This window comes from Cupressus sempervirens, chromosome 7, assembly GCF_028749045.1.
Source record: "Cupressus sempervirens isolate cs-2001-9-10 chromosome 7, ASM2874904v1, whole genome shotgun sequence".
NCBI classification, from domain to species: Eukaryota; Viridiplantae; Streptophyta; class Pinopsida; order Cupressales; family Cupressaceae; genus Cupressus; species Cupressus sempervirens.
Genome location: NC_143124.1, coordinates 652,799,483 through 652,943,661, shown reverse-complemented (window position 1 = coordinate 652,943,661; position 144,179 = coordinate 652,799,483). Strand labels below are relative to the sequence as shown.

Here is a 144,179-nt window from a genome sequence, read left to right as displayed (position 1 = left end):
GGTAGGACTTATTCCTAAACTTAGTTGTGGGCAAGGAAATATTCAAAAAAAAAATTCAAAATTTCAAATCACATATTAACTTTAAAATCTATTATCTTATGTAATATTTGTTGTCATACATTGATGACCTTTCCATTTGAGATTGCGTCATTAAGGAAGTGAAGGATATTTAAGTTGAGCTTAACCTTTAATAATAATTGACAACATGTTTAGGGTAACAAACCTGTATATGAGTGAAAATTATGAGACTAGATGTAAGGAAGGATATCAAGAGATTGTGTGCATTAAAAACCTTTATGAATCATGAAGTGATAGTATGTCATTTTCTCTGTCTAGTGTCATAATATTGCAAATTCTATTAACTCACCATTCTTGAACTCTAGAAAATGCCACGATCTTGTCAAAATTCTGCTATGAGTAATAATGGGTGGAGGTCTCTAGAGGTATGAACCAATTGATCACAGAGTTTTGTTGGGTGATGCGACCATTGGGAAATGTTCTAGAGAAAGGGATGGTTAGAATAATGCCTCAATCTTAAGGGATTTGATGAGGAGGTTGCACTTAAATTTTTGAGTACCCTATAGGATGGTTTTACAATGGTTAAGGGCCTCATAATTGAATTTATAGAAGTGGTAGCAGAAGTCACTAGGTTACCCCAAGAGGGAGAAAATTGGGTAAATGATTTTGACCTATGAATGGCTAGGGCATAGTTTAGTGTGCATTCTGACCCTCCATTAGATATTGAAAAAAAGTAGGCTACCTCTAGACTATCATTGTCATTAGAGTTTATCCAAAAAGTGACATTCATCATTTAATACTTCACTTGTGTAGGACATTACAAATACCTGCATGCCCTACATTTCAAGATTCTAGTTGATCTATGACATGATTATCGATACGTAAATCTTCCCAATTTCTTGTTTAACATTGTTAAGAAGCAAGCTTCTTTAGTACAATAAAGAAGGGATCAATCTATTTCCCATCATTTACTGATAAAATTAGTTGTAGAAAGATAATTGAATAATAAATCAATTGGGACATGGGAAGAGTTTCTGCAATTAAAAGAGGTAGAGCCTAGGTTGGTCAGCCCTAGAGGCCAAGGGGTTGGATGACAAGAAAAGACATCTACTAGTTTTTGTAAAGTCATTCCTAGGATTGAAAATGTTCCTAAAGCCTCTCCCTCTAGTTCTAAACCACCTAAGAAGAGAATTGATAAAGTTGATGCCTTTATCTCTAACAAAAAGAAAAGCAAAAATAAGGAAACTGCTAGTGCGCCCAAGACACCATCATCTATTAAGACTAGGTCGACTATTAGGGAAGGCAAAGGTAAAGCCCAAGAACTTGAGGAATAAAAATTAGAACTGATGATAAATGTAATGATGATGAAACCCTACACTTGCAAGAAGAAGAAGTTTTAGGAAAACCTCCTAAAGCACCTACTGTTGAAATGTCTGCAAGCAAGAGGCAATAAAAGAATCCTCCATGTATTTCTACACCTCCTACAAGGAAATGTGCAAGGATTTCTAAGGGAAATAAGGTTACTAAAGCCTCTTTTCCTATGGTTAACTTAGAATCTTCTGAGGTTGAGAAGGAGTCCTCTTCAGAGGAAAAACTGCAACAAAACATAGTTGTTGATAATGAATGTAATAACTAGAGTCCACAACCTGAAGTTGGCCTTAGTGTTAACTATGTGATTTTTTATAGTGATAAGCAGTCTGATGAACCTAAAGCATTTGAGGAATTTGAAGAAAGCCCTATTATGTAGGATATCAATGAGAATCCAAAAGACCTTCCTTTTGAGGACTATCTAAAATTTAGGCAAAAAATTGTTGAGGAAATAATGGAAAAGCTCGGTCAGGATAGGTTAGATACACTAGCCATAGCAGTAGTTGAATCTAGTAGGGAAGAGAATGTGGTGACAAAAATTGTCATAAGAGAAGGAGAATGCTTCACACCATAAAGTGTCAGCAAAAATTCACATTTGACATCTACATGGATAGACATTTTAAACCAAGAACCATTGCCACCACCCAATTTGTCCACACCTTTGTCTGCATGATTTAATTTGTTTCAAAAATTGTTATGGGAAAGAGCTCAATGGAAGCTACAAAAAGAAAATTTGAAATATGTTATTAATGAATAGAGTTATCACTTAAAAAAGAGCTCAAACTAGAATGAAGTTTTGAAAAGGTGTTTTAAACAAGTTATAGGATTGATTATTGAACTAATGGAATGCATATCATCATCACCAGTGTATGCATTGTTTCTTAAAGAGTAGCTTGTAAATTTTAAGTTGACTAGAATTGTAGAAGGGCTTAATCCTTCTATTGAAACTCCGCATGAATTTTATGATGCATTCCAATCTATTCCAATGCCTTTAAAGAATCTATTTTGTGAATTGTATCTCCATAATTTAGCAATACCTAATGACATAGAATGGAACTCACTCTTGTATATAGGGGATGTGTAGTTGAGAGTAGTGATGTCTTGGATGTAGAATGAGATAAGTAAGGAACATCAAGTTGTGCCTTACAAGAATAGTGAAATGACAATACCTCTACTCATGAGACTAGAATTTCAACACTCTAGACATACATTTATGGATTAGATTTCTATTCTAGGAAACCCTATTGGAGCAGACAAAGTTTGCTTAGTCAGGGAACAAGCCTTTGCAGATTGGGAACAACACTCCTCTTGAGATATTGAGACAACTATTATTGCTTCAAGACAAAGGTGGACATGTATGCAACATGACCTGAAGATAAGAGAACCCCACTCCTCAAAATTTAACTCGTGCCACTATTAGGATTCTATGGTATATTGATTTGGGAAGGAATCATTGCAAATATTGGCTTCCATTGAAGTATCAACCCCCTATCCTCCTATAGCCACTACTACTAGTAAATGAAAATGTAGATAATCATGATATGATAGCAGAAGTTTGGCAATGGAGATAGCTCAAAGAAAATTATGAGTACTTTGACTATGTTAAGAATGAGCTAGGGGAGTGGACAACCAGTGATTAGAGAGTTCAGGCTAGAATCAGAAACTTGTTGGGGACCAACAATAGCTCAATTGGGGAGAATGATGGGCTACTAATAGGCCATCATTTTAATTTCTTTTTATCTTTTTTTTAAATAGTTATCTTGTAGAAACAATCATGACTTTATGGTTTTAATCAAATGAACTTATGTTTTCATGTATATGCTATATATGATGAGACATTGAGTAGAAGTATGAATAATTTAAATATGTTATAATTGCTTATATCTATGGAGAATAATGGTATAATGAAGTGATGTTTCATGTTGATAAATGTTTCCTCATTTATGCTATGTCTTGGGTAGTTTTCCTCATATAGCCATAGGATTTGCAAGAGTGGTAATTTGAACTTACACCTTTTCTAATATTGATGATAAAATAAATATATGTATATGGAAGTGGTATGCACATTGAATGTTTTTAAGGTACTTTTCATGGATATTCAAGAATCAACACCTTAGTGTTAAAGTCAAAGCCAACGAAATTATTGAATCATCACGAGGGGAGCAAGTCATTATATGCTTTCTGTTGGAACAACACACAAATGTAGCTTTCTCAACCTGCTATATTCCTAGAGGATTTATTTATGGTTAATGGTGATTCTGTTGCAAACTTCATGAGTATGTAATTGATCCTCATTAATAAGTGATTGTAGAGTTAGGGAATAGTTGTAGTTTCCTTTAAATAACATCTATTGCAACTTCAAGAGCAGTTTTTGGAGAAAAAGAAGAAGAAGTCAAGTTTATTGTCATAAGCAGTCAAGTGTGATTCAGTTTTCAGTCAAGTATAATTCCTTCACCATAAATGAATAGAATGAATAGTTCAAGTCTATTTCCTTTGTCTTGATTGTCTTTTATGTTCACTCATCCATGGGAGCCCACTTGGTGAGTGAAATGTTCTGTTAGAATAGATTTCATTTCCTTGTTTGTTTTCTTCCAAGATAGAACTGTGTTGCTCCTACAACCATTGATAATAGAATCAATGAATTGTTCCTACAACATAGGTGAACAAATAGGTTCACTATTGCAGCATTAATTTTAGGCTTTAAGTTAAGTTGTTGTTTTAGTTGCTAGCATAAATTTCCTTCAGTATTTCTTGTAATGACTTGATGAAGAATTAGAGTATAGACTTTGCAGTCATACTCTCAAGTTTATGCTCTCAGGTTGACAAATTAGATGAAGTTAGTGTACTATTTCAAGCAAATACATGATGTTGTCTAACCATGAAATCAATATGAAAGGATATCCAATCCTTAGTTATTAAAGTAATAAGCTAGTTGAATATTCATGATGCCAGATCTTTTTATCAATGTTCAATTCAAAAATTAGGAACTCTAGAGCTGAATCAAGCATACGAGGCATTGTGTGTGGACAAAAACCTCAAACCTATGCTCATACACGTAGAAGTGAAAGGTTTTAACTGATATTTTGCATATGCCAAAGAATTTTCAAATCAAGTGCATTAAGTTAATCCTAAGCCATGTTCACAATAAGTAATTTTGACTCGATCAACCCATCAAGATCACAAAGAAAATGATTCATATGGTTACCAAGTTTTCCATGCTTGATAAAGCCAAGACAACCAAAACCCTAGGTTGGGATGATCTAGAAAAGAAGACTCTCACCAAGTGGGATGGCATAGGAATGAAGCTAAATGGTTTCACTAAAATGGAAATTAAGATTGGTATTCATGTAATTACACGTAAGATATATAGTTCCAACTGATCAAATAGTGTTGCATGTGAAGTTGTGGACTTGCCTTTCATAGTAGTCAAGAACAATCTTTCTTTTGACCTCACTAAGTTGTAGCTAAACTAGTTAAGGAAAACCTAGAAAGCATTTAGGCATCAAAGACAAATCCATATAAGTTTGGTTCACTTTTAGTCTACTTATTCTTTTATGTTTAGAAATTTTGTCCTTCCAAGAACAATGTAGTATCGAAGAAGGGTAGACCCATTGTGTATTAGATTAATGAATACATAATTGAAATAGGAGAGAACTTTGAAGGAATCATGCATGCATATTTTGAAACTTTCAAGGAAAGGATACAAAGCAGATTCAAAATATATAGAGGTAATGGCCTCTCTTCTTGATTCTCCAAGCAAAGCATTGATAACATCAAGTTCAAATAAGAAAACATCTAAGTCTTAGACCATTGGGTTAAATATTGTTCAACTAAGCACTCAATTGACTATTGGATCTACCTACTATTACCACTACCTCATCTATAGAGCTATAGGCTCCACTCGTCTTAGGATCAATTACAAAAAGGAACTTTAAGTACTCCTATAATTATTTTTGTTTCTCCAATCAGTCATGTTGTTATTGTTGCAAGTGTTCCACACCAAGTGCAATGACAGTTGAAGTCAAGCCTCAACCTAGCACTGAAGTTATGAGTAAAGGTAAGGAAATCATTCCTTCACCTATTCCAAAGGAAAAAGGGAAAGAGATAAAAGTTTCCATTGATGAAGTTGATCTGGATGAAGACATAGTAATTCCAGATTGGGATCTCTCCAATCTTACTCCTGATCAAATGGACACTCTTGGAGAAATTCGAAAGAAAAGTGCCAAGCAACAAAAGCTTAAAGCATAGAAGAAGAATAGCAATCAAGTGCTAGAAGACATAAAAGGTATATTTCTTGATGCACTAAGTATTGAAGTTCATGAAAAGAACTCTATTTTGGACCTACTTGTTGACATAGTCCACAAGTTTAATAATGATTTGAATGGTCAAGAGAAACTACTGCAAAGGGAAAAGAGATAATTTAAGAATAAGGTTTTGGATAATGTGGCATGAAAGATTGCCATAGATCAAGTGGAATTGTCCACTATTCTCTATTCTTATTTATTTTTAAAGCACTATTAATAATGTTGTTTCGTTGTTTGCAAAATTAAGTGATACCACAAATTTTACCAAGGAAATTAGAGGCAAGTTGTCAAAGATTGTATTGATCTAAAGGCAAGTGCAAACTAGTTGTCACTTGACCCTCATACTAGCTCAACACATTTTATCAAGATCAAGTATTTTACTAACTTGCATACAAAGTTATTGAGAGAATAAGCAAGAATTAGGGCTACACTATTAGAAATTTAGAGTTTAATAATTCCAAACATGGATGTAATGCAGAAACACGTTATTAATGCAAAGACATTAATCCATGACAAAAACTTTTCTATTGTTGATCATATGATAGAGTTATTAGCCGAAGTTCAGATAGCTTTGCATACTTCTAAAGTTTTGCAAGAAAATTAGGATGAAACCATGTCTCTAATTTTGAAGATACATAGTGATTTCCTCTCACATTTTGGCATTACCTTGTAAATATGCATTTTTGGCATTTGTGTCAAAAACAAGTGGGAAATATAGCATGTGAGGAATCTGAGGGGGAAAATAGTTATATGTAAAAAAGCTAACAAAATAATTTTGAAAAATAAAAAATAGAGTCAATGTCAACTGAGTATCAGCACAGTAGTCAAAACCAAGCTATAGACCCAGGTATATTGATAGGGGGAGTTTTGACTCATCATTTTGAGTATTCAAAATTTTTGGTATTATAAGTGTTTTTGCCACTAATGCCAAAGGGGGAGATTGTTGACCTTATGGCCAAAATAGTTGTCAATTAGTGCCAAAACACTTAATCATTTGGTTGGTTACATTGTTTCCAAGCACCATAGAGTAAACCTTGCAGATGGTGTCAACTAAACTAGTTATGGAGTGTTAACCAAATAAAGCAGAAAGATAGTGTTAACCAAGTTGTCCATGTTAACCAAGCAGAGTGAAAGTAGTGTTGACCAAGCTACAATAGTAACCAAGCTATTGCATTATCAATTAAGCTCTTGAATGTTTGCCAAGTCATTAGTTTTAACTGAATTCATGCCTACTCCTAAGTGATCAATGTGGATTGAGCACCAATGTCAGAGATTTATGTGGTCACTATATTGCCGAGTATTAGTATATCACCCAAGTGGACTTCTGAACTTGAGTGTAAGTACTGTGACAACTAGGTGAAGATGTTTGAATATGGTATTATAGACAACTTTAGAAGGTAATTATTTGAATTGGTATAAATGAGAGATATCTTGTCATGTTTAAATAAGTATATAAGTAACCATGAGTGTGAAGCATATGTGAGTTTGAAGATTGACTAAAGGCTACAAGAAGTATAAGGAAAATAAGAGTCTCATCCATCACATTAAGGTGATCATTCTAGATCAAAGGAATCTCATTTAGCAAACTGAGTTGCATAGCAGAGATCAGCTACTAGTTCATCCTAATAGGTGCATCAATCAAATCCTCTAACAAGGTGGACATAACAATCTTATATACAATCTCCTAACTAAGTAGATACTTCATTGTATTGTATAAGTCCTTTTAAAAGGTGGACCTAATAGTCCGTATTGCTCCTAATAGGGTAGATCACCTGAAGTTATCAATCGTAGGCCTTAATAGGCCAGCTTTATACTACAGTACTAAAGCTTGTGGGTATCATCCCCACCCCAATTTTACTTTCTATTTGGAAAGTCTGGGTTACCACATATTATGTCAAATGTTATGAATGTTTTATTGCTTTTAGAATTTTATGCATGCAATTAGATTAGATTAGTTTATGAAGGATTAAATGGTGAGTTGAAGTTAATGTTTTATTGGTTCCCAATTCACCCCCACCCAGTCACCTAGCCTTCTCTACATTTCCAACAATAAGATAATAAAGAAGAATGCTTTTGGAAATGCCTATGAAGTAGATTTGCCTTCTAAATTGAATATTTCACTAGTATTCAACATTTTAGATTTAATAGACTATCATGAAGGAGGTGATGGAGATGAAGTTGTGGAAGTGTAGTGGAGTATTCCAATAGCTACTTTAGCTATGAAAGAGATTGAGGAGATACTAGATAGTCGTGTTGAAAGGAGCACAAGGAACATAATGTATGAAGAGTATCTAGTAAAATTGAAAGAGAAACTAGTAGAATATTTTTCATGGCTAGCAAGGGAAGAGGTTGACCATCTTAATTTTCCTCTAAAAATGTAAGATGTGAAAGGGTCACTTTTCCAATTATCCATGGTGTCTAATGTAGGAGCATCTTGGGTGTAAGGGAATCTTGCATCACCTGAAAATATTTCTATTTGATTCATAAGGGCTATTTTAGTATAGAGTTACTATTTATGGAAACTTACTATCTTTATTAAGTGGGTCATACAATCTCAAAATGTTCTAATTTCATAGGTAGAGGTTCATCTTAGTCATATCACCTACTAGTGGAGTTGCATCATCATACCATATGTATTATAGAATTTATTGAGGTTTCTTGGGTACAAAACCTTTGAGTTCAAATTTGAAGGCCTCAGAGACTCCTAAACAAGGTTGTGTCTGGGATCACTGGCACTTGTACATGTTAGATATTGTAGTTAAGGAGTTGATGATTCTAAAAGTACTTATTGTTAAAAATCAACCATGCATTTCAGTTATGACCTCTAGAAATTTGAGTACCTAAAAACATAATTAGGGTCATCCCTATGTAATGAATTAAGAAATAATTTTAAATGGAGTTTTTTTGGCCTTAGGGGCTAGGGTTAATGTCTAGAACCTTGTTGAGTGGTAAAAAAGTTCCTATATAAGGAAGGCTCATTGTGACATTTAAGTAGTTTTGGGTGGTAGTTTGAGGCTCTATATTGAAGAGTACTATAAAGAAATTGCCCATGTGTGCTTGCATATTGTATTTCAAAACTATGTAATTCTAAATTTGTGGTGATAATAAGTGTTGATATAAGATTGTTTTGAAGTGAAGAACCTGTAATGGAACAATCATTATTTTGTCAATGATGTCAAATCTGCTACATGCTAGTGAGACAATTGCTTTTTGGTATGAAAGCTATCATTTAGTTTATTAATAAAGAGGATTTGAAAATATGTGATAAAAATAGAACCTAAGAGAAATGTTGAGTTATTTGTTATGTAAAAGAAGTATTGATACTATAGTATATTGTTTATCTACTTAAAGTTTGAAATGAAAGATTACTCAAGCTAAGACTGGAAGAAGATCAAGTAAGAAAAGTGTCTGTCAAGCATTAAGTGCAAACTAAGTATAAATCAATGGAAGCTAAGTGATTGTTAGTATATGTTGAGTAAAGTTTAGTTGGTGCTGAGCATCAGTAAACTTTAGTGTTTGTTGAGTGAACTAGTATTTGTCGAGTAACCAAACAATATAGATGCCAAGTGACATCAAATAGTGTTAAATCAAAGATTTGACAAATTTGAGCTAAGTATATTGCTTTTTTGAATTGTGTGAAGTGTGTGGAAGATAACTATGATGAACTGGTGGCATAGAATTCAAGGTAAACCATTTTTAGGTGAATTCAAGGAAGATTGTAGAAGAAGTTTCTAGAGGAACCAAATGGAAAAGTGGGTAGATTCATTATATTTTATCGAACCCTAAAATAGACGATTATGGTTAAGTGGAAAAATATCTTAATTCTCTATTTATAGAGATAGTTGGTTAGAAGCAAAGGTTTTCATGTGTGAGAACCTAAGGAAGACAAGGAGTCTAGAGTATTGCTTCATTTAGTGGCCGAATAGTAGTGAATACTATTGGCATGCAATGCAAGAAGGCTTAAGAGTATGAATGCTTGTAGGGTGAACAAGCTATCAAAGATAAAGTGTGTGAATGATAAGTAGAATGGAGGACTAAAACAAAGATCTATAATTTGTAAGTGTTGTAATTTGTTATTAGATCAAGCCTTGTTGTTACTTTCTAATCATTGTATCAGTCTAGGCTAAATCCTTTGGGTTAAGGTTGACCTAACAGTCATTTATAAATTCTTTAATCAGTTGACATTCTAAGGGAATGGTCTAAAGTCCTCTAACAAGTCTCGCTCCTAATAGGGTGATTGAAATCCTTTAACCAGATTGCATTTAATAGTGTGTATTGTGACCTTTAACAAGGTTGGCCTTTCACAAGGCATCACTTCAAAAGGGTGAGAATTATTAGCATGCTATTGGCAGTTTTTCCCAAATTGGGTTTTCATGTAAAATCCTTGTGTCAAAATTATGTGAATGTTCTTATGTTATTTCATGTTTACTTTTTTACAAAGTTATTTTGACCTAGGACAATAACCTACAAAGTTTAAGTATTTTATCATCTAATGGATGCATGCATGATAAGGTTTTATGGATATGGGTCTACTAAGAATTGAAAAGTTATATTTGTACATCTGGACCTTAGGTAACTAATTCACCCCCCTCTCAGTTATTCTAAAGAATTCCAACAATTGGTATCAAAGCCATAAAGCTTAAGAGGACTAGTTTGAAGATACTAGAAGCAAAAGATCGAGATTTCTAAGAGAGAGGTACCCAAGATTAACAAGGAAAAATTCCATGCATAGAAAAGTATGATGAAGCTACACTTGTGAGGTCTTAGAGACCATGCATAATCTACCATCACCAGTGAGCATGTTGACCCTGCTAGAGTCCTAACTATTGAGGATTTGAAAAAGAAGAAAGAACATAATCAGGCAATGTTGGAGATTGCATCTATCCTAGGATACACTGAGTTTGATGACATCAAGGAATGTGATATTACTAAGAAGATGTTGATTGCTATAGAAAATATTTATGAAGGAGGCAAAAATGTACTAAGAGCCAAATCAGAAATTTTAAGAGGTAAGTTTGATGATATGAGAATGCAAGAAGGTGAGAATATAGTTCAATGTTGTGCTAGAGTAAAAGAAGTAGTTAATGCTATTAGAGGAGAAATTGGTAAGATTGAAGATGAGATTGTGATCAGCAAAGTACTAAGAGCCCTATTGCCCATCTATGCTATTAGAGTCTCCACCATACAAGAACTGAGGTGCATACCTGGTAATAATTTGACCCTTGAAGGATTCATAGGTAGACTCACTACTTTTGAACACTCTAATTTTGATAATTTCAAATCTGAGAATGTTGAATCTACTTTAAAAGCTAAACTATAATTATAAGAACCTAAAGAGAAGAAGAAAAAGGTCAAATATGTTTCTAATGATAGTGATACTAATGAGGAGGATGTAGAATAGCTTGAAGCATTGCTAGCAAGGAGATTTCATAGAGGGAAAGTAAAATTCAAAGGTAAGTTACCTATCATGTGGTTTAAATGCAATAAGATTGGTCATATTGCTACTAGATGTCCAAATAAGAAGAACAATAGAAGTGGTGACAAATACAGAAGTAAAAGAGATGAGGACAATAAAGATCACAAAGATTAAGAAGTCTTGCTACATTTCTAAAGAGGAAACCAAAGATGGATCTAACGACCATGATGATCAAGTGGTGTATGTTGCAATGAAGGATTATTTTGATGAGGATGAGGCAACTACACTAGTATCTTATGTGAACAAGAGTGATAGATGGATCATTGACAGAGGGTGTTCACATTACATGATTGGAGATAAGAGTAATTTCATTACCATTTATTATTATGATGGAAATAGTGTAAGGTTTGGTAATGATGCACCTTGTCTGATAAAAGGAAAAGAATCTATCAAAATGATTTAAAAGATCATGTTTGACAATGCTTATTAAATAGAAGGACTTAACTATAATTTGTTGAGTGTGTCACAACTGAATAGTTCAAGTTGCAAAGTTGAGTTTGAGAACAAGATAGCAAAGATCTATGACATTGATGGGAAACTAATTGGGAAAGGTGATCAAACTAGAGGTAATCTATTTTATCTTGATATGAATGATGCTACTTATCTTGTTTTAGAATTTGATGATGCATGGTTATGATGCAAGAGGTTATGTCATGTTAAATTTGATAACTTCGTCAGTATTAGTAACATGAAAAGAGATAGAGGTTTGTCTAAACTGAAGAAACCTGACAATATGATATATAAACAATGTTAGTTAGGCAAGATGGCAAAATCTAGTTTTAAAAGTAAGATTTACACCTTTAAAGATATTCTAGAGATTGTTCATACTGACTTGTGTGGACCAATTGATGTGCAAAGCTACAAAGATGACAAGTACATTATCCTATTTGTTGATGATTATTCTAGGATGATGACAGTTATGTTTTTGAAATAGAAATCTGATGCTTTCCAAATTTTTAAATGGAACTTAGCTAGATTTGAGAAGGAGACAAGCAAAAGCATAAAATGTTTGAGATCTAAAAAAGGTGGAGAATTTAAATCAAATTAGTTTGAGATGTTCTATAATGATAAAGGAATGAAAAGATAGACTTCTGCACCTAGAACCCCTCCACAAAATGGTATTGTTGAAAGGAGGAACATATCTGTAATGGACTGTGCTTGGAAACTCACAATGAAGAAGAATTTTGCTTTGAAATACTAGAGAAAGGTTGTAAGTACAACTATCTATACCTTGAACCATGTGCAAGTCAAGAAAGGTACTCATTCAACACCTTTCAAATTGTGGTATGGATACTCACCCAATGTAAAATATTTTAATGTAAGAGATGTTGAATTACTTGATAGAGATGTACATAGTTATTCATAAGTTGATAGGTCTGGTGAAGAAAGAAGAGCATAATCAAGATTGTCAAAGTACATCAAAAGACATCACCCTGTTGAACAAATTATTGGAGACAATGATGCTAGACCAATGACAAGGAACATGCTGAGAAGTGACACATGTTTGTTGAGAATGCATGAACCTAAGACATTGAAAGATGCCTTAGAAGATGAGGAATGGAGTAAAGCCACAAGAGAAGAGATTGAGAAGATTGAGAAAAATAAGACATGGACTCTAGTTCCCAGACCAAAGGACAAGAATGTGATTGGAACCAAGTGGTTATACATAAACAAGTTAGATGAAAATGGTGAAGTCACAAGGAGTAAGGCAAGATTAATTTGCAAGGGGTATGCACAAGAAGAAGGAATTGACTATGGAGAAACATTTTCCCTTGTTAAAAGATTGGAAGGAGTAAGAACTCTACTTGCTTACTTTGCATACAAAGGTTTCAAAGTTTATCAAATGGATGTGAAGTCAAAATTTCTGAATGGTGTATTATAAGAAGAGGTTTATAGAGAACAACCAAAAGGATTTGTTGATGCTGACAACAAAAAAATGGTAAGTAGACTACACAAAGATTTATATGGTTTAAAGCAAGCCCCAAAAGAGTGGTATGAAAGGCTTCACAATTATGTTGTGAAGATTGGTTTTGAGAAGACTAATGATAACAACAATTTGTACTTGAAGATAGAAGGAGGTAAAGGTATTTTACTAGCTAAATTTTTTGTTGATGGTATCATATTTGGAGGTCAAGATACATTATGTAAGGCATTTGCAAATGAAATGAAGAAAGAATTTGAGATGTCTACGTTTGGAGAGATCAAGTTCTTTATTGGTTTGTAAGTATATCAGATGAAATATAGTATATACATCACTCAGTCTAAGTATGTGAAAGAAATATTGAATTTTTTTGGATTGGAAGATTCCAAACTAGTTAGCACACCTATGGTGATAGGACACAAACTATCAAAGAATGATGCTTCTGTTGATATGAATCAAACATTGTATAGGTCTATGATTGCCAAATTGCAATATGTAGTGCATAGCAGACCTAACATTGCATTATCTATTGAGATTATTTCAAGATTCTTTGCAAATCCTAAGGACAATCATTTGATGGCTATTAAGAGAATAATGTGATATCTGAAAGGAATTATGTGATGTCTATATTACAAGAAAAATGACAATTTTGAGTTGAGAGCCTACATAGATGTTGATTGGGCTAGAAAAATTGATTATAGAAAGAGCACAAGTGGTGGAGCATTTTTCCTAAGAAAGAGGGTGGTCACCTGGACCAACAAGAAACAAAATTGCATACCTCAATCTACTACTTAAGTTGAACATGTGGTTGTTGTAGTAAATTGTACAAATGTGGTATGAATCAAAAAGTTACTCAAAGGTATGAAGGAGGAAATTACTAAACCTATGGTACTTTATTGTGATAATACAAGTGCTATAAATATATCAAAGAACCCTATGATGCACACAACAACTAAGCACATTGCAATCAAGCATCATTACTTGAGAGAGTTAGTTCAAGACAAAGAAGTGAGGATGGAATATGTGAATACAAAAGAGCATATAGCTGATATCTTAACAAAAGGTTTACCTAAGGATTCTCATGAGTATCTAAGAGGTAAACTATGGGTGATACCCCTATCCAAAGCTACTTAAGAAGCATAAGTAGTGCCCTGCATCAATGGAGCTAAATGTTGTATCTTACAACTTGATGTAGTGGATATTACTTTAAGATTTATCTAAAGTAATGAAGCAGTTGAATTAGAAGATTTATAGTCATATGAAAGGTGACAAAGGGAGAGAAGGAACCTAAATTGATTATATCTACATACAAAGATGACAAGTCTTTGGCATTGTTTTCAAAGAGGGAGAAATGATTTACTAGAGGGAAATAAAATACTTGAAAATGAGAAATGAGAGAGAAATTACTACAAAATAGTATATACCTAGTAAGATGGAGAAATAATTTGATAAAGTAAAGTAGACAGAGATGGATACACCTAAATAGCAGAAAGAGGGAGTGATATTCTAGAGGGGAGATATAAGTTAGAGGGAGAAGATACAGTAAAGGAACTTGATAAATCTTACATTACCCTACAGAGAGGAAGGACATATACTACACTGATAGAGGGAGAAATTTCAAAGATTTATTTTCTTTTGGTATTATTACTAGGATTGGTTTTCCATCAATGTCAAAGAGGGAGATTGTTTTGAAGTGAAGAACCTGTAATGGAAAAATCATTATTTTGTCAATGATGTCAAACTTGCTACCTACTGGTGAGACAATTGTCTTTTGGTCTAAAATCTATCATTTAGTTTATTGATGAAGAGGATTTGAAAATAGGTGATAACAATAGCACCTAAGAGAGAGGTTAAGTTATTTGGTATGTAAAAGAAACACTAAGAGCAAGAAAGACATTGATACTATAGCGTATTGTTTATCTACTTAAAGTTTGAAATGAAAGATTACTCAAGTCAAGACTGGAAGAAGATCAAGTAAGAAAAGTGTCTACCAAGTCTTCCTAAGTAGTTAGTGCAAGACGAGAAAAAATTAGTGGAAGCCAAGTGATTGTTAGTATATATCGAGTAAAGTTTAGTTGGTGCCAAGCATCAGTAAACTTTAGTATTTTCTGAGTGAACTAGTGTTGGTCGAGTAACAGAATAGTATAGATTTTGAGTGACAACAAATAGTGTTAAATTGAAGATTTGACACATCTGAGCTGACTAATTTATTTTCTTGAATTATGTGAAGTGTGTGGAAGATAACTACGATGAGCTAGTGGCACAAAATTCAAGGTAAACCATTTTGAGGTGAATTCAAGGAAGATCATGGAAGAAGTTTCTAGAGGAACCAAATAGAAAAGTGAGTAGATTCATTGTATCCTACCTAACCCTAAAATGGGCGATTATGGTTAAGTGACAAAAGATCTTAATTCTCTATTTATAGAGATAGCTAGTTAGAAGAAAAGGTTATCATGTTCAAGAACCTAAGGAAGACAAGGAGTCTAGGGTATTGCTTCATTTAGTGGTTGAACAGAAGTGAATGCTATTGGCATGCAAAGAAATAAGACTTAAGAGTATAAATGCTTGAAGGGTGAAAAAACCATCAGAGTTGAAGTGTTTGAATGCCAAGCAGAAAGAAGGACTGAAATAGAGATCTATAATCTACAAGTGAGTTGTAATTTTTTATCAAATCAAGCCTTACTGTTACCTTCTAATCATTGTATCGGTCTAGGATAAATCCTTTGGATTGAGGTTGACCTAATAGTCATTTGTAAATCCTTTAACTGGATGAAATTCTAATGGAATGGTCTAAAGTCATCTAATAAGGCTCACTCCTAATAGGGTGATTCAAATCCTTTAACAGATCACATTTAATAGTGTGTATTGTAACCTTTAAAAGGGTTGGCCTTTTATAGGGTATCACTTCAGAAGAGTGAGGATTAGTAGGATGTTACTAGTAGATTTTCCCAAATTGGGTTTCCACGTAAAATTCTTGTGTCAAAATTATGTGAATGTTCTTATGTTATTTCATGTTTACATTTTTGCAAAGTTGTTTTGACCTGGGATAGTAACCTACAAAATTTAAGTATTGTATAATCTAATGGATGCATGAATGATAAGGTTTTATGGATATGAGACTATTAAGCATTGACAAATTTTATTTGTACATCTAGACCTTGGATGATTGATTCACCCCCCTCTCATTTATTCTAAAGAATTCCAACAAATAAGATCCCATATTTTGTTCTTGTCAATTGTTGTTATTTCTTTGTTAGTGCAATGTGTTTGTGGTATTTAGGGGAGTACCCTTCATCATCTCCTCATAAAATAGAAAAATATATTGTTTAATGATATTATTTATATGTAGGGTTGGACCTTGTCAAAGGACATTGTTAGTTTGTGGTGATTGATTAGAGAAGTACTATACACTCTCCATAATTCCTCAGCAGGGCTATTTTATGAGAAAGTTTTGGGTTGATATGTTGTAACTAGCTATAATCCTATTGTGACAAAAATCTTGTATAAATTGGCTTAGGGTTAGGGATTTCATTATGTGTGATGTGATAAGAGATTATTACATCAGTATTCAGTTGTAAGGGATTAAAAATTGTAATTAGATTGTAATCATTGGATAATAAAATATCAAACATGATGTTTGGTGAAAGTAGTCCACATATTGGATGAACCACATTAAATCTTTGAGTCTTATGCTCTCTTTTGTGTGCTTTATTATTTTCTAATATTGGACATATTTTCATGTAATTTTTATTTTTGTCTCATCATTCCTAACAAGTGGTATCAGAGCAAGATTGTTTGTAGTTATCCTTCATAGTAAGGTCTCACAATTGAAAGTAAGTCTCATGGTTGAGTGGGAGAAATGGAAGGCAAGGGTAAGCTAAAGGTTGAGAAGTTTAATGGACAAAACTTTTAGGTATAGAAAATGAAAATAGAGGACTATCTTTATCAGAAGGATTCATGGAAACCATTGGAAGAAAAATCTAAGAAATCAACTGCTATGCCAGATGAGGGATGGAATATTTTTGATACAAAGTCACTTGGAAGTATTCATTTATGTTTGGCACAATTGGTGATTGGAAACTACAATTGGAACAATTGTTTTATTGTCATCAATGTCAAATTATTGATAAGATAGTCTTCTATCTAATCTAAATGTCATATATATTTGATTGATGAAGAGGATTTGAGAAGTTTCTCATAACAAATGCACCTAGAGGAAAGGTTGAGTTATAAAAATGAAGATACAATAGACATTTGATTAGTTAGACTTTGACAAGATAAAGTGATTGTTTAAATCATGTTGATAAAGGAGAAGACAATTTTGTCAAAGTGTTGATAGTACAAGCCAAGATAGATCACTTATATGAGGCTTGACTGAGAAATAGAGTAAAAGACTAAGGAATTTTGAAGTTTATGCTGAGTGATTCTAGTGTCGACCAAGCCACAAAAAGTGCCAAAAAAATTAAGTGTTGACAGAGCATCAGTATTGATCGAGTGATAATGTTGATGTTGAGCTAGAAGTTCTATAATGACTAAGCAACTTAGTGATGACTGAGTGTCAGAACTTAGTGTTGGCTGAGGAACACTAGTTTAATTATTTGTGAGAAATCATAATTTCTAGCCAACTAAGTTAATTTCTTGGGATATAGAAAATGTGTTGAAGATAAGGATTAATGAGTTGGATCATTTAATTCTAAGAAAGGATTAGATAAATGATCTAAGAGATAAATTCAAGGAGAAGTTTCTAGAAAAGGAGAGATAAATAGAATGGTGATTAGATATATTATATCTGATGAATCAAATTGTGAACCCTAAAATCTATGGTGTTAATTAAGAAGCAAAAGATCAAAATTGCCTATTTAAGGAGGCACAAAGGAAAACTTTAAAAAGGGTGAATAAGAAGAAGTGGATGTGTGCTTCAGACACAGTAAGAACAATCAAATTATTTGTAGAGGATGATCAAGGAGTGATTGAGGGTATCCAAGTGTAAATATTCTATGTGCATGTGAAATATTTGTAGAGAGTTGGAGCTATTACTAATGTTGTTGACTAACAAATCTAACAAGAGGGCTTAATCAAGTTGAGAAGAAGTGTAGGATGATTGCTTGAAGTGTTGCCAAGTGAATTGAGATGACAATAGAGGCTAGACATTGAATTAGTATAATGAGGAGCATAGTAGAGATCTAAAACAAAAAAATGTGGGTTGTATCCATATAGATCAAACCCTATTGTTTCTTTTTAATAATTGTAAATAATATATATTGAAATCCTTTAATCAATTTTGACCTAAAAGTCATAAGGACCTAACAAATTTATGTAAATCTTTTAACTGGGTGGCATTCTAATGGAATATTCTAAAGTCCTCTAATAAAGCCACTCCTAACATCGTTATTAAATCCTTCAACTAGGTCACATTTAATAGTGTGTATTGTAACCTTTAACAAGGTTGGCTCCTAATAGGGCTCACTTTAGAAGAGTGAAGAAGTGGTGACATGTTGTTGGTGGTTTTTACCAAATTGAGTTTCCATGTTAAATCCTAGTGTCAAATTTGTGTTGAATGTTATTATGGTGTTTTACATTTTCATGTTTACATTCTACAAGTCTGTTCAATTAGAACAGTGAAGTGCTAGTTAATATTGCTATTGATATTACAGTAGAGATTGAGCAACAGGATAAGTGAGATAGAAAACCATTAAAGTGATTTTTTTTTTCAATTGATACATATGGACCTTGAGTAACTGATTCCCTCCTCTCTATTATTCTAAACATTCTAACATCAGTGGCATTTAATATTACAAAAGTGAAAAAAATTGAAGAGTTGATGCAGACCCTAGCAAGGTTGTATGAAAAGCTCTCCGCTTCAAACAAGGTATTTCTCATGAAGCATCTATTTAATATGAAGATGGAAGAAGGTGGATTTTTTCCAGATTATTTAAATGAATTTAATATGGTTATTTTCTATAAGTGTTAATTTTAATGAAGAAATTAGGGTTGCCTTAATTTTCTATTGTTTGCCTAAAAGCTGGAATGGCTTGGTAATGGTTGTGATTAATTCCATTTTTATATTTAATACCCTAATATTTGATGATGTATTTTGGTTTAATTCTAACCAAAAAAATTCATAGGAAAACCTCAGGTGGATCTACATAAGAAAGTGTTTTGAATGCACAAAGAATAGGCACAACGAATGAAAGAGGAAACAATTTAGGAAATTGTGGAAAAACAAGAGGAAAATCAAAAGGGAAGAGGTCTCAATCAAGAGGACCAAGAGATTGTTAGTACTGTGGGAAATTGGGGCATTAGAAGAAAGATTGCCTGAATTGAACAAATAATGAAGGAGACAAACAATAAGGGAACAAGGAGGTGAATGGGGTAAGTAATAAATCCAAAGAGGAAGCTTTGCTTCTTTCTTTATAAGTTTTGATGATTAATGGGTTTTAGATTCAAGGGCTTCATTTCATGCTACTCCCCATAGATGTTATTTTATTGATTATGTCCAAGGGGATTTTGGACTTGTTTATTTGGGGGATAATGAACCCTATCAAATTGTTGGAAGGGGAAAAATTAATATTAAGTTGCAAAATGAGAATCATTGGCTACTATAAGAGGTAAGACATGTTTCAAGGTTGAGTAGAAATTTAATTTCAGTAGGAAAACTAGGTGATGAGGATTGCACAATTACTTTTAACAATAAAAATTGGAAGGTTTTAAAAGGTTCCCTTGTAGTAGCAAAAGGTGTAAAAGTAGGCACCTTATATCTTTGTATAGGTCCATATTATTCCTTCTACTTTAATTATTTTAGAAAAAATAAATGTTCAAGAATTGTTGTTGCACTTGAGCAGAGAGAACAAATAGACATAGATTTTAATACAAAACTATGGCACAACAAACTTGGGCACATGAGTGAGAAAGGTATGAATTACTTCTTTCAAAGAAAGTTTTACCAGATCTAAAATATGTCAGTATGAATTTCTATGAAAGTTGTGTGTATGGGGAAAAAAAGAGAGTTAGTTTTGTAAAGAGTGGGAAGGAAAAGAAAAGAAGAGAAATTGGAGCTTGTGCACACAGATGTATGGGGACCAATTCAGGTATCTTTCCTAGGTGGCTCTCATTTTTATGTTACATTCATTGACAATGCAACTAGAAAAGTATGTGTTTATTTATTTAGACAAAATCTAGTGTATTTATAACTTTTAAGAAATGCAAATGCTTGGTTGAAAATGAAACTGGTCAAAGATTAAAATATCTTAGATCTGATAACAATGTTGAGTAATGCAACAATGAATTTGAAGATTATTGTTCCACTAATGGTATTTGTAGGTGGAACTGTTCTAAGGACTCCAAAAGAAAATGGAGTGGGTAAACACATGAACATGAAAATAATGGAGCATACAAAGAGCATGAGGTTGCATGTTGGGCTTTCCTTAAACATGTGGGTAGAGGTTGTCAATATTACTATATATTTGATCAATAGAGGTCCCTTTACTCCTTCGAGTTGTGGTATTCCAGAGGAAGTATGGATTGATAAGAAGATGAGTTATTCTTTTCTCAAAACCTTTAGTTGTAAGGTATTTAAACACATAGATTCTAAAAATAGAACCAAGCTGAAAGCTAAATCTAAGAAATGTATATATGTTGGATTTGGCATTGATGAATTTGGTTATGGGCTTTGGGATTTTTAAAATCATAAAATTGTAAGAAGTGGAGATATCGTATTCAATAAGAAAGTGTTGTACAAAGATTTTTTGAAACAACATGAGAAGAAAGAAAATGATTATGTAGTGTTGGATGATAATCAAAAGGATGATGTTCTAGTAGTCCCTCATGCTCTGCAACAACCACAATAACAAATACCACACACTCTAGTGAATGTTAGATAATCAACAAGGCTAAGTACTAAACCTCCCAAAATATTTTCTCCCTCTTTGTGTTCTATTTTATTAACATATGTCAGTGAACCTAAATCTTATGATGAAGTTGTGCAGGTGGATACAAAGATTCAGTGGGAGTCTGCAATGACAAAAGAAATGGACTCTTTTCTAAAAAATTAGATGTGGGATTTAGTAAGTTGTCTACAAGTAAAAGGGTTTTATAGGTTGAAAGAAAAGGATGGAGGTCAGAAAAGATTTAAAGCTAGGTTAGTTTTAAGAGGACTTACACAAGAAAAGGACATCAATTTTGATTAGATATTTTCCGTTGTTTTAAGTATTGTGACTACTAAAGATTTTCCTTTGGAGAACCTTAATGCTAATATAGATTTTCTTCAAAGTGATTTAGATGAAGAGATATATATGAAACAACCATAGGGATTTGAAATCAAAGGTAAGGAGAATTTAGTGTGTAAATTCAAGAAAATTTGATATAGCTTGAAGCAAGCACATTGACAATGATATCTTAAATTTGACAATTTTATGGAGGAGCATTGATATAGTAGGTGTCATCTAGATAATTGTGTTTATTTTAATATGTTGGATGATGAGAGCTACATTATTTTATGTTTATATGTTGATGATATGCTTGTAGTTGGGTCTAACATGGATCTCATTAAGGGGTTAAAAAAATTGTTAGTACATTCATTTGCTATGAAGGATTTGGGGGTAGAAAAATAAATCCTTGGTATGAAAATTTGTAGAGATATGAAGAATAGAAAATTGACATTGTCTTAGGCTGGTTAGTGTTATCAATTTTGCACAATCCATTAGAATTTTTTAGAATAGCTTTTGGTTTAGATTATGTGTGAATTTTTAATGATTATTCGTATAGACAAATCTCTAGGGATTTCAATCAAGAAAAATCTTTCCACCTTTCCACCTTTAGCCCACAACCTACTCCTCTCTTGCATGGTTTTGATGTCTCTCTTCCTTTTTAGATGGAATTTCCCAAAATATTTCCAAATTGCTTTCCAAGAAAGGTCTACGTGTTGCCTTCAAACCACTCTCTAGGCTAAGAAATGGTAACCCTCCTCTCAAAGAATCTATAGGCATTCTTTTGAACTTAGGAGTCTACAAAGTAGTTTGTTCTTGTGACACATCTTATATTGGAAAAATTGGTCATTCAACACTCAAATCAAAGAACATAGTGTTGGTATCAAATATGATAGGGGCCATAAATCTTCCTTATCTGAGCACTCATTTTCCACCAAGCCATTGAAATTAGCAACTACCCCATCAACCTCAATCACAATGATGGTTAGTCTATTAACCTCTTGTAGAAACCTTTTTTTATCTACACACGATACTCATCATCATCCTTAGGACTAGTTCTTGGTATCATTCTATGGTGTGTCCCTCCCTTGCTTTGTTTAGATGTCTTTCTACTTTGTTGTTTTCTTGGTGCTATGCCTCCTTGTTTTTGTGGTTTTTCTCACTCGCTCTTTCCCTCGCACTCTCTTTCCCATTCATGCACTCTCTCTTGCATGCATTTCTTGGTGTACGTCCACTAGTTTGTGTTTACTTTCTCTTTTAGGTTGTATTTTTGTACTTTGTTCTTGGGCTTATTTCTTGAATTTTGGTTCTCTCCTATGTTTTTGTTCATGCTTTTATATACGCTCGCTCTTCAATTTGTTGTTTTCTTGGGGTTTTTTGGTTTTCTCTTTGATCCAATATTTTGTTAGATAAGTTATGTGTATAAATTGATCTTTATACACACACACACACACATACACACAGTACTTATATATTTATATTTACAATGCACACACACACACACACACATAAAAAATATTGTGTGTGTATATATATACATACATACATACATGCCCATATATACATATATATGCACTAGTCACATATTTCAATATGTAGTTTATACATTTTCAACATATGCATACATTGTGTACATATATACACACATATGTAGATATACACACATATATGTATATACATATACATATATATGCATATGTGCATGTGTATATATTTATATATATACACTTATACATATGTGTGTGTGTATATATGTATTAATGCACACACACACACTCACTCTTGTATGTTGTTATTTGGAGCCTAACTAAACTCAGAGGTCAATTTTTTCCCACTTCATTTGGCACAGTTTCGCCCCATGTTTTACTATGGTGGTTTGGGGGTAGCATCCCTTGTGGGGTCTTAGGGTCAACAACCCCAGGCGTGCTCCCTATTGCTATATAAGATGGGGTCGAGGGGAAATGCCCCTGAAGCCAAAACTAAATTTAATATTGTAAAAGACACTAGGAGTTATATTTTTCTATTGGTCAAATTATTAAAGCCCTAGTTTTGTAAGCAACAAAATCTTGTATGAAATGACTTAGGGTTAGGGATTTTATAATATATGATGAGATTGTAGGTTCCTGCAACAGTATTGAGCTGTAAGGGATTACATATTGTAATTAGGTTGTAATCACTAGATAATAAGAATATTGGACTCATTTTTTGGTGGACATAGCCTAGGGATCAAGTGAAACACATTAAATCTTTATGTCTTATGGTCTCTTCTATGTGATTTATAATTTTCTAATGCTTGTTATATTTGTATGTAATTGTTATTTCCATCTTGATAATCCTAGCAAATGGTATCAAAGCAAGGTTGTTTTCGGTTGTCCTCTACAAGAACATTTCATGGTTAAGTGAGAGTCTCATAATTAAGTGGGAACGATGGTAGATCAGGGTAGGCTAAACATTGAGAAGTTTAATAGGTTGAACTTTTAGTTGTGGAAGATGCAAATGTAGGGATATCTTTATCAAAAGGATTTATGGCTTCCATTGGAAGGAAAATACAAGAAACAAGCAACTATAACACATAATAACTAAGATATTTTGGATAGAATGACACTTGGAAGTATTTGATTATGCTTAGCAGAATTAGTGGCACTTAATATTAGAAAGTGAAAACAAGTAGAGAGTTGATGCAAACCCTACAAAGGTTGTATGAAAAATCCTCTACTTTAAATAAGTTATTTCTCATGAAGTATTTATTAAATATGAAGATGATAGAAGATGGATTTATTGTTGATCATTTAAATGAGTTAAATATAGTTACTAGTCAATTATCTTTTGTAAATGTTAATTTTGATGAAGAAATTAGGGTTCTCTCTATTTTTAGTTCTTTTCTTGAAAGATGGAATGACTAGGTAATGGTTGTGATTAATTCTATTTATGGATATAATACACTTAAATTTTATGATGTGATTATTGATACTTTGAGTGAGAAAACTCATAGGAAAGCCTTAGGTGGATCCAAATTAGGAAGTTGTTTGAATGCACAAAGAAGAATCAGAATGAATGAGAAAGGAAGTAATTTTGGAAACCACGAGAAATCAAGAGGAAATTCAAAGGTAAAGACATCTCAATCTAGAGGACCAAGAGATTGCTAGTACTGCAGGAAACCAGGGCATAAGAAGAAAGATTGGTGGAATTGAAGGAACAATGAAGGAGAGAAATAAAAAGGGAAGGAGGCAAATGTGGTTAGTAACAAATCCAAAGAGGATACTTTTCTTCTTTCCTTAGAAAGTATTGATGATTCATGAATTTTAGATTTAGGGCTTCATTTCAAGCTACTCCCCATAGAGGTTATTTTATTGATTATTTCTAAGAGGATTTCAGGCTTGTTTATTTGGGGGATAATGAACCCTTTTAGACTGTTGTAAAAGGAAAAATTAAGATTAAGTTGAATAATGGGATTAATTGGCTACTACAAGAGGTAAGACATGTTCCAAGGCTAAGTAGGAATTTAATTTCACCAGGGAAACTAGGTGATGAGGGTTGTACAACTACTTTTAATGATAAAAATTGGAAGGTTTCAAAAGGTTCCCTTGTATCAAAAGGTGTGAAAGTAGGCACCTTATATCTTTGTAGAGGTCATACCATTCCTTCTACTTCATAGAAAAAAATGAATATTCAAGAACAGTTGTTATAGTTGAACATTAAGAATGAACAATTGCTATAGATTCTAAAATAGTACTATGGTACAACAAACTCGGTCATGTGATTGAGTAAGGTATGAAATTAATTTATCCAAAGAAAACTTTACCAAGTTTGAAATGTGTCAATATGGATTTTTGTGAAAGTTGTGTGTATGGAAAGTAAAATAGAGTTAATTTTGTGAAGAGCAAAAAGAAAAGTAAAAATGAAAAATTAGAGCTTGTACATATAGATGTATGAGGACCAACTCGGGTATCTTCCCTTGGTGGATCTCATTATTATGTTACATTCATTGATGATGCAAGTAGAAAAGTATGGGTTTATTTCCTTAGACATAAATTTGATATATTTATAATTTTTAAGAAATGGAAATGGTTGGTTGAAATGAGAATGATAAAAGATTAAAATGTGTCAAATATGATAATGGTGGGGATTATTGCAACAAAGAATTTGAATATTATTTTTCTACTAATGATATTTGTAGACTGAAAACTATTCTAAGGACTCCACAAGAAAATGGAGTGGTTGAATGCATGCACTAGATAATAATGGAGTGTGCAAGGAGTATGAGGTTTCATTTTGTACTTCCCTTATGCATGTTGATTGAGGTTGTCAATAGTTTTTCATATTAATAGAGGTCCCTCAATTCCTTTGGGCTACGGTATTATAGAGGAAGCATGGACTAATAAGAATGTGAGTTATTCTTTTCTTAAAATATTTGGTTGTAAAGCATTTGCACATATAGATTCTAAAAATAGAACCAAGCTGAAAGCTAAGTAAAAGAAATGTGTATTTGTTGGATATGGAATTGATGAATTTGGTTATAGGCTTTTTACTTTTAAAAATCATAAAATTTTAAGAAGCATAGGTGTCATATTCAATGAGAAAGTGTTGTACAAAGATTTGTTCCATCAAAATGAGAAGAAAGAAAATGATTATGTAGTGTTGGATGCTATAGAAAAGGATGATGTTCTAGCAGTCCCTCATACTTTGCAATAATCACAACAAATACCACACACCCCAATGAATGTTAGATGGTCAACAAGGCTAAGTAGACCTTTTGAAATATTTTCTTCTTTTTTATATTCTATTTTATTAATAGATACCAATGAACTTGAATGTTATGATGAAGTTGTGTAGGTATTTACAAAGGTTCAATGGGAGTTTGGAATGATAGAAGAAATGGACTCCTTGATTAAAAAAATTCAAACTTGGGATTTATGTGAGTTGCATGTAGGTAAAAGGTCTTTGTAGAATGAATGGGTTTATAGGTTGAAAGAAGAGGATGGAAGTAAGAAAGGATTTAAAGCTAGGTTAGTTGTGAAAGGATTTGCACAGAAAAAGGGGATTGATTTTGATGAGATATTTTCTCTTGTTGTTAAAATGAATTCTATACACACTATTTTAAGTATTGTGGTTACTAAAGATTTTTATTTTGAGCAACTTGATGTTAAAATAACTTTTCTTCATGGTGATTTTGATTAATTAATATATATGGGACATACACAAGGATTTGAGGTCAAAGGTAAGGAGAATTTAGTGTGTAGATTGAAAAAAATTATACGGCTTGAAGCAAGCACCTTGGCAATGGTATCTTAAATTTTATAATTTTATGCATGGGTATGGATACAATAGGTGTCATTCATATTATTGTATTTATTTTAAGAGGTTGGATGATGACAACTAGATTATTTTATGTTTATATGTTGATGATATGATTGTAGCCAAGTCTAACATGGATCACATAAATGGGTTGAAACAATAGTTGACATATTCATTTTCTATGAAGGATTTGGGGGCAAGAAAACAAATCCTTGGTATAAAAGTTTCTAGAGATAGGAGGAAACAAAATTTGACATTATCTTAGGCTGATTATATTGAGAAGGTGTTGCAATGTTTCTTTATGGACAATGCCAAAGCTATCAGCACACCTTTGCCTGGTCATTTGAAATTGACTAAGAATATGTGTGCAAAGACACAAAATAAGGATGATAATATGCCTAAGGTACCTTATTCTTTAGGTGTAGGAAGCTTGATGTATGCCATGGTATGTACTAGTGCATATGGAGTGAGAATTGTTAGCAGGTATATGAATCATCTAGGGATTGAGCATTGGAATGCAGTCAAATGGGTTCACAAAAATTTGGAGGAACATATAGTAAGTGTTTACATTTTGGGAGCTCTACTACTAATTTACAAGGCTATGTTAATTAAAATTTGGCATAGGATCTTGATACCATGAGGAATACTACAAATTATATATTTATTTTTGGTGGGACAACAATGAGGTGGATTTCTCAGTTGCAAAAGGTTAATGCTTTATCCACTATAGAGACATAGTATCTTGCTACTACAAAGGTAGCCAAGGAGATGATATGGCTTCAATTCTTCATGGAAGAGTTGGGGCACCCTTAGATGGACAATTATTTGTTTACAAATAGCTAGAGTGTCATTCATCTTGCAAAGAATTCTACTCTACATTCAAAGACAAAGAACATATAATTGCAATACCATTTCAATCGGTCAATTTTGGATGATGGATAGTTAAAGCTAGAAAAGATACATATAGATGATAATCCAATAGATATATTTACAAACATAGTGATAAGGGAGAAGTTAAAATCCTCTTCAAGTTTGGTTGGTCTTCTAGATTGAACAAATAAAAGAACTCTGAGTCTAGGGTGCTTTTATATTCTAGTGGGAGCTACAAGTTTAGCAGTATTATGATCAGTCTCCAAGTGGGAGATTATTGTTATGGAGTCTAATCAATATCCAAGTGGGAGATTGTTGTGATGTGGAGCCTAATCAAATTTAGAGGTTAATTTTTTCCCACTTTATTCAATGAAATTTCCACCATATTTTACTACACAGGTTTGGAGGTAGCACCCCAAGCTCTAGGGGTCAAGAGGCAATGCCCCTTATAGGTTTTGATGGTAGCACCCTAAGTAGGGTCAATATGATGCAGGAGCATCCAGAGGTATAAGGGCAATCTTGTGTCACCAAAAAAAAAAAGTACTTAGACTTAGTTTCTGTTTCATGTGTTTTCATTTTTGGACACCCATTTGGGTCAAATAAAGGTTCCAAATCTCACAGTTCCTATCAGTGGGCTAGAAAATCTCAAAAAAATAGGAGCATGCAATTTGGACATCATTTTGGTGACCTAGAAGGTGTGAATTGGCCAGATGAATGTAATTGTGATTTAGAGCATTCCAGAAAAAGAATCAGGTCAAAAGGCCCCACGGTTTGAAAGTTATTGCAATTTTTCGAGTTTTGGAGACCTCCTAAGAATGCTTCAAAGTCAAGTTAGGGGCATTAAATGACCTCAAAAAGGGCTGAAAAATGGAGGAAAAGAAAATCTTGTCCATAGGGCTATAGAGCACTTCGAGAGCTTTACGAAAATGTAAACGGTTCGTCAATCGGAGCTACGGTTCAAAAGTTATGCCTCTTGGAAGTTCGGTTACCGTTTCTAGATTCTTCTAAATTTGCACCGACTTCTAATGCAGCTTCTGGAACCTTCTATTTTGGTCGGTGGATACCTACTAGCACTTTCTAGAATGTACTCCTAGTCCTTAACCCTCCGGGGTCTATTTAAGGAGATTCTTGGCATTGTAAAAGGCAGTTCGGAGTGGAGTTTGAGAAGAGGTACTGAAAGGAGAAATTATCTCCAGATTTATGCTATTGTAAGCCCTTAGGGCATGTTTCAAAGTTTATTTTCCTATACTATTTGTACTAGCTTATTTTCTCATTTAATATAATTTTCCCTTTCTGTTGTGTCCATTTTGGTTCTTGGGTTGTGTCCCCATCAAGTGGTATCAGAGCTGGTTTTCCTGAGTGTGTAGACAGAGCGCCAACTGTGAGGCAGTTTGCACCAGGACTGTGTGGTTGTGGGTTTGAGTTAAGAAGATGCCTCCACAAAGAGAGCATGGTGGAAGGGCCAGAGCTATTAATCCTAAGGAGGTTAGAGCCCTCCAAAGGCAGGTGCAGGCATTGCAAGAGGAGCTCCATAGAGGAGCAAATGTTGCCGCAGGTGATGACAGTGAGGATGACAATGAAGAAGAAGTAATGGAACCAGATGGGGAATTTGACGGGGAAGTTTTGAATCATGCAGAGGAAAGGCTTTTTAGGGCCATTACTAAGTTTGGGAAAAGACCCACAATTGAAGTGGGTGTATTTTCAGGAAATCTGAAACCAGATGAGTTGATCGATTGGATCAATGAACTGGAAGAATACTTTGAGTATGAGGATATCAGGGACCCAGATAGGGTTAAGTTTGCAAAGGCCAAACTAAAAGGCCATGCCAAAATTTGGTGGCAAGAGGTTCAATTGGAAAGAAACAGAAGAGGAAAGGAGAAGATCACAAGATGGGATCACATGGTGGGATCACATGGTGGAAAAATTGAAGAAGCAGTTCATTCTTGTGGACTACGAGCTTGATTTGTTTAAGAAGATGCATGGGTTAAAGCAAGCAGGAAGATCAGTCCAAGACTATACAGAGGAATTTTACGACTCTTGATTAGAGTGGGGCATGCAGAAGCAAATAAGGAGAAGGTTGCTCGTTATATCAGTGGGTTGTGACCTAGCATCCAAGAGGAATTAAGTCTGGTAAGAATGACCAGCGTTGAAGAGGCATACCAGTTTGCCCTACGAGTTGAAGAGAAGCTAAATAAAAGGTTTGAAGGAAGACAAAGAGGGCATAGTCAAGGAGGAAGGGGAAGCGGTAGGTCATCTGGAGGCCGCAATGAAACCCAAAAGAAAAATGAAGATGAGGGTACTAGGAGGAACCAGAGGAATGAGGGTTTCAACTGCTCCCATGACCAAGACTTTGGAAATCAGAGAGGAAGAGGTAGAGGACATGGACAAGGAAGAGGAGGCTTCTGTGGTACCTGTTTCCATTGCAATGAAGAAGGTCATCGTGCCTTTGAATGCCCTCAACGACAAGGAAGGACAGATAGGAGAGCTGAGGGCCAAGCTAGGGTTGCTCATGTGGATGAGGATGCATAATCATCACATTCAGAGGATGTAGAAAGAGGAGAGACCTTGGTAAATGAAAGAGTCCTATTAAGTGGTGAGATTGAACTAGGACAACGAAGGAATTTGTTCCGTACCAGATGCAAGTGTGAGGATAAATGTTGTGACATGATCATTGATGGTGGTAGCACTGATAACTTGGTATCAAAAGAGATGGTCTCTAAGATGAAGCTCAAGAGGGAGAAACATCCCCAGCCCTATCGGATTGCTTGGGTAAAAGATGATCATAAGGTCCTGGTAAGTGAACAATGTTTAGTAAAATTCAAAATTGGGAGTTACCATGATGAAGTTCTCTGTAATGTTATTTCGATGGATGTTTGCCATCTATTGTTGGGTAGACCATGGCAGTTTGATAGACATGCAGTGCATGATGGACATGCAAACACATACTCTCTGACAAAGGATGGAGTTCGCCACAAATTGAAGCCCATGAAAAAGGAAGGTGAAAAGGTATGTAGCAGTGCTAGGATTTGTCTTGTTGATGGAAGGAAGTTTTTATATGGCATGAAACATCAGCATATGTGCTATGCTTTGATTCCTAGGAAAGATAAAGAAGGTAGTACTGAAATACCACTTGAAGTTTCAGATTTACTAGGGGTGTTTGGAGATATTATCTCTGATAATGTTCCAGATGGATTGCCACCAATAAGGCAAATCAGTCATTAGATAGATCTGATTCCAAGAGCTAGTTTGCCTAACAAGGCTGCTCACAGGATGACTCCTACTGAAACAGAGGAGCTAAATAGACAGGTTCAGGAGTTGTTGAGGAAGGGCTTGATTCAAGAGAGCTTGAGTCCATGTGCAGTACCTACAGTACTCGCACCAAAGAAGGATGGAGAGTGGAGGATATGTATAGATTCTCGAGCTATAAATAGGATAACCATCAAGTACCGGTTTCCTTTGCCAAGGATGGATGATCTTATGGACTGCTTGAGTGGAGCTCAGTACTTCACAAAGATAGATCTCAAGAGTGGCTATCATCAGATACAGATTCAAGAAGGAGATGAGTGGAAAATAGCCTTCAAGACCAAGGAGGGTCTTTATGAGTGGTTAGTTATGCCCTTTGGATTGACAAATTCCCCAAGCACCTTCATGTGGCTCATGAATGAGGTACTTAAGAAGTTCTTGGGAAAATTTGTTATTGTCTATTTGGATGATATTTTAATTTTTAGCAAGACTTTGGAAGAACATTTACTGCATATTTGTAGTGTCCTTGAAAGGCTAAGGGAAGAGAAATTGTTAATTAATCTGAAGAAGTGTATCTTTGCAAAAAAGGGAGTTAGTCTATTTGGGGTTTGTTATATCACCCGAAGGTCTCAAAATGGATCCGGAGAAGGTAAAAGCCATCTTGGAATGGCCTACTCCAAGGTTTGCTACTGAGGTAAGATCATTTCATGGTCTGGTTAGTTTTTACAGGAAGTTTATTAAGAATTTCAGTGGCATATGTGCACCCCTAACTGATACAATAAGAGGGGATAGAAAAGAGTTCAAATGGACTGCAGCAGCTGCGAGAAGTTTTGAATTGCTGAAGAAGAAGGTGACAGAACAGCCTGTGTTGGCACTTCCAAATTTTAGAAAGGTTTTCCAAGTAGATTGTGATGCCAGTGGCAGCGCTATTGGGGCTGTATTAAGCCAAGAAGGTAAGCGTATTGCATATTTTAGTGAAAAATTGAATGATGCAAAGAAGAAGTATTCTGTTTACGATCAAGAGTTCTATGCAATAGTTCAGGCCTTAAAGAAATGGAGGCATTATTTATTGCCAAAGGAATTTGTTTTGTATACTAATCATCAGGCATTACAATACCTAAATAGCCAAGGTAAATTGAATCGGAGGCATATGAAGTGGGTAGAGTTCTTGCAAAGTTATACATTTGTGTTGAAGTATAGAAGTGGAAAATCTAACAGGGTTGCAGATGCACTAAGTAGGAGACAGTTGTTGCTTACAGTAATGCAGGTTGAAGTAGTTGGGTTTGATGAACTCAAGAATTTTTACCCCAAGGATCTTGATTTTGCTGAAGCATGGAAAGCTTGTAAAGAGCCTGTTGCTGTAGATAGAACCAAGTGGTTAGACTATTTGATTTAGGATGGCATGTTGTTCAAGGGTAGTCAATTGTGCATTCCAAGAAGTTCCATGAGGGAAAATCTGATTAAGGAGAAACATAGTGGAGGGATGGCAGGACATTTTGGTCGAGATAAGACCATTTCCATTCTTAGAGAACATTATTTTTGGCCTCAAATTTCATAGGATGTGAAGAAGTTTGTACAGAGTTGTCAGGTTTGTCAAGTTGCCAAGGGGTTTAGTCACAATATTGGCCTGTATCAGCCATTGCCTGTTCCATCAAGGCCATGGGAGGACATAAGTATGGATTTTGTTCTTGGATTGCCAAGGACACAAAGGGGTAATGACTCAGTATTCGTGGTGGTTGATAGGTTCTCCAAAATGGCACATTTCATTCCATGCCACAAAACTCATGATGCTATCCATATTGCAGATTTGTTTTTCAAAGAGGTGGTAAGACTACATGGTCTTCCAAGGAGTATAGCTTCTGACAGAGATACTAAATTTGTGGGGTATTTTTGGAGGACATTGTGGAAGAAGTTGAGAACAGACCTAAAATTCAGTTCCACACATCACCCGCAGACTGATGGCCAAATAGAAGTGGTAAACAGAAGTCTAAGCAATTTGCTGAGATGTTTAGTTGGGGATAAGCCCAAGGGATGGGATTTGATTCTACCACAAGCAGAGTTTGCTTACAATAACTCTATAAATAGGAGTACTAGAAAATCACCATTCCAAATTGTATATGGGAATAGCCCAAGGACTGCACTAGAATTAAGAAAGATAGAACAAGGGGAGAGGACAAGTGCTGAAGCTGAAGAATTTGCTGAACATATCAAGCGTCTACATGAGAAGGTTCAAGAACACATTACCAAGATGAATCAAGAATATAAAGCTAGGGCTGATCAAAGGAGAAGACATAAGGAATTCCAAGTAGGGGATCTAGTCATGGTGCACTTACGAAAAGAAATATTTCCAGCCGGTACTTACAACAAGCTGAAAATGAAGAAATTTGGCCCCTGCAAAATTTTGAAGAAACATGAATCAGGAAATGCATATGAGGTGGAGCTGCCAGATGGTATTCACATTTCTCCCATTTTCAGCATTACAGATTTAACAGAGTATCATGATGATGGTGCAGATGAGGAGATGGTGTTAGAGCCATGTCCAATTCCTGCTTCTAAGAAGGAGGAGATAAAAGACATTCTAGATCATCGTATGGGTAGGAGTACCAGAAACAAGCAGTATGAAGAGTATTTGGTCAAATGGAAAGGACGATCGATCGAGGACTCAACTTGGATTTCAGCAGCTAAGGTTTCCCATTTGGGATTTCCTCTACCATTCATAAAGTGACAGGGTCACTTTTCAATCTACCCTAGGTGTCTGATGCAGGAGCATCCAGAGGTATAAGGGCAATCCTGTGTCACCCAAAAAAAAATGTACTTAGACTTAGTTTCTGTTTCATGTGTTTTCATTTTTGGACACCCATTTGGGTCAAATAAAGGTTCCAACTCTCACAGTTCAACTATCAGTGGGCTAGAAAATTTTGAAAAAATAGGAGCATGCAATTTGGCCATCATTTTGGTGACCTAGAAGGTGTGAATTAGCCAAATGAATGTAATTGTGATTTAGAGCATTCCAGAAAAAGAATCAGGTCAAAAGGCCCCACGGTTTGAAAGTTATTGCAGTTTTTCGAGTTTTGGAGACCTCCTAAGAATGCTTCAAAGTCAGGTTAGGGGCATTAAATGACCTCGAAAAGGGCTGAAAATGGGGGATGAGCAAAGCTTGTCCATAGGGCTATAGAGCGCTTCGAGAGCTTTCTGAAAATGTAAACGGTTCGTCAATCGGAGCTACGGTTCAAAAGTTATGCCTCCTGGAAGTTCAGTTACCGTTTCTAGATTCTTCTAGATTTGCACCGACTTTTAATGCAGCTTTTGGAACCTTCTATTTTGGTCGGTGGATTCCTACTAGCACTTTCTAGAATGTACTCCTAGTCCTTAACCCTCCGGGGTCTATTTAAGGAGATTCATGGCATTGTAAAAGGCAGTTCGGAGTGGAGTTTGAGAGGAGGTACTGAAAAGATAAATTATCTCCAGATTTATGCTATTGTAAGCCCTTAGGGCATGTTTTGAAGTTTATTTTCCTATACTGTTTGTACTAGCTTATTTTCTCAGTTAATATAATTTTCCCTTTTTGTTGTGTCCATTTTGGTTCTTGGGTTGTGTCCCCATCACAATAGGTAGCACCCCTTTCAAGGTCATAGGGTCAAAGGCCCCAGGCATGCTCCCTGTCATGATATAAGATAGGGTCGAGGGGAAGTGCCCTTAAAGTCAAAAATGAATTTAATATTGTAAAAGGCGTCAAGAGTTGTATTTTTCTATTGGTCAGCTTATGCTAGCCCTAATTTTGTAAGTGGAAAAATCTTGTATAAAATGGCTTAAAAGGTTAAGAATTTCATAATTTATGATGAGATTGTAGCTTCTTGTGATGTTATTGAGCTATAGGGGGATTACATAGTGTAATCACTAAATAATAAGAATCTTGGAATCATTATTGGTGGACGTAGCCTAAGGGACCATGTTAAATTTGTGTGTCTTGAGTTCTCTTCTTTGCTATTTATTATTTCTTGATATTAGTTATATTTGCATGTAATTTTTATTTATGTCTCGTTAATCCTAACATTATATATATGTGTGTATGTATATATATTAATGCATACATAGACTATATATAAATATTCATTTATTTCTCAATTTTTGTGTTGATTGTGTTATTCTTTTTGTATTTATTTATAATTTATTTATTTTTTAATCATCGCAACTTAGTTCTTCCTTTATCTTTAACTTTGATGGTTTTTCTTATTTCCTTTTCTTCTTTATTTTTATTAGTCTTTCTCTTCTATTTACTTTTTTTAAAACATATTTTTCTCACTCAGTTCTTTCTCAATTTGCATGCTCTTCCCATTTCCTTCTTATATCATTGGAGGTTGGCCTTGTTTGCAACTCATATGATTTTATGCATCTCTTTTCCCTAGCATCCTGATGATGGATCATAGAGTATGATCCAAAACATTGATTATAAAATAATTCATACACAATCTAAACCAAAATGTTTCTCTCTGAAGAATGCCAAAGCTACTAGCACACCTTTTCTTGGTCATTTAAAATTGACTAAGGAGATGTGTCCAAAGACACAAGAAGAGGAGGATAAGATGTCAAAGGTACCTTATGCTTTAGTTGTAGGGAGCTTAATCTATGTTATGGTATGTACTAGGTCAGATATTGCACATGCAATGAGAGTTGTTAGCAGGTATTTGAGTCATCCTAGAATTGACCATTGGAATATCATCAAATGGATTCTTAGATATTGGAGAGGAACATCCAGTAAATGTTTACATTTTGGGGGCTCTACTATGGATTTAAAGGCTATGTTAACTCATATTTGTAAGGGGATCTTGGTACCAAGTGCTATAGGTTATATTTATTGTTGGTATGGCAACCATGAGCTAGATTTCTTAGTTACAGAAGGTGAATGCTCTACTCGCTACAAAGGTAGAGTATATTGTCACTACAAAGACATCTAAGGAGATGATATGGATTTAGTTCTTCATAGAGGAATTGGGACATCTATAGAGGGATAATTATTTGTTTACAAATCATTAGAGTGTTATTTATCTTGCTAGGAATTCTGCTTTGCATTCAAGACAAAAGATATACAATTGTGGTAGCATTTCATCCAGTTAGTTTTGGATGATGGACAATTAAAGTTGGACAAGATACATACATATGATAATCCAACATATATGTTTATAGAGGTGGTCAAGGGAGAAGTTGAACTCCTCTTTAGCTTCTGTTGATCTTCTAGACTGAATAAGAATCAACGACCAACTAAATCTAGGGTTTTTTGATCCATTAGGATCCTCATGGAGTACCAGTATTACTACATGATCAGTCTCCAAGTGGGAGATTGTCATTCAGTGTGGAGCTTGATAAGTGCCCAAGTGGGAGATTTTTAGTTTGTGGTGACTAATAAGGGAAGTATTGTACACTCTCCATAATTCCTCGGTGGGGTTTGAGGTTGGGTTGGGCCCCCAATATAGCTTGTCAACGGTTTGGAGGCATAGCCTCCAAATAAAAAATTGGGTCTATTTTATCAAAAAAAATTGCGTAAACATGTTGTAATTAAATATAACCCTAAAGTGGAAAGAATCTTGTATATAATGGCTTAGGGTTAGGGATTTCATTATATGTGATTTGATACTAGTTTCTTGCAACAACACTAAGTTGTAAGGGATTATAGATTGTAACCAAGTTGTAATCACTAGATAGTAAAATATTGGACTCCTTGTATGGTGGGCATAGCCCAGGGATTGGGTGAGCCATGTTAAATTTTTGTATCTTGTATTCTCTTCTGTGTGCTTCATTATTTTATAATATTGGATATATTTGCATGTAATTGTTATTTCTATCTCGTTGTTCCTTACAGACACATCACCTAAGATCTCCACTCTCCATCTCTTAAAAATATCAAAAACTACATGTTGGGTATATGGGGTACATGATCACTTAGTTTCTATAGACTAGATTAAAAAGTGGTGTAAATATCATTGTGTACCCAATCATATGTTTGCATAGAAATTTTAATCTACCAGTGATTGAGAGAGTGATTGTGGTTAAGGAAATAAAAAGGTTGTTGAGATATATATATATATATATGAATGTATGTATATATTCTTAAGGAAATTATGTGTGTGTGTGTGTATCTATGAAATGAAAAAGGGCAATTGAGAGAGAGAGGGTGTGTGTGTCAAGAAAATGAGAAAACCTAAAGAGAGCTCGATTTAGAGACATAAAATCTTAAGGGGATTGTGAGAGAGAGTGTCTTAAAAACATTAAAAATACCTAGAGGGTATAAGAATACTTAAAGGGAGGAGAGAGAGAGAGAGAGAGAGAGAGAGTAATAACGGTTTCTTGGTTTTGTAAATAAATTAAGTGTCTTCTATTTTTTTCAAGTTTTGGAGAAAACATATAATACAATAATTATGAATCATATATACTTGTGTATATAAATTTTAAGACTTCCTAAGGTTTTCTAACAAATTTCTATTTTTAAATTTTTTTCTAAGGTTGTCTAATGATTCTCTAGTTCTTTTCTTAAAGAAAGAAGAAAATGAATCCTACACAAGACCCTTATTTTTATCCCACTAGATTGATGTGAAATGAGATGTCTTCAAATTCACTTCAAACCCCACAATACCAAGGAGCTCAATTAAAAAATGCACAACAACATCCATTTTAAAAATATATGTTTAGGTTTCAACAAGATTTTAAAAAATAAATCATCAAGTTCTAAAAGTCATAGGTGCAATTTTGTGAGTGGATCCTAATTAATACATTTTGTTTCTCGCACAAAATGGGGCTAAATTATTACCCAACTTTAAGAACAATTTTAAAAAACCCATCTTTTCTTGGATAAGAATATAGAAATGTTAAAATCATGATTGTGACATTTGATTTGATGAATATGAAGTTTTAAAACTATAACTATAATGCTTGATTTGACATATACAACATTTGAAATTGTGATTGTGATACTAAAGTTAATTGTTGTGATAAAAGAGTAGATCAATGTGTTACAACACCTTGAAGTCATAAAATCCTTCAAAAAAAAAAAAAAGAAGTTCCCAAAAACAAATTTCTTTAAAAATGGATTAGTTAATACAAGAAAAATAAAGATTTGAATGCCAAAATAGAGATATTTAGAAGGCGTTAAATAGGAACAAATATCTAAAAAAGCTACAAGCACATCTTGAAAAGCAATAATTGCATTGAATCCTTTAAAAATTATGTCGAATGAGCTTGAAAGTTTTTAAAACAATATTTTTTCTTTAAAATTGTTACAAATCACATATGTGGGTCTCACCATGTGTTCCAAAATGTTAGACTAGAAATTGAATTGTATGAACCTTCAACTGTTCAACCACTAAATTGCAAAATTTACATACTATTATAATCTACTAATAGAGTATGTAAGACAAATTAAAGAAAAAATAAATAACAACAACGGTATTGCCTTCACGAGAATGTCTTGTTTTCCTCATTAGTTACTCCAAGTTTTCTTTTAAAGATACTAATAATTTTTCTCAATTTACATAAAGTAATATTTGTAGTGTGATTAAGAAAAGATCAAATACTCTAAGTTAGAATGAATGATGATAAAGAATGATTATATAGAAAAAAATTGATTAATGATGGAGAAAGAATGAGACATATTTGAAGATGAACAAATGAATGCATAATAGATGATTTGATTGCATGATGTAATGAATTGGATGTATGATTTTAACAAAGTGAATTGATTGATCAAAGAAATTAGAGTGAGTAGTAGTTAAGTGAGAAAGGTGAAGACAATAATAGGATTAAATAATCAAAGATTATTTAATCATATGCATGCAAAAATGAGATAAAATAAAATTTTAATTTTATTTATTTTTAAGACTTCGTTAAAAAAAGAAGACATAAATAAATTAGCCAAATTTAATTTATTAATTAAAGATAAACTTGGTTTGTTTCTATTGGCATAGGTGGTGCAATAATGGTAGGAGATAACTAGAACTCTCATGCTACATATTTGGTTGCATAATGATCATTCATTATTTTGTTATTGAAGTCAAGTATTGACCTATTGGTCCTAGTAGGTTGTTGACTATGAATGAGGTGTTGTAGTGAGTGTTAGTGGTTTCTAAACTTATGAGAGACTTAGGAGTGTCTTTGTCTGTCAAATGTATGACCTCTAATCTTGATGTGAAAAATTGAGCAAGTTATGATTAGATGAAGGTTGATAGTGTAACCACTAAAATAATTAGTGACATGCAATAGATGATTTGTTTTTTTGTCAAATCTATGAAAATTTAATTGGATTGGTTAAATGAGTAAGCAAAACATGGTTTATAGATGTTATGGTTATGATTGTAACTCATTTGCATAATTGGTGAACATGAATTATGAAAATAAATAAAGATACTAGATTAGTGACCAATGTTGAAGAAATAGTGAATTTGGTCGAGCTGGAAATGATGTGGTGATGTGTCTAACAATTATGGGTGATAATATGGAATTCCAAGGATTAATACAAGTATGTTGTGAAGATTCTTGAAGAAGGGCATGTTTGGTCAAAATGTGTTTGAGTATTCTTCATGAATTCAATTGTAAACTTGATTATGGGACGACACAATATTAAAAAAAAAAAATTGGTGCACCAAGGTGTATTTGGGTGCATAGTGTGTGATTGATGCTTTTGAAATTCAACGGAAAACACATTAGGGAAATATTAAGGCAACATAATATTAGGGTTTTACAAAACATTATATATTTGATGAAGGCAAAAGAATTGAAGTGTTGATTGTAGTGTGTTTGAAGTGTGAAGGTGCAATCAAGCCATATAATAGTTGGGAATGAAGTGAATCATTTGTGTGTGCTACATTGGATCTAATCAAGAAAAGGAGGTGTTGTTTAGTAGATCACTCTACTTTTTATTTACTAATAATTGCATTAATAAAATCCCTTAATTAGGTGAATTCTAACATGTCCTTTATTGTGAATCCTTTAACAAGGTGGAACTTTAATTAGTTTACTATGTCCTCTAAAAAGGATACTCATGACTCCTAATAGAGTAGACCCCTTGGTCGAGTGGTGCTTAATAGGGTCTCTATAAGCTTTGAATAGGGTTAAGCTCCTAACAAGATGTACTTTAGAAGAGTGCATAGTTTGTGGGTGTTGATTCCTAATGTAATTTTCACCCAAGTTGGGTTTCCATAAGAACAAAACATTTGTTCAAGTTTTGCATTATTTTGTGGATGTTAACATGTTAATCCTTTCATTTTTTTAATAAATATTATATCATGAAATGGATTTGAGAGGTTGAAAATTTGCTAAATTGGTACATTACTAAGTATCCAATCTCTCAGTATTCTATTTCCTTAAGACTAACAATTGATATCAAAGCCTAGGTCCTTTGTGGTTGTGAAGCTTAACAACTTTGAGGCAAAGATTGAAAGATGACGAAGAAGAAATGTCCCAAGTTTACAAGGGAAAACTATCCAATGTGATGTGGAAGAATGAAGCTCTATCTCAAAGGTATAGGTGAGCAATATTGGAATCCTGTTGTTACAAGATATGTTTCCCATGTAGGAACTCTCACTGCATATTAGTTAGGATATAACCAAAGCATACTCCTACAAAGGAGGCTATTGCAAGCAATCTTTTTGATAAATAATTCATCAATTTCTAAGATTTGGAAACTCCTCATGAAATGTGGGAAAAGTTGAAGGCTATATATGATGGTGATTTACATGTATAAAAGGCTAAGGTAGATAATCTGGAAGGAAAGTTTGATGACAAGAGAATGCTAGAAAATGAGAATATTGAGTAGCACAATCAAAGGATCAAAGATGTGGTTGATTCTACCAAAGGAGCCGGAGAAACTCTTGAAGAAGAAGATGTGGTTAGCAAGGTTTTGAGAACTTCATGAACTCAGTATGCTTGTAGGGTTTTAGCTATTCAAGAAGTAAGAACTTTAGAACTAGAGTTATTACACTTGATGCCTTAATAGGGGAGTTGATTAGATTTGAGTTGAGCAATTTTGATAATAGTTTTCCTAAGGTTGAAGTTGCATTTAAGTCATCCTTGACTCTTTCTCTATAAAGGAAAGGAAAATACATTGTTAGTCCTTCTGACCTAACATATTACTATAATGATTATGAATCCATTATGGTTGAAGTAAGGGAGAAAGAAGAAATGGAAGTGTTGCTAGCTAGGAGGCTACCAACAGGAAAAGGTAAGTACAAGGGTAAATTTCCCTTGAAGTTCTTGTCATGCAAAAATATTGGTCATATTGCTACTAGAGTTATTGATAAAGGAAAGAATGATAGGCCAAGGAAATACAAAGAAAAGGTCAAGAAGGTATATTATCTAGCTAAAGAAGGTGTAATTGATGCGATTCTAATGAAAAGGATGAAGATGAGATTGTGTTTGTTGTAGTAAAAGAGGAAATCACTGCATATTGTGAGAAGCCTATTGTTTCCAACATGAATTGCATTATATGATAGTTAAGAGGATAATCAAATACTTGAAGGGAACTAAAGACTGTGGCCTTTGGTATGCACATAAAGGTGATTTATCCTTAAATTTGTTTATTGATGCGATTGGGTAGGTAACGTGGATGATAGGAAGAGAACAAGTGACCATGTATTCTTTCTTGGTGATAGGCTTGTGTTTTGGACAAGTAGAAAGGAGAAAGGTGGGTGCAAGAAGTTGAGTCTCACTTTTTGCCCAAAAGTGGAAGTATTTTTCCTATTTTTAAAATTTCCTGTCACTTGATGTCCAAATTTGAGACACATCAAGATTGAAACTCAAAAAACTTCACTAATAGAAAATGCAGTGCTTAGAGTCTAGTTTTCAAATATGTAATTTTTTGGAATACCCACATGGTATAAATTATATTTTGGGAGACATGTTCAAAAACCAATTTTTTAAATGCTTGTTTTAGAATCATACCACACACATGTACGACCGCCCTTGTTTGGAGAAAAAAAGGATTTTTTGCAATTCCTTTTGGGGAAAGGCACCTAACACAACAAATATTGATGATAATATTTTTCCTAATTTTTTATTGAATAATTTTTAAAAAATTTTTTTTATTTGACCATAAAGTGGATTTTGAAAATCTCTAGTGTACGACCACCATAATTTAATGAGAACTTCACTTTTTTTCAATTTTTTTTTTTTTTTTTTGGTATTGAATTACATTCTATGTAAATTGATGACATATAATTCATTTTTCAGAAAAATGAAAATAAAAAGATTATTAAAATTTTAGTTAACCATACTATTTAAAGTTTAGGTACTAATTTGGGTTAATAAATATTTTAAAAATAGTAAAATAAATCATACTAGTATAAAATTTACACTTTTAGAATCTTGAAAAAGAGTACTATAATGGGTTTTTGTTTTGTCAAAAAAATCATTCATAAAGTCCTCCAAAAAATCATGACAAGGCTAAAATTTCATGTTCTTGTGCTTGCCAAATTTTTGTTGGCCCAAGCATAGGTTTGGTCTTGCCAACCTCTCCCAAGCCAAAAATCCAATGTAACCCATGGTTTGTGAAATTCAAATTTTAAGAAACAGGTACACTTTTCAAAATCAGTACCCATCTCTAGAAGGGTAAACATGATTTTTTAGGTACCAATTTTTTTATTTTTTTATTTTTTTTAAAATTTCAAGAAATGGGTACCCGTTTTGAAGCGAGTACTTGTTTTGAAAATAATGGGTGCCCTCTTTTTGAATTTACAATTGGACACTTGAGCCCAAAGTGGGTACCATTTTTAGCAACAAATTTTTTTCCACAAGGACTTTTGTGGTTTTGGTACTAAACTTCTTGCATTTACCAAAACTATATTTCTCAATCCACAAGTGAGGTTCAATATGTTGCTAGTGCTATCTATTGTGCACAAGTGGTGTGGATTAAGGAGATATTTGAGGGCATTCAAGAAAATGTTACTAAACAAATAGATATTTATTATGATAACACAAGCCCTATAAACATATCCAAGAGCCCAACAATGCACTCCAAGACCAAGCATATTGCTATTAAGTATCACCTTCTTAGAGAACAAGTACATGAGAAAGAGGTGAGGTTGGAATATGTGTTGACAATGAGAAAGTAGATGGATATTCATAAAGCCATTGTCTAAGGATATAGTTGAGTATCTAAGAGGCATGTTAGGGGTCATTCCCCTACTTGATTTGAACTAAAAGAAGATGTTGGTGGATTAGTCAATTCTATGTATTAAATATCTTATGCATGAATTGATGTTATGGGATTACTACTTAGGAGGAGCAGTTGATATAATGATTCAATTAGTCGGTACAATAAAGAAGTACAAGGAAGTGAACTAGCTTAGTAAGGAAGTTAGTAGTTTGTAGGTACATGAACATTGAACAACCATAAGTGTCAAGAACCTTTATCATTTTTGTCAAATAGGGAGAGAAAGATAAGAAAGAAAGAAATGTAGCGAGTGCATAGAGCAAGAGAAGATCACAGATGATAGACAAAGAAAGTATGAAAATAGATTGTGCAGTAAATAAGACAATAGGAAGATAGGAGATCAATGAAAGGGGGAATCTCCCACAGTTGACTTAGTACAAGTATTATGCAAGAGCAAAAAAGAAAAAATTCATTTGAGTTGAGGTGTTACGATCAATGCCAAAGGGGAAGATTATTGGCATACTTGATGTAGTGATGGTGGGAGATGATTTGGTTGCATGATAATTAATTATTGTGTTGTTATTGATGTCAAGTATTGACCTAGTGTCCCTAGCAGGTTATTGAGTATAAATGTGATGAATGAGGTGCTGCAGTGAATGTTAGTGGTTCCTATTCTTATGAGAGGTTTAGGAGTGTCTCTATCAGTCAAATGTATGACCACTACTCTTGATGTGAAAATTTGAGTAAGTTATGATTAGATGAAGGTTGACAATAAAACTTCTAGAACAATTAGTGACATGCAATAGGCAATTCAATTATTTTTTTAAATCTATGAAAAGTTAAATGGATCGATTAAAGGTGTAAGAAAAACATGGTTTGTAGATGTTGTGGTTACAATCACAACTCATTTGGATGACCAATGAGCAATAATTGTGAAGAAAAATAAAAATTCTGGGTAAATTATTTGTGTTCTTGAGATATAGATGGTAGATCGAAGATCAATGACTGGTATGGATGAATTAGTGAATTTGGTTGAGTTGAACATGACGTGGTGATGTATTTGAGTGATTATGGGTGATGATATGACATCCAAAGGATCAATGCAAGCATGTCATGAAGATTCTAGAAGAATTTGTTTGGTCAAAGTGTGTTTAATTTTTTTCATGAAACTGACTATAGAGTTAATTATGGGATGAAACAGAATAGAAATTCGTTGCGTGTATCAAGATCTGTATTTTGGTACATGGTGTGTAATCGATGCATTTGAAGTTAAAAGAAAAACCTATTAGGGAAAGATTAAAGTAGTTGAGTGTTAAGGTTTCACATACCATTATATATTTGATGAAAGCAAAAGAATTGAAGTATTGATATAGTGCAATAGAAGTGTGAAGGTACGATCAAGCTAGAGAATAGTTGGAATAAAGTGATGTGTTTGTGTGCACTATATTGGATTTGATCAAGAAAATGAGGTTCAACATATCATTCTACTTGTTGTTCCTACCAATTGCAACTGTAAAATCTCTTGATCGAGTGGATCCTAATAAGTCCTCTATTGTAAGTCCTTTAATAGAGTGACACTTTAGTTAGTGTTCTAAGTCCTCTAACAATGCTACTCTTAACATGACAAATCCCTTGATCGGGTGGCACTTAACTATGTCTTTGTAAACTCCTAATAGGGTTAAGCTCCTAACAGGGTGGACTTCAGAAGAGTGCACAATTTGTGGGTGCTAGTTCCCATTGTGCTTTTCACCCAAGTTGGGCTTCCATGAGACCAAAATATATGTGCCAAGTGTTGCATTATTTTGTGGATGTGTTTGCGTGTTAATGCTTTCATTTGCTGTTATTAATTTTATACTGTAATAAGGGTTTGAGTGATTGAAAAGCTTCTAAATTAGTAGATTACCGATTCACCACCTCTCAATAATCTGGTCCTTTAGGACTAACAATCTACGATAGGTAGGTTAGTTGGCTTGGACAATGCATTTTCTCCCCATTGATCTCGAGTGTGACTCCTCAAACCCAATGTTTAAACAATCTATGTAATGTACGAGCCCTTATTTATACCCTAAGGGATTATTCCTGCCTCAGCTCACCTCAAGTTGAGCACTGTGGTAGGTTGTGAGGATGCCATTAGTTACCAAAATAGAAAATGACAAAATTAGCGAATTAAAATAATTATTTAATTATCATGAACTCAAAAAAAACAAAAATAATTAAAATTCTTTAATTAACTAGTAAGGTAAGAAACAAAATTAACTAAAAATGATTTAACTAGGTTGAGAACTAAAGAAATAATTTGTGACAACTAAAAAATTAAAAATATTTTTAAAGTGATAAATGGAGTAAAATTCAAATTTGAAATGGAAAAAATGTTTGTTTAATTAAACAATCAAAACTATTTAGTTTAATTAAATAATTAAGGCTATTTAATTAATTTAGAATAATACTTCTTGTGTAAATGTTAATTTGGAGTGTCTACAAATTTAACATTTTTTGATCAACCATTAAAGTTAAAAGAAAATTAAATGACTCAAAATATGAATTATGATCATATCAAAAATATTTTAAATGAATAAGATATTAGCCTATATACAATTGGATGCTCTCTTAAAACAAAAAGACTTGTCCAATAAGTGTCAAATTTGCACACAAATATTATTGTAGTACATGTTTCAACTCCTACTACTTACTAGAATAATTGCTATTAGGTTTCCACAATCTATTATCGTATTCTTATTGTTTTGAGCTAACATTTCTGATCACACTCATTGAACCATAATCAAGACAACAAATATATATTAGAACAAGCATTTGTTGATGAGTGTAATGGGAAATATTGACAGAAAGTGAACATACAATCAAAATGAAGACATAATAAGAATACTTACAAGAATGTCAAATTATTATTATTTTATTTTTATTTTAGTATTTATGAAATTGATATCCTTTATTATTTAAGTTAGTTCAAAATAGACTTACTCTCTTAATCAAAGATTGAAAGTAACAAAATCAAAGCAATCAGATTGTATACCAACTTTTAGGAGGAAAAACAACCATTGACATGCAGGAACCAATACAAATCCAGTTGAAACGTTGGATGCACTAGTAAAATGAGTGGCCTAGAATGATCATAACACTACTAGTATAACAAGCGGCTGACAATGGTCGTAATGCCTCGTTTAAAAACAATTGCTATATTGATTAAAGACAAAACGTGATTAGTATATTAACGAGCGGCTGAGAATGGTCACCAAGGAATTCGTGGGCGAGAGCCAAAGTCCAGTTGCACCACACAAAAACGAAGGAAAAATGAAAAAGAGAGGAGGGAAATAAGTTTCAGATCCTGGTTTTGGAAAGAGTTCCAATGAGTGGAAGCCCTGTATTTGACACCACATCAGTGTGGGTCCCTAAATGGCTGTCATATATTCATTTACACTATTCAATTATGTCCGCGTGGTCGAAAACCATGGTGGACACAAGCAGATTTACCACACTTGTTTTAGTTGCTTGTTGAAGCACTGCATGCGCGAGGCATACCTCAAATCCTTGCTCAAGTCGAATTCTTCATGTATGTTTCGGAACCATTTTTCAGTTGAAATTAGCTGTATTGATAGAAATTCAGAGCAATTGTTTCGAATTAAGCATGACACGTTGCAGTCAATTGTGAACTAGTTTCAGCCATTGTATACGCAGTATCATTTATATTCGTCGTGTTGGAAGGTTCATGGAGGCTTAGGGGGATAATCTGCTGTTATTAGCAGCTCTGCAACACTCGGCTGAAGCTCAAATATTGCACCTTATCATCTCATCCCTGCAAATTGTAAAATTTGAAGTCCCCTTTCTTTTAATTTTCTCTGTTGCTTAACAAGTTTCGAATCAGATATGCCATCACCTCTTTACAAACAAATCATCAATGGCGAGTTTGTCCGCTTAGACTGCTTAGTTACTTAGATTGTTTTTGGTTTCGTTTATGATAGATGAATCTGAAGATATGCTTAATCACATTTCAAAAAATCTCTGTTGCCGCAAACGACGGCATCAAAGAATAGATTCAAATTATCAAATATCAAGAAAAATTCATCTTAGAAAATCTTAGTTGCCTTTCATTTGATTTCTTGCCTACAGGTCTAATAAGCATGCAGGCCGTAACTTCTTTAAATTTGCCAGATTTTTTACTGGAAACCACAGATCAATCCACACCTTTCGGAAGAGCGAAATCCATCTGAACCAACGACATCTACTTCTCATTGGAGCTGTAATTCGTTTTTGAAGGTTTGTGAGTCACACCAGGTGTGGTAGGGGTTAGGCTGTCTACCCTCCCACAGTCGGAGTCAAAGGGGAAGGATGAAATTTTTGCATCTGCATCAGTGGCTTCTGAAGTAATTTTATCTGCAAACAGAGATGAAATTTTCAAAAGACTTGACCGCACATCTAGAAGGATAGAGTTTCCTCGATTGGAAGCTCTTTTGCTTTTCTAGGAAGAGAGGTGACTCAAAAACATCATTAGAGCCCTGCGAACCTAGAATTGTAAAATGTTGGGGAAGAGCTGCTTTCAGACAAGAAGCATGGCTTTCAGATTTGCATTGGAGGCTTGGGCAATCAGTAGCAACAAGTCCAGTTACATAACATCTACGGCAATGAAATAGAAAAGCCTTAAAGTCCAAGAGCTGCTTCCATGAGCAGTCTGCCACTTTTCGCACTATATTTTCTGGGAGATCAATTGTCTCGGTCCACAAGTATACGAGCATAAGCAGTGTGGGTAACGGCAGAAGTGGCTTTACTAGTCATCAAGAATATCCACAAAGATTTTGCAGTCTCTTTAAAGCACAAATTGATCTAGAACTGAAGGGGAAGGTTTGGAAGTTGAACCCACAATAACATAACATTGAAAGATTCAGTTAAGAGATTAAAGTTTGTACCAAGGCTTTAGCAAGAATGAATGTTGCCCACACATCCATACTCATTCAAATAGAAGCATTTCGATCTTTGGTTGATTCAAAAATCACAATAAAAAGCCTTGCACGCATGGGTAAACTTCTGCATCACTTTTCTCGTATGGCCACTATGTTTATGATAGTTAATTGGGAAGTGCATAAATGCTAGGCTAGAGAAAATTTAAGTGACGTATTAAACCATTTTCAGATAAATAGTGCTCTCCTTCCATCATTTCCTTCCCAAAAATCAAACCATGGAGGTTCTGATGCAAGAGTGGCTTAATCCTCTCCCTAAAGCAAGCACATGAACCCTTTTGATGGTAGCTTCTTCATTTCTAGAAGCATTGCTCTCTAAGGCACCACACCTATGAAAGGTCTTTTAGTTCTGGATTAAAACTGAAATTTAGGCCTTAGAGACCACAAGGACCTTCATGGCACATTCCATTTTTCATAATCTTATCACTTACTTAACCTACATCGCACTTGCATGTTCAGTTGCATATGTTTGAGTGTCTTTTACTATAGCATCCAATGAAGTAAACCAAATGCTATAATTGATCTCCTATCTCCTATCTCCTAAATCCTTTATGCCCCATGGATTTTTATCTACTCAAAATGTTGGAATTGAATCCTTGTTTGATACCTCTAGTTGGCTCTCATTATGGGTTATTTGTGGGGCCATCTAAGGCTTTTCTTACATTTGCACAAAATTCCTAAGCATTTCATGCAGAACTAGCTTCATTTCACTATTCTGTATAGGAAACTTTTGTTCCTGAGATTCTTCCTTTAAAGAGTACCCTATCGCCGCCTTATTATCTTCCACCGCATTAATAGAGAAGATCTTCATATTGCTAAAATGCAATCAAAATAACATGGATGATCTATTTGTGTTACTCTGCATTTGGATTTGACATAGGCAACTTTGATTTAAATCTCCTTCAATAGAGGCTTTTAAATGAGATTGGCCCCTAGACTCCTAGGCGTTGACCAACCAATACTACCTTGACAAACCCCAATATTGCTATATTATTGCAAGTAAAAATAGAATTAAGTTATTTGTCTAAATATCGACCCTTCCTAAGAGGATCATGATCCTTGAAGGCTTTCTTGTGACATGCTGTGGCACTGAACAAAAAATAGATCACCTACATCTAAGCATCCAATTTACACATAGATACCACACTACTACCATATATATGATGTCCCAGCCTAAATGTTGCAGTGTTGTGGATTCTCACTTGGCGTGTATCTAGAGCTGGGACCCACCCATAGTCGGGCAACCACGTATCCATGAGGGGGCTGGCCTGCGTTGGCACTTTGGCAGGACAAAAATCCCATCCTTAACGCTGGCGGGCACCCTTCACCATTGGTTTGGGCTTTTGGTGTAGTAGCTGCCTTACAGTGGTACCAAATCTTGATTCCTGCCAACCTTTTGGGTGAATCAATTGCATACACTTCATTTTGGACTGATTTTAAGTTGGACAACAAGTTAGTTCTATGATAGAATTAAGGATAGTCGATTGTGACCTACTTTTCTTCTTGTTTCACCATCAAAGGTAAAGATGCCTAGCTGGGAGAAAATAAAAAAGAATCCCACAGAGTTAAGAGAAACACCACAAAACAATTGGAAATTGCAGCATTCAGATGATGTGTACTCAAGGAAAATCAGTCATTTTAAGGTTTCATCTCTATCAGCAAGTACAAGTAAGAGGTCTCATGCTAAGGCAACCATTGATGCAATTGTGAGCAACTACCATAAGTATTGCACTTTTCCTAAGAAGATACATGATCACCTTTCCTTCACACAATTTATTGGCATACCTAATGAGGATGATAATGGTTTGTTACCTTCAAGTTCATATCGACAACAAAGAAGAAAAGAAGAGTCAATAGATAGTAGAGAAAGAAATCGGAATGAAGAAGAGATAAAAGTGCAAGAAAAAGGAAAGAAACATGATCTATTTGAAGAGAGGATTGAAAAGAAAGAGGAAAAATTTACTTGTCACTTGCAGGTTACACTTGGTCATGGAAAAGATGTTATTGATTCTACAAGTTCCTTAGTAGGAAGCTTGGAGGTAGAGCTATCCTATGAGGCTGATCACACTGATGCATATGATGGACATATTGATAGCCTATATGAAGATGTTTTCCAATCAGTCAATTATGACAACTCCAAATCATATGTGAATACTGATTCTTATGTTGGTCTAGGTGAAATGGTCCCTACATATGGTTTGAGTCCTCCTTGGGACGGATGTACTTTTGGCCATAATGATGTTTCCACTTCATCTACACAAATGGGCATGGAAGATGATATTAATAACACTAATATCTGTAATGGAAGACAATCAATTGCTACATGTGAATCTGATTTCTCTCACACACTTGCTAGTTCACATATTTTGGAGAGTCAATTGGAAGTTTTGAAGATAAAACTGTTGCAACTCTATCACATTTTGATGACATATATGGGATGATTGAAAAACACTTTTGGTAGGAACAATTAGAGAGGAGACAAAAGAGAGTCAAAGAGGTATTCTCACATTTATAGGTGATTAAGGAAGGAATGAAATCATATTATGTACACCTAATTTTAGATCGAGATTATCTCCTCGATCTTGCATAGATTAATTTAGAGGCCTTGAGAAAGAAGAAAAAAGAAGTAGACACCCTTATAGTCGACCTCTGATGCAATAAGGCAGGAAAATCCCCAAAGATGTCCTAGCTCCCATCAAATAACCACACAGTGAAAGGTAAACAATAACATAGAGATTTAGATCCAAAACAACACCAATCCTTATAATAGAATCATAAGATTTTCATCTAACATGCCCGACTGTAAGGCCTTCTAGGTTATGGCCAAATACAAAGTAATTACAATAACAGTTCTGCAAGACCTCGCAAGACCCAAACACCTAGCTAGCCAAACCCACAATCTGGTAGAAAACCTCAAGAAGAATCTAAACTTATGCTTGCAAGCCACCAAGCAACCTTCTTGTTTTCCAAGTCCACACTTAGCTTCTAGCTCTGCGAAACTTCTCCTCTCAACTACTCCATGCTGAATGAATGACTCTAGACAAGACACGACCCTCTACTTATACTAAACCAAACCACAAGTCACCCTAGCAAGTTACACTAAATAAACACTCACATTAAATACACTTTCAAGCCACAAGTCAGCTTGACAAATAAAATACTTAGGACAAGCCCCAAGTTAATGCATAATTAACTCATAAGACCAAATAAGAGCACGTGCTCTTAGACATAGGTCCACATGCCATCCAACGATCTAAATCCAAGAGCACACATGCCAACTACTTGGATTGAAGCTCGCAAATACAATCTCCAAATTCTGTCTAAGAAATCAAGAACATGCTACCAACAACCACCAAAAAGGCTCTAAGACATTTACTCCAAACTTTATGCGCACTTAGGACAAAATATCCCAATATGCCTCGAACACATCCCCAACTGTGTAAACCATAGTTCCACAAATTTGAGCTCAATGCCTCTGTATATAGGATTGCTGACTACCCCAATATGCTCCTGCATTAGACACCCCAGGTGCGAAGAAAAGATGTTCTTAACAAATAGAAGAACATCTTTCAGGGTTCAACACATAAACCTCGAACTAGTTCTGCACATACATGTCCTCCACCACATCAACTTGCACGCTCTTGCCTTTGTTCCACTTTTGTAAATTCCTTCTTATAGACAACTATTTACTTTGCCTCTTTACATCTTTCCTCGGTGTACCACAACTCTGTTTCCTAGGCTGATCTCTAACCCTTTGAGAATCCTTTAACTCAACTCGGTTACCAAAAATCAGGTTCCTTCTTCCAAGTTCTGCATTTTGTAAAGGAATCAGGGAATGCTTCCTGCCACCCTTCTCAGCAGTAAATACATTCTTGACACAATCATGCACTTCTCTGCAATCACACTGCCAAGGTCTACCAAGTAATATGTGACAACTACTCATGTCCTCAATATCACACAACACCTGATCCACATACTATCCAATCTGAAAATTAACAAGACATTGCTCCCTCACTTCCAAAGCATGTTCATCTTGTAACCAACTGATCCCTATAAGGACAAGGATGTCTTACTCTCTTTAAACAAAGTTTTTGAACCATCTTCTTTGCAACTAGGTTATTAGTACTACCACCATCAACAATCACAATCCAACATTTACCTCCAGACTTGCAATGAGTCTTGAAGAAATTCCTCCTTTGACAAGGTTCCAACATCTTCTTACCAAATAGTACTCTTCGAACCAGCAAATTACCCCCCCCTATCTCAGGCTCATTCACTAAATCCACATTCTCATTCACCACAACAACTCTTTTATCACCAACCTTCCTGTCAGTGTTGGGACATTCAAAAGATCTATGTCCTTCATCACCACATTTGTAGCAAGTACCCTTAAATGCACCTCTGCTTGTTCTTCTCTTCTACTCAACAGGTTTTGATTCATCCTCAACAACTTGTTTATCCTTCACCAAGTGATCTTGCTTCTCCTTTCCTTGAGAATTACCTTGATGTCTTCTCTTCAACTTTTTTTCGGCCCTCACAACTATAGATAAGCATCCTCAACTAAAGTAATATTCAACATATCAATCTCTTCCTGAATATTGAATCTCAAACCATTAATATATCTATTCACCTTTTCTTTAGGAAGTTCTCTATGTCCAGACCGAATAGTCAACTTGTAAAACTCCTCAATGTAATCCTTCATAGTCATAGCCTTTTGTGTCAGATTCTGCAACCTCTTAAACAACTCAAGTTCATAATCAACATGAATGAACTTAGCTTTCAGCTTTTTAACCATCAATCTCCACCTAGTGATCTTTATTTCACCTTCCTTTTCTCTATCTCTTTGCAATTCTTTCCACCATAAAGCAGCATGTCCTTTCAACTTAGCTTGTGCCAACGTTACTCTAAGCATATCCCCAATATCCTCTAACTCAAAGTAGTCTTCTAGCTCACCAATCGAATCAATTAGGTCTCTAGAATTCAAAGTACGTGATAAATTAGAAACATCCATCTTATGCTTCAGTTTCAACTAAGCTCTAGATCTATCCAACCGACCAACTCTGTCTTCCACATGTCTCTCCATCTGATCAGCTCTGTCTTCACCACTAGATCTAGCACACTCAAAGTATTCAACAATTTCATAACCATCCTCAATACCCACATTCCTAGGTACACTAGCTATAACTCTCACGATCTCAACGACCATATCATTCTTCATTAGCTCCATCTCAGATTTGAATTATGATCTAACCTTCTCTGAAATCTTAGTCTCCATAGCATCATAGAGATCATCAATTGCCCTAGGGTCCAATCTTCGCAGAGACATCTTCCAATATCTTTGCAAACCCAAAGCAACAAATCCACAAGATCAATTAGCTCTGATACCACTTGATGTAGTTCAAGGCAAGAAAGTCCCCTAAGGAGATGTCATGGCACCTAGCAAATAACCACATAGTGGAAGATAAACAATAAAACAGAGATTTAGATTTAAAACAACACCAATTCTCATACGAGAATCATAGGATTTTCATCCAACATGCCCAACAATAAGCCCTTCTGAGTTATGGTCAGATACAAAGTAATTACAATAACAGTTCCACAAGGCCTCACAAGATCCAAACACCTAGCTTGCCAGACCCACAATCCAGTAGAAAACCCCAAGAAAAATCTAAACTTGTGCTCACAAGCCACCAAACAACCTTCTTTTTTCCAAGCCCACACTTAGCTACTAGCTCTACTAAACTTTGCCCCTCTTAGCTACTCCATGTTGAATGATTGACTTTAGACAAGACAAGACCCTCTACTTATACTAAACCAAGCCACAAGTTGGCCTAGCAAGTTACATTAAATAAACACTCACATTAAATACACCCTCAAGCCACAAGTTGATTTGACAACAAATATTAAATATAGGAAATAACTAAATACTTAGGACAAGCTTCAAGTTTACAATGCATAACTAACTCATAAGACTAAATAAGAGCACGTGCTCTTAGACATAGGTCCACGTGCCATCTAACAATCCAAATCTAAGAGCGCACATGCCAACTCCTTTAGATTGAAGCTCGTGAATACAATCTCCAAAGTTTGTCCAGGAAATCAGGAACATGCTACCAACAACCACCAAAAAAGGGTCTAACTTCAAGACGATTAGTCTAAACTTTATGTGCACTTAGGACAAGGTGCCACAATATGCCTTGAACACATCCCCAATTGTGCAAACCATAGGTTCACAAATCCGAGCTCAATGCCTTTGCATATAGGATTGCTGACTACCCCAGGATGCTCCTGCATCAACCTCTCAAATAGTAAGGATACCTTAGAGGCTACCTTAGTGACACTATACCTTAGAGGCTACCTTAGTGACACTTCATGAAGCTGAAAATCAGGTAGATGAGTTTGGTAAAAAAATGATTTTGTCACATTCCTCTTTAGCTCAACAATAATATTTGATGGATGAGAACCGACAGGTAACAAGAGTTGATGAACTATGTGTGAGAGAATCGGTTTAAGAAGATTTAGTTTGCAGCCATGAAATTATTATAGGTGATTATGGTGCTGATTGCAAATCAGGTGTGGAGGAGGAAACCTCATTCCTCGATAGCAATAATGATGGGAAAAAACATCAAGAGTTAGAATTCTCGAAAGAGAAGAAGGATTCTCAGGGATATGCAACTTGTAGCCATGAGGGAAAAACTTTGACAGAGCATGCATTTGATTTTCAGCAGGTTACACCTCTTGGAGCAACTCTTGAGGGTGAGCCCTCAATGGAGGAAGTTGCACAAGCCTTAGCTCGTTTTGCTAATGTAGATAGATCTATCGAGTACCTCATTTGGATTGTTTATTTTGATGAGGGATGAGACATGGCTAAGGACAGAGTCCCAAGATCGAGCCATCAAAAACTTAGATAGGCACTTGGAGTGATACAATCGGATTACTTGCAATTGCTTTCAGGTAGAAATCTTGCCATCACATTTGCAAGGCAACTATATAGAACATTTGCAAGGAGAGAGGTACAAGTGGTTACTTCAAGGGTTGATGCTTAGAATAATGAAACTACTGAGGGCAACAATGATTCTTTTGTCATTGAGGATGTGCATGATGATGACACAAAGTTAAGCAAGATGAGTATGATTCATGTGCAGTAAGTAGGCAGATTGTGCATGATAATGCATTTCACCATAATTACATTGTGAGATATGCACATTTTTTTTCATTCAACTCACCTACTAATGACTTGGTGCTCTGAATGTTACATAAGATTGGGGTGGATGATTGGTATGAGGTGCTTTTTTCTATGGAAAAAGGAACCAAATCTTGTAGGCTTTTGTGTTTGCTTCTCCAGTACGGTCACTGATTTGGAAATGTCCCCTGACATTTGAGGACAGCTAGCCATCCCCAAAACATGTAGGGGATGCCTGAAACATTACTGATTTGTCCAAAAAACAAAAAAGTGCCCCCTACACATTTGGATGATTTTTGGCATTAAAAACAAATATACAACACTTTTTGATCTCTTTTTTGCCAAAGCAACAATGTATGTCGGGGGGGAGGGGGACAAGGTTTGGATTTATGTTTGTGAATGATAAAATTCAATTGAAGGAGGTGCAACTAGGACCGGTCGGGCTACCATTTGAGGATTTACTTTTGCCAGAGGGAGATAATTACTCAAATGATTCCGAGCCTTTGAATATTGATAGCTAGAATGAAGATTAGTTTCATATGTTGTGCCTAAGCCTGTTATTTTTCGATATTTGAGACTTCTAGAAACATGTTTCAGATATTTTGATTTGGATATTTATATTGATAGACCGTGATTTTGATATTTGAGTCTATTAAAGCTGCTTTACAAATGATTTATATTGCTGCTATTATCATTTATGTTGTTACACTACATTTATGTTGTTACACTACTATTGTAACTTGTGAATCGACAATTTATTTGCATATTGTGTTGTTGTTATCAATTATTGACATCTCTCTCTCTATCTCTCTCTCTCTCTCTTCCTTTCTATCTATAATAAATATCTTAATACACACGCGCGCGCGCACACACACACACATATTAGAAATTTGTATACTATCATCCCCTATTTTTGGCTTCCGCCCCTATCCACGAAACATTGTGCAACATAGCATTATTTCAAATTTATTTATTTATTTATTGGATAAGTGTCAAATTATTTACAAAATTATTTAATTATAGTGGATCAAAGGATGAATTAATCAAATAATTTTACTATTTAGTGACCATTGAAATAAATTCGGATGATTAAATAATTAAAAATTATTTAATTATATAGATGAAAAGAGTAAGTATTAGCTTAGTTAAATAATGAAAAATATTTAATTCACAACTGAACCCACAAGGAATCCCGGTTCCTAGGCTGATCCCGTACCACACTGGGACCTACGCCATACTTGGCCTAGAAGCCTCTTCGTTTTTGTAGAGTCTTGTATCTTGGGATGAATTAGAAAGATCAGTGGATGCATTTTTTTGAGATATAGTAGGACCTAAAATTAGCACATGGATTGATGAGGTGGAAGAATTAAAAGGGTTGAAATACATAATTCATGACTAAACAAATAAATAAAATATTAATTTTGTTTATCTTTGGAGGGAATGGAAACAACTGAAATTATCTAAAATCTATTTATCTATGGGAAAATTGTTAAATAATTTAAACTTTTTAGTTAAAGTGGATCAAAAGATGAACTAATTAAATTGATTTATTATTTAACTAATATAGATGATGATTATTTAATTATTATAGATGACAAGAGGAACTATAGCTCAATCAAATGGTGAAAAATATTTAATTGATATAGATAAAGGAATTGGTGAGAGCATGATTAAAATGACAATATGAAAATGAATTAGTCATTTGAGGGCCTGTTTGGTTGCTGGAAATGAACAAGAATCAGTGTTACCTGATTCATAAAATTTTTAATCTGCTCTTTGCATGCGCTAAATCAGAATTGGCATTTGGGTTTTGTATTCCATTTACCCCCAAATCCTTGATTTCAATTTTCCACCTCAATAGGTGGAATTGGAAAATCAATTCCAATTCCCCTAAAACGAGAATTGGGGGATAAAATAAAATGTAATTTTTTTTGAAGTTTGCCTTACATCTTGGCCTATTTCATCTTTTTCGATTTCATTTTTGTCAAATTCACAGGTTTGATGATTGCTGCAGATTTCTGATTTTGTGGATTTTTACATTCCAAGATTTGGGAACTATTGTGCTTGAAGAAGAATTGACAGGCTGTTATTTGACTGAAAATGTGGCTGGTTTACCTTGAATTAGGTGTAAGGTGTAAGGTGGGAGCATGTCCATTTGATGGCATCATCAATGTAAGCAAAAATAAAACACCTTCAGTTCCAAGGAATGTGATCACATGGATTGCCATGATCATTGATATGCATAAGATAGATTCATTGAAATCAATGAAATGATTTTGTCTAAATCAAGATTCAATGACCTCTTCTAATGCGTATTCACTACCTACATGCTAGATTGAGAAGCACGCAATGGACCGTGACAAGTTTGAGAGAATGCCTTAAAGAGATGCCACTCAGTAACATGGCTGCCATGATTATAGGATGCACACAAAATGGACCTATTCATTTTTTTTAGAAGATTTTGAACAAATGCATTGGCAGAACTAAAAGTTGCACCCGTAATGAGAGTGTTGAAACAATCTATATGCTTTTGGGAAATTTGTCAAACACCGTAGCTGCAAATATTGTAAGTGCAAATTGTGGAATCACAGAGAAAACAAGAAATGAAATTGCAGATTCCTTGCTAGCAGTTCAAGCATTCTGATTTTTTCGTTGTCAAGGAAAAACAAACATGATGATATAGGAGAGGAAGAAGAGTCCATTGTAAAATTACACATATACACTTTCCAAAATACAGAGTATTAAACTGTTAGAAAGTAAAGTCCGCCAATACAATTGAGTTGGGGGGGAGGGCAGGGTGGGCGGGGGGGGCGCCGGGGTGAATTAGTTGTATGCTTAATCCAACTTCAATGACCAATAAAGTAAACAATGCCAATAGATAGAACGTACACAATGACATAATGATTTGTTAACTACGGAAAGCTTTGATTAGAGGGAAAACTCCAATGGGGATGGTACCAACAAAATGATGTACTAAATTCTAATATAAAAGTTCCTTGTAAGAGGATATGACCCTGTTAGGAGCCAATTTCATACAATCAGTTAACATGAGTTCGTGTTAGGAGACTATGAATCCCTGTTAAAAGATTCTAGCCTTGTTAGGAGCACAAGGAAGAGAACTGAACCCACTGTCCAAATTGCTTTAGAATTGTTATACAAAATAGATCTCTAGGATAACATATCCCAAGTAGTGAACTGACCAATACAACAACCTCTTTGCCAATACAGTTCCTTTGAAGTTCTCAAATCATTCTCAACATCATCTGCTGCTCTGCCCTTATCAAATTTGCATCCTTGGCTTCCAAACATCAATTACACAATCACACAATGCACACACTTAACCACACTTACAACTAAGGAAACAACCTTTCCTTTATATCTTGTCCTAGTAACTAATTGAGTCTGCCTGTGAGGACTTTCCCAATATACAATGAGTAATACAGGATCTCAATATGACATTACAAGTAAGTTCCATATGCTACAATGTACTTTGGAACTTCCAAAATAAATCCCATCACAAGAGTCGACTGCCAGTGAACATACGACACGTTACACTTCAACGACCTTCACATAATGATCTCCACAATCTGCTATCATGAACATAGCATCAGGAACATGTCTTCAACCACGATCTAATCTTTCTTACTTCATTCCATCTTGCTTAACAATTACAATTGAATTATCAATAAACTATTTCCTACACACTCGCTTGGAACCAATCTTCACTAAATCAACTGCAACTGATCCAATTCTTCGTATAAACATGAGCTAACATAGATGTAGCATCTAAGCACATCCATGAATACTAATCTAAGCCTACATAGCTTAATTCGCTATACCCAAACCTCATTGATCAAGTCTGCCTCTAAGATGTACTGAAACTTTGTCTGTCACATATTAGAATACATATTGTTAGAGTAATAAGATATTGCCTTATTAATTAAATCATTTTGATTTAATTATTAAGCCACTTATTATCTTTAGTTTAATTAAGCTAAACTTTAGGCATATAATAATTAAATATTTTATTAATTATTATCATGCAACTTAGGTTTTACTTGTTAGGGTTTTGATCTCCTTTTATAAGGATTGATCTCTTTGTAATTTTATTCATTCACTTTTGATAATAGCAATCTCATTTTTGCTCATCAAGAATGTCTCATCTATGGATTTGGAAATTCAAGCCTCTATAGGTTTTGCTTCTCTCTTTCTATGACAGGTGTTTGCACGCAGGTGATTCTTGGGAACTATGGGGTTGATCTTTCATCAACTTCAACACATATATGTTTACATCAATGATAAACGAAATCATGAATGAAACATATAAGAAATTAATCTAAGTGCCAACAATCTCCCCCTTTGGCATTGATGACAACATATGATGAAAACAATGAATGCCAAAAACTTAACAATCTCCCAAAACATTAATTGAATGAATACTCTCCATTGACATCAATCTTTTGAATATTCTCTCCCATAGATGTGAACTTTCCCGTATAGTATTAATTTCCCCTATTCTTTTACCATCCATAGAGTTTTTCTTGTATTACTTTGCCTCGTTTACATTAATGACAAAGGTGTTACTATGTCAATCTAAGAATCTGAATTGCCTCATTATTTATCTGTCAAACCAATATGCAATTACTAAGTGCCAACAGACACTGTTGTACCAAAACATTACATAAGAGTTCTTTAAATAACTCTGCCCAACACTACTGCCCCCCCATAGGAGTAGGTTCAAGCATCCAGTCCAGGATGAGAAGTGCTTTGATTATACTGGAAGGGTGCATTCCTTGCATCAATTACTCTGAAATAGGTTGGGGCATTACCCCAAGCATACCTCTAAGGCACTCAAAAGTATCCTTAGCCAAAGGTTTAGTGAAGATATCTTCTATTTGTTTCTTTGTATTGACATACTCCAATCTACTTAACTTTTCAACAACTTCCTCTCTCAGAAAATGATACTTTACAGCATTATATTTTGTCTTTGAATGTAAAACTAGATTCTTTGTCATGCTTACTGTACTTGTGTTGTCACAATGAATAATAATAGGTTCTGGAAATTCGATACCTATATCCTTCAACATTTGCTTCATTCAAATGATCTGATTACAATTATTTTCTATTGCCACATACTTTGCTTTTGCTATAGATTGTGAAATGCAATCTTGTTTCTTGCTTAGCCAAGAAACCAATCTTCCTCCCAAGAAGAATGCACCACCACTAGTACTCTTCCTATCATCCACATTATGTGCCCAATCTGCATTTGTGTATGCACATAAAGTGAAATCATTTGGTCTGTCATACCATAACCCATAATCTGATGTACCCTTCAAATATTTGAATATTCTTTTTATTGTTACTAAGTGAGTTTCTTCAGGATATGCCTAAAATCTTGCAACAATACCAACTGTATTTTCTATATCTGCTTTTGTATGAGTTAGATATTGTAATTCTCCTATGGTCGATCTATACCTTGTTTGCATTACACTGGGAGACTCATCCTTGACAATTTGCAACCTGAACCATGGGTATACCAACTGGCTTACATATTTTCAATCCAAATTTAGTCAATAGATCTTTTAGATACTTGGTTCGTGATATAAAAATTCCATCCTTACCTTGATTTATTTGCAACCCCAAGAAATATTTATTTTCACCAATCATACTCATTTCAAATTCATTCTTCATTTCCTTAGAAAATTTCTCAGTAGCTTCATCGTTACCTCCAATAATAAAATTATTTCCAAATACTACAATGATTAACAAACCATCTAAATTCTTCCTTAAGTACATGTTAATGTTTGTATTACCTTTCTTGAATTCCAAGCTTATCAAATGATTGTCCAGTCTCACATACCATGCTCTAGGAACCTATTTCAGTCCATATAATGCCTTCTTTAGTTTGCAAACCATGTCTTTTTCTTTAGTAAGGTGCAAACCATCAAGTTGTTCATGTAGACTTCTTCCTCAAGTTCGCCATTCAAAAATGCTAACTTAACATCCATTTGATATACCTTGAAGTTCTTGTTATATGCATAAGACAAAAATTCTTACTGCTTCAAGTCTTGCAATAGGTTCAAAAGTTTCTTCAAAATCAATTCCTTCCTGTTGTAAGTAACCTTTACATACCAATCTTTCTTTTTTGCTTATCACTTCACCTTGTTCATCATCTTGTTCTTGAATACCAATTTAGTGCCAATAACATTCTTCATCTTAGGTCTAGGGACCAGTTCCCAACTCTTGTTCTTTTCTATCTGATCAAGTTCTTCTCTCATAGCCTTCATCCAAAATTCATCCTTGCATGCCTCATGTGTTGTCTTAGGTTCAACTTGTGAAATCAAACATATTTTTTCATGTACCTTGTTCCTTGTCATCACTCTGCTATCTGTGCTTCCAGAGATCTCTTCCACAGGATGATTTCATAAACATATTTTGGTGTCCTCTGTTCTGGTGTCCTTTGCTCTTCTCTAGCTTCTTGTTCAGGTTCATCTCTAAGTTCCTCAATTGATACTTGCAAATCATTATCTGTTTCATAGAGTAGTTCTTGTTCTATATTTTGATTATTAGTCCTTTGGCTTGTACTTGCTTGATTCATAATTATAATCAAGTATTCTTCTTGTATCTTGAATTTCTCATCAACTCTTACATTTGCACTCTCAACTATTGTTCTCAATCTCTAATTGTAACATTTGTATGCCTTGTTTTTTAATGAATAACCAAGGAATATACCTTCATCACTTCTAGGATCAAACTTTCCTATGTCATCTTCTCTATTGATATAACATTTTCTTCCAAAGATTCTAAAGTATTTCACAGTAGGTGTGTGTTCAAACCAAAGTTCATAGGGTGTCTTACTAGTGCCTTGTCTAATTTGAAACTTGTTCATAGTGTATGCTATTGTAGTAACCGCTTCTCTACAATAGATATGTGCCACATTTCCTTGAACCATCATTGCTGTCGTTGCTTCACTTACTAACATGTTCCTTCTTTCTGCTATTCCATTTTGTTGTGGTGTCTTAGGAGCTGAAAGTTGTCTCTTAATTCCATTATCCTCACAGAAAATGTCAAATTGATTTGATGTAAATTATCCTCCTCTATCAGATCGTAAACATCTAATTCTCAATCCCGATTCATTCTCAACTTTAGCCTTGAAAATCTTGAACTTCTCAAATGCTTCATATTTCTCCCTAAGAAATGCTACCCACATCATTCTAGTAAAGTCATCAATGAAAATAATGAAATACCTTTCACCATAGAATGCTTTAGTTCTTTTAGGATCATAAATATCTGTATGAACAATCTCCAATTTCTCTGATGTAGTGAATAACTTGCTTGGAAATGAGTTCTTCTAATTGGCCATAACACATTTTTTGCAAATCATGTAAAAAGGTTTTATAATCTTTGACAAATCTCTTACTGCATTACTGTTACAGGTTTTTACAATGTTATCAAAGTTCATGTTACAAAATCTCATTCGTCATAACCAACTATAATCAATCTTTGCAACCAAACAACTTATCTATGTAGCATTCAATTGAAACACATTACCTTAGGTTCTTATACCCGTACCAATCAGTTTTCTATTTTTGTCTTCAATAATACATATCTTCTCAGCGAATTGCAAAAGATATCCCTGGTCTACAAGCTGTCCAACACCCAAAAGGTTATGTTTCAATTCATCAACAAAATAGACATCCTCAGTATTAATTTTACCATCAAGTGTAATAGATCTTTTTCCTTTAATAGGACACAAAGCATTATTACCGACTCTGACTACTCCACCATCATAGCTTTTGAATTCAAAAAAATTTTCTATATCATTTGTCATATGATGTGAGTATTCACTATCTATTATCCAATTAGACTTTTTCTTTCCTACTTGTGATACAAGTGCTTTCTCTTCTTTTACCAGACTTTCTTCTTTTATAACAACAAATCCTATTCCATCTTCATCATCACTGTCTAGAAAGTTTGTCTTTGAAATCAAACTCATCATCTTCATCAATAAAGAAGCCATCTTTTGTAAGCTTTGATTTGTAAGGCTTTTTAGGTTTCACCTTTCTTTCTCTTTTAGGACATTGATATGAAACATGACCAAATTCTTTATAGCACAAACAAGCAAAAGCTTTCTTACCTCTTGGTTCCCTCTTTGCAATCAGTGAGAGAGCTTCATCAATCTTGTTATCTTAATCACTTATGTCTGTTCGCTCTAGTGCTTGCACTTTGGTTAGTATTCTTTCATCTTTTTGTACGCTAGCTCTAAAAGTAGTCTAAGATCTAGGTAAGTTTTGTTTTAGTCTTGATTCATATGCTTGCAATTCCCCAATCAGTGTTTCTCTATTAAAATTTGGCATGACTGGTATAATCTCTTCAATAGCTAGTACTTTATTCTCATAAGAAAGGGTAAGTGATCTCAAAATTTTGTAACATACTTCAGTTTTAGTTACAGATCCTCCACATCCTTTGATGCTTGCAACAATCTTAGTGATTCTCCATTAAAATGCTCTAATGATTCTTCTTCTTGCATTCTCAAGCATAGCTTTCTAAATCTGCAATCTAGAATTCTTTGCATGTTCATCCCCTTCGTAAAGTGCTTCTAACCTGTCCAGATGTCATGAGCAAGATGTAGACCTTTTACCTCGACAATTCTAATTCTGGAAGTGCAGAGATCAATGCTTCTCTAGCATTCATAATGTACATGAATAGCTCCCTTTCCTCAAGTGAGCAAGAAGATAGATCTTTCTCTTCCTTGATTGTCTTCTTATCCCTTGTGATTATTCAGTAGTCAATTCCCATGCATAGCGAGTCTTCATTTTATCCTTCCAAGAGTCATAGTTCTCTCCATCAAACTTTAGACCTTCCTTCTTGAATGCCATGCATCTCCTAAGCTGTTAAACTTCCTGATCAAGGACCTGATGCTTTGATACCAATAATTAGAAAGTAAAGTCCACAAATACAATCACAGCAGAGAGGGGGGAGGGTGAATCAGTTGTATGCTTAATCCAAACATAAACTTAACTTATCAAATCCAACTTCAATAAAAAATAAAGTGAACAATACCAAGAGATTGAACATACACAATGACACAATGATTTTTTGACTAGGGAAATGCTTGATTAGAGGGAAAACCTCGATGGTGATGGTACCCACAAAATGTACTAATATAAAAGTTCCTTGCAAGAGGATATGACACTGTTTGGAGCCAATCACATACAATCGGTACATACGAGTCCCTGTTAGGAGACTCTGAATCCTTCTTAAAAGATTCTAGTCCTGTTAGGAGCACAAGGAAGACAATTGAACCCACTGTCCAAATTGCATTAGAATTGTTATATAAAACAAATCTCTAGGATAACATATCCCAAGTAGTGAACTGACCAATACATCAACCTCTTTTCCAGTACAGTTCCTTTGAAGTTCTCAAATCATTCTTAGCATCATCTGCTTCTCTGCTCTTATCAAATTCGCATCCTCAACTTCCGAACATCAATTACACAATCACACAATGCAGACTTAACCACACTTACAACCAACGAAACAACCTTTCCTTTATACCTTCTCCTGATAACTAATTGAGTCTGCCTGTGAGGGTTTTCCCAATATACAATGAGTAATATAGGACCTCAATATGATATTACAGTTTAGTTCCATATGCTACAATATACTTTACAACTTCCAAAATAAATCCCATCACAAGAGTCAGTTGCTAGTGAACATATCACATGTTACACTTCAGCACCTTCATAGGATTACCTACAACATCTACTATCACGAACATAGTATCACAAACATGTCTTCAACCACGATCTAAGCTCGCTTACCTTCATTCCATCTTGCTTAACATATACAACTAAATTACCATTAAATTGTTTCCTGCATAGTGGCCTTCAACCATTCTTAACTAAATCAAATGCAACTAATCCAATTATTCATATAAACATGAGTGAACATAGATGTAGCATCTGGACACATCCATGAACACTAATCTAAGCCTGCATAGCTTAACTCACTATGCCCAAACCTTGCTGACTCTATGATGTATTGAAACCATTTGTCACATACTAGAATACATATATATTGACATCAATGATGAACCAAGTCATGAATGCAACACATAAGCAATCAATCCAACTGCCAACAATCTCCCATTTTGGTAAATACTCAACAATATGCTAATATAAACCTCTTGCAATAATGTGTGCTGATCTCAATCCATGGAATCATTGTGCTATTTGTAAATTAATGTGATATTCTTTTGAGGAGCTATTAAGTTTTCCTTACTGGCACAGTAGTAATCACTATAAAAAAATCACATTTAAATCATGTAACAAAAATAACATTTAAATCAGATTAAAAAATCATCTTAGAAAAAGACATTTAACGCACATAAAAATCACATTTCTAACATATAAAAAATCACATTGAAAAATAAGATTAAATGACATTCAAAAAATCAGATTTAAATCATGTTAATTTTTTAAATTTAAATCACATTTCATTCATGTTTAAAAAATAAAAAATTTAAAATATGCTTATTCTAGTGGTATTCCAATTCTAGAAATATGGAACCAAATGCAGAAAATGTATCTTCTCATTATGAACCTAGGTGAACCAAATAGTCTCAATCATATTCAGAAAACTGTTTTCCGGATTTGAAATTCCAGAGGTTTCCAATTTCAGGATTTGAACGATTTTGGCATTACCTAATTCTTACAACCAAACAGGCCCTGATGTCTATAGTTGGTATCTAGCTCTATAGTGGTTGATTTAGTGCATTTGCAGTGCTCAAATACCTTTCATAGTTCATCTTTAACCTCTCTATTTCGTTGGCAAATTTTGAAATCATGTTGAGCCAATATCTCCTTTATAGTCATTTAGAGTTTGCTTAAGTGATATCATTAGGAATCTTCATTTTGTCAAACTTTTTATCTTACCTAATATTTTAATATGCAACATTCCTCTCAACATGTTCACTTCCATGTCATGCAAAGTATTCATTTAGAAGGTCAAATAATTGCAAGGATTGTTGTAATAATTTTGCTTAGCGATTATCCAAATCATTCCATATCACTAGGAACTCAACTGGATTCTCAGGCTGCCATGTTTATCATTTCTTGATGTCTATGCATGTCAATGCCTCTTTTCACCTCCATTAGCTCTTTCTTGAAATTTGTTTTGCTTCTCGACTTCAACAAGTAGAACAAATTGGTGTTGGCAAATGGTCAAAGCTCCCCCCAAGATTCGTGACAAGGGACTGACCACCTCTTGTAGATTTTATAAGTGTAGTGGTTGTATTGGACATTTGACATGTCGATCTTTGGTGCAATGAAAGCCACACTTGTAACAAGTGGCATTAGAGCTTGGTTATGGGTTCAAATCCCATTGGGTAGTGCTGAGGGGGAGTTTGTTGGCAAATGGTCATCGCCCTTGGGATTCATATCAAGGGACTAACCACCACCTATGGATTCTTTAAGTCTAATGGTTTGTATCAGGTATTGTTAGGTCAATCTTTTTGGTGCAATGACAACCGCACTTTGTAACACAATCCTCCTACTCAAATAGTCAAAATTGGATTCTGAAGGCACTATACTTTCACATGACAAGAGATCTGGTCCTCCCAATTCCTGTTCTTTACTACTAGAACAAAACTTCCAATGGTAATGGCATTTCAGTTTTCAGTAGTCCTTTACAAGAGTTACTAGGGTAAAGCTAGATTCTGGGCAAAAGCAAAGCCCATTTGCCACTGAAGTTTATACAAAGATATCTGTTTTATTTCCTCTTTCACAATAGTTTAGCTTGTTAATATGTCCTTAAAAGGTAATTTAACTAAATATATGAAGAATGGTTTGAATGTGAATTACTTGCTCTCACAAGGCTCATGTACTGCAATTCTAAATTTGGTAGCATGAAAAAAATACAAGGAAGATGAAAATCAGAATAAGAAATATAAATCATGTGAGTTGATCAAATTTGAAAGCGATAAATCTAGCAACTTTGGCTGATATGCTTCGTTGAATTGACAAATGATGTGGAAAATCTCACAATTTTGATACACAATACCAGGTCAAGGGTATCGGCTTTGTTTTCTTTTCAGATTGAATTTTATGATTTGTCATAAAGGTAATAGGTTTTTGTGGTATAATTGAAGGGAATAATATCATAAGGTAATCAGTTTCTAGTACTTACTATGTTTTATGATTTCTGTTTCTAGATTGATGACACTGAGGATTTGATGGGGACTTGCAATGATCAATTGGTGCTTAAGCCTCTTGGCACATCGCATATGACTTGGGAAGCTGCTGATGATAAATCAAAGAAAACCTTGGAAAATTATGGGGGCTCAGAAGATGGCGGACACAACAGAAAGAGACTACCTAGAAAGAACAAAGTAAACAAGGGACAGCCTATTCATGTTTCAAATGCTTTCCTCAAAGATTTTTCTGGAGAATCAGATTGTTTTGGTCAAGCTAATGCAATTTCAGATGCCATTTTCCAATTTCAGACATCCTTGACCAGGGCAGTACATTTAAGCAGCATGACAAAAACATTGCCAACAGGGGAAGGTATGTTAGACTACAAACTGGTAGGAGGTGCAAGAATGCCTATGGATGGATTAATTTGTAATGATGAGACTGCAAGTATAATGAATTCATCCTCTCACTTTCCATTGACGAATTCCCAAGGAATAGAGACAAATGGATTTTTTGAAGGAGAGTATGTTCTTGACAGCGATTATGATTTTCTGGAGCATCCTTGGGACAATATCAACAACCTGAGCAATCTGGAAGATGTAGATTCGATATTTCAGTAAGATACACATAAAACTGTAAACAATTAATTTGTGTAGTCATTTACAAGTATATCACACAGGCAGTAGGGAAGGGTGCAATTTTTCTAGCATATTATATTTAGTATGCTACAATTTAGAAGACCAAAATAGTATGAAGTAAACAAAAAATTCGATATACTTTATTAAATGTTAAATACTACTTGCTGAAACTTGCAGGGATCCATTATTTCCAAGCACTGCAGCTGATGCAGATGTGGGATCTCCTTTTCAAACCTCCTTTCTAGGAATGAAATCCAAGTCAACACCAATAACATTGAAATCTGAAGTCTCCTTAAAAAATGTATGTATTGGGCCACCTAGAACTGCGACCAAGATATTTGTCCAGGGTAATGTGGAACATCCATGAATGGAAGAAAAACTGGTTACTATTTTTTTTAATGTCATTTATGAAGTTATTTCTGTGAACATATACCATGAACTAGTTAATGAAAAAAACTAAATGTGATCTTGTATAATGTTTAAATATCTCTTCTTGTTGCATCATCAAAGTGTGAACCATTAAGGTCTTACTAATTTTATAAAGGTTCCCAAATGAAATTTTTATACATTTCTAAAGGAGGGAAGCACAATACTAACTTTATGAGCTGAAGAGGTTTTGTTGAAAGATAGAGGCAAGGGTCTGCTTGTTTATTGGAAACAAATCACAAGAGGTTTGTTAATTCAAGAAGCATGTCAAGGCATAGCTAAATATGAATAATTCTTTGACAAACAAACAACGATGGTAAGAGCAAAGTTGCTGGTTTGGGATCTGGCTCACTGGTTTGGCTAAATTTCTTTTGGGGTTTAGGTTGTTTGGGTTTGTTAGAACAAACGACGTGTAAAATTCAAATATATGTATTACCACGTTCCCTGGGGACACGTCCTCATCCAAAAAGGCCAAGTTTTGGAAATGGGGACGTCCCCAAGACGGGGGGACGGGTAGGGGACGTCTCCACCCCATCCCCCTTTTATGAAAATTTCCAGGAAACATCCCGAAAACTTTGGGACTTTGAGAATTTTTTTGGGGACCGTTGTACGTCCCAGGGATAGTTGGGGATGCCTTGGAAGTCCCCAAGACTGGGCATCCCCAATTTTGTAGACAACATCAGCACTTATAAGATATCTTCCTTTTTAATTTTAAAATGGGCCCCTCCTTCCAAGTTCACTTTAACATGTGTATTACTGTTTGGTAGTTAATTCCTGCTATCTGGGACCCTCTGTTGATAACATTACATTAAGAATCATGGAATTAATATTGCTGTTATAGTCACGCTACATGCTCAAAATTATATAGCAGACTATTTGCAAGGTGCTGGGAAAGTCTGAAAAGTGCATTATAAACCTAGAACATGCAACCTTATGTCTTTTTTTGACAATACACCAGTGCTTGGTTGGTCTTGGGTTGATTTGGGTCCTTTGTGGAAGATATGGTGAATATTGGAAGTTGCATTAGGATACCGTCTTACTTTAACATTCCTATATCATGATCAAAATTGTATAGAGGATCTTTTTGTATAAATATCAATCCACTTACAATGAATTGGAAGTGTAGTTTTAGAATTACATGATAGTAGTGTGTTTCATATGGAAGGTGGGTTATTGTTGTTGTTCCTATTGAAAATGAATTCTAAATTACGTTCTTGGGTATATTTCAAATTTTTATGTTATTGTTTTAATATGACATGCACATCAACAATAATTCCAAATTATGAATGTATTATAGCATATTGAGTATTGAGTTTGATTATTGAAATGTTGTTTGTGTAAGGTTCTATGAGGTTAAAATGGCATGGCTTATCCATGTCTTCATATGAATGTAATGGATATATGCAAATTTTCCTATATATTTTATATTTTCCCTATATTAATAACAGTCCCCGTTTGACGTCCACTTGTCCCCCTTGTCCCCATAATCGGCAAATTTTTTTGCTGTCTCAAAAATCCGTCTCGCTGTCCCCTATCATCCTTGTCCTGGAAACTCAGGGGAACATATATATATATATATATCAATGAATTGTGCACATTCGGAAAATGTTTATGAAGAAAAAATCAATTTTTAAAGGGCCCAGCTGAAGAGGGATTAAATTTCTTCAATTTGCTGAACATGGGCACCATTCCCAGACTGAAGTGCTTTTTAGCTGTCTTTCAACAGCAGCAAGAGGTGTCTAGTATTGGGGTGTGATTTCATACAAGGAAGGCTCAATAAATTACTGGAAAACTGGGTGCCAAACTTGGGAGAATTCTTTGGCAGCATTCTCAGGCATTCACGCTACAGATTTCAGCAACTTCCAGTCATTTTTGTAGCTGCTTTCTACCAGTTGAAGCATAGTAGTGGTTTTTTCACTTTTTCTGGGTATGCATGTGTTTGAAAAGATTTCATTGTGTTATGGATAAAGATGATGTATTTTAATTAGCTCCATATAACTATCTAGTTTTCAGATTCAGTATTTCTATGATTTCATGCATTTGCTTTTTATGTAAAACCCTCTCAAAACACAAAAAATCACAAAAACAAGCACTGCCAATTTTAGAAGTTTAAACCCGTTGAGTTCTTCCATTGGTATCAAAGCCTTATTCCTACCATCATGGAGGGTCAAGGGTTCACACGAAAAGTCATCAGAGATTACACATGTAGAAAAATGGAGCAAGAGGATAATTTGCAAGAAGACAATCATCTTGACGAGGTACCATTAGCAGACATGGGTGATAGGGTTAGATTAAATTTCATAGAGGAATGACAGAAGAAATGAGGATGTAGATCTTGACAGGGAGGTGAGAGGTTTTGAGAGATTTATGAGCTGGCCAAGAACAGGTAGCTAGGGTATTACATCAGCTCACAGTAGCTCTGCAATAGTTAAATATGCCTAGAAGACACCTCCAAGATCAAGATGATGAATGGAGTGTAGCTGGATCACGAAGAGTGTAGAGAGCCCCTTCATGGACAACAGATAGGCCTACTTGGCACGCTTTCTTGAGAGACTCATACATTGATAAGACTGTTGAAGAGGCTGAAGATCCAACAGGTGTTGATGTAATCATGGCAGCCAATGATGATTGGAATTATTGACTCCACAAGTGCGTCAATGGATGCACTTTGATAGATTTGTGAATCCGAGGATGAAGTACGACAGGTCTCGACAGGGGCATAGACAATGAAATCAACACAAAGACTTGAAGCATGCCACTAGTAAAAATCACATCACCTTATTTTGATCACTGTGGCAAGGTAACAACTCAATCTTTGATCCACAAGTTAGATACTTTCCTTTCACTTCAACCCATGTTGGAAGAAGAAGCCATCAAATATGCCACATTGCATCTAGAGGGAGCAGCTCATGACTGGTGGTATTATGGGACGCTGACACTACAACATGATCACATCACCACTTATTAGGAGTTTGTAGATGGATTGGTTGATCGCTTTGATAAGAAGGTTCTAGAGACGTATTTTAGAGATCTTGACCAGTTGAAATAGGTTGGGAGTTTAGAGAGTTTTATCAATGATTTCCAGAAGTTATCTGTTATGGATACCAACATTTTAGGGCAGAGACTTGTTGTACTGTTTACTAAGGCCTAATGGAACTCTTGAAAGGGTGGGTAAAGGGATTTGACCAAGTGACACTACACGCTGCAATGAAGAAGGCTAGAAGTATGGAACCTGCAGTTCCTCAGACAAAAGTTTAAGTCTAAAGGATTCTCTTCACATAGAGACGATAAGTTTGTTCCCAAGAACAAAGAAAGATTAGACTTCAAAGGGGACCAAAAGGGGAAATCAATAGTTCCATTTAACAGTGAAACACTTAATGATCTACAGAAAAAAAAGTTGTATTTCTACTCCAAAGGTCCTTATGATGCAAATCATGATTGCCCCTTAAGGCCTGAGGGGAAAGCAAACCGGGTTATGTGGGCATATTATGAAGATTCCAAACCTGAAAATTCAGACTAGAAAACTTATCCCGAGGAATCTGATGTGGAAAAGGCTTAAAATGAGTCAGAAAGGTTACAGAAAGTGGATGCACACAAAAATGTTAAGCTTGAGGAGACATGTCTTACTAGCATTAAACAGGATGGCTTGTTCAGGATGCATGGGGTACTAGTTGGTCAATGGTTCATCACTTTATTGGATACTGTTGCCACACATAATTTCATTGATGCTAGATTGGTTGAGAAGCATTTGATTCAAACCAATGAGTTTAAAGGTATAAGGGTGAGAGTAGCAGATGGTTACACTCTCAAGTGTAACAAAATGATTATAGGATTACACTGGAACATTTATGAGTTCAAAACTGATTTCTATGTGGTGACTATGGGAGACACTGATTTGGTTTTGGGTATGCAATGGTTGCATGGTATGGGGAGATTCACTCTTGATCTTCATGATAATGGAGATTACATTTAAAAGGGATGGAAAGACACATGTGCTGAAAGTTATCCGATAATACCTTTTCCCCTTGCTTTGGAACTTGTGGTGATCCTGCAACCACTTGTCAAATGATAGTAGCCAGTCTGTTATCATGTTATATAAAATCTATCAAAGTATAAAATGCACATGAATAATTAAAAACCTATCAGGATTAATAATCATTGCAACACTGTAAAACTCAATTTTTATTCACCAATTACATCATTATAACAAGGTTGCACAAATTCTTAAATTAATCCATACAAAATCTGTTGAGAGCATAATTTGTCAAAATCTTTGTTAACATTGTGTGTAGGTGTAGATTTAGAGTACAATTTCAAGCACAGATTCAAGGATCACTTTCGGAATTCCCAGATCCGTAATTTATTCTGAGTTCCAATATTCTAGGGTTGAAGCTGAGGTTATCCTTGACCCTGTAGTTTTAATGACTGTTCAGTTGTAGATTCGACAGTCCAGAGTTCAGATCTAGGAATTTTGGCATCAGTTTTTGGTCTAGGCCAAGGTCGAGGTTGTCCCTGTCCCTAAGTCAAGGTTGAGGTTGTCCCTATCCAGTGTAGGAACAAATTTCAATCTTGTTCAGATTTCACAGTTTTTAGGGGATCAGAATAGAAATCAAGTCAATTTGGGTTTCCTATCAATAGTAAATCAGTCATTTGGCCTTCTTCTTTCTTTGATCTCTACAATATACGCATTTCTATCTCTACATCTTATATTTCTTTTCTTAGATCAAACCCATACTTATCTACACATACTTGGGATCAATACAAAGAGGTCTCCAGACTTGCAAGGTTGAGGTCCCATGCTCTTTCCCTTCTTTCTTACTGGCTCTTGCTGGATCCCCTCTTGATCCCCAATGTAATGGTGGAGTGCCTACCATTTCATCTATTACACACCTTGAAGAGAAGTTGGTGCATAAATAAGTAAAACATTTGAGCTATCAATGTTAGGAAATTGGTTAAACCTCCTAGCAACATTCTTCTAAGTCAAAATTTGTTTGTGTGTTGACACTTTGGCAATAGATAGGAGGGAATTAAGCATGCAAGTAGAATATAGTCTTATCGTAATGATTATCATTTGATGCAGTGGCTGGAAGATATTTTAAAGAGGAATATTGTTATGTTCTATACATGGTTAGCTTGAGGATCTTTCTTTAAACCTCCTCATTGAATTTGCATCACAAATACATTTATGGTTGTTATGTGTACAAATTTAGGGGTCCTGGTTAAGGAGGAGCTGATGAGTATGGTGATATAATTCGTAATTGTAATACTATTTTTATGTTTGCATTCTAATTTAGTGTTTTTTTGATGTCATTAATGACGTGGTCCATGTTGATATGTAATGAGTTGTTTCTTTTCTTTTATATTTCTTTTATGATGGATATGATTGGTCAAGCTAGATAGCATTACCTTTTGTTCTTAATTTGGTTTGAGTACACAGCTGCAATTTTTTTTGGCACACAACTATGTTGGTCGCATAGTTCCATGACTTGGACTTGCCTATAACTTGGGAAGGTTGACTCGACTCATGACTCACCTATGACTAGGCAACGACTTGAAAAAATGAAAAAACAAATATTTTTTACGATTTAAAACTTGTTTCATGCACCCATTATTTTCTCACTCTCCCTCTCTTCTTTTCATACCAATCAAATAGAATGCCTTTTAGGAAAGAATAGAAAGTATTTGTTAAAAAAAAGATTGGAAAAAGTGTTTTTTTAAAGGCAATGCTTGACTGCCTCTGGCCGAGTGATAGGCCACATATTTGGCAGGTCATGGCATGACCCGCTAGCTCTGCAAGCTATGCAGGTCATAGCCCATGACCTGACAAGTCATGGTGGTGGGCTATGAAAACCTGCACAAGCATACTCAACGCATGGGTAGTTAATACTTGAACAACTCCGGCGAGTTATGAATCACTGGTTGGTTGTGATTGGCTTCCTATCACAAGAAAGTTATCAAGTTGATTTTAACAAGGAATCTTCTTTTGCAGCTCTGGGGAGAAATTTTTTCTTTAGATGGATTCAACTTTTATTTGTGGAGTAAACCTCTAGCTATTTTGTAAGGATGTTCAGATTTCCTCTAGGGGCACAAGTCCAAATATTAAGCATTCATACCTTTTATAGGGAGAGATTTTATTTCAAAAATATATTGTTAGATTGACCTACCTTTTTTTCCCTCTGTGATATTAAAATTGGTAAAGGTTATTTTTGAATGTTGGAGGAAAGCTAGATGCCAAGATCCTTCTTACGGAAGCCTATAAGCATCTAGGCATATGGGATCCTTCTTATGGAAGCCTATAAGAATATTTGTTTCCATATCACTGTACAAATTGTTCGAATTTGCAACTCTTGGGTTTTAACCTCATGTCCATGCTTGGGAGTTCTCCCAAGCTTGTGAACCCAATTTATCCTTTAACATGCATTTGTCAACAGATGATAACTTTCTTCTACCTTACCTAGTATCCAGTAATATGCCACAATATCATACTTATCTCCTGCATCCTGAAACAAATATAGCATTTAAATCACAGAGATGAAGGGGCTGAGAAAATTACTGAAAATTGAGCCTTACTCTTGGATGTAAATTCTAATATATGTGAAAACCCTCCATTTCTGGAAATGATGGTTACTTGGGTGTATCAACTGTTGGTTAACCATAGAATTTTCATGGTAGCTCTTTTACTATTAGATTTCTTCTTGAGGGGAAATATATTTTCAGATGAAGTTTCTTCTGCTAGACCATGTCTGTAGGTGGTGTGCAACATGATTATAATGAATGAGAGCAATGGGCAACGGTAGAGGATAGCCAAGTCCATTTAGATTTTTGATATATCTGCCCTAAATTTATATAAATGAATGATGCATAAATACACGTTATTAAAAGAATATAAACTAAGGTTTTCTGTAAAGGATTTTTTTTAATGTCCCATATTATATTCTGTTTAGTTCGACAAAGATTAATACGGTGTACTCGTTGTGGATCTGAACAAAACAGTAGCAATTTTGAAATTAAATAATTAGCAGCATCTAGCAGCCCTCTCTGGTCGTTATGCATGTGCTCTCAACTATTACAGCAGCTGATTTACATGCCATCTGAAAGAGGATGATAAACAGGAGTACAGTTGTTTACAATCAGAACTGGAGAGCATTAGAAATGGAGATTCCTTGTCCTTGGAAGATCATATTGCTGACACATACCAGGTAATTCTCATCTGTCGTAACAGATATGTTTGTGATGGAATCATATTGAAACAAAAAACAAAACATGCTTGCTCTCTGATTATCCACTTTTATGTGTTTGACAGGCATGGGCTATCTAGTTGATAGTCTCAATGCTATGTAGATATTCTGTGTAGATTATTTTAAAGTAAATATATATTCCTCATCCAGATCAATAGCTCAAGTATAGTGACTAAAAAAGTTTATGCATAATGATTTCTATGTGTGTGAAGGAGCTTGCTATAATGTGAATCCGGGTTTCGACAAGTGTAGGATGTTTTTTAAATTTAGATTATGCTTGATTTGCAGGTACCACGAAGTCAACATTCTGGAGCTGGAGGAACCTATATAACAGTTGCGAATGATTCAGTGGATGAAGAAACCATAGAGGCTGTAATCCTGAATGCGCTCAAAGTTGTAATAATGCAGGTCTGCACTTAAACCCACCAGCTGGTTCTATTCTTAAAGAGCAAATATATTTGTTTACTGCAAATAATGATTGGGTTTTGGTACTAAATTTAAGAAGAGATGAAAATAATAATTCTAATCCAAGTATTTTGGTGGAAGCAGCTAAGTCTCAGGAATAGAATTTATATCCGAGATGCACTCTACCGTTTGGCCAGAAATGCAAAGCAACGACATGCAGTATCTAAAGCTGGAAGCACCCTAGGTGTTTGTGGAAACTCTTCAAATTCAAGGATTCAATTGAAACAAGAGCTACTTAGCTTCTCCAGGTAACTATTTCATGATATGTGTAGTATCCCTTGCCCAAACTGACTGATTTTAGCTCAAGGAATATTGTCAAACACTTGTATTGCTGCCTTTCAATGCTAAGAAATTTAGAATGTTCGCAAATGATATTACAATGCCTCTTACAATGAACTAATATGTGCAGTTCTTTTGATATTTTCAATGTATATACATGGAAACTAGATATGAAATGCATACCTACAGCTAACTGACATTTTGACAAGCAATTGACATACAATTATTATGCTGATCATATATGCTATTAGATGGACATTTCGTCAAACAAATGGTATGCAACATGTATCTCCTTTATTGAATTCATTTTCATGTACAATGTTGCTATGAGTTTGCCAAGACAAATGGCTTACAATAATGACTATAGTAATGCCAAAAACTGATTCTGAATTATCACAGCAAAATCATATGCCCAAAAAAAATTACAACTTTAACTACTAATAGCTGCAAGAGGAACCTGATAATAGTGATGCCCAAGGATGGAGATGAATCAAACATAAGTACTGTAGCGCGACATCGTTCTTGCGTACTATAGCAGCCAACAATAAATGTATGCTCCAATTTAAGCACAAATAGAACTCCTGAATTGAAGCTCTCCTGAATACCAAATTCAATGGATATTTCACCACCTCAAATGGTTGCAACACTGAAGAGTTGATGTTCTCTAATGGCCGACTGAAATCGGAAACCTTAGTTTCTTCTCTCAATTTTATATCAAATGCAATTCACAATAATCGGATGATTAATAATGAAACTCTCACCTCTATTTATTCTTTTCCTTCACCCTTCTAGAAGGAAATAAAATATTATTTAATTGCATTCTCTATAAGCTTCCCCCTTTCCAATACAATAATTGATTGTATTTCTAGAAAATGCACTCTCTAGAAGCTTCTTCCTTGCAATACAATAATTAATTGTGCTTCTAGAAAATTAAATTAATAAAGTCACCTTTTAATTTTAATTTTATTTTTTTAATGACTTTATAAGAAATTAATTTAATCAATTTCTCCTTATTTCTTCACTTAGCCTTCGAAGAATGTAAAGGCTAAGAACTCCATTGAGTAGCTAAAAAGATAGGGACATTACAGTTCGTCCTCTCTGAAATTTCTTGTCCTCAAGCAACTTCAAGTCCGGATGGTACAAAATCTCCTCATTCTCCCATGTCGCATCCTCTACCTGCAGGGCCTTCCATTTCACCAAATACTCCCTTATAGTACGCCACCTCAAGTTTCTTTCCTTGAAATCAATGATAGCCTCTGGCACCAATACCAATTTTCCCTCATCATTCAAGGGTGGAAGCACTGTAAAAGGAACAATATGATGTCCTAGCGTCTTCTTGAGGCGTGACACATGAAAAACATTGTGCACCTTGCTCTCCGCTGGCAAGTCTAACTCATAAGCCACCTCTCCCACTTTCCTGATAATCCTAAATGGATCATAGTATTGTGGCTTAAGTTTCTCGGCACCAATCTTCTTGAGAGTGGATTGACTTTAAGGCTGCAACATAAGATACACCATATCTCCAACCTCAAAAGTTCGCTTAGTCCTCTTGTAGTCTGCATACTGCTTCTGCTAATTTTGTGCCTTGGTAATATTATCCTTGAGAGTCTTAACAATGTTTTGACTCTCCTATAACAAATCACTTGCACTGGGCACTCTACTATCACTCAAAAGTAGATCCATAAAATTGGGTGCCTCATACCCATATAGGGCTGTAAAGGGTGACATCTGAATAGACATGTGATAAGTGCTATTATAGCAATATTCACAGAGATAAATCCACTTTACCCATGCCTTTTGTTGCCCTGCTATATAATTTCTAAGATATCCCTCCACCCATTTATTCACTATCTCTGTCTGAGGGTGGTAGCTGGTACTCAGAGCGAGCTCTGTCGCACACAACTTGAATAGTTCTTGTCAAAAGTGACTTATAAACCTGCTATCTCTGTCACTCACAATGCTCTGAGGTAAGCCATGTAATTTGAATATCTCCTTGAAGAACAACTCTGCCACCTGTGTAGTAGTGTATGTAGCAGTGATCGGAAAGAAGTGTGCAAACTTCGTAAGGCGATCCACAACCACATAAAGGCAGTCCCTACCTTGGGCTCTAGATAGTCCTTTGATGAAGTCCATAGATAAACACTCCCAATTCCTATCACGAATCAGAAGTGGTTGAAGTAAATTGGTTGGATAGGAGTGTCCCTGCTTATTCTGCTGGCAAGTGGGATACTCCCTAACATACTGAAGTACTTCTGCTTTGAGCCCTTTCCATGTGAAGCACTCTGTAATTTGCCGGCATGTCTTGTAGGAATCGGGATGTCCTACCATAGGTGAATCATGAAAAGATTTTAGAATCATCCTCCTCACTATTGAGCCTGGGACCAAAAACATTCGCCCTTTGTAAATGATGAGCTTAATTACAAGGGTGTATCTGCTGCCCTGAATAGTTCCATCTATAAATCCGGCTATCCACACATCCTTTGCATACTTTGCAAGAATCAAGTGTTTCCAATCCTCTGATATGTTCATCAATAAGCTCAAATGGGGCCTACGTGATAAAGCATCAGCAACTGCATTTTGTGTCCCCTTAAAATATTTAATATCAAAGTCATAGGACTGTAACTTGCTCACCCACCTCTGCTGCCTATCATTGAGATTTCGCTGCCCCAAAAAGTGTTTTAGGCTATTATGGTCAATTTTGATACAAAATTTGCTACCTACTAAATATTTGCTTGAATTTAGCCAAAGCATGCATAATGGTTAACATCTCCTTATCATATATGTTGAAGCTCCACTCTGGCCCTTTTAATTTCCTGCTCTCATAAGCAATAGGGTGCTTTTCCTACATAAGCACCGCTCCAATGCCCTCTCCGGAAGCATCACAGTGTAGCTCAAAAGGTTTGCTAAAATCTGGTAGTGTTTACACTAGACAGGAAGTCATCAACTCCTTAAATTTCTCAAAACACTCCTGTGCCTTAGGAGTTTATAAGAAAGCTCCCTTTCTCATCAAATCTGTCAAGGGTGCTACATGCCTGCAATATCCATCCACAAACCTCCTGTAGAAACCACATAATCCCAGAAAGCCCCTTAACTGTGTAAGGTTTACCGGTGAAGGCCACTCCACAATGGCACAAATCTTTTCAAGATCCATGCATATGCCTTCTGCATTGATGATGTGACCCAAATACAACAACTCTGTCATACCCAAATCATATTTCGATTCCTTTGCATACAAGGATTCTTTGTGCAATATATCTAGCACCGTGTCAAGGTGAACCAAGTGCTCCTCCCAAGATCTACTGTACACCAAGATATCATCGAAGAAGACAAGTAAATTTTTTTTCAAATCAGGATGGAAAACCTTATTCATTGTTGTCTGAAAGCAGCAGGTGCATTAGTTAGCCCAAATGGCATAACTACAAACTCAAAATGGCCACAATGACATCTAAAGGCTGTCTTCTTGCTGACCTGCTCTCTAACTCTGATCTAGTGATAATCTGATCTCAAATCTATCTTTGAGAAGAAGCAAGCTCCATGAAGCTCATCTATCAACTCTTTGATCATGGGAATGGGGTGCCTGTTTTTAATTGTCTTCTTATTAAGTACCCTGTAATCAATGCACATCCTCAATGCCCCATCCTTCTTCTTTACCAACACCACTGAAGAAGTGAAAGGAGACTTACTTGGTCTAATGTGGCCCATAGCAAGTAACTCCTTTATGGTTTTTTCAATTTCATTTTTCAACCTCTTCGGATGCCTGTAAGGTGTAATCATGATGGGCTTAGCCCCCTCCTCTAACTCAATGATGTGCTCAATACCTCTGTCTGGTGGTCTACCTGGTGGAATGTCACTGAACACCTTAGAGTGTTTAACTCTAAGCTCCTGAATATCAGGAGGATTTTCAGTTTTTTGCTGTCTCTCCTGTGATGGCATTAACATGGACTTTGCTGCCCACTCTACCTGATCATGTCGAATCAATCTAGCCATCCTTTGGAAAGAGAACATTCTGAAATCATTGTCCCTGATTACCTTAAGAATCTATGTCTTCCCATTCACTTTAAACCTCATCTCCATCTCCTTGAGATTAAGAGTGAACTCACCAATATCATGCAACCAACTCATCCCAAGGACTATATCTGTATCTCCCATAGGCACAACATAGAAATCTGCCTTAAAGACATAATTATTAACTTCCAAAGGGAGTCTAGTGATCTTACGATCACAATTGAGGACATAGCCATCAACTACCCTCACTCTAATTTCCCCAAACTCCTTTGTTTGTATGCCACGCTTCTCCACCAACCTAGCATCAGTGAAATTATGAGTGGTGTCGGTATCAACCAAAGTTATAACTCGTTGTCCAGCAAGTACTCCTCTCATTCGAAATGATCCTTCCTGCTTAATACTAGTGAGACGAGCTTCCCTAAGTTGCCCATCTCCTTCACCATCTGTGGACTCCATTTTTGACAAGTTTTCAGCCTTGTTTTCCTTTTTTTCACCATCTATTTCCTCTATATCAGATTGCTGGTCTGAATTATCCGATTCTAATTCCTCATAGTATGCCCACATAATTTTGTTAGCTTTGCCCTTTGGTCTAAGAGGGCAGTCATGGTTTGAATCATAGAGTCCCTTACAGTAGAAACATAATTTTTTCTTCCTCAAATCATTTAACATTTCCTTGTCAAAAGGTGCTGGAGTTTTATCTTTAGAATCATTTTAAAAATCAGTCCTCTGTTTTTTTATAAAATGGTTTGTTATCCTTACTAGAAGATGCTCCTTTGGACTGAAATTTGTTTTTTGGGACTGCATGTTCCATACTTCTTGCCTTTTTCATAGCTTCCTGTAAAGAAATGAGATCAAATGCCTTTATCCAACCTCTCAGTGGTTCGGATAGGTCCTCAATGAAAAGAATTATCAATCTACAATCTAAAATGATTGGCACCATGATTGCCAACCGCTGAAATTCACCAATGAAATACTCCAAGTTGCCTGTTTGTTTCCGTTGTGCTGATTCCCGAAAGTAAACCTCTGGATCTTTCTTGTCAAATTTTTCAACCAACTTATCCACGAAGTCCTGGTACTCTGTCACCTGATTATGCTGAAGTGTTACTATACCATGGTACCCCCAATCATGTGCTACTCCCTCCAAATGCAAAGTGGCATATTTGATAGCTTCAATCTTTATCATTGGCCTCAGTGCCAAGAATGTGTCAAGCTTATGAATCCAAGCTTGAGCTGTTATCTTACCACTCCCATCAAATGTAGGTATAGTAAGCTTGCTTGTAGCCCCCTTTAGCTCACTATTTTGACTCCTAGGCCTCCTATCCTATTTGAGTGACCTGTAATGTTCTCTCCTTTGATTTACAAAGCGTTCAAAGGTCATCCTCTCTTGAATTTGCGGTGCCAATATTTCCCATTCATCATTTGCAGCCATAAGGATATCTGGAAATGTCTCATCCTCAACTTCCTTTGTTGGTTCCTATACTGGTTCCTCTCTAACAAAAGTAGGACATGTGGGCTTGGCTGTTGTTCTGGAAAGAGTTCTAGGTGATCCCATTGCACTTTTGTTATCCCCTTGTTCCAAATTTCGTTTGTCCTATGGGTTCATGCGCTCAACCATGGTGGTGAGTGCCTGCAAAGCTTGAGCCATTCACTCTTGTCCTGTAACCATTGCTCTGAAAAATTTCCTTGTTTCCTAATCCTCATTCTTATTGTCTCTTGGTGGGCTACGCTTTTGCCTGTCACCCATGGTGTTTGGCTGCCTGATAAAATCTTGTTCCCTGTCAAACAAAGCTCGCCTGATAGTGAAAAATTTGTGAGAGCCAACCCTGGGTGGCTTGTGATTGCTAAACCCTCAGGATGGTAGGATTGGTGGCTTGTGATTGCTAAACCCTCAGGATGGTAGGATTTAGCTTTGATACCAATGTAGTATCCCTTGCCCAAACTAACTGATTTTAGCTTAAGGAATACTGTCAAATACTTGTATTGTTGCTTTTCAATGTTAAGAAATTTAGAATGTTCACAAATAATATTACAATGCCTCTTACAATGAACTAATATGCAAGTGCAGTTCTTTTGATATTTTCAATGCATATAAATGGAAACTAGATATGAAATGCATACCTACAACCAACTGACATTTTGACAAACAATTGACATACAACTATTATGCTAATCATATATGCTATTAGATGGACATTTCGTCAAACAAATGGTATGCAACATGTATCTCCTTTATTGAATTCATTCTCATGTACAATGTTGCTATGAGTTTGCTAAGACAAATGGTTTACAATGAGAACAGTAATGCCAAAAACTGATTCTGAATTATCACAACAAAATCATATGCCCAAAAAAAATTACAACGTTAACTACTAATAGCTGCAAGAGGAACCTGATAATAGTGATGCCCAAGGATGGAGATGAATCAAGCATAAGTACTGTAGCACGGCATCGTTCTTGTGTACTGTAGCAGCCAACAATAAATGTATGCTCTAATTTAAGCACACATAGAACTCCTGAATTGAAGCTCTCCTGAATACCAAATTTAGTGGATATTTCACCACCTCAAATGGTTGCAATACTGAAGAGTTGACATTCTCCAATGGATGATTGAAATCGGAAACCTTAGTTTCTTCTTCCAATTTTATATCAAATGCAATTCACAATAATTGGATGATTAACAATGAAGATCTCCCTTCTATTTATTCTTTTCCTTCACCCTTCTAAAAGGAAATAAAATATTATTTAATTGCATTCTCTAGAAGCTTCTCCCTTTCCAATACAATAATTAATTGTATTTCTAGAAAATGCACTCTCTAGAAGCTTCTCCTTTCCAATACAATAATTAATTGTGCTTCTAGAAAATTAAATTAATTAAATATAAAGTCACCTTTTAATTTTAATTATTTTTTAATGACTATAAAAAATTAATTTAATCAATTTCTCCTTATTTCTTCACTTAGCCTTTGGAGAATGTAAAGGCTAAGAACTCTACTGAGTAGCTAAAAAGATAGGGACATTACAATATGTAGCCTTTTGTTTATGATACAGATAACTGTAGCTACAAGCAAACAGATTGCTTATTTAGTAGTTCAAGGAAATGATGCTTGTTGCACAAACTCTCATGATTCTTATGTTGCTTCTACTGCACTAATTTAACTCTACCTCAACTGAATCCCAAATTTCTTTAATAATGAGATCCTACTTCTCTCATCTGGAAAAAATGTATCTGCTATTTTATGTTGCTGAACATCAGCATAAACTTGTGCACCATGTCACATATTAACAATGCCTTCATCAAGATTCAATAACTTAAAATGGAAGACAAGGTTCATTTTGGCATGTTGAGGCAATCAAAAAGTGGAAGCAACCTCATCCACCATTTCCATTATGTTGATTGAGCAGCTTAGACTATAATGCAATGGTGACAAGTTGGTACAATTTATTGCAAATTCAATCTCTTATCTGAATTAATGCATTTCAAATTCGCAACTTTATAATTTCTAGCCCAGTGCCTTTTCTCATGACTGTCTCCTAAATTTTGATCAGATTATCTAAGATGCAGCTCCTGTTTAATAACCTTGATAACCTTAGTCCAATTCAATCCACAATCTTCTGTAATCTCTATTAGTTCAAAGTTTTACCATTTTGAAAAACAATTTACATACATTGTAAGATTGATAAAGTTGTAGTTTGCAGGTTTGAAGTAGTTTTTGTTTATACAATGAATGTTCTGGAAACTAGAGATCATACTAATAATCCATAACTACCTAAGTGATAATTCCATTCTTTGAATAGGAAAATGTTGCCAATTACCAGATAATATATATAGTTGCAGAAAATACAGAAAAGAATCAATTTATTCTGACCTGGCATTGCAGATTTCAATATCAATGATATCATAGAATTGGACAATCAACATAGATCAGCAAATGGTTTCACAACTCAGAGAGTGAAATATTATTCATATTGCATTCTCTTCCCCGATGCATTGCAGCTTGTTAATTTGGACTAGATTTATTGCAGATTAGAATATTTTTCTCTTTAAATTTTTCTTGTCTCTTGAATGATATCTTTATTGTCTAATTTCTTTTGCAGGTTGTAATCAGAATGGAGTTGCAATAATTCTGAAATACCAATATTATAATTCTGATTATTATGCTTCAGATCTGAATTGACAATATAGATTGAACTCTAGAAAGGGTTTGCACTGTTATGGTTTCTGTACTTTCCCTCTAGACCGATCGGGCTATATATATATATATTCTTAGAGGCATGCCAATGAATAGACACATCTCATGTCTATTCATTGACATGTCTCTTCATTAACCAATACCCTTATGTTACCTTAATATTACCGTTCCAAATTGGCACTAACACACTCTTAATTAAGGTAGTTGTCATTGTGTAATAACCCCAGCTGGTTACCTCTTTGACAAGCTTCAAATTTCTTTACTAGTCAGTGGTCTGGCATTTCGTCAAACACTTTGCCCTCAAAATCGAAGTCATCTTCTCTCATCTATAGTGATAATGTAGTTTCCTTGTTCTTGGTTATTTTATGCTTCCTTCGTTTTTGTTTTTATTTTGAATATACATAATGACAGAGAATGGCAATGCTGAATATTAACAAATCCCTAATCAACCAGGTCAGAAATTAAAATGCTATTGCAATTTTATTTATACGAATCCAATGGCCATTCTATATGAAAATTACAAGTATGGAACCTGTGAGATCTCCTGCATCAAATCATTTTGCACAATAATTCTTCAATGCAGGTCTGGCTGTAGCTCATGTGCAGGCATGAGATTACATGATTTAGCTATATTGGTGAACCACTAGCAGATGCCTAATATCCCAGATTGCAGCCTTAATTCAAATGCCAACAGTAGCTAGAATGGAAGCCCAGAATTAGATGCAACAGTATCCAAATGGCAGACATAAATCGCCCAGTTAGGGCACTGAAATTCACAGTCCGTCAGGCATCAATTAGTTTGCTCATGTGTCTTTAGAAAGCAAATACCTACAGCAGGGGTTTGGCATTTAAATACAAAGTAACTCCATTCCAGATTGTAGCAAGAAATTATGCCAAACAGGTGGGTATTTGGATTGCCGAACAACACTAAGCATTCACGCCAAGCCTTATGAAACAATCACCCAGGATAACTGAAATATAATTGCCCAGCTGAATGATAGAAATAGTGCTCACAAATGGATTCCACAGTCTCCAATTTACTTCACCTAATTTCCTTCCACAGTTACAGATGAACAGCAGGGAAAGACGTCCAGATATGCAACTCAAGAAATACCCCAGCAGCAGTGTGAATTGGACACACAATTCCAACAACAAAGTCTTCAACAACAGTTCTCCAATTTGAAGATGTAGAATAGTAATAAATTTCAGGATTCAATAGTCTTCCTAGCTACATGAGAAACATTAATGGAAGACAAAAAACTAAATATCAGAATTGAATTCACAATACCTCAGCTGTGAATTACAATGCACTCAGTTTTGACCCCTTGTACTTCAGCAAGGACACAAAAATCATCAATCTCAGAAAACTGTGCACAAGCAACAAAAGCAAATAAACAATCGGATGCTTCATTTGCTTCATGAAGCTACCTTTTATAATCCACTTGGCTTCACCAACACACCATTAATTAGAAGCTTCCATTAGTCTTTTAAGAAATAGCTTTTCTAGTGCATGGCTTTATGAAGACACTTTTTACGTAAAGAGGCTTCAACTTTTAGATATAACAACTCCTAGCACTTTTATTTCTAATGCTAGACTAAGGCATATAACTATTTAAATAAAGGGCCCCATCCAATGATGACTCAACCCTCAACTTAAACAAAATTGTAAAGTTAAATTATAGCTTTATAATAAGCCATTTAATGATTTAATAATAATTTGGCCACTAAAATAATAATAACTCCCTAAATACTTATCCTTTAAGTATGCCATTTGAAACAGGAGCTGCACCTATTATTTCCCCATGTGACCAAATGCACTTTCCTAAAATAAAAAGGGCCCCTCTCAATTATTAGTAGACTTGCTATAAATAGCAGCTGCATGAAACTAAGCTTAAACAAAGTCCAATCAGAGTCAAATGAAGACCAAACTAGAACATACTGAATTGTGAAGAAGACAAGACCCTCCCATAGCCATGCCTCTGCCCCAAAAGACCCTCTATCCATAATAATTAGCCTATGAGGATCACAACAATAGGCTAATCTCTCAAACTCTAATGCTGGCAAAAATGGGAACATACATATTGACAATATATACAATCATAATCAGACTCGGATCAGATGCAGTATTGACAACATTTTCTTATATTGATTTGTCATCAATGCATATACATGGTAGTACAAATTGATCAAATGCAGATCAGTTAAATCAGATTTATACTTGGAAATAATCATCAAATTATTGTGGATGATTATTAAAATCAATGTAATGATTTCTTATTTAATGTGTATGTGTACACATCAATATACACAATGTATATTGATGTATATGCATGCATATTGTCTATAGATCATTGTATTAATATTATCATCCATTTTGTCTGAACAAAGCTATCATTTCAACACTCCCTCTTAGCTAGGGAAGATAATATCTATCCAAGTATAGATCATGACAATATCAGATTCATTGCGATATAAGAAGATAAGATACGCTTAAGCATATCATGTCACATGACATTCTTCATAACACAAATATCTAAAAATTATGCTATGTGCACTAACGTCAAGTCTCAAGATGTCTACCATAATAAATCATGCTTTATCCATGGATACAATATCCACCATGATTATCTCTTATAGATCGAAATGACTATGATATCAAGTCTCATGATATCCATCAAAATGTCCAAGAGATATTAACTATCATGATATGTCCACGGATATCAAGTCACATGATATCCATCATGATATTAAAACAAATCATTGTAAAGTCGCCACCTTACAATGTCAAGTACAAGTGTTCATTACCTAAAAAGTCTTCACCTTTCAATAATGTCCACAGAGGTCCATAAAGTCATGGAGTCACACACATGACAAAACAGTTTACACATTAAACATCTATTATATATTAGTACAAATAAATAATAATTTGAGACTCAATATCAAGTTTGACTTACATTTTCAACCATACCAAGCTTATTTCAAAAGTGTTCAACTTTTACCCTAGAGAGAGGCTGAGTGAGAATATCTGATGTCTGATCACCTATACTAATATATTCCAAGTGGGTCACATTCTTTTCTACCATTTCTCTCACATAGTGATAAGAAATCTCAATGTGCTTTGATCTATCATGGAACATTGGATTCACTAAAAGCTTGATACAATTCTAATTATCACACTGGATAACAATATGATTCAGTGGCTCACCAAATAATCCCACAAGCAATTTCTTGAGCCATACTGCTTCTCTTTCTCCCATAGAGGCTGCAATGTGTTCGGATTTTGCAGAGTTTTGAACAACTAATGATTGTTTCCCATTGATCCATGAGATCATAGCTGATCCTACACCGAAGCAACATCCTAATGTGCTTTTCCGATCAGTTACACTTCCAACTCAATCTGAATTTGAGTATCCATATAGATCTAGGTCTATAAATTTGTACTTAAGACCATATCTAGTTGTACCTCGAAGGTATCTTACAATGTGTTTTGCAACAACAAGATGTATCTCCTTTGGTTCACACATAAACTGACCTAGAGCATTCGTTGCATAACATATATCCAGTCTTGTGTTGACCAAATACATCAGTAATTCAATTATTTGTGTATAGAGAGCGAGATTTGCAAATTCTGATTCTACTACTTGCTTCCTTCAATTTGTGTAAATTAGTTTCCATGGGTGTAGACATGGGTCTATAGTCCAACATTCAAAACCTCTTTAGAATGTTAATAGTATACTTTCCTTGATTAAGAGTGATGCCATCTAATTTTTGCCAGACTTCTAAACGAAGAAAGTAATGTAAAATGCCCAAGTCCTTCATGTCAAACTTTGAGGCTAGAACCCTCTTACACTAATTGATTAGGTGATCTTCTCCTGTGATTAGCAAGTCATTGACATATAAAATAAGTATTAAAATATCACCACTAATTACCTTAAAGTAGAGGTTTGGATCTGCATCATTTTTGGAAAACCCTAGTCTCATAAGATGGTGCTCAATACTCTCATATCAAGCTCTGGATGCCTGTTTAAGTCCATATAAAGCTTTCTATAATTTGCATACATGTGATTGAACATTATGTATGACAAAACCTTCAGGTTGCTCCAAATAAACTTCTTCAATCGTCCCATTCAGGAATGCAACCTTCAAATAGATTTGCTAGATCTTCCATCCTTTAGATGTTCCAATAGCTATCATTGCTTTGACCAAGGTGTAACGAGTAACAGGAGCAAAAGTATCTTCATAATCAATACCCTCCTTTTATGAGAAACCTTTGGCAACAAACTGAGCTTTGTGTTTCTCAATACTACTGTTTGCAACATGTTTGATCTTGAAAAGCCGTTTTGAAGAAACAATAGATTTCCCTTTCGGTCTTGGTACTATGTCCCCACACATCATTCTTTGCAATGGATGGATATTCTTCTATGATAGCATCTTTCCATACTTGATGTTTGAGAGCTTTTGTAACACACGTTGGATTTGATGATCTCACTTATCAAGGCAACATAACTAGAGAATCCGTGGTGTGTCTTACTTTTTGTGTTCCTTTAGGTGTTGTATAATTTTTAGCTTCCTCAATCATCTTTTTGGCCCAAAGTGGTCTCTTTTTGTTATTGTTAGGTTCATCTATTGGAGCAGTTTGATTTTCATTTGTAGTCTCTTTGAGAGACTCCCTCTAAACCTCAGGAGCATGATCCTCGTCTATATCTTTAGGAGGATCTTGAATTTCTATCACATGAGAGCTCTTGGATCTCCTGAAGGCAATGTCTTATCCTAGATCCTTCAACCCAAAATGAAGTATCTATATTTTGATTATACAACATGGCTCTACCAGCTTCTATAATGGTCCTATTCTTTCTTTTAACAACTCCATTTCATTGTGGATTATAAGATATAATAAACTCCCTTTTAATCCCAACATTCACACATAATTCTTTAAAGATTTTTGTGTATTCCCTCCCATTATCTGTTCTTAGTGTTTTGGCTTTCTTCCTGGACATGTTTTTTTGAATTCCTTGAGCCTTTGAAGTATATCCAGGTCTTCCTAGAGAAATCATCTACAAAGATTATATAGTATAAGAAATGCCCCATGGAGGGTACAGACATGGGTTCACATAAGTCAGAATGACTAATTCTAGTACACTTTTAGTTTTACTAATACTATTTTGAAAAGTACCCTTTGTATTCTTTCGTAGAGCACAACCTTTGCATGCTCCTTCATGGGATTGATTTAGTTTGGGCAACCCAGTCACCATTTTTTGTATTGAAGTTAGAGTGCAAAAATAAAGATGTCCTAGTCTTCTACACTATATTTTATTTGAGTTTGAAGCTTCATGGACTAGGGCTTGCTTTGAATTAGTGCAAAGTTGTAATGTTCCTTTGTTAACCGCTGGTTTTCCCACTTCTATATTCTACACTTGCAAGTATGTTAGTATCTTCGTGTAAACATGAATCAAAGAAACAACATTATTTATTAATTAAAGAGTAACTTAAATTCTAATCCTTAACAATTTCCTTTCTTAAAGAAGGGCTGTGATCCGGTGCTTAGCTTCTGGGGGAGGTTTTAGCTATTATAAGCTAACTCTCTACTAAGTATCATCATCTCACAATTTGGCCCTTTCATTAAGACCTATGGATGATTGTTCTCAATTCATCCATCCTTCCTAGAAGCTCTTGCAATCTAGGCCTTATGGATAACCCTGATGGTGTATCCATCCTTCATATGCATATGATTGTACTTTCAGTATACTGACCTTTAGAGTTTGTTAATCTCTGCCTTGCTACAGTATTCCCTCTTTAACAGAGATGGAATTATTAATGCCCTTCAAAGAACTGAGGGTCTTGGTTTCAAATAAGGAGAAAGAGTTCTTCCTTATGAAAGCTTCTCTCACGTTTAGACTATCGTGGTCTGCCTTTTAAATTATTATTCTTCTTCCGTAGCCTGTGTTTGACGTGTAGGTGTTGTGATTCAATATCTCCTTATACATGTTTATCTCCAGCTTATTGAAAGTTCTGTATAGTGAGCCTAGTACTAACAACAGGTTTGGTCAAATGGATGTGGATGGTTATTTTCGTGATCTTCCCTTATTGATGTCCTCTAGAGTGATGAGGATTTGTTTATTTTAAACACACCCGCACTGTCTTTGGATCTGGGATTGTAAATGTTGCAAAATCGAACTTTGTTTGTTGCGCAGGATGCTTGAAGTGATCGTCCTGGTGTGTTGTGATTGGGAACTCGTCTGCCCAGCAAAGCTGCTTATTCAGTTGGCCGGATCAGTGTCAATGGGAAAGCAACCGTGGGTCCCAATTAATCCTTAGCTGAGTGTGTCGAAGTTGATGCCTTATCGCGTTTTCTTCCTCCTAAGCACGATATTCTTAACTGTCTATAGGCTTCCCTTTCGTTATCGATTCCTTGAATGCCTTTATTTCTCCTGCTCTTTGGTGTTTTCTTTCCCTCCTTCGATTGTTTGATTTGTACCTGCCTAATTTTCCTTAGAAAGCCACGTCGATTCTTAAATATATTTCATAGATTTCATTATTAATGTTTGGTTAAATAATTTAAGAATTGCTTCCTGCGGTTTATAATCTTGTCTGCCTTCTTCTAATCATTATTTAATTTGCATTTAATAATAATCCAAGTCTTTGGCAATTCAATATAATTGCCTTATCAATATTAATTTAAAGTCAATAATGATTACTTTATTTGAATAATTAATTAATTTTTATAAAACAAATGGATTCACTATGTTAATGATAAAATAGAATTTTAGATACAAAGTTCTTGACTCATGTGGTGAGGGGTTATCACAAAAGTTTGTAAAGACATCCTTGTCTTATTCCTATAGTACGCATCTTCTTTATATTGGAATTCTTTGGCCATGCAGAAATCGAGACTAGGTTTCTTTTTATCCCTGGGACAAATAATAATCCAGTGAGTTGAAGGGATATGTTGAGTTTATAACAGTGATAATCTACTGGTTTGAGAGCGTAGACCACACCTAATCTTCCTCTCTAATATCATTTGAAGGCATTAAATATATAACAAACACCTCTTGTGATGAGCAGCGATTTCTGAGATAGTTTAATATTAAAATTAACACATTGTGTTAGTTATTGTTTATTGTTAACCATCTTTGCTAGTTGCCAATTGCTGGGAGAGGGGTTTGAGCAGACTTAGGGAGGGTCATGTCCCTTTGAGGGACATGCCCTTTGATCATGATATTAAAGGAGGGTGTTATTGTAGTTTGAGGACGCACAAGAATTACAAGTCTGCTCCCTCAAGCAATAATACCAATCTGAATTTATTGCAAAGATAAATAACATTTCAGTAAAGAATAAAAGTTGACAACTCCTCCATACTTCAGAATATTAAGAAGATCAGTTTTCAGCAACGAAGGATAACATAGAAGTCTGAATTATTTAGTACATAATTTGCAGAAACTTTACAGGATATGCTTGATTTCAAATTGATTGTGCAAGTTCCAATCCCCTTTACTGGATAGTCGGAATCATCCCCAATAGTTACTTCTTTGTCAAATTCTTCTACCATAGTGTCTAGATCTTCTCTGAATCTTGTAATATGTTGTGCGGATCCACTATCAATCACCTAGGTGTTGAGTATATTTGAAACTTGGCTTGATAAGGCTGAGTAGAAAACAAGTTCCTCTGAATCATGTTCTATATTAGCCTTTCCAACCTCAGCAAATGAGACTTGTCGTTTTGTTCTATCAGGGCACTTGATTGCATAATGTGCATATTGATCACATTTAATAACATTTTTGTAACAACTCTTGTACTTGTTTGTTCAATTCTTTACTTCCTGCGGGAGTCATTCTTTGAGTTGCCTTATTCGACAAATTGGCTTATGGAATCAAATCCATCTGATAATTGATCTTTCTCATGAGTGACAATCCATCCAGTACATTGTCGGATACAATATCCTAAAACTCATCCAACAAATCTGCAACTTCTGTAGGTATATCTTCTACTTCCTCCTTACCAGCTTTTGGAATTGAAGAAAAACACATATGCTCTTGTATGAGGGAGATGCAACACACCATTAATCTTTCTTGTTCTCCCATCAAGAACCCTGATTTTAACTTTACCATGACCAACAATATTTAAATGAGAATTATAACTGATGTACACCTTAGCTCCATCAAATTCTCATATTCAAGAAACCAATCTTTATTAAAGGTCGTATAAAAAGATGTACCCGAGTCAATCAATCATGCATCATCACATGCACAAGTGGTCAAAGCTACAATGAATGCATCATCATCTTCCTTCTCAGATTGAGAGTTGGAATTGAATTTGTCTTTTTCTTCTTTTCTTCTTTGTAGTCCTTATGGACGTGTCCAAGTTTAGCGCAGCTCTAGCAAATAACTTAAGATTTTATATGAGAATTGGATCTCCCTCTAGATTTGGATTTATTATGCTTCTAATCCTTCTTTCCTTTATCCTCTTAGGTCTTTCGCGAACAACTAGGGCTTCCTTGGCACTATAGGATACATTTTTGGCTGTTTTGGAGCCTTTAAATCCTCCAAAATTGAATTTGAAAACTTATTTGCCAATTTCCAAATACAAAAACTTCACAATCTTCAAAACCGGACATGATCTTGTAATGGAAATTTAATGGCATGCTAATTTTCCCAACCGAACCTTTTGGGGAAAATATAGGGAAATTTCGTACTCGGGCAAAAACCTTACTAAAAATACTTACAGTATATAAATGTAAGGTTGAGACATATTTCCTTAACATTGCCAGCACTAAAACATATTAGATTTTTTCTCTTATGATGAATGCAAACTGATGTACATCACGGTGGTTCTTGTAGCGTGGAAGATCCCAATCTGGGCACTACCCTTAGACCCCGAAAAGAGGAGTTGTCCCAAACCCCCAATGAACTCATTTGATTTGCCAACTACTGTCCAAGTCTAAGTTTGCAAACATGCTTAGAGATTTCCGTCTATAATATCGTTATCAAATTGGACCATCTGCCCTATGTTACTTGTACTTTTACCATCTAAAAGACGACTTCTTCTTTTAGGGGATTGTAGTTAGTGCATGATATTTATTATTATATCAGTAATATGGACAGTGTTGATATTTTTTAGATGCTTGATCAGTGTTTATAGATGCTTGACATTACTGTTTTTCGATTTTAATATATAATAATAATATATCATAAAAATTTGAGTTTCACTATTTGACATTGTAATTTGTAAATTTTTAAAGTTAATGTTTCTTTATGATGGTTTTTTTAATTATTTATTTTAAGATGATTGTTTAGTTGAACAATCAGCTTCTATTTTAGATTGTGTATGAGTTTTTTTAACATCAACGTTTCAGATCACACTCTGTCATCCATCATCAGGATGCTAGAGAGCAAGAGATGCATAACAAAAAATATAAGAGCTGCACAAGGCCAGTGTCAAGAGATATAAGGAGGAGAGGAGGGGGAGCTGATTGTTTAGTATTCTGAATTTAATTACTGCTTCAAATATGTATGCATCTTCTGATTTTTATATGTTTTTGTATACATGAAGTTCAAACCCAAAATGAACAGTGTCCCATTTTTTTTTTTTGACCGAACACACAAACTGAACCTCTGAACTTAAACCTGAAGCAGTACTAGGTCCAGTAACTTGCTGATAAACTAATCAAATATGTAAGTAGCTAGTTTTTCAACCATAATAACTTTCAGAATGGCTTGGAAATATTTAGTTTCAATGCATTTATCACAGGTCTGGAAGTCTAGAATAATATTATATTATGTGAAGGGCTTATTTGGGATAGCGTGGGGCTACAGATACTTTTATATATTATACAAAAGGAATCATTGTGTTTTTTATAGGTGTTTCTTTTTTCTTATATATACACAGTAGTACCAATATGTAACTGAGAATGCAATTATTGCCTACATCAAGCTCACAATGCCTCTAATATATCTGTATCTGTTTCACTTTGCAAGATTATATATAATGTGATTAGATTCTCAGAATAATAGACGCTGCAGACAAGTCATGTTTTGGTGATTGAAGTGTGTGGATTCACTTTTAATACCTGTTGTGGTATTTTAATGTTGCATTTTGGTAATGTCTGAAGTGTGTGGATTCACTTGCAAGAGCTGATTTGGTCGTGTGAGATTTAATCTTGCATTACATTTATGGCACTGTGTTTTGATCATGTTCAAGAGACAAAAAGAAATAAGCACAGATGCATACAACTATCTATTATTAACATTATCTTATTTGAAAATTAAAATTCTGCAGATACAATGGAATTGATCTTGTGGAGACAGAAACCAACCCCTTTGATCGATGTATTGCAGAGTTACTATTCTCTACAGAAAGTTCAGACTCGTTAATAAATGCCACTGACAAACATCTATTATCCTCATTTGATGTGGAGACTAGGACAACTTCTTCCCTGGTTACATCAGGATTAAGACAGGAGAGAGATGCGCAAGGAGCAACCATGGCATCTCCATATTTTGCACAGACGATGTTTGATTCAGTAGATCCCTTTAATGGAACATGCAAGCTAATAAATGTTGAAACACCCAAAGGAGATGCTAGGACAAATCATAGAAATCATGAAGATGAGAGTAAAGTAAAAGATGAACTGCATCCTTCAGCCAAAAGGACTGGGGGTAAGCGGCTTCAATGCTCTGATATATATCAGACATCAGGTTCAAATGTATCTTATCTTAGAGAAACTAACTGCTTTAATTCTTGCCCTGGATTGCCATATTTTGGGCTTAGACAAGAAACGCCACATCATAATAGACTTTCTGTTGATTCGGAACACTACTTTAAAGGCAACAAGACTCGGGACTTCTATGCTTTGAAAGGCATTTCAAGGGGGGAAACAATAGCCCAAAACAATATTTTCTTCTGATCTGGATCATGGTCCTGAAGTTAGGCTGACATACCAAGGCACTTCTACAATAATATTTGAGAATAAGATCTAGTGAGAAGTTCCACAGTGATACGAAATCAGACAACTTTACTGCTTGAGTTTTCATCTCAAATTAAGTAACGGCATGTTTGAAAAGCATAGAGGGAAATTTTGATGGAAGGAGATCCAATTATATACTGTTACAACAGGTGTGGCGGTAACAATATCTGTAGGGTAACTTGAAAGTCTTCTTGTATATTGGCTTCAGTGAGAAATATTGTTTGATAACCTTCTTTAGGGGTACCTAAATGAGGTTTCATGAAAACATTTATGAGTTGTTTTCATTCTTCTGTGATCTATTTCTATCATAGTTTTAAAAATGTGGATTCATTTTCTGTTCAATCCTATATTCTTGTTTCTTACAATATAGAAAGAGCTTCTAAACAGACTGTATTTAAAATGAATCTACGATGATTATATAGAAAGGTAATCTTTTAATTAGTTAAGATTCTAAATATTTGGCTAGTCAATTAAATGATGATTTTTATAGAGGAGAATAAACAATGATGATCTGCAAATCATCTCCCGCCAACAAAAACAAGGTGAATATTTGTGGAGGGTTTTCCAAGATCGCTGTTGATGTATTAGAGGAAGAACTTACACGTTTTAACTTTTAACTTCAAATCTTTTGCAGAGCTATCTTCTATCTAACTACAAATAGTTTTAAAATACACTACAATCACTATCTACTGTCTTGATGAACATTGTGAAAGTTAAAAAACAGAAAAAGAAAAGGAAAAGATTATTATTATTTTTATTTCTCCACAACGAAAATTTGATAGAAGACACAAGCACAGCATGAAGTGTCTGAAACCACTCATGAGCAAGAGGACATGGAAGATATCAGCGATTTGTTCCTTTGCAGAGTAGTATACAAGATGAACCAATACTCGTTGAACCAACTCTCGGATGGAGTGGTGCTAAATTTCACTATGCTTGGTCCTAATGTGAAACATTGATTTGTTTACTCATGATTAAAACCCGTCTAATCTAAATTGATATACACTAATATGTATTCACCTCCAAAATTTGTAAATGAAGACAATAATGCAAGCTAAGAATCCTTTTAATAGATCTCCAATGTGTCACGTTAGGTCAAAAGGTTTTTAATCGTTTCTCTAAAGAATATTTGAAGTTAAGCCATCTTGATGTTGCCGTTTCAAAATTAGAAGTCGTAGCTATTCTAAATTCTATAAACTAGCACTATTACTTTGCATTAGAAAAATGTAAGAGTTATATTGATAGTAAGATATAAGGGTTATATTGTTAGTAAGATATATTAGGAATAATATTTTTAAGGGTACAAAAGTGATAATAATTTAATATAAAAATATAAACAGAAAAGTATGTAAATCAATTTTAAAATATTAACTATGCAAAATATTTTCGTAATATATAAAAATGATGAACTTTAGAATTTATCTATAGTAATAGTCCACATTATCCTTAATAGTATTTGTCTAAAATTAATTACCTATAAAGAGCACACGTTATATTTGAGTGGGTGGGGGGTGAATCATTATAATAACAATTTTGCCAATTTAAAATTTGTTATCCAAACAATTACTTTAATAACTTTAAATGATGAAATCAATAATTTTGCACTTGAACACAATTATGGGGAAACCCAATGCAAGGAGAAAACTACGACATATAAACACTTTCTGATATAAACTCTTATTTTACAACATTTGTAGGCCATAACCTACTAGAGACTCCAACCCTTATGAGCACCAACTCACTAGAAGTTCCAACTACTACACTTCGTAGGCTCCGACCTACAAGTAGCACCAACACCAATTTTTGTATTAGTGAGCACCAACCCACTACACACTTCTTATTTTTTTCCAAAACTCTAAATAGATATCTATTTTTTTAAAAGTATATATCTATTTTCCTCCTTTTTGTACCTCTCACATTTTTCTATAGTCCTGTTATGAATATATAAATCTGATTAAAATTTTGATTATATATTTTATTATTATTCTTCACTTGCAAATTTCCGACTTCTCTTCTTGTACTTTCTACACCTTGTACTTTCTACACTCTTCTTATTTTTTTATTTTAATATCAATCTCTTTATACACTTCATTATTCCACACGTTATCTAACTATCTGTCTATCTGTCTATCTATCTATCTCTCTATTTGTCTATTTATCTGACTCTCTGTCTATCTATCTCTCTATTTGCCCATATGTCTATCTGTCTATCTATCTATCTACTTGTTGTTGTATGTCCATCGTCTGTCTGTCTCTCTCTACAATACTTTAAACTTCTCTTAATTACTCCAGGTCGTTGACTTGTTTTTCTTTCTTTTAACTTTTCATTCTCCATTTTTCTATCTTCACACAAAACTACTGACTTATCTTCTTTGCATCCCTATTCATCATATCCAATGTAGAAATCATTATTTATATTTGATATATAAAGTAATGTGACTTTTCAAAGTCAAGTGCTCTTGACCCTTCAAAACTAATTACGTTTTTCCTTAAATCATAATAGCACCATTTTATAACTCTAATCACGGCCTTCTTATGATAACATATTTGTTATCCTTTACATGGCGATCATTCTATTATCGTCAATGCTAATATGTGATCTTCCCTCATTATGTAATATGGAATCCATAAATTCCCAACGCTAAATATCGTTCAGCCTCCATAGTTCATTAGCTACATTCTGAAGGGTCTTATAATTTGTCAAATTGCTCCTCAACATCAACCCTTATTGTATACTTTATCATTTCATTTTCAGAATTATTGAATTCTTCCAACGGTTCTCTCTTGTGGCTTCTTTCATATGGCTACGTCGTAACATCTCTTTTACATCACTATTTGTAACATATTATTGTCTGATTCTTTCATGACAATATAAAGAAGATGTGATTCTAGTATTTCCTTTATTTTTATCAGGCTTTCTCAAAAGTACAACAGGCTGCACAAGATCACTGCTATTTATCATTTACTATTGTTCGTCCAAAACAAATCACTGTCTGTTGTATGTTAGCGTCACCAAATAAAATAAGTCTCACTCATGTGTCTTGTTCGATACATAGTTTCTTTTATATGCAATATATGCACTAGGTGTTATTCGAACCATCTCTGTTTGACTAATCATCATTCTTGTTTGATTACATTTCTGTTGATCATACATGCTGACATTTACTCATAAATTGGTACTATTTGATGGGGATTTTCATGTTACTATGAATGTTGATGGTATTCTTTTGGCCAATGACTACCAGACAACTTTAATGCACCAATATGCAGTGTTAAATCTTAGGGAAGTTAAATAGTCTAGGGAAGTTATATTTCCATTGCAAATTGGTGCATTCTCGTTGTCGAGAATTGTCTCAACCTTGCAAGCGCTTTTTCCGAGAAACTCTCAAAAAGTTTTTCGAAAATTTTAAAATTTGTTTGTGGTAGTTTTCACATGTTTATGTGTTGGAAAAGCTGTATGAGTTGTTAAAAATGTGTCTAGTCTCTAGAACAATGTAGAAGGGCTATTTTTAGAGTGTAAACAACTCATTATATGACTTTTATGGGGGTCTAAACTAGAGGACAAAATTATGGACGAAATTGGTATTCTTGGAGTTACAAATTACAAGTGGATAACATGTGGCATGGTTGTTTTGCCCATGGTTTTGGCCCATGGTTTTGTAAAACCACAAATGGTTTCCAAGTGACATATCACTATAAAAGGAGGGCTTGGGGAGGTGTTTGAATCATTGAGTTCAGTTTTCAAGACTAGTGTTAGAAGGAGTATCTCTCTGAGTCCAAGTCTGAGTTCGAGTTATGATGCACTCCTGTAAGAACTTGCATTGCAAGTGTATTGTAATCTTCCAGATTTGAGAATACATTGTGCGAATTTTGGAGGGTGGGGTTTTTCTCTCGGAAGGGTTTCCTCATGGTAATCATTGTGTTATGAGTTCATTGTTATTTTGATTATGTTATTATGCACTTCTTTGAGATATCTGCAATAGTTAGTTGAATTTGCATAATTGTCCTCTCAAAGATTAGTGTAGGAAGTGATTCCATGCACCTTAACTTCCTTACAAGTGGTATCAGAGCCTGGCCAGTTTTGGTTCCATTTGAACATTGGGTACAAGGTTTTTTGAGTTAATCAAGGTTTGAGTGGGAGTTTGTGCAAAGGTTTTCATTTCTATGTTGCAGGATTGCAAAGATGGCAAGCACATTAGGGAGGATTGATGTAGAGAAGTTTCCTCGCACAAAATTTGAGATGTGGAAGCTAAAGATGGAAGATCTATTGATTGATCGAGATCTATGGAATGAAGTCGATGAAAAGAAGCTGAGGCCCATAGATCCAACTTCAGCCCCAGAGTATGATGTGAGAGACATAAAAGCTAAAAGTCTCATCAGATTGCGTCTTGCAAACTCTATACTGATTAATGTCTATGAAGAACCTACCACAAAAAAGCTTTGGAAGAAGCTAAGTGAGATCTATCAAACGAAATCACTTGTGAACAAGATTTTCTTGAGGAAGAAGTTGTATTCCTTGAGAATGGAAGAAGGTGGACATATTTCTGAGCATCTTGAAATTTTTAATATGTTGGTGACTCAGTTGACCTCAATTGGGGTGTGGATGGATGAAGAAGAAAGGTGCCAAATATTGCTATGTTTGTTGTTGGACTCATGGGGCAACCTTGTCATGGCCATAGGGAGCACTTTAGTCATCTTGAAGATGGTAGACATTATTGGTTCTCTACTTTCTGAAGAGATGAGAAGGAAAGTATCTTTGAATGCCAAAGAGGCTTTGAGTGTTTGAGGAAGGCCAAGGGAAAGAGGCAAGAACGAGAAGCAACATGGTCGTTCTAAGTCCAAGAATAAGGGGAGATCAAAATCTCGTGGTAAGTCCAAGGCGATTTGCCGGAATTGTGGTAAACCTGGACACTTTCGAAAGGACTGCAAAGAGGAAAAAAAGAAGAAGAAGCAAGATTCAAATTCTGAGTCCGAGAAGGAAGATGGAGATGCTTTCATTGCAGCCTTGGCCACTCATGTAGGTGACAATGCATGGTTAATAGACTTAGGTGCATCTTTTCACATGACTCCTAATAGAAATTGGTTTAGTAAATATGAAAAGTTTGATGGTGGTAAGGTGTATTTGGGTGATAACTTAGTTCTTGATATTGTTGGCTGTGGAAGTATTCCTGTGAAATTTTCTGATGGTAGAATTAGAAGGTTTGATGGTGTCTTACATATCCCTAGACTAGTGAGGAATTTGTTCTCTGTTAGCAAACTAATAGATGCGGGTGTGCATGTGCAATTTTCTGAAGCAGGTGTGAAAATGGTGAGAGGTGCTATGGTAATAGCAAGAGGAAGCAAATTGGGTACATTGTACCAGCTTGATGCATGCATGGTTGAGTGCAATAGCACTTCTGATAAGATTGTAAAGAGGACTACTTTGTTGGAGAAAGAGAGGGTTTCTCTTTCAATAGATAGTTGTGGTTTCTGGGTACCCAAGGGTGCTCTATCTACTGAATCAAAGTTACCTACGGAGAAGACTATGTTCTGACACTAGAGACTCGGCCACATAAGTGAGAAATGTCTACAAACCTTAAAGAACAAAAACCTTGTTGATGGGTTGAATGACTGCAATCTTGATTTTGATTTTTGTGAGCATTGTATCTATGACAAACTAAACCGCATTCAATTTTACATAAGTTCTCATAAGTCCTCATGTATTTTGGATCTAATCCATTCGGATGTATTTGGTCCAATTGATGTTCCTTGTACTAGTAGATCAATTTATTATGTTTCTTTCATTGATGATTTCAGTAGAAGAACATGGGTTTATTTTCTTAGAAGTAAAGCTAAAGTTTTCAGTCATTTCAAAGAATTTAAAGCAACGGTTGAGTTGTAGACTGGAATGAAGATAAAGCGTTTCAGAACTAATAATGGTGGTGAATATTGCTCCAATGATTTTGACACATTTTGTAAAGATTGTGGCATTAAGAGAGAGAAGACAACTCCGTATTCTCCACAGCATAATGGAGTTGCAAAAACAATGAACAGGACCTTGATGGAGAGAACTAGGAGTATGCTGAGTGGAGCTGGACTAGAACAAAAGTTTGGGGCCAAAGCTGTAGCCATTGCCTACTACCTGATAAACAAGTCTCCTACATCAGCTCTTGTTGATAAGACACCAATGGAAGCATGGTCAGGCCACAAGCCTTCACTTAGACATCTGAGAGTTTTTGGTTGTGAGGCATATGCTCATGTGCCAAAGGAGAAGCAGACAAAATTGAACAACAAAGCTGTCAAATGTATCTTCATCGGATATAGTTATGGTGTCAAAGGATACAAGCTTTGGGATCCTATTGCACAAAAGGTATTTTACTCCAGAAGTGTTATTTTTAGAGAAACTAAGCCTTCTTCAGTTACAATGCAGCCATAATAGACAAAAGAAAAGAAAGATGTGATTCAACTTCCTACTACACTTGAGAAAGTTGAATCAAGGCCCTTAGAAAGACAAGTTGTTGAAGAGAGCTCTACGAGTTTTGAATCATTAGAGGAAGAGGGAGAACCTGATCATGAACCTGAACCTAAACCAGATCTTATTTGAAGGTAGGAAAGCACCAGAAAGGTATGGATATTCTCCTGATGATTGGAGGTCTATATTTTCTTTGAATGCTAATATTGATGAACCAAAATCTATAGAAGAGGCTCTTGGTATGAATGATTTAGAGTCTTGGAAGATAGCCATGGAAGAAGAGATGACAGCTCTTAAGAGGAATAACACATGGGGCCTTGTACCATTGCCTGAAGGACAGAAGCCTGTTGTTTGTAAATGGGTGTTCAAAAGGAAGATGGGTTTAGATGGAAGCATTGAGAAGTATAAAGAAAATTTGGTTGCAAAAGGTTACTCCCAGGTTGCAGGAATTGATTATGGTAAAAAAATTTCTCCTGTTGACATCCATTCAATTTTTGCTTTCTATTGCAGCAACTTATGATCTAGAAGTTGAGCATATGGATGTGAAGACAACGTTTCTTCATGGAGATTTGGAAGAAGAAATTTATATGACACAACCAGAGCACTTTGTGGTGAAAGGTAAAAGTCATTTGGTCTGTAAATTGAAGAAATCCTTGTGTGGTTTAAAACAAGGTCCTAGGATGTGGTACTAGAAGTTTGATACATATGTATTGAGTTTGGGATTTATGCGATCCAAATCTGATCACTATATATACTACAAGTTTGATGGTGATTATTTCCTGGTTATTGCCTTATATGTTGATGACATGTTTATTGACAAAGGAAAAGGTTTGATTGCAGAATTAAAATCTTAAATCTCAACAAAGTTTGAAATGAAAGATCTTGGTGTAGCAAGGTACATTTTGGGAATGTAGATAATAAGAGATAGACAAAATAGAAAGCTTTGGCTAGGCTAGAGTAAGTATGTTGGTAATATTCTAAGAAGATTCAATATGCAAGATTCTAGACCATTGAGTGTTCCTGTTACTATGGGAACACAACTTTCTAGCTCACAGTGTCCTTCATCTCCATTGGAGATGGAAGAAATGAGTTGAGTACCATATCAGAGTGCTATTGGAAGTTTGATGTATGCTATGGTCTGTACAAGACCAAACATTGCCCAAGCAGTGGGAGTACTTTCCCCTTATATGTCTAATCTAGGAAGAGCACATTGGGATGTAGTAAAAAGAGTTTTTAGATACTTGTGGGGTACCTCAGAGTATTCTATATGTTTTCATGGAACATGAAAATATAATTCCTTGAATATTCGAGGCTACGTGGATTCAGACTGGGTTGGTGTTGTTGATAGTAGAAGATCCACCAATGCATATGTGTTTACATTATTTGGTGGTGCAATCAGTTGGAAGAGCAAGCGACAAGCTATGGTTGCTTTGTCCACTACAAAGGTGGAGTATATGGCAGCTACTCATGCCTGCAAGGAAGCTATCTTGCTAAAGAGACTATGTTCAAACAGGGTACAGTGACAATTTATAGTGACAGTCAAAGTGCAATCTACCTAGTGAAGAACTCGACATTTTATGCCAAAACCAAGCAAATTGATGTACAATATCATTTTTTTAGAGATATGGTCGAGGACGACAAGGTGAAGATAGAGAAGGTAGAGACTTTGGTGAATGTTGCTGATGCATTAACTAAGCCCATGAGCACATAGAAGTTTAGATGGTGTTCGGAGTCTATGGGCTTCTTGGTCCCTAGCAATTAAGTTTTTGAAACTCTGGATCCCCTGACTATTTCAAGTTGTTGGCAAGTGGGAGAATGTTGAGAATTGTGTCTCAATCTTGCAAGTTCTTTTTCCAAAGAACTCCAAAAAACTTTTTAGAAAATTCTAGAATTTGTTTGTGGTAGTTTTCACATGTTTATGATTTGGAAAAGGTGTACGAGTTGTTAAAAATGTGTCTAGTCTCTAGAACAATGTAGAAGGACTATTTTTAGAGTGTAAACAACTCATTATATGAATTTTATGGGGGTCTAAACTAGAGGACAAAATCATAGACGAAAATGGTATTCTTGGAGTTACAAATTACTAGTGGGTAACATGTGGCATGGTTGCTTTGCCCATGGTTTTGTAAAACCACAAATGGTTTCCAAATGACATATCACTATAAAAGGAGTGCTTGGGGAGATGTTTGAATCATTGAGTTTAGTTTGCAAGACTGGTGCTAGAAGGAGTATATCTCTAAGTCCGAGTCTGAGTTTGAGTTGTGATGCACTCCTATAAGAACTTGCATTGCAAGTGTATTGTAATCTTCTAGATTTGAGAATACATTGTGTAGGTTTTGGAGGGTGGTGTTTTTCTCCCAGAAGGGTTTCCCCATGGTAATCATTGTGTTATGAGTTCATTGTTATTTTGATTATGTTATTATGCATTTCTTTGAGATCTCTACAATAGTTAGTTGAATTTGCATAATTGTCCTCTCAAAGCTTAGTGTAGGAAGCGATTCTGCACACCTTAGCTTCCTTACACTTGTGGTATCATAGAGAACGCTATTCATTTGGGGGAGTATTCTAAGAATTGAAGAGACTGTTAGCATGGTTGACATGTTGCATTCATGATTGTGTTCAAGTCATTGATGTTAATATCTTATTATTTCTATAAAGACTAATAGAGTAGTAGACAGAGAATGAGGTCATACGAACTATGTTTTTATGATGAGATCAAGCGTAGTTAAGGATATGTTCATCATTGTATCCTGATGAAGTGTACAAGTGTGTGTGTGGAGATTCAAAGACATGCAAGAGTTATTCAAGAATTACAGAGGACAGTGTGGAGACAAAGTACCTGATGAGTGGTTTTGAATGTTTGGATTGTATCTCTTAACATGGATAGAATCATGATAAGCATAGTGAGACAGTGATAGTAGATAACCTAATGATGACATCAGTGAGTGCACAAGGTCGGAGGTCGCACGTGTGAAGTTGTAAAGATTGTGCGCTAACAATGTTGTGTAATTGTAAAATAATTGTAATATCTTAATGAGGTCCTATCGTAATTAATTAGGAAAGCCTCAAGGATTACTCAAAGAATTGTTTTGAGGATGTGGTATAAAAGAAGGTTATTTTCCTTATGGTGAAATGTATGATTTGTGTGATTCAAGTGTAATATATGAAGTACTTGGTAAATGCGAGTAAGTGATCTAAGTGATTATTGGATGCAAAGTTAGTGATCTAGTATTGAGATCAAAAGAGGTTTGGTCCAGTCAAGAGGATAGAGAAGGATTTAAATTATTTTGTTTCTATTATTCTACAAAGAATAATATAGAGATTAGTTGGACAGTGAGTTCGATGATCTTGTTCTTGAAGTTGTTTGGATAGTGGGTCCTTTCGCCTTCTACAATTCCTAACAGGGTTGGAATCTCCTAATATAAATTCAAATTCTCCTAACAAGGACTAATATGTAATGAATGCATTTCATTGGCTCCTAATAGAGTTTTTCCTCTCACAAGGAACTTTTATATTTATGAGTATCTTCTTATGGTTGCTGGTTATGTTGTTTACATGGTTAAGGATTAATAAGGTTGGTGAACTTTACTTTCTAACATTTCATTGATTTGAACATACTACTTTTTTCATTTAATTCCTGTTTGCATATACTTTTGTGTCCTCAGTCTTGTTGCAACTTTCTCCTTCACAATTTATCCTCATGTTTATTCGATTATTTTATATGGATTCCTAGAAAGTCAACATTGTTGTTGCTATTATTGTATTTCAGATTTGGAAAATCTTGAGTGTTTACTATAGATGTATTTTACTTCATGTTATATGTTGTTTATACGATATTTAATCAACATCTGAAGTCCTTTTCTATAAATAAGATTGGTTTTATTTATACTAGATGTATATTACTTTTGGTTACCTCTGTTATAGTCATCACATTTGAGCCTACATTTTATATCTATTTTATCTTCAATATGTAGTTTTCACAATTCTATGACATTGATACTATTAGGTGTCTTGTTCTCTTGAATTATTTTGACATCAATGACAACATTTCCATCAATCTCTCTCTTTATCATTAATGGTAATAACAAATATTTAGAATCTCCTCTTTTCCTTTATCCCCCCCTTTGACATCAATGGAAAAGTGATGATCATCAAGCTTCTATCTATGAACCAGTCATCAAATTATCCCCCTGTGAAAGTTAACTTGTACTCCCCCTAAGAAGAATTCTTGAACGTTCATGCATGCTCTTGTACTACCATTAACATATCAAAACTTTAACATCAATGCAATCCGATGTTCATCTTCTTAGTGTAATCGAATCATCTTAGTCTCTTTCAAAGGTTTAATGAATACTCTCATTTGTATCTCCCTTTGAGATCATGCTTCTTTTTTTTCAAACTAGGAGGTATACGAACTGCAAGTTGCACTTGCACTATTTTCTCCTTCTCCTATGGCTATCTTTCTTCTATGAGCCTTTATAGCTCTTCCCTTATGATCTTTTCCTAGAGGTCCATAAGGATTCATTCTTTGCATTTTCTTTCCCAGGTCTCTTTCTCCATCCAAATGTAGACCTTCTTTTTGTTTGATCTTTTAATAATTTACCTTGTATTTTTTATATGCTTTCATGATTCCATATCCATCATGGTGCATTAGGTGCCCATCATGATTTCTTCTTCTCCATCCATGAAAGCTATCATTTTGTGTTCTGAATTTCCTTTCTCTATGACTAAAGTAACTACATGAATAATAATATACATAGAAGTTATGTCACAACTTAGATATATGGTCTTTTCGTGAAGAAAAATCTTGTCTAATTATATCCTTCTTATTCTTTGAAGATGTGGTTGACTTTTAATCCTTCTTTCTATCTTAATCGTTGATAGGATTTGTTGACACTTCAACATATCTTTCAAGTTCTTCCTCTTTTGTAGATGAATCTTGCATATTACTACCTCCTTTAATAAAGACTTTGAATTTGCAATCATTGTTCTTTGAACCTTATTCATACCCTACCTCTATCTTGTTGGGAGATGGCCTTTGGTTGTCAATTATATTAGTCATAATTTTAGAACTCTTTTCAAACTGGAGACTAATATTTAATTTGATAATGGTTTTCTCTAAATTTCTTTTCAGCTTGACGACTTCTACCTCTAATTTAGTATTATCTGCTTCCTTCATATTTAGCTTCTTCATTGTATCATCTTGAAATCATGTGGTTTCTTCTAATTGTGCTTTCAAATTTTCAATTCATTTGTTTAACCTTTTTTTGGGATTTATACAACTCTTGAATTTTTGTTTTAAATTTTTTATTCTTCTTCTTAACCTTCCCATTTTCATTATAAGAATAATGAAATTCTTCCATAATTTCAACATCTTCTTCCTCATCGTAGGCCTCTTCTGCATCTTTTGTATATTTAATAGATCCTTCTTTGAGTTTTCTATCATCTGGGACTTTTTCTTTTTCTTTTTCCTTCCATGATACATTGCTTCTATTGTCTTCCTTTTCGGTCATCTTTTTTTCGTCACTTTTTACTATCATGTATATTCTAAGTGGCATGTCATCACATATTATATCTAGGTCTATAATGTCAGATCTTCTTTCAAATAATTCATTATCGACTACTTCATCTCTAGTATTCAGTGCATAATTATTCATACTCTTCTTTAAGTTTCCTTTTCTCTTTTTTCCTTTCCTTTTTCCCATGTATGCTTAATAGATCTACCTTCAAGCGGTTAGGCTTTATAGAGGAACCTGGTTTGATACCAATTTAAGAGAACATGATTATACTGAGAGGTGGGAGTGGGGAGGGGGGAGGGGAGAGTGGGGGTGAATCAGTATAATAACAATTTTGCCAATTTAAAACTTCTTATCCAAATAATTACTTTAATAACTTTAAATTTATGTGGAAACCAAGTGTGGGAGAAAACCATGAAAAATAAACTTTCTTACATAAATTATTGTTTTACAATATTTTGTAGACTATGACCTACTAGAGGCTCCAACCCCTATGTTTATGAGCACTTAATCATTGGAAGCTCCAATGCCCACACTTCGTAGACTTTGATCTAATGGAAGCACCCATCCCCATTATTTTATTAGTGAGCACTGACCCACTGCACACACACTATTTTTTACCTTGACACTAATTCTTTCTCAACTGATGATGGATACTGATGCAGGAGCATCCTAGGCTTTCTTGCAATCTTGCATGTTGGAAGAATTTTGGTTTATGGATGTGGACTCGGTCGCTATTGGGCATAGTTTATACTTAGGAGCTTGGCATACACTGTATTGCTCGACATGGTCTCTAGAACTTGGCATGGTCTCTGGAACTTGACATGGTCTCTAGAACTCGACAATGCTTGAGAATTTACTGGTGCTCAACTTGGTTTTGCTAACACTCGATTTGGTCTTGGTTTCTATTGGTGCAGAGTTGGTGCTGAGTTGTCTGTGAGCCAACTTTTGGCATTTAATTTATTTACAGGTATTTAATTTAGTGTTATAGCTGACTTGTGGCTCGACCTATATTTAATGTAATGGATTTAATTTAGTTTGTAATGAGCTAGGCTGACTTGCATCTTAGTTGGATATAAGAAGGGGTTTTGTAGAGTCTTTTGAAGATGATGAGTCATTCCAGCTTGGAGAAGGGGATGAGGAGTAGATATAAATTTTAAAGAGCTAGGGTTGTGGCTTATGAACCAAATGATTTCTTGGTGGACCTAAGGGTACAAGTATGAATTCTTCTTAGTGTTCTTATCTAGTTGTGGATCTGGACTAGCTGGAATTGGTGTGTGGTAATTGGATCTTATGAGATCTTGCAGAACTAGTATTGTAATTGTTGTTTCTATTTGGCCTTGACCCGGAAGGCCTTATAGCCGAGCATATTGCATGTAATCAATTATCTATGAATAAATAGTATTGATTTGGTATCAGATCTTGCATCATTGTTGCTTTGTTGTGTTGTTTCCACTATGTGGTTATTTGCTGGGGATTTGGATATCTCCTTTGGGGATTATCCTGCCTTGCACTGTGTCAAGTGGTATTAGAGTGAAGGTTTTCCTATTTGTGTGGATAGATCACTAAAGATGAGGCAGTTTGCACCAGGACTTGTAGAGAAAGTTGATCTTGTGGAGCCAATTGATCTTCTGGATTGGTGGATCTATTGCTTTGGGTTTGTGAATATTTTGGAAGATTCCTCCAAGAATATTGGACCCTAGTGTAATTGATGATCTTAGTGATGCTTTGGAAGAAAGGATTTCATAAAAGATTAGAGTATAATCCATATTTGAGATTGCAATGATGTAGAGTGACATGATTGCTAAAATTATAAGTTCTTTAGGTGGTGTACTTAGACATGTGGGTACTAAAGGTAGTAATGAGGAAGTCATTCAAGACTTTGAAGTTACTGGATCTAATGGTGAGGAAAGAAGTGATTTTGTGGAGAGACCTATTTGAACTAGGGTTGGTTAGTTTTCTAGACCTAGATCTCAGTCAAAGTTGAAACATAAGATGGAGGTTTCTAATTTCCTAGGTACTTTGAATCTTGAAGACCTGATTTATTGGATTGGTGAATTAGAAGACTACTTTGAGCTTGATGATATTGAGGATCCACTCAAAGTGAGGTTGACACAAACTAAGTTGAAAGGACATGCTACTCTTTGGTGGAAATAATTGCAGAGAGACAGAGAAGAAGAAGGTGAAATGAAGATCTCTAGATGGAGATTGATGGAGACTAAATTGAAGGCTAAGTTCATCCCTCTTGATTATGAACTTGAGTTGTTTAAAAGGTTATAGAATCTAAAGCATAAGGATATGACTATGAAAGATTGTACCAAGGAGTTCTACAAGTTGACTATTCAGTCTGGTCATAGAAAATTGTCAAAGGAAAAGGTAGCTCGGTAGATTAATGGTTTGAGATTCAATATTTAGGGTGAGGTTGGTATGATGAATATTTCTTCAGTTGAGGATGCTTATCAATATGCTTTGAAGGAAGAAGATAAGTTGAATAGGAAAGGTCAAGGTAATGCTAGAGGAAAGGAGAAGCAAGACAGCTCAACACAAGCTAAACGAAGTGCAAAAGGTGAACTAAAACTATTGATCAAAAAAGAAGGATAGGTGGTGGTGGGTTCAGAGGTAATTGTTTCAAATGTGGTAAAGAAGGACACAGATCTTTTAAATGTCCATTTGATAGGAAAATTGTTGTGAATGAGGTTATAGTCCAAGACAATCAGCCTAAGCAAGGAGAGAGTTTGTTGGCTTAGTGAGTACTGGTTGGTTAGAGGATATTGGATTCTTGTCAGAGGACTAGTTTGTTCAGGACTTGTTGTAAGTCTAGTGGTAAAGTATGCAAGGTGATTGCTGATGGTGGTAGTACTGATAACCTTGTTATTGAGGAGATGGTTCAAAATCTTGGTTTGATGAGAGTGAGACATCCTTATCCTTATAGGATTGGTTGGTTGCAAGGTGAGCATGCTTTGGAAGTGAGGGACAATGCCTTGTTGATTTCTAGATTTGGTAGTATAAGGATCAAGTGTTGTGTGATATTATGAACATAAAAATTTTCCATATGTTGCTTGGTAGTATGATTGCAGGGTCGTGCATGATTGTTTCAAGAATGTGTTTACCATTGAGAAAGGTGGTAGGAAATTTTCCCTGATTCCTTTACAGAATGAAGAGCTTGGTAGAAGGAACCTGAGTATTGGTAGCCAAGTTGAGTTGGAAAATTTTGAGAAGGTTAGAGATCAGCATGGAAGGTAGACCTATAGCACACCAAAGATGGAAGTGAAGAAGCAGAAGAAGAACAAGGGAAAAAGTGTAAAAATTGAGGACTTGGAGGATATGTAAGTGAAGAACCAATTATCTGTTGAATCCAAGAAGATATTCTTCTAGCTACTAGAACATCTTTTCAAACTTGGGGTATCTGATGCAAGAGCATCCTAGGCTTTCTTGCAATCATGCATGTTGGAGGAATTTTGGTTTGTTGATGTGGACTCAGTCACTATTGGGAACAATTTATGCCTTGGAGCTCAACATACTCTGGGAGTTCGACATACATTATGTTGCTCGACATGGTCTTTGGTTGCTTGGCATGGTCTCTGGAACTTGACATGGTCTCTAGAACTTGGCAAAGACTTTGGAACTCAACATGGTCTTCAAAACTTGGCATGGTCTTTGGAACTTGACATGGTCTCTAGAGCTCGGCAATGCTTGGGAATTTACTGGTGCTCGGCTTGGTTTTGCTGACACTTAATTTGGTTTTGGTTTCTGTTGGTGTTGAGTTGTCTATGAGCTGATTTTTGGCATTTAATTTATGCATGGTTATTTAATTTAGTTTGTAATGAGCTGGGCCGACTTGTGGCTTAGTTTGATGTAAGAAGGGGTCTTGTAGAGTCTTTTAAAAATGATGATTCATTTCAACTTGGAGAAGGAGATAAGGAGTAGATACGGATTTTGAAGAGATAGGGTTGTGGCTTAGGAACCAGAGGATTGCTTGGTGGACTTGAGGGTACAAGTGTGAATTCTTCTTGGTGTTCTTATTCAGTTGTGAATTTAGACTAGTTGGAATTGGTGTGTGCTAATTGGATCTTGTGGGATCTTGCAGAACTGGTATTGTAATTGTTGTTTGTATTTGACCTTGACCTAGAAGGCCTTACAGCCGGGCATATTACATGTAATTAGTTATCTATGAATAAAGAGTATTGATTTGGTATCAAATCTTGCATTATTGTTTCTTTGTTGTGTTGTTTCTGTTGTGTGGTTATTTGTTGGGGATTTGGACATCTCCTTTGGGGATTCTCTTGCTTTGCACTGCGTCAGATACTCTCTTCAAAAAGTTTTTTCACAATTTTGTAATAATATTCAACAATATATCTTATTAATCAGGTGTTTAGTTTGATTTCCCTTCATGCACAGCTCACCACACTTATTATTCTTTTTTCAAAACTCTAAATATAGTTTTTTCTTTCCAAATATGTAGTCAATCTTAAGTATATTTCTATTTTCCTCCTTTTTGCAGCTCTCACACTTTTTATATAGTCCTTATATGAATATATTATTCTGATTAAAATGATAATTGTACGTAATTTTATTTTTATTCACTTCCAAATTTTTGACTTCTCTTCTTATACTTTGTACACTTTTCTTCATTTATTTATTTTAATATCAATCTCTTCATACACTTCATTATTATTCCACACGTTATCTTACTATTGAAAATAATTGGTAATTGTATATTATCTTTGATGTTACACAAAATGTCATATCTTTACCATTCAGTGTATGCTAAGCTCACTTGGGTGATGAAGACAATTTTTTATATCTGCCAACCATTCTCATGTTTGCCAAGTTTAGAAGGCAGTGACTACTGAGCTCACTTGGGCATCGAAGAGAAGCTCACAGAAGTTGAGTGTTAACCGAGCTCACTTGGGTAACAAAGGGAAATTTGGATAGAACTAGTGTTAATCGAGTCCACTTGGTTACTAAAGAAACTTTGTGAAGATGTGGTGTTAACTGAGTTCACTTGGTTAACATATGAAAATAAATTTTTGAGTTAGTGTCTACTAAGTAGGGTTAGCTAACAAAGGATTTTCTTGTTTTGGCATATTGGGTTCAATGAATTTGTTTGTTGGTTCTAGCCAACTGAGGAGATGAATATTACTTATTCTTGTTAGGATTAAACCACAGATAGAAAGTAATAATTACATGCAAATATAACCAGTAACAAAAAATAATAGATCACATAGAAAAGAACACAAGACACCAAGATTTAACGTGGTTCACCCAATCCCTGGGCTACATCCACCAAACAACAAGTCCGATATTATTACGATCCAATGACTACAACCTGATTACAATCTGTAATCCCTTACAACTCAATATTGCCGCAAGAACCAATTTTACATCACAACTATCAATCACCACAATCTAACAATTATAAGTTATATTCAAGCCAACTTGACAATGGATATGATATAAGGTCAAGTTCAGGATTGAATAAGAGAAAGTATATGCAAGAATAGAAGATGCTAAGAGGAAGAAAATTAGAAGGATAAGCAGAATATCCTTGAGGAGTTGAAAAGATACATTCGATCGGGAAGGATCAAGTATTCAAGCTAGAATTGAGATCTATAATCAACAATTTAGTTGCATAAAATTTTAGGTCATCTCATTGTTACTCTCTAACCATTGTAACAGTGATCTAAATCTCTTAACAGAGTTGGCTAAATAGCTATTTTTAAATCCTCTAACAAGGTGGCATTTCTAGATTGAAGTGTCTAAAGACCTCTAACAAGATCACTCCTAATAGGGTGATTAAATTCTCTAATAGGGTCACACCTAATAGTATGTTTTGTAACCTTTAATAGGGTTGGCTCCTAACATGGCTCACTTCAAAAGAGTGAAAATCATTAAGTAGTTACAATTGGTACTTTTTCCCAAATTGGGTTTCCACGTTAAAATGTTGGTGTCGCTTGTGTTCATGCGATTTCTTTCATGTGTATGCAACTAGGTTATTTAAGGTTAATCACAAATAATATATTTTTCATGTTAATATTTTTCTGAGTTATAATTGTTATTTCAGTGGTTTCCAAGTTACAACATATTATCAATATTAACCGAGTGCTTGTGTGTTTGTCGAGCAATGATATTTTCTTAGTGAAGTTTCTATTCTATCCTGACATCTAAGGGATCTAAGATTTATTTTAGTGGTAACCAATTCACCCCTTCCATCTTAGTTAATCCTCTTATACTTCCAACAATTGGTATCAAAGCTTTTGGTGCTTGCAGAGAAGGTTTCAAGGACCTAAGCTAAAGATTGGGATGTCTTATAGAAGGGAGATCCCTAAGCTAAACAAAGATAACTTCAAGCTAGCATGGTAGGAACTCATGAGACTGCATTTGACAACAATTGGAGATTCAATCCTAAAGTACCTAGACACCAAATATGTGACACCTGCTAGAACTATGACTGTTGAAGAAATTGAAGAGCAGAAGAGTCATAACATTTTGATGATCGATATTACTTCATCTCTCAACTATGTTGAATTTGATGAAGTCAAAGATTGTGGAACTACTTATGAGATGTGGATCAAGCTGAAAGCCATCTATGGAGGAGATAATAATGTAAGAAGAGCTAAAGTTGAAAGTCTCAGAGGACAATTTGATCAAATAAAGATGAGAGAAGATGAGAACATTGCAAAGTATAGTGACAAGATCAAAGCCAATGTTTGTGCAATCGAAGCTTCAGGAGGAAAGATTGAAGATGAGACTGTGGTAAATTTCTTAGAACACTTCTTCCTATATCTGTAATCAGCATATTATCAATTCAATAAATAAGATGCAATCCAAAGAATGATATAACATTGGATGCAGTAGTTGGATGATTGACAACATTTGAGATAGATAACTATGATAATTACATTCCTAATTCTAGCAATCTTGAGTCTACATTTGAAGCCAAGTTGTCACTCAAGAAGAAAGCTAAAAACTCAAAAGGCAGGCAATTTGAAAGTGAAGGAGAAGATAGTTCTGACAGTGATCTTGAAACTATTAAACATTACTTGCAAGAAGGTATCCCGAAGGCAAAGGAAAGTATAAAGGTAAAATTCCTTTAGTTTTCTTTTCTTGTGAAGAAGTTGGTCGCATTGCTGCAAGGTGTCCAAACAAAGAAGACAAAGATGAAAAGAAGCACAAAAAGTTCAAAGGAAAGAAGGATTTCAAGAACTTCAAGGACCACAAGGATAAAAGTAAGAAATCTTGTTTTATGATAGTGATGATGATGAGATGGTCTACATTGCTATAAAAGATGAATTTGATGATGAAGAAGATAAAATGGCACTTATCTCTCATGTTAGTAAAAATGATACATGTATTATTGATAGTGATTATTCACATCATATGACTAGTGACAAAACAAAGTTAAAACATATGGAAACTATGATGGTGGAAGTGTGATTTGGAAACAATGAACCATGTTGCATAAAGAAAAAAGGTTGTATCTCACTAACCAATGAACTTAGATGTGATAATGCTAATTGGGTTGAAGGACTAAAGCATAATCTAATGAGTGTGGCATAGTTGAATAACATTGGATTCAAGGTAGAATTAATGAATGGAAAGGGCAGACTGCTAGATGGAAAAGGGAATCTAGTTGGGTCTTGTAACCAAACAAAAGGTAACTTATTCTACCTAAATCTTAGTGAAAATTCATGTTTCATTGCTCAAGTAGAAGAAAGCTGGTTATGGCATAAAAGTTTATGTCATGTGAACTTTGATAATCTAATCAAAATAAAAAAAAAAACAAAAAGAGTGAGAGGTATTCCTAATTTGAGGAAATTTGATATACGCCTATGCAAAAATTGTCAAATCAGTAAGATGGGCAAGACAAGTTTCAAAAGCAAGAACTATCATTCTGAAGAAGTCTTGGAGCTGGTTCATAGAGACTTATGTGGACCTATTGGAATAAAAAGCTATAGTGGAGATAAGTACTTTATTCTTTTTGTTGATGATTACTCTAGAATGATGAATGTAATGTATCTGAAAGATAAGTCTAAAGCTTTTCAAAAGTTTAATTTGTATCTAGCTAGAGTAGAGAAGGAAATTGGGAAGAAGTTGAAGTGTTTGAAATTAGATAGAGGTGGTGAATTCATCTTCAATGAATTCTGCACTGAAAGAGTAATTAAAAGACAAGTATCATCCCTTGGTACACCATGATAGAATGGTATAGTTGAAAGAAGGAATATATCAATCATGGATTGTGCAAGAACTTTGATGATAGAAATAATGTTACAATCAAATATTGGAAGGAAGCAATCAATATTGTAGTGCATACCTTGAACAAAGTACAGCTGAAGAAATACCCAAATCAAACTCCTTATGAACTATGGTATGGCTACAAACCCAATGTAAGTTACTTGAAAGTATTTGGTAGCAAATGTTATATCTTGAAGCAATCTAGGAAAGGTAAATTTAATATCAAAGGTGATGAAGGCATATTCCTAGGATATTCTTGCAGAAGTAAAGCATATAAAATTTTGAATTTATCCACTCATAAGATCATAGAAAGTATACATGTGAGAATTGATGAGTTTGTAGAAAAGAGTGAAGAAGAGAGCAATAAAGAACCTGAGGACTACAAAAATTTCATCTACTATGAACCTGATATATTGCCAAATCCAATTGGAAGTCAAGAGACTTTAGCTATTGAGTTGTATCTAGTGCAACCTGAGTCACATTCTGAATGACCTGATTTGTAGTTAGAAGCTACTGAGAAATTGCTAAGGAAAAATGAGTTTGAAGGAACTGAGTCACAGATAGTGGGACCCGAGCATGATATAGAAGATCATGGTGAGGCAAGTGGAATAAGTCCTAAATCCAAAGTACTTGTGTTAGCAAGTTATATCAGAAGGCACCATGCACATGATCAAATCATTGGAGACAAGTCAGATGGTACAATGACAAGAAACAAATTGAAAGGTACACGTTTTCTTATTGAATTTGAACCTAGATTAGTTAAAGATACTTTGGCTAATGAAAGATGGATTAAAGAAATGAATGAAGAGATAGAACATATAGAAAGGAATAAGACTTGGACTCTTCTTCCTAGACGTAAGAGTAAAAATGTAATTGGCACAAAATGAGTTTTCAGAAATAAGATGAATGAAGACGGAGAAATTTTTAGAAACAAAGAAAGGTTAGTATGCAAAGGTTATTCTCAAGAAGAAGGTATTGATTATGGTGAAACTTTTTCTCTTATTGCAAGACTAGAAGTTGTTAGGAATTTACTTGCTTATGTTGCACATAAAAGATTTAAAGTTTATCAAATGGATGTGAAATCTACATTCTTGAATGGAATTCTTGAAGAGGAAGTTTACATAGAACAACCTAAAGGTTTTGTAGATTCTAGCAAAAGAGATATGGTTTGTAAACTGCACAAAGCATTGTATGGAGTTAAGTAAGCTCCTAGGGCTTGGTATGAAATATTTCATAACTATTTGATAAAGATTGGTTTTCAAAGAACTAATGATAACAACAACCTATACATCAAAGAAGGATTAGATAAGAAGATTGTGTTGGAAAAAATCTTTGTGGATGACACATTGTTAACTGGAAATGATGATTTATGCAAAGCTTTTTCAGAAGAAATGAGTAAAGAATTTGAGATGTCCATGTTTGGAGAGATAAAATTCTTTGTTAGATTACAAATTTAGCAAAAGAAAGATGGTATCTATAATATTTAATCCAAGTATATCAAGGAGATACTAAAGAAATTTGGAATGGGGGATTCAAGACCAATTGGAACACCTTTATGTACTAGACATAAGCTTTCCAAAAATGATGATTCCAAAGAAGTAGATCAATCCACATATAGATCAATGATTGGTAAACTACAATATGTAGTGCAACAAGGCCTAATATTGTATTAGTAGTTGCTATGGTGTCAACATTCTCAGAAAATCCTAAAGAAAATCATATGATGGAAACCAAAAGAATCATGAGGCATCTGAAAGGTATTGAAGACTATGGATCATGGTAGAAGAAAGGAGGCAATTTAGATTTGAAAGCCTTCAATAATGAAAATTGGGTAGGAAGTGTTGATGACAGAAGATCACCAGTGGTGGAGTATTATTTCTTCATAAAGACTATTATCTTGGACAAGTAAGAAGAAAAATTGCATTTCTTAGTCTACAATAGAGGTAGAGTATGTGGCAGCAACAAATAATTGTTCCAACGTTGTTTGGTTCAAACAACTGTTGGCAGGTATGAAGGTAGAGATCAAGGATCCAGTGGTTATCTTCTGTGATAACACCAATATAATTAATATATCAAAGGATACTTTGATACATACCAAGACTAAGCACATTGTAATAAAATATCATTTTCTGAGAGAATTGGTGCAAGATAAAGAGATAATATTGGAATATGTGAATACTAAAGAACAAATTGCAGACATATTCACTAAGCCATTACATAAAGATGTATTTTTATATCTAAGAGTTAGGTTTTATTCCCATATTTGAAGATCACTAAATGAAGTTTAGTGATGCATCAACCAATGCATGTTGAACATCAGTCAAGTTGATGCAATATTGAAAATGACAAATTGCATATGAATCAGTACATGAGGTACATTGCTATTCACTAAATATTGTCTTTGGCATAAGATGTCAAAGAGGGAGAGTTTGCTATCATATTCATAGAAATTTTATAATGAGGGAGAGTTATGTGATGAGGGAGAATTTGTAGATGTCAAAGTGGAAGAACTTGGTCTGATATCAGAGGAGAGTTTGCTATCAAAAAAAAGATGTTGAAGATAGAGTTTTCTGACAGAAGGAGAAACTAAAGGAAGAGGGAGTTCACACTGATAGAGGGAGTTCTCATGGATGAGAATCAAAATGAGAATAAAGATATTTTCCTTTATTTTTATATGAAATTTTATTATATTATGACATGTGTTTCCATCAATGCCAAAGAGGGAGATTGTTGAAAACAATTGGTTAATTGTGTATTGTCTTTGATGTTACACAAAATGTCATATCTTTACCAGTCAGTGTATGCCCAGCTCACTCGAGTAATGAAGATAGTTTCTTGTGTCTGCAGAGTATTCTAGTGTGATAGAAGTATAGGGTCAAGTTGAGGATTGAATAAGAGCAAGTAAATGCAAGAATAGAAGATGCTAAGAGGAAGAAAATTAGAAGGATAAGCAGACTATCTTTGAGGAGCTGAAAATATACATTCAATCACGAAGGATTAAGTATTCGAGCCAAAATTGAGATCTATAATCAGGAATTTAGTTGTATCAGAAATCAAGTCATCTCATTATTCCTCTCTAACCATTGTAGTGGTGATTTAAATCTCTTAATATAGTTGGCTTAACAACTTCTTTTAAATCCTCTAACAAGGTGGCATTTCTAGATTGAAGTGTCTAAAGACCTCTAACAAGGCCACTCCTAATAAGGTGATTAAATCCTCTAATAGGGTCTCACCTAACAGTGTGTTTTGTAACCTATTATAGGGTTGGCTTCTAACAAGGCTCACTTTAGAAGAGTAAAAATCAATAACTAGTTGCAATTGGTGATTTTTCCCAAATTGGGTTTCCACATTAAATCTTGGTGTCACTTGTGTTCATGATATTTTATTTCATGTGTATGCAACTAAGTTAATTAAGGTTAATCACAAATAATATCTTAAGATTTTCATGTTAAGCATTTGTCGAGTTACATTTGTTATTTCAGTCATTACTGAGTTACACCATATTATCAGTATTAACTGAGTGCCTATATGTTTACCAAGAAACAATATTTTTTAGTGAAGTTTATGTTCTATCCTAACATCTAAGGGATCTGTGATTTATTTTAATGGTAACGAATTCACCCTTCCCCACTTAGTTACTCCTCTTATATTTCCAACACTTACTTCACTTCCAAATCACACACACACACACACACACACACACACACACACACACACACCCATCTATATATAATTATATATTTTCATTACTTTCCACTTTTCTTCATTTACTCCACTGCTAACTTTTTTTTCTTTCTTTATGTTTTAATTTCACACTTATTGAATTCTTCACTCACATATTATCACCTCTTTTATTCTTTCTTATACTTTATTAACAACCACTCACATTTCTAATTTTCTATATTTACACAAAACCATTAACTTATCTTCTTTGCATCCTATGTTCATCCTTTCAAATGTAGAAGTTATTTATATTTGATTTATAGAGTAATGCAACTTTTCAAACTCAAATTCTCATGACTCTTCAAAACTAATTATAGTTTTTCTTATATCATAATCACACCATTTTATAACTCTAATCAAAGTCTTGTTATGATAACATATTTGTTATCATATATATGGTTATCATTCTATTATCATTAATGCTAATATATGATCTGCTCTCATTAAGTGATGTGGAATCTATAAATTTCTAATTTTGAATATCGTTCAACCTCCATAGTCTGATAGCTTCATTCTGAAGGGTCTTGTAATTTGTCAAACTGCTCCTTAACATCAACCCTTCTTGTATACTTTATCATTTTTATTTGCAAAATTATGGACTTTTTCCAGATGGTTCTCTTTTGTGGCTTTCTTCACATTGCTAGGTCCTTATATGGAAGCTCGCATCCTTGTTAACACATACCTATGCTTTTTCTTCTTCATTACATAGCTCCTTGAGCCAATTCTTCACATGATACCTCCAAGTTTGATCAACTCTTTTATGTCATTGTTTGTGACATATTATTGTTTGATTATTTCATGACAATATAGAGAATATATGATTCCAGTATTTCCTTTATTTTGGCAGGCTTTCTCAAAAGTATATTAGGCTACACAAGATCGTTGCTATTGATCTTACTATTTAAATTCTCATTTATTGTTGTTCTTCCATAGTGAATCTTTGTCTATTGTATATTAGTTTCGCCATATAAAACAAGTCACGCTACAACATTTGGGGTTAATTTGTGACAATGGTATAATTTGTGGGTGATTTTCATTTTTTTGTAATTGTCCTGGACATCGTAGCAAATACCAATGTTGGCATCATAATTGTGATGTTAGATTGATTATAAAAAAATAAACATGACATTAATCATTCCCATTTGATTGTTGTAGAGATGCATGCGAAGAGCTTCGAACGAGGGTATAGAGTGAAAGAGTGTTGAGATCTACAATTCCATTTCCTAGCAGTGCCCTTGCATTTCATTTTGTTTCCATGTCATGCCATTGCTCTATGATTGTGTTGTCACATCGTTACCTTGTGATCTTCGTGCCCTTGCTCTGCATTCTCCCTACACAAAAGATTATCAGTGAGTATTACTATAATCTTCGTCTACATTATCATTATCAATTCCTTACGAAACTCTCAAAATATATTAAAAATCAATTTGTAAATATAAAATAATACTTCATACCTAAGAAATGTAGTTTCTTGAAATTTTTTAAAGCTTACTTAACAAGTTCCATTTATGGACATCTTACGATATTCAATTTGTTAGCTAAAATATGTTTGAGACATTCTACTAGGAAAATAATAAGACTCTTTTTTTGGGATCTTCTTGTTTAAATGTGTGAAAGTGAACTCTACAAAGGCTAATCAAGTGTAAGACTATCCATTTAGCACAATACTAGTATTGAAGGGCTTCTCTTTATATATAGAGATAGAGATCTTTTTAAAGGTGTATATTGCATATTAGGACAGCAAAAAATTTGATCCAACTACATACATATTCCAGAATCCAAATAATAAAACAATAAAACTTACTAAACCAGTGATAAGTGACTTACCTCAAGATCCTACACAAAAATAATGCAGACCAAGAAAAATGGGCAGAGTTTGTAGGAAATTTTACAAAAAGATATCATAGTAGATATTTTTAGAAAGAAACAAGCCATAAGCTAGGTAAATTACTCTAGTTGTTGATTAGTTGGGTTGATTACAAATTCCTATAGAACTCTCATAAGATTATGTACAATAAAATGAACAATTAGTTGTTCCCAGCTAGTAGGATCAAATACAGTTTCCCAAGGTGATAAAATTGCATATGTAGATGCATCACTTGCATGCCAGGCATGAAGCACATTCCCCAACTTATAATGAATGGTTGCATATAAAGGCTCCATACGCTAGCCCAACAATGGAAGCCAAGGGTGTAACCATGCATGTATTGGCACAGTCTCCCTATAAGGATCCTAAGTATCTACTATTATTGTTAATTTGGGCAACACTATATGCTCTAGAATGTTATGGTAAATGCACCAAGTTGTGGTGCCAAAAAATGACACAACTAAAACTTTAAAAATTCTAAAAGTATGCACGTGCTTTAGCTTGGGCTCCACAAGCCTTAGGCTTATGGAGCCCAAGGAAAAGCGTGTACGTGCATTTTAAAAATTCTATATATGGGCTGCAAACCCATGGTCCATTCTATTTTCTCTTGTTTCTTTTTGTTGGTGCTTTCTTTACCCTCAACAACGTGCAAACGGTTTGTAGAAGTTGAAAATTTTTCTCACTTTGCTCCTCAAAATGCCTCCTCATCACCGGAGATCAAGATCGGGATCATTAATTATATTTTCTACTCTTGTTTTTGCATTGTTTGCATGTTTTTACATTATTTTATATGCTTGAGCATTGTTTTGTATTTTTTTTAAAGTTTTGCTTTAAATTTGTTTATTTATTTAAAATGCAATTGGGTTCTTATCAGTAAATATGAATAATCAACCACCAAATCCCTAACTTGATCAACAAAATCAAAATGAAAACTCTCCACAAGATCAAAATGAAAACCCTCCACAAGATAAAAATAAAAACTCTCCACAAGAAGAGAAAGAACTTCCGCAACCTCCATCAATTGAAAGACCTTTTCTTGGCACCCAAGACAATATAATGAATGAAATAGGATGCAAAAATGAATTAGAAGTAATCATTATTAGGTTGAAAGCTTGTGGGAAAACTAATCCTATGAGAGCACAACTGGAATCCTTCCTTGAGTCCATTTTGAGCCATGTAGCTTATGTTAGTGGTCAGTTGGATATTTGGCATGTTAAGAGAGAAGAACAAAGAAGATATTATGCAAACAAGTTATCCTATAAAGATGTAAAAAAAAGAAAATAATGAAAGGTAGCATATGTGCATTGTTTAAAAATCTAGAAGAACAAGACAATGTTAAACATACAACTAAAAGGTTCTCCATTTACAGGTGCATACATGATGATATTAGAAATAACTTTTGGGATAGATGGTGGATGGTCTTTGATACCCCTCCCTACAATGATCACGAGGTTCCAAGGTATTTATTAAAGAAATTGTATTGTGAATTTATCCTTGGGGAGATCCCCAATTATTTGACATGTTAGATTCTCAAGGTAGAGGTGGGGGTCATCATTTGAGAGGTCAGGGTCATGTCATGACGCTAATGTAGTTAGAGTGCCTATTATCAAGCTAGAGGGTGAGCATGTCATTATTCCTTTTTCTATGAAGGAACATGTAGAGACCTATACTTTATGGACTATCAATGCTTTGACATAGACCCTCATTCATTGCACCAGTCCATTAGTTGAGGAGGAGACTTCTTTGCATCGTGGTCACATGTGCACATCGTGTGGATCCTTATGCACATTTGGCAGTCATGTTGGAGACACTATGGATGATGGGCTAGTCACTTATTAGTTCCTGAGTGATACATTTGGCATTGACACACATGTAAATTACAATTATAATAAACTAATTTGATCACATTTCATATGTACAGTGAATGACTAATTAATTAGCATGTCTTTACATTGTTCAAAGTTTAGGGTAAGAGTGTTGATGGCCCTAGTACAGATTCCTTGGCCCCATTTTACTTCACGTTGATGAATCGAGAGGTATGTATCGATTTAATCATTTGAATTAATACATATATTTATTAAGTAATCATATGAAGGATTGACATTTGTTTTTCCCATGTGCATTAGTTCTCTACTAGACCATCGACATTCATAAGGGACTTGGAGCTTAGGTATGATATGTGCTTCATAGAGGTACATTTGTTTCATGTTAATTTAATTCAATTGATTATATTATATTCTATACAAAAATATGTAAATTATAATATATGATTTGCAATTTTTGACGTTCCAGACTCCTTTTCTTTGCTAGTCCATCAATTGTGGAATTGTTATCATGATGGCTAGTTCAGAGCCATTGATTGAGGTATGAAATAGTGTTCATAGTTTTAGTTATTATTTTTAGTAGTTAGTATTGAAATTTAAAATGGTATTTATAAGTATGATTGAGTGATTTTATTGATTTAATTTTTGTAGGGCCTTGTTGCTCCCTATCATCCCCAAGCCTTTAAGGTGGATGTACAGAGTAACTATTTGATGGTGGTAAGAAAATAATTAATTTTGCATGTACATATATTTGATTTCAATGTATAATAATTATTGATGCATATATACTTTGTTTGTATAAGTTCCAGTTAGAGAGGAGCCTAAACAAGAGGATGAATAAGCATGTGAGGAAGATCCCATCATCCTCATCATCTCCCTCCATGCAATGACCAAAGACCTCCAGGGATTTGTTTCTTTCCCCTTGTGGGAAGGAGAAGATAGAGGGATTGACACACATGCATAGGCATTAGTGGACACATATCTTAGATTTTATGTTAGTGGACATATTCGACATACATTTGATGTATGTATGACATTTTATAGTTGATGTATGACATATATTTGATACATGACATTATTAGACTTACAACATTGATGCATCGGTTTGTTCATGTATGACATTATTGGTTATCATAATATATATCTTGTTTTTCTTGTTTACATTTTAAGTATTTCATGTATTTCATTTTAATGTAATTTGCATCCAAAATAAGGGTAGGAATCATTATAATAAGCTTTGATAGTATATTTTGACATGTGAATAAGGCTATGATATTAATTTGTATTTAAATTGTACAAGTTATGTGTACTTTTGATTATGAGTAACTTATTTGGAGTTTTTGTTGGGATGAGAACAATGAAACTTGAATTCTTATTGTTGTTATACAATTAACATTGAAGTTTGAGTCTTGAATTGGCTGCATTATGTAAATGTCTAAGCTTGAACCTTATTGTCATCATAAACATTTGAAGAGTTTATATTATATATTTTATCTTCAAACACAATAAGACTTGAAATAGTTTTTAATTTATTAATGGAATTTGATATCAATATTGCTTGCTTATCCATCTCTTTGAGAGCTTCATTCATAGAAACACATTATATATGTTGTTCTTATGATTCCTATATCTATAGTTGTTGTATTTCTTATTGGATATCTTTTTTCTGTTATTATCCTGGTGTAGGACACCTAACAACCCTTGTTTTGGCTTTGTTTGTGTTGTTTCTTTGAGGCTTGTTGTGACTCTAGCCAAGTTAGGGTAGTTTTTTGGTGTGCTTAGATCACGTTCATTTGACTAAGCCTTGTTTAAGGTATGTGCAAGCTAATAAACACTAGGAGGGACACTAGGTGGTCAAAGTGGGTCAAAGTCCATACAATGATGTTGTGGAGGAGGACCCCTCAAACCTTGTTGCTCATGAGGAGGGCAAACTGAAAAATTGGGCAGACAATTAGATGGTTCCACTATTCTTCCACTAGGAAAGGGAGTATTTATAGAAGGAAAAGAAATTGACAACCCATGAGAGGGAAACTTGGTGGAGAGATTTCTGCAATAAAATTCATGATGTGTGGAACATAATTTATTTGTGGTTGGAATGGAGATGGAACAATATTGTATGATATCAGTGAGGTTACATTCACTATTGAAGAGGCAATTGGGCAAGTGGATGGGTGTGGAGAGAGAGTTGTCTATTGTATTACAGAAGGAATAAATTCTTGTGCCCATGGAGTCAAATTGACAGTCATGGCTTTCTACAATTATTGTGCCTCTAATATTCCTCAAAATATATCTTTGTAAGGGCAATGATAGAATGAGAAATTTGATTTTGAAAGTCGTGGTAGGGAAAAATATTTCCAAGTGGCCTTTTGGTAGTGGTCTGTCTATTTTCATGTCAAGTCCTCAATAAACTAATGTTGCACACAAAATGTGCTTCTTGCATGGAGAAATAATCATGACATTGGACTTCTTATATATAGTAATATAGAAAGGAAATGGAAATTCAACACTATTTGTGAAATGCTTGAGCAGAAGCGGTATCAATTAGACAATTTTAGAAGAATGTCAAACATAATCTTTGTGAGAGGGGCCAAAGAGGAAATTGCATTAAATGTTGAATTTTTACCTTGGACTAAGTTAGTTCATGTTTGTAGAGTACTTTTTTCTTCATTAAACTTTCCTTTAAGTGTTCAACTTCTTTTATCTTTTTCATTCTTCCAAGTATCGACACATAATATTTAGTGAGTCTTAGGGTCAATTCCATCCAGCATGCTTAAGAAGGTTTGAGTGGTCAATGTGATCTAAAGAGCTTGGGACTAGGGTTTACCTGACCACTTGGAGCTAACAGAGTAGACAGTTCGATTGCATGACGAATGGTTAGAGAAATTCACCAATTGGTGACTTTGTATTGGCCAACACTACAAGTTTCAGCATCACTTGAGATGGAGCCACAAAATCAAAATGGAATCCAATCTCCAAAAAGAGAGAGAGGTTATTGAAGGTGTCAACTATATAATCTTGTAGCACCTAGAATTACATCTATAGCTCACAAAAGCTCCAAGATATGCCCCATCAAAGATCTCTTCCCTATGGCATTTAGTGACTCTCATGGTCAATTTTTTTAAGTGTGTCTGAGAATGTTCAAGCGGTCAATGTGACAGGATGATCTTGAGACTAGGGTTTAACCAACCACTCAAATATAATGGAATGGATAGTTGAATCCCACATTGAACAATTAGAGAGATTCACTAGTTGGCAACTTTGTACTAGCCAATACTACAAGTTTCAACATCACCCAAGATGGGGCCACAAAATCAAAATGGAATCCAATCTCCAAAAAGTGAGAGAGGTTATTTTAGGCATTGACAACACAATCCTGTAGCACCCTTAATTGCATCCATACTTCACATGAGCTTCGAGATATGCCCTATCAAAGATCATTGCCCTATGGCATTTAGTCACTCTCAAGGTCAATTTCATTTGGTGTGCCTGAGAATGTTCAAGTAGTCAATGAGATGGGACAAGCTTTGGAATAGGGTTTACCTAGCCACTCAAAGTTAACAAAATAGACAATTCGATTCTACGACGAATGGTTAGAGAGATTCACCAATTGGCGACTTTCTACTAACCAACACTACAAGTTTCAGCATCACCTGAGATGAGGCCACAAAATCAAAATGGAATCCACTCTCCAAAAAGAGATAGAGGTTATTCTAGGTGTCAATAACATGATCTTGTAGCACCTTAAATTTCATCCATAAGTTGCATGAGCTTTGAGGTATGTCCCATTAAAGATCGCTACCCTATGGCATTTAGTGACTCTCAGGGTCAATTACATTCGATGTGCTTGAGAATGTCTGAGTGGTCAACAGAATGGGACAAGATTGGGACTAGGGTTTACCTATCCACCTTGAGCTAATAGAATAGATAGTTTGGTCCCACAATAAACGGTTAGAGAGATTCACTAGTTGGCAAATTTGTACTGGCCAACAATATAAGTTTCAACATCACCCGAGATGGGGCCGCAAAATCAAAATGGAATCCAATCTCCAAAAAGAGAGAGATTATTGTAGGTGTTGGCAACATGATCTTCTTGGGATTACAACCATACCTTGTACGAGGTCCAAGATATGCCTCGTCAAAGATTATTGTTCTATGGCATTTGTTGACACTTAGGGTCAATTCTGTTTGGTGTGCCTAAGAAAATTCAAATAGTTAATGGGATGGGATGAGCTTTGGAGTAGGGTTTACCTAGCTAGTTAGAGCTAATGGAATAGATAGTTCAATCCACTAATACATTTGGCATCAATTTGTGATGGCTAATTGTCGCCATTGCGACATAAATGTGTCGCCACTGTGACGACAGTAGACATCGTTGTTTTTTGGTCGCAAATTGCGATGTCTATCCTTAGACATCACAATTTTGATGCCTATTCATCGTAATCTCACCATTCTAAACTGGCACGGATCTCGTCGCAATGCATGCGGATCCCATCGCAATTCTGACGTCTTCCCCATGCATTGTGACAGGGTGGCGTCGGCATCTGCCCACGGGTTCGTTGAGGTGAGAGCCTTTCCAGTTCTTCCTTGGGTGTCACACTTGCGACGGTCTTGGAAAATTGTGACAGGGACGCGATGGTGCTAGCGGCGTGGTAGCACTGGTGTCGACGCTGCTGGCCGTCACAATGTTTCCAAATGCATCGCAATTGCGACACATAGCCAGGAATTGTGATGATGTCGCTAAGCATGCAACGCACATTTCATCGCAATGCGAGGACGGACGTCACAATTGCGACATCTGCGGTTAGCAATATGGCAGGGTCGCTGTGGTGGTGATGCCAACTGTCATCGCCGCTATAGGGGCCCTGCAACAAGCATGATGCATCATGGGGCATATGAATTCATATGCCCCCCAGGTGACAGAAAACATGCATTCTTTCCAAATGACAACAATCTCTTTTAGTGTTGCAGGTGTAAACAAGATATCCCTACAGGTAGAAAATTTGTCAAATGTCAATTTAATTTCAAAAAGTCTAGAAAAGAACACAAGTTCTGGCCAGTCATGCAGTAAATCCAGATCATCAGCAGATCATGGTGCATCATGCTTGCGACGAGGCCACTCGCGTTGCCGCCACAGCGGCCCCGCCGCAAGCATGATGCATCATAATTTGCTAATGATTTGGATTTACTGCATGACTATCCAGAACTTGTGTTCTTTTCTAGACTTTTTGAAATGAAATTGACATTTGACAAATTTTCTACCTGTTGGGATATCTTGTTTACACCTGCAACACTAAAAGAGATTGCTGTCGTTTGGAAAGAATGCATGTTTTCTATCACATACAGTGAAAAGGATATTGTGAATTCAAAATGAATTATAAGATTAAAATTACACTTTCAAAACTAAATACAGTGTTCTTATCAAAAGATTGTAGAAAGGGATACCAATAATAAAACTATAAAAAGACATCAAACAGTGGGAGAGAAAGCATCTAAATGTTTATTCTCAAAAGGTACACGTTGAGATAAATCACCATATTCCTCAAAGAGATAGGAGATGGCGTACTTTCTCTCTTGGATGCATAGATAATGAAGCACTTTGTCGGTTGATGTCTTGAGATAAGGGGGGCACATCACTATATGTAGAAAAACTTAGAGAAAAGTACCTAGTTAGGTTTATGTATTAGTTTAGTTTTAGATGTACTACTTGTTGAGAAATTTTCACAACATCACCCCATTGCAAATAGTGACCCGCCCTCCTCTTTTTCTGATGAGCATGGCTAGTTGAGTAGGTTGGCAGCAATCTGGGGTGCAAAAGGTTGTGTTTGGATAGAGTATGAAAATTGAGAAAATTTGGCTAACTCTAAAAGGGGGAGTAAAGATAGAAATTGAGCTAAGGAAATGTAAAATTTGTTGAAGTAGTAAATGGAAATGAGACTCCAATTCATTCCTAGAAAATGGAGATGAGACTAGTCTTCATTCCTAGCAAATGAGATTCCTCTTCATTCCTTGAAAATAGAACTGAGACTCTTCTTCGTTCCTAGAAAATGGAGCTGAGAATCTTGTTCATTCCTAGCAAATGGAGATGTGAAGGGCGAAGCGGATAAGGCCCAAGATTGATCCTATGGGCCCAAAATTCAATCCCGCATGGCTCAAAACTCTTAGTATTAGTAATAATGCCCTATAGTTGAGAATGTAAACTTAGGCTTGTGAGCAACATCTAATGCATATAGACAACCCTTGGGGGTAAAATGTGGGGGCCGGGTCTAATAACACCAAGCCACAATTCCATAAGAATGGGGCTTAAAATTGGGCACTATGGTTGGTGAATGGGCTTGAGAAGGCCTAAAACTTAATAATCAGGGCCTGGCAATGAAATGTTGTGACCTTAAAAGCCTGCTTAAGCCAAGATTCGAGTTTAATAAGCTCCAAATGGCCTTGAACTTTGCAATCTGAAAGTAATTACAACTCAGATCTGCCCTTTACTGTAGAAGGCCAGATCTAAATCTGATAACAGTAGATTTTAAATTTGCATCTTGTGCAAAGTGTAGCCTTATATGAAGTATGGGGGGATCTAAGGCCTTACTATAAGAACAAATAATTGAATTTATGCCAGATCTGGGCCCAATTTCAAGGTGGATCAAGCCCTAAGACAGTGGGGTTATACTTGAAATGAATTGAAACTTGCCCCTATTTGAGGTGTGTGGATGTAAGGCTTTTAATTAAGACCCATGTATAAGATGTGTGGCCTAATATAGGCCCAAATTATGATCAGATCAGAGAGTTCAATCAGCTAAGCCCTATCCTAGATAAAATGTATGGGCCAAGAGCATCAAAATGTGTTTGTAATTTGAAATGGGGTCTACCCTATGGCTAACTTAGGGTGAATTAAGCCCAGATCTGTGCTCAAAGACCAATGAAATGAACCCTTATGCCCAGAATGTAACATCAGTTGGCCAAATTAGGCCCTAAAGATGTAGCATCTGGCCTTAAGGATTTAAATTTAAGTCGCTTAGGCCCTAGTTCAATCCAAACAGCTGGATCTTGGGCATTAAACTTGAGTAGGGGTATGGAGGATTAATTGAATTAAATACATGCAGATCTGGGCCCAAAAGTCAATGGCAGCCCTTGCTATCACTGTCTTACCTTAACCTTTGTGAATCGAGGCATTAAATTTAATATCTTTTATCAGGTTCTACCCAATGCACAATCTTGAATTTTAGATTTCAAAGGGAAATGAATTAAATGCCATGTCTCTCACCCTCAGAACTGGAGGCAATCTTCATTTAATGAAAATTTGCAAGCATTTAAGATTAAGTTGCATTGATAATTGCCCCATATACCAAGACATTTGCTATGAAGGCAGGGCAGCAGTGCTCTATTTTGAAGATCTCTTGATTGCAATTGCAAGACAAGGGCAGAAATTTCGAACTTTCAAAGGCAGATTTGAATAAAGTTGTTTCATTTTACTAAGACTGTTGAGAGTAGCAGAGGTCTGATCCATCATTATGACCTACATTTGCAAATTAAGACTATTCTGGTGCCTATATCAATCATGATAATCCATTCTCAAGCTAGTACTGTCAAGAAGATTATATCCCAAATCAATTAAAATAAATAGGCTTTGACTTCAGACTAACACCATTGTCAAATTCTGATTTTAGATTACAGTGAGGCCTTCACCAATAAATTAAATTTGATTGCAGGTCTGATATCAACCTTTTCTAAAGACCTCAATTTCGAATTAGAGGGGCCACTTCTTAACAATCCGAATTTGATCGCAGGTGTTAGACTCAAGGAGATAGCTTGATCCCAGCCTGCCATCGCAGTTTTAGCTCTAATCATGGAGGTTTATTTTAATCGTCAGAGTTGTATATCAGGCCATATTTTCAAACCTAATAGCATCATTTGGCTAAATGTAGTTAACAGACTAGACTAAAAACTAAGCTGAGAAAAAACAAAAAGGAAAAGACTAAGCTAAGACACAACAAAACCCAACCTGGAAAACAATCATAACTGATAAAGCTTCAAATCCTATCCATTGTAAGATAGGTATTTCGGTTCCATCCAAATACCTTAGTCTAAAAGAATTAGCTCCAAGCACTTTGCTGATCTCAAAAGGGCCCTTCCAGAGTGATTTGAAGTTCCCGCGTGCTCCTTTAGGTTCTCTCCTTTTGTTCCATAATAACACCTTATCATCTTCCATGAACTTTCAAGGTCTCCCCTTACCATCAAAGATCATCTAAACTCATGCTTTGTAAGTGGTTATGTGATCTACTGCCCTTTCTCTTTCCTCTTCTATCTTTGTCAAGTAACAAATTTGCTTTTGTAAAGCATTTTGGAGAACTCCATCCTCAATAAATTTTTGGAATTTGGTAGCTGCTAGTTCAAGAGGAATGGATAACTGAGACTTGATGCCATACACCTGCTCAAAAGGACTCATTTCAATCACCCTTTTAGGAGTTGTTCGGTCTGCCCATAATGCTTCAAAAAGCCTTTTGAACCAATCCTTTGCGTTTTCACTCACCAAATTTTTCATAATAGAGACCAGATTCTTATTTGAAGACTCAACCTGACCATTTCCTTGTGGAAATTTATTGGACGAATGGGAGAGACAGATTCCATTGTCACAATAGAAAAGTTGCAATTCTCTTGAAGAAAAACTTTGAGCATTGTATTAAGCTTCTTTATTGTTTGTGAATGAATGAAAAACCACTTATTTGCTCTCTGATATTAGTTTTATAAATGTTGTTAAATGTTCTTTTTTTATGTTTGCAAATTTTGTTGAGTTGAGTCCAAGTCAAATTTGGGTTTGTCAAGTTTTATAAAGTTACAAGTTTCTTAATTAGTAACTAAGGAATAAATAATGAATTCATTAGTGATGTCACAGTCACCTTACTGCTCATGAAAAGTAACTCTTCTCCATTTTCACTCTTCCATGAGGTCACTTGTCCACCATACAGCAATACCTACACAAATATAACATTAATAATTTATACATATGACCTAAAAGAGAATTGATAAATTGAAAATGACATCAGAACCACAACACAGATTAATCCATTAATTTTTGTTGATACAATGTTAAAATCAAGGGATAGAGAAAATAAAAAGGAAATAGGAAGTAGATCTAATGAGCCATATCAAATATAAGATCAAGGTTACATTAAACCATCCTATGCTCTTAAACTAGTATCAACAACCAACAACAAATGACACAAGACCTGCTTGGACTTGTTACAATCCTAAAAACTAGAACCAATTATTTTTTCCTTTACTCACAAGGTTATAAAAACTACCATAACCAAAGTCCAAAAAATCCAAAATCCAAAAAGGCATGAATTGGAGAGAAAACTCAAAAGCTTGATAGAAAGAACTTAAAACAATAGATCGTTTCAAATCTCAGTACAACCTCAATGATGAACACAATTCAAGAACAAAACTTATTTATTGACCAAAAGAATACCTTAGAGCTTCTCTTAGATTGAGATTCCTATGTAAATTTACTATTATTTGAACCAGACATTGATGTCTAGGCATGGTTCAACATAACTTGAGTTTCTAAGCCTAACTTTCTAACCTCTGAAAATGGAAGTTCAAATGTCGATCCCAAAAAATTAGTTGAATAATTGACCTGCAATAAAAGAAAGTGAGCAAAATTCATATACATATTCTATTAAATGTTTTAAGACATGAGATTTCTACATTCCATCAGGTGAAAATTGAAAGAGCTTCTAGCAGTAACTGTGTAGACATTTTTCAATCTAACTAAATCAAATTAAAACAAAAATTATGTTAAAACACCATATAATTAGAAGTTATAGACTGCACAACATTTTTGTAGTAATAGAATCTCGACAAAAATGTAAACCGTATCTAATACAATGCAATTACATACCTGGGTCTTCCCAAACAACTAAGTGGTTGGTCATGACTAAAAATCTGAAGTACAGGATCAAACATTGTTGGATAGAAAGGCTTCCCAGCTTCAAGCCATCCAATCTCATGTTCCAATCTGTGAAATTTTAAAAGGTTATTGTTTCAAGTGGTTCATTTACAAATCTTGTTTCATTTGAGATGGTTAACAAATTGAATCTACCAAGAGTAGCACATGTTAGGCCTTACAAAGCACAAGGATTGGATGTTGGATGTTGTGTTGATGTGAAGGAGCAAGCTTATGTTCCCTTCACCATTGGATCATATAATGATGTTGTGCTATGTGACATTGTACCTTTGAGTGGTTGTCATATAATTTTAGGAAGGGCTTGGCAAGTTGAGAAGAGATCCCTACATGATGTCAAAAAGAACACCTACACTTTCACAAATAATGGAGAGAAGATGGTATTAACACCATTGGAGGAGCACAAGACAACTTCGAAGGTGTTAGCAAGCATTGGCATCTTTGAGAGGGAAAGGTTCCTAAGAAAAGAGGAACATGGTGAAGCAATGGAAGATGTTTTGATAAAAAAGGATGATGCTTTGAAGTAAACAACTAATGAGAATGAGGTTGAGGAAAAGAACCTAGAAAAGGATGATATGAAGACAAGTTGTCCATTTGAAGGACAAATAACAAATGAGAAGCAATCAAGTGTTGAAGAGCAAGGAGAACCTAACACCAAAAAGGTTCAAAAGGTTGTAGTAAAGGTAAAGAGAAAGGATGCTGATGAAGACAGAAAAAGATCAAGTCTTGAAGGGCTTGAGGGAAAGGAGATGATTGGAACAAAGATGAAAAGTACAAATCTTGATGTAAATAGCAAAGAAACAAGGCTTGGAGAAGCAGATATGATATTGATTGGTTCTATATGGTGTCCATTGAAAGTTGGACAAAGAAAATTCACAAAGACAATGATGACTTAATCGGATAGAATAGCCACCAACTAGGAGTTGGTATACCAAGGCAAATGGCAAGGGTGTGAAGACATGTTGTAGACAGCAGTAAAGGTCTCAAGGTGCAAAGAGAAGGATGAGAAGACAATGGAGATGAAGAGCCAAGCGAAGGCTAAACAAGGTGATTATATTCCAATCATGGAGAAGTATGAAAATATGAGTTATTTTTGGTTAGTTATTCTAATTTTGTTGCAGGCATATGAGAATATGATGGAGATTCATAGTGTGGGGAATATAGAAATTATTGGTAAGAGTTATGTTCTAGAAGGAGCTTGTTATTGCTTCTTGTTTCTACCTATTGTTAGTATCTTATTTAGCTTCACTTTGTTTCGAGAATAGTTTAATATTCTCTACTAAACAGGGCCAACCACGTGAAGGTGGAAGCTCATTTGGCCCCACCCCCCTCCCCCTAACATCACTCTACATTCCCCCGTTAACATCTAACATTCATTCATTCTTTCAACCATTAATAAAATGTAACATTCAATCAATATCACATGATAACATTCATTAACACAATAGATTCGTTAACATGCAACATTCATCAATATTCTGCATTAACACATAATTCATGAACATTTATTAGCACATAATTAAATTCATTGAGACATAAAATTCATTCATTATCAATTAAGGTATGTAGATGACAATCATTTCTTTTTTTTCTTTCTATTTCTTTTTTCTATGTAAGCTCTAAGAGGAGCATCAGTGTCATCATCAATTCCTCCCTCATCAGTTGTTCTATTCTCTGTTCTTGATGATCTCAAATTCCTATGCTATTGCAAAGGTGGGTCCTCTGCAATAACAAATAAATGAGTTAAATTAAAAATAATTTATTATAATTGTTACACGTATTTAATTATTTTAAATAACATAATTGTGGCGCTCTTTACCTGATCTGACCACATCATTTTGTCTGGACTCAACGTCAACACGGTCATGAACATCGACCCCTCAATCCTCTACAACTGCTATACAAAATGTTACTTTAATCCAAACATCAATTGCAATTACATATAAAAAATTTAATAGCAAATGTATACCTCCACCACTGGGATGCACATTGTGCAAACCTTCAGCATCCACAGATTGTGTAGAAGGATTGTCAGGCTGCATTCCAACATCCTACGCATTGTTATCATTGCTTTCTTAAAACAAATATACTCACTTTATATTGGAACTTAACATCAAATAGACTAATTGGTAAAGTATTCAATTTGAAATAAATTTCATTTAGCTTATTTACCTGTGGTTCAGATGCATCATTATTAGAACCTTCCACACTGATTTCAGCTCGTAGCCATTCAGCCACGGCTCTATAGCCTTGTTGGAAGCCAATTCTCTTATCCTCTTCTGTGCGGCATCTCTTGAACTCTGAGCCCTGCATTTTTGCATGGTATGGTGAATTTTACTTGCATTGTTTCATCAACCAATGGAGGGTAGTTAAAATATCAACAACAAATCATCTATATCCATCACAATATAATAGGAGAAAAATCGAGCAGTTTTGATGGAGCAATCTACTATATAAATGTTGCGTGTTTGTATGCTTTTCTTGTACCAACATATTTTCTCCAAATTCTTAAGTTGGGTAAGAGTTAGTTCAGCTCTTTGGAAATAAAAATGGCTACAACTGCTGCTGCATTCCCTCATTCTTTCAATCACTGCCTTTATTCTCAACTATTGGGGGAAAATTTAGTCTCAACCATGGCCTCCATTTGTGAGATTTCTTCATATGAGGATTTTGTGAACGAAGAGAAAAGTAAAATATTAGTGATTGGAGCCACTGGTTATATTGGTTGCTTTGTTGCTCTTGTAGCTGTAAATGCAGGCCATTCTACCTATGCTCTCATTAGACCCATCATTGCCCATGATTCTGCCAAAGAAAAGTGCCTCCATGAATTGAAAGGTTCTGGTGTTAACATTGTCTATGTATGTCACTAGCTCTATTCATAACTTAGATTTTGTGGTAGATATGTATGGCACAGTTGTAAAGTGTGTGTACTTGTTTAAAATATTGATTTTACAAACTGTAGATTGTTTTGATTGGTCATATAGGTTTAGAATATATGATTAAGCTTATCTTTTTTTTTCATGGTAACTACTATTGCAGCTGTTTGCTAAATTGTTAGATAGCGGTCATCTCACAAATAATCATGTTTGACTGTCTTGTTGTGAAGTTGGGTATTTAGAAATTATGTTAAGAAGGGGTGTTCAGTCAGTGATCTCCTTATCAATGAGTCTAATTTGGTTGGGATCATGAGCTATATTATAGTTGTAAAATTTTTTGTTGTAATGGGTTTTATTAATGTCTACATGTTCTGTAATGGGTCTTATTAATGTGCATGTATATTATAATGGGTGTTCTGCAGGGAGATTTAAGTGATCATAATTCAATGGTAAAGGCCATGCAAGGCGTTGATATTGTTATTTTAATTGTGGGCGGTGGTCAACTTACAGATCAGCTTAATATTGTAGACGCCATTAAAGAAATTGGCACTATTAAGGTCAGAACATAGGACCCTAACATTATTACCATGAATGCTTGTTAACTATAATAGACTTAAGAATTGTTGAACTTTGATGCAGAGGTTTCTTCCTTCGGAATTTGGGCATGATATAGACAGAGCCAATCCAGTAGAACTAGGGCTAAGCTTTTACAAAGAAAAGAGAGTTGTTAGGAGGGCAATTGAGGCATCCAACATTCCATACACTTACATCTGCTGCAATTCTATTGCTGGGTGGCCTTACTTTTATCATACCCATCCCTCTGAGCTTGCTTCTCCCCAAGATCAGTTTGAAATCTATGGAGATGGAAACATCAAGGGTGAGATTTTAAATAATTTCATATTAGTAAATGAAGGAATCTTCACTAATCTAGATTGTAGAGTCTGACTTCAATTGTTGAATTGTTTATATTGAATATGAAAATCCACTACTATTATTATATTCTATTGACCTATTTATAATTGATGAGCTAAATAAGGGAGTCCTAGCATTTCCCATCACATTATATAAAAAATTTGATACAATTTTTCATTTACTAATACTTACAACTCTTGCTTGAAGTTTCAAAAAACCACCAAAGCGGAGCTTGTGTGTCCCGTGCTTTTCTAGTCTTGCCTTTGTTGCCTTTGATGTGTCAGGCAATCTATGAAAAGTTTGAAATATGTTAGATAGTATAAATATAGAGGTTAATTACTACATAATTAGATTCTCAACAATATCACATACCTTGCTGTACTCTCCACTGGTGTAATATTATTTTTCTTGTCAGCTTTATACTTTCCATCCAAAATCAGAGCCTGCCACTTAGCCTCAGGAACATGGGGTGGACGCTCGTACCTGGGGTTATCTCGTAAATTTTTTTTGTACTGGTCCCTAATATACTTGAAACATAAACCAGCTTTTTCAAGGAGCTTGTTTCTCTCGAATGCATGAGGTCCAAAGAATTGGGTCATGCTCTCTATAAGATCATCCTTCAACGGTTTGCGTTGGTTATTCCACCTTTTAAGTAAAAAAAACATGTTAGACTTATAAATGAAGTGAAGCTACCTTTAATATATATAGTTCAAGAAATGGATGAAAAGGAAAACTATTATAGCAATGATATGAAATATATATAGTTCAAGAAATGGATGAAAAGGAAAACTATTATAGCAATGATATGAAATCAAAATAGTGGTTTGGGGTTTTATTTAGGATATGATGTTCCACCAAGTATGCATGTGGGCTCGAATATTCGCAAACACTCATCACCAAGTTTTCTACAAAAAAGATCATTCCCTACAAAACAATCATGGTATCATTAGTCGATGAAGAGTGATAAAAAACTAAATTACTATTATATCACTATAGAATAATAATAACTTTAAAGTACCTAGAACTTTGGCTACTTTTAATGGAATGCCTTCATTGTCGCTGATGATCAATGTGACATCCTTCACCATTCCCATACTAGGAACATAGGAACATCCAGGAAATGATGCTGCAACTCCTATTGCAAAAAGTTTCATAAGTTTCATAAGTCTTTGTCATGAAGTATAAAAGAACAAATAATAATTGATGTTAAAAAGTTGTAAAAAAAAACTGTTTGTTGCTGTCATAAGAGAGAAAAAGAGGGATTTGTGTACCAGCAGATGGTGCAACAGTCGATGCCTGTAAGCTGTGTGTTGCTGACTCAGCAGTCGAAAAGAGATGTGTGGTTGTCCTGGATGGAGGTGACGTCATCATAGGATTCAATTGATGTGAAGCTGAAGAATAAAATTGTTAGAGCATGCATAAATATAGAACGTGTGGACTAGCATGGACAAGCTTGTTAGAGCATTAAAAAAAGGATTGTTTGAGCATGTATTGTCAATGATTATGATCATTCCTATATATATTCAGTGGAAAATAGAAGTGGAGAATGGAACATGCAATCTACCTAAACCACCTGCAGCACCCTCATCATGGGAACGGGGCTCAAAATCATGCAAAAAACTCTGTAAAGACAACGCATCCATATTTTAATTAATGCCATAAAAGAGCATAACATAAAAACCATTATTGAACTCTTGTTATAATTAAAAAATTCATTAATACTTACTTTTAAGGTTTCAGAGGTGTGCATCAATTCAGCTCCCCTTTCTCTTATTTCCTGAGTAGTAGGCTTTATGGTTGCCAAACGTAAAATTTCTCTGCCAATTTTCTTTAGCAACTTTTTAGTCAAACCGATTGGGTCATCGGTGTCTGCTAAATCAATATAAAAAGGGTCCTCCTCAGGGGGGGGGGGGCTGCTGATCAGGGACTGCAGGTTCCTTTCCCTCCCTCCAACCACTAGCCCTCTGTGACAACAATAGTATTAGTATTATCAAAATTACTCCAAAACAATGAAGAAAACAACATTAAAAAAATAACATTTTGCTTCTATCTAGTTTTCACAATTACAATGAGTTTTACCTGCTCGTGTGTAGATGAGTCAGGAACATCGCCAGCATCCCCTCTGGGCAGTTGCTCCATATTGTGCCCTTGTGTCAAAGATCAAGTATAAAAATGTTAGCGAAAAATTTACTGACTAAATGGTATGTTGGAGTCATTGATTAGAAGTTGGTTTAATAGTATGTACCACCCCCATGATAGTAGCCTCGTTTGTATCTATGCAGTTCAAATTGTAATCAATAAGAAGCTCTTCCCCTACACGTATTGATTTTATCGCACAGATGAATACACGATTTCCCTCGTGCGCCTCAAATATGCAATTGGGTTGCTTTATAGTTGACCCAGGTCATGTACTATTTATAAAACTCACAATATTCCCTGTTGCTTTTGGCCTTCCATCAATGTATATAGCCACACTTTTACTTTGATTATTGTCTTGCTGTTGTATATAATTTGCCGAGAGGGCATACCTATGCATACTTTTTTTATATTTAACAATATGCATCCAACTTTTGTAATCGTAACATGGTCCAACATACTCAATCAATTCAGAAAATTTTTTGTAAGACACCTTTATGTCGTCCATAGAAAATAGGCCCAAACCATGTAGTGATGATGGTGCTATGCGATATATCCTCTCGTTAACACAAAAATTAGTGTTTATTGGAGGAAGTTCCTTGGGTACCCAATGTTTCTGTAGATGTCGGTACCTCAAGGGCACCTCAATGTCGCCTTCCATCTCATCATCATAAGAACATGACCCCCCTTGAGCAAGGAAAAATTTCATGCATTTATTGAATTTCCTTCTAGTCCTTTGACCTCTAGTTAATCTCCCTGTTCTAGATAAACTGCATGTCTCACTTTCCTCTTCTATTCCTATATTTCCCTCACTCGAGGAAGACACTTCTGACAAATACCTATTTGCTGGTACCTGCAAATGGGAGAGATCTTAGAAGACATCAATCTTACTATTGATAAGTGTATTAAATAGACTGTCTATAAGGAGTATTGACTTATACCTGTCGATCCATGAGACTGTGCAGGATGCTCCTGAAAGGGGTTTAGTTTCTTGCAAATGTAATTCAATTATCATGAGCATAATCACATCATAATCATAATCACATCCATCATTAGCATCACATAAAATTTAAAAACATTAAAAGGTACACAATAAAACACTTAAATCAGGCTCACATTATAAGCCTACTAGGGATGTAGGCCTAGTGAAGGGCTAAAACTGGGTTTTTGTATCAGCTGATGAGTTGAGGGCTTAGTCACCTTGGGGACATGCTATTTGAAGTTTTTTGATGTGTGTGGAGGTGGAGGAAACACCTATTTAAGGTGAAGTCAAGTTTGGTGCCTATTGAGGCATTGTGAGCATTTGATAGTTTGTTGATTAGATTGCTTGGATGAATCTATTGGATGGATTGAGGGACATTCATGGGATTATTCCAAAGATGTAGAACCTAAGGTGGCATAAGGATTTGGTGTGCACTCTGATAGGTTATGGAGTTGGCTTAGATCAAGGAGAGGGATCTTATGAAGATGCTTGGTTGGTGTTGTAAGAACACTATGGAAGTCCCTCTTGTTATGAATGATTGCAAGACCACCTAGGGTCTCTGCATCACCTACAGAGGTAGAATTATTAACCAACAAATTGGGTAAGCACTTATATTATGTTTTCCCTATGATATTCTAGGTACAACTCCCTTTTATAGATATTTAATGAATTCCCTTTTCTAAACTAAACACTTACAAATGCTTTTGACCTGAAAGAAAATAAGGCTCAATACATTCACGCATCAATATGTGTTTTAAATAGTTTGATTTAATTAGTTTAGATTAATAGTTAAATTAGATCAGTAGTATTCTATTTATAGTTGAAACTTGTAGCTTTTAAATAGATAATGAATAAACTATGTAACCATATATATAAGACAAATATATTTCTATCAAGAAATGAATATTAAATAGATTAAGGATTGATGGCATACCTCTAAATTCCATCATCATCATCCTCCTCCTCCTCCTCCTCATCATCATCATCATCGTCCTCATCATCATCATCACCGTCGTCATCATCATCATCCTCACCATCATCATCGTCATCGTTGTCGTCGTTGTCATCATCAACATCATCATCAACATCAACATCATCTTCATCATCATCATCAGTAGCAGCATCATCGTCATCATCATCTTCTTCTTCTTCATGAAAATTTGTGTCAGGAACATCATCCAATAACTGTCGATCGTGATCACCATCTACATCATCTTCTACTTCTTCAGTATCTTCTTCTTCCATCGCATTATACTTTATTGGCCTTCCTCTCGGTTCATGTCTAACAACAAATGACCAAACCAGTTTATGTGGAACCTCTGAGTAAAATACCTGCTCACATTGGCTTGGAAGAACATAAGGCTCATCCCCAACTGGCTCAAACGACCTTGTATTAACCATTGTAAATCCATTATCATGTTCAATAACAGTTCTATCAGGATCATTTGGATTAAGTTGTAGCCTATACCATTTGACAACGAAGAGTACTAATTTGAAGGAACTAAAGTCACACTCAAGTATCTCATCCAAAATTCCATAGTATCAATTTTTAGACTCTTGAGGATGTAAGTCATTTCTAGATGAAATATTAGTCACTTGAAAGGCTGTAGTTATTCCTGAATCACAAGTTTCCTTCGTGTCATCCAACACTTTGACGCGAAATTTTTTACCATTACAGAACATAGCCTTGTGGTGTTTAACCTGCAATAATATGTGAAACATATCAAAATTATTGTATCGTGAGTTGATAAACATACGGGTGATTAATAAATTTGTACGTACGTGGAAATCTCTTGAACCACGTGCTAAATCTATTTCCCTTTGCATAACATTGGAATATCCATTACGATGAGATTCTTTAACCAATGAAGATACACCTTCCCATGTTAATGTGTGACCAGAATGTTGACATTGTTCAATCCATACCGTCATCCAATCAAGATTGTTTGCAATATACAAATGTAGTGCATCCCACTCTCGAGCACCTGTACAAAAAAAAAATAGACAACTTACAACCGATTTATTTTGAAGATTAAGAAATAATTTATTACAATAAAATCTTATAATTTATTACCTCTCACTTTCCTCAATGTACCTTTCCCCATCAAGTACTCCCCTTCTAATTTTTTAAAAGGCTCGAGATCCCAAATGCGATCTACATGGATATTTGATGCAAACTTAGGAAGATATTTAGTAATGTACACCATAGTCTGGTATACCATATATCCCTCTACCATAGAACCCTCAAGATGTGCTCTTTGTCGAACCAAAGCCTTCAAAGATTTCAAATGCCTCTCAACCATCCACATTGACCTAGTGTGTACAGGTCCACACAATTCAATCTCCTCAACTAGGTGTATGAGGTAGTGTTCCTATGCATTGAAAAAAGTTGGAGGTAGACACTTTTGCATTTCACACAGTAAATGAGGAATTCTTCTCTTCACAAAGTTTATATCTTCTTTATGGATTTCTTTAGATGACAACCACCTAAATTAAGAGATTCAAGTCACAAAAAATATATAGATATGAGACTTTACAAAATAATATACAATAGATTACATAGCAAGAAAAACAAATCGTGAATATAATAAATATATACAACAAATTGAACAGATATTACTACTTACCTCATATATTTTCCAAGATTGTATATCACTTGTTTGATGTTATTGTTGAAGTGCTCTGGGAGAGATAGAGGAAGCACGTACTGTAGTAATTATAAACTAATCATTTCATTGTTTTCTAACATAACATAACAAATAGTACACGTAGTTTATGAATATATTGTAAATACAGAAGAACATAAGTTACCTTGATGAAAGTATGCCAATCATGCGTTTTGAGCCCTAGCCCAAATTCACTTTTTTTTTATATGAGATTGTTTATGTTCGCAGCAAATCCTGTGGGAAATCAAATTTTTCATATGACTTCTTTTATGCCATCACTTTGCTGCTCCGTTAATAACCATGGAAGGACACTTATATTAATTTGATCTCTGTTGCTATTTGAGTGAATTAAATTTTTCAATGCATGATTGGATTCGTGTATGTCATTACAAATTTTGACAATTTTTTCTTTGTCACGCCTTCCATCCAATATTTTCCACAATGTCTCTATTATATTCTTTCCAATATGCATAGTATCAAACAAATGCACAATTTGTAAGTGCTCGTAGTAGGGAAACCTACTAAATTGTTTGGGATAGCTTTTTAGTCCCTTTGGAAGGTTGTCAGTATTGCCTTGGCGACCTTCACAATCATCAATTACACAATTAGTCAACAAAAATCACAATAGAAATATATAAATTACAAACATAAACCATTAGGTGGAACGACATTACCTCGACGATTAATTCTATTATATTCCAACTTCCATAGGCGAGGTGTCATTCTTTGTGGCTTTGATGTAGTCTCTTCTTTCCCATTGAAAAGAGGTTTTTCTGTACTTTGATACTTATGATTCCTATGGAGGAAGTGTCTACACTCATCAAAAACCTACTTTCCTAAACTTTTTGAATGATAAAATTTCATCTTTGGACCACAAACTAGACATGCAAATTTTTCCTTTGTTTGAAGACCTACAAGATAATGATGTAATTGGATTATTAAATATGTTGATTTTTATAATTAGAATTATTGTGCGCAACTTGAATTCACTATAACATACCACAAAAATGTGTTAGCCCTGGGGCATCATGTATTGTCCATGCAAGTATTGTATGGAATTGAAATTGTGTTTGTCCTATTGGTCTAGACACGTCATACATAGTGACACCATTCCATGACTCCACCAACTCGTCGATAAGAGGCTCAATATATACATTCATATCTTTTACTTGATATTTACCTACTTGAATGAACAATAACATTACATAATTATTGTGACCGTTTTACTACAAGATTTGTAAGTACATGTAAATTAATAACTATCAAATGATAAGATACCTGGAAAAATCATTGCCAACATAATGTGCTCCCTCTTTATTGACATCCACGGAGGAATGTTATTGTTGATAACAAAAACAGGCCACACCGAGTAAATAGATCTCATCTCTCCAAATGGATTGACACCGTCCGTTGCCAATGAAAGCCTAAGATTACGAGGTTCATCTTTGAAGTGTTTCCACTTTTCCTCTATGTGCATAAATGCCGAACCATTTGCAGGGATTTGAATAATGTCATCTCGACTTCTATTGCGTGCATGATAATCCATAAATTGAGCCAAGCTACTACACCTGAATAATTGTCGCATCTGTGGAATAATGGGGATGTAATGAAGAACCTTTTGAGGCACCTTTTTTGTTAGTCGATCTGTTCG

The 144,179-nt window shown here is 34.9% G+C and overlaps 2 protein-coding genes across 12 annotated transcripts in view; both read left to right on the top strand.

Moving 5' to 3' along the window:
- Positions 1–46,322: 46,322 nt before the first annotated feature.
- Positions 46,323–95,725, top strand: LOC149548354 (uncharacterized). Of its 11 annotated transcripts, none has more exons than XM_089792432.1 (9): positions 46,323–46,403; positions 46,556–46,655; positions 47,003–47,864; positions 67,203–67,798; positions 67,998–68,121; positions 75,359–75,445; positions 75,773–75,892; positions 76,034–76,197; positions 94,696–95,725. In XM_089792432.1, exons 4-9 carry the CDS (start codon positions 67,224–67,226, stop codon positions 95,321–95,323), a joined length of 1,698 nt encoding a protein of 565 aa, XP_089648558.1. In that variant the 5' UTR covers positions 46,323–46,403; positions 46,556–46,655; positions 47,003–47,864; positions 67,203–67,223; the 3' UTR covers positions 95,324–95,725. The 11 variants fall into 11 exon arrangements, with proteins under 11 accessions (XP_089648558.1, XP_089648557.1, XP_089648556.1 ...); XM_089792431.1 differs by having other exon boundaries at positions 46,961–47,864; XM_089792430.1 differs by lacking the exon at positions 47,003–47,864.
- Positions 95,726–135,535: 39,810 nt separating this feature from the next.
- The window catches only part of LOC149548353 (leucoanthocyanidin reductase-like), a 13,438-nt gene continuing 4,794 nt past the window's right edge, over positions 135,536–144,179 (top strand). Inside the window, exons 1-3 of the mRNA XM_089794252.1 lie at positions 135,536–135,814; positions 136,255–136,389; positions 136,472–136,709. Of these exons, the coding sequence (XP_089650378.1) occupies positions 135,590–135,814; positions 136,255–136,389; positions 136,472–136,709 (598 nt within the window). The 5' untranslated portion in view covers positions 135,536–135,589. The remainder of the gene's footprint in view (positions 135,815–136,254; positions 136,390–136,471; positions 136,710–144,179) is intronic.

What these genes read in the sequence shown, in the direction of transcription:
- LOC149548354 (XM_089792426.1), top strand. Translation starts at nt 67,224, where the DNA reads ATGGGGACTTGCAATGATCAATTGGTGCTTAAGCCTCTTGGCACATCG. An exon ending in CTGAAGTCTCCTTAAAAAAT is followed by an intron (nt 68,122 to 75,358) that starts GTATGTATTGGG and finishes GATGATAAACAG; the next exon opens with GAGTACAGTTGTTTACAATC. An exon ending in TCAAAGTTGTAATAATGCAG is followed by an intron (nt 75,893 to 76,033) that starts GTCTGCACTTAA and finishes TGGTGGAAGCAG; the next exon opens with CTAAGTCTCAGGAATAGAAT.